We start from the raw sequence: 144179 nt of genomic DNA, 5'->3' as shown, positions 1-144179 counted from the left end.
TGTTTCTTTCCAAACAAGCATCAGAAGATGCACAATGGCACAAGTTAAAGCGGCAGCCCAGTGAGAAAGAAATGAGCCATCCAGCCGACGGTGAGGCGTGGCAAGATTTTGACCGCGAATATCCAAAATTTGCAGAAGACCACAGAAACATTAGACTTGGCCTTGCCATTGGTGGGTTTAATCCTTTTGGAAACTTTAACAAAACCTATAGTATGTGGCCAATAGTTGTTGTGCCATACAACCTTCCACCTTGGGTGTGCATGGATCGGTCAAATTTCTTGATGGCTTTGCTAATTCTAGGTCCTAAATTTCCTGGCAAGAACTTTGATGTCTTTCTACAGCCTCTTGTAGAAGATTTACTAGAGCTTTGGAATGGTGTGCGTACATATGATGCTCTTAGTGGAAAAATGTTTGATCTTCATGCTGTAGTTCTATGGTGCATCCACGATTACCCAGCTCTAAGCACTCTTGCAGGGCGTACCACCAGAGGTTATTCTGCATGTATTCATTGCGACAAGCACCCTCTTTCTTATGGCTTAAGGAGCAAAATTGGGTATATTGGGCACTATCGTTTCCTTCCAAGGGGACATCGTTTGCGTAGAAACAATGAATTTGTTGGTCTTCATGGAAGGAATGATGAACCAGGTAAATTCTCTAGAGAAGAGCTACAAGCAGAATTGGAGAAGGTTAGACCTGGGCAGGAAAAGGAAAGCAGGAAAAGGAAGTGTTCTATCTTGGGCAACAAAAAAAAGCATCATGTGCCAGTTTGGAGTCGGAGGGTTTGTTTGTGGGATTTGGAGTATTGGAAAAAATTGAAGTTGAGACATAATCTTGATGTCATGCACATTGAGAAAAACATATGTGACAACCTTGTTGGGACAATTCTGAATATAGAGGGTAAGACAAAAGGACACAATTAATGCTAGGCTTGATCTCAAAGATTTGAAAATTAAAAAGGGACTGTAACTAAGGGAGAAAGGAAACTCATATGTGATGCTTCTGGCTCGATATACCTTGTCCAAAGAACGAGTGATTGCCTTTTGTCAATTTTACGAGAATTAAAGTTTCCAGATGGGTTTGCTTCAAACATAGCAAGATGTATAAGTGCTGATGGAACCAAGGTAGAAGGCCTAAAAACACATGATTGTCACATTCTTTTGCAAAGAATCTTACTGGCTGGAATGAGAGGTTTTTTGGACACTGATATATATGTAGCAATAGCTGAGTTAGGCAAGTTCTTCAGGAAATTATGCTGCAAAACTCTTAACAAGGATGTGTTGGCTGAAATGGAGACAGAAATCCCTGTAATATTGTGCAAGCTTGAGAAAATTCCCCCCTGCTTTCTTTGATGTGATGGTGCACCTTGCTGTACATTTACCCGAAGAGGCGTTACTCCGAGGTCCCGTGCAATATGGGTGGATGTACCGAACTGAAAGGTGGTTGTATACTTTGAAGCGCTATGTGAGGAATAGGGCATGACCAGAAGGGTCGATTGCTGAGGCATATGTTGCTGATGAGTGCCTGACATTTTGTTCCAAGTACATGAACGATGTTGAAACAAGATTTAATTGGGAGCCAAGAAATATAGGTTTTTCAGATGAAGAAGCCTATGATGTTGACGTTTTCGGGCATGGAGTTAATTTTACTTCAGCATATCACTATGTATATGTTGAAGATGAATTTGATCAAATGGTGTTGTACGTGTTGAACAATTGTAGTCAAGCTGAGAAATATATAGAGTATGTTCTGACTTCTGAATTGGTGTATGTTACCTTTGTGTTTTAAATATGTGATCTATTGACTAATATTGTTTTATATGCAGAATGTTCAGAGATGAGCTAGAGAGAGAAGGACTGCCAAACATTGAAATAAGGCTTCGGGAAGGATTCCAGACATGGTTCAGGAACTATGTTAGTTTCGATTCACATATAATTAGAATTTTTGGTTGTGAGATATTCACTACAGATTCTAATGTAGTGTTTGTGTGCGTTGTTGCAGATAATAAGGCTGCAGAATGAGCATGACAAAGAGGTTAACAAAGATCTTTTTGCCTTGGCATGTGGTCCTGATTCGAGAGTCAGGAAATAGTCATCATGCATAATGAATGGCATTCGGTTTAGTACCATGGACCGTGATAACAGTAGGAGAACACAGAATAGTGGAGTTGTGTCCGAAGGTAGGCATGACAGGAAGGTCATTGACTTTTATGGAACCCTGAAAGTGATCATTTAGTTAGACTATAACTCGGATGATAGGTCCGTTGTTTTGTTTAAATGTGATTGGTTTAAGCTTGATGGGAAGAAGACCGGACTTCAAAATGATGGATTTTTTACAAGCATCAATGTGGGAAGTTTATGGTACAAGGATGATTCTTTGATTCTGGCTACTCAGGCTAAAAAGGTTTTCTATTTGCCAGACACAAAGTTAGGGAAAAATTGGGAAGTTGTCCAAACATTCGACCATAGGCATCTCTTCAATATTAGTGAAACTGAGGGTGCACCTTTTGCTGCTCCTGCATATCAAGAGGAGTGTTGTGATGAGGATGTCAGGAAAAAATCAGTTTCTGACCATACATCTGAGAAGCCTTTACATAGAGAGGATGAGCAAGGCGTTATTTTTGAAGCTGATGTAGTTGCCCGTTTGATGAAAGACAAAAACACAGAAGTGTATGGAAATGAGGGCGAAGATGAAGAAGATGACACAGGTATGGAGTACTACAGCGAAAATGAAGGAGGTTCCACAATGGATGTCGACAGCGATGACGACTAGATGTTTTAATGTAGAAGGTACGACCTTCATTCTTGTTCTAGTGTACTATCTTCATCATTTATTTCTGGACTAAATAAACAAGCACAAGCATGGCATCTAAATATTGATCTTGTGTCAGACTTCAGGAAAAGTGACTGCAATATCACCTTCATCCTTGTTCTAGTGTACTGTCTTCATTATTTATTTATGGAATATATCAACAAGCACAAGCATGACATCTACATATTGATTTCGTGCGAGACTTCGGTTCAGCAAAAATACAAATGTTGTTGTATCATACAACAGCATAAGATGACATTTACTATTGATTTCCTGTAGTATTTACTAGTGTTTTCCATGTGAAATACATGTTGCATATGCTGCTATCTATCCTGGTCTTGATAGTTTCATATGAAGTTGTATATGCTAGTACATCTGGGTGTATAGTGAGTATGCTAGCACTACAATACACAGTTTGTTGCAGGAAATAAAATTGATGGCTACATTGGATCACCTTATTTTAAACTGATTAAAGTGTTAAGAATGACCATGGACATTTCCTCCTTCCTATAAGAATGCATTCCCACAAATACAACATCAGATGAAATTTTGCCAGTCCTGGCTGGGTCAGAATTGTAGTTTGTGAATACTACAATAAAAGGAATTCTTATTTCACTTGATAAACTGATCTTATTCACTTCAAGTGCCGACTGTGGTCAATTTTACATTCAGCATTGTATGTACAATCTTTTAAGGGTTGGAGCTTGTAAGGCTATACTTAGATTGCCTTTAGCTCATGTCAGCTTGATGATTTGTGTTATGAAACAAATGCCTTCTTTATTATGTCAACTGTAGCCACTTCCTCTGATCCAAATTAATTGATGCATCCTCTATACAATCTCTATACAATGATGTATAGAGGATGCATCAATTAATTCAGATAGGAGGGAGTACCTTTTTTAGAAGCTTTTTGCCTGTAGTAGACTCTAAAAGTTTATTTTTTGTTGCAGTTTATCATGCATCAAAGGGTATCACCAGTCGGAAGATTCCAGCTCAGTGCCGTCAATGTACTGACTGCTTCCCCTCTGAATACATGTTTGCTCATGCCTAAACATGATATGAATAGGAGTAAAAAAATTGTATGTGGTATATCCAGTTGATGTATCTGGATGGGCTGTAAGGTAGCCATTTATGTTTAGAGTATTTTCTTGGGTTCACGCCAAAGGGAGATAATGGCCTTACTTGTGGGCCTGTAATTTTGATTTACTGTAGTGTAAGGAGAGCTGATTGTGCTCACGTATTGTGTTTTTTCGCTGAGTTGTATGTGTAAGTTAGGCTTTCATCCTGTGCTGTTGTATGTCAAATTTGGTTGTGCTGTTGCATATGGTTCAGTTATGCTATATGTGGAGGTTTGGCGCTTTGGTTCAGTGAATCAAAACTAGGCTTTTGCATGACTGGCCGCTATTCCTTTGAGATATCAGTACACGGATATTTACTAACTTTGACTAGTGAGTTTAGAATGTGCCATCCATTCGAGCAACACCTACTGTAGCAGCGGATTTTTTTTAATTCAAAATTTATTGAAAAAACAAATATTCTTGAAACAAAAAACAATTTATAAAATTTCTGAACATTTTTGAAAAATACAAATATTTTTAAACTGGGAATATTTTTCGAAAACGTGTTGCTATTCCATTGAGATATCAGTACACGAATATTCACTAACTTTGACTAATGAGTTTAGAATGTGCCGTCTATTCGAGCAACGCCTACTGTAGCAGTGGATTTTTTAAATTTCAAACTTTATTGAAAAACGAATATTCTTGAAACAGAAAACAATTTATAAAATTTCTGAACATTTTTCGAAAAATATAAATATTTTTAAAATGGGAATGTTTTTTGAAACCGTGAACAAGTTTTAAACATTTCCGACCATTTTTTTTATTTGTGTATTTTTTTAAATTAGGAAAAAAATATTCCGAACATTTATAGAAAATATGAACAAGTTTTGAAATTTTCTAAACCATTTCTTAATTTATGACCTTATTGTTGAAATGGGAACGTTTTTTTTAATTTGCGAACAATTTTTTAAAGCACAACTTTTTTGACTTTTGGAACAAAAATTTGTGATTTTTCTTAAAACAGGGGCTTTTTCATATTTGGGAAAAACATCTGAAATCTTGAACAATTTTTTGAAAATTGTGATTTTTCGAAAAAAAATAAAGAAGCAAGCAAAAAATTTGTGATTTTTTGAAAAAAGAAAGGAGGAAAAAGAAAACAGGAAAAATGTAAATGTAAAAAGAAAAAATAAAAAAGAAAACAAAACCGAATAAAAACCGTAGGCAAAAGAAAAAAGAAAGAAAAAACCGTGTAAAAGCCGAATCGAAACCTTGTGGCCTATCTTGAGCATGACACATGAGTGGCAAAAATCATCGACTGCTCAGATTGGATTAAAAAAAGGACAAAAGCCCGCTGGTAAATCCATGACGACTTAGATTTTGGGATTTTATGACGGTGATGGAACATTTGTCATAAAATCGTCACCAGTTTTCAGGGTCGTCGTCCTTTTGATGATCCATGATGGATCTATGCTGACGTCACCAATGGAATACCATTAATGATGGTTTATGAAACCGTCACGAGAAAACCATCATAGATTAACAGGTGTCTTGTAGTTGATGCCGATTGAGGAACCTTGTCTTGTACGCGTTGCTGAGAAATACTGTGCTGCTTTTCTTTGCGAACGGGATGACATATAATACATATTCTTGACATTCCGGCTACTGATTACTTGTATGTCAAGAATTGTCTGACCATCCTTCTTACTGAATCCCTTGCATATCCGGACTGACTTCGGGGTGTCGCATCTTTCAAAACTGACTCGTGGCAGAATCAATCATTGTGTACGGACCATACCTTTGGCTTGAAATGCACTGTTGGACTTGGATCCAATTTTGTTCTCCTGCTTGTTTAATCATTGCTGCAATAAAGATGTATCCCCGATGGGTACTTGTTACTGAAAGTCTGAGCACAATATACTTTGTATTCAGACCGGATGTTCGCAAGACAATGCTGTCAGCTGAAAATCTCATTGTTTTTAACTGAGTTCCTTGGTGTATATCTGTACTTTTCACGGCTTCTTCTGATCCGGTGTCGGTTGATGAGCAATTTTCCATAAGGGGGTAACACCGAAGATTCAAAACAAAGAACCACGAGAAAACGAATGATTGCAACAAAGCACACAGCAAACAAGCTACAAAACTACTCCACACAAGCACACACAAGCATGATACTACAACACATGCACATGCACCACACGAAGGACTACACCCTACGCTTGCAAAAACGCTCGGGCATTGACAAAGAAGCTAAGGGAGTAGTGAGCGGAACTGCTGACTCCGAAACTCCGGATGGAAGAGGCGGAGGGGTTGGAGAAGCTAATGGAGATTGAGGTAGGGAAGCTGTCGGTGCAACAAACCCTGGGTCTATTGCCTAGACTCTGCATAGGCACAAGAACAAGATTGAAACACCAGCCCAAGTCAGAGTACAAGAACCCTAGAGATTCGAAGGACCAACATGCAGATCAGAGGGACCAAGAATGAGCCAAGGAAGCAGGATATCGTTAAGAGAAAAGCCTCCCTTGCCGGGCAGGCGAGCCCAGCAAGGGGCGAGGCCACCCCCAGAAGCAGACAACAGAAGCGCCCCGGCAGGGCCTGCCGGGGCTGACGGAGGCAGAACCACCTCACCAACCATTCCACCATGACCCACGTCGTCGATCAGTGCGGTGTCAAGACGCAAAGTGATTGGGTGGCAGCCATTCGCCACATGGCAGCCATTTCCTACAGAAGAAACCCACAGATGACACGTGTCCTATGACGTGTAAAGAGAACAGGCGCGGAGCTGGCAAGATAGCCCGACAAGCCTTGCCGAGCAACCAACGATGTGACGTTAAGCGGTGCATTTATGGCGCCCTGACAGCCCGCGGAGTTAGGTATGATAGCACTGTTTGCTATCTTATTAGTGCGTAATGACTACTTTGCCACTGTGGTTACCCCTTGATCTATAAAAGGAGGCCCATTGCAACCATAGAAACGGTTAGAAGGTTGGACAACTCACACCCCCATACGCGCATAGTTGCTGCTGCCCCAAGGAAACCCCTGCCGAGAAAGTGTACTACGCTCGCCACCACCTTTTCCACCATCAATCCAGCAAACCAGGAGTAGGGTTTTACGCCTCACGGCGCCCGAACCTAGGTAAACTGCCTGTGTGATCTCTGTCGTGCTGCCCCACACTCGTCTGCTCTTTGTGCAACATGTCGCCTCCCTGCCGAACCAGCAAGGGACCTCCTGGTCCCATAGGTGGTCGTGGTTTCCCGCAACATCTTTGGCGCGCCAGGTAGGGGGCTCGCTTGCGTGAACCTGAAGGCGTGCGCAGTGCGTCATCTTCATCACCATCTTCATCTTTGACGACGCCATCGACCATGGCGCCTAAGAAGAAGCCTGGTCCTCCAGCTCACCCATCCACCTCGAAGGTTCCGCCGCCCGCGGCCTCTAATGCTGCGAGGGGTGCGGAGGCGCGCGGGGGCGCGGACGCTGCTGGGGAAGTGGTCGGAGCAGGCGGCGCCATCACCACTTCCCCTGCGGCCGACGCAGCAGAAGGAGGTGCCGGAGGAGAGCGGCATCAGCAGCACCCCGACGGCCACGCTCCCCAAGGTACGCGTGGGAGGGTCACTCCATCTGCGCCGCTCTCCCCCACCGATGGGCATAGCCACAGCAATGGCGCTCGGACTGGGGCGAACCGCCGCCCTCTGGCGGCCCCCACAATGGGTGCGCTCGCAGCGTGTGCACCTCCCCCGGGACAGGCCGACCAAGCCGCTGCGCCCGACGGAGCCACTGGCCCTCGACTGCCTTCGCCACACCACATCCAGGTGGTCGTCCCGCAGTGACAGCGGGGGCACAGCGCTAACGCCGCTGGCACCGTCAGGAGCCGAGCGACGGTATGATCGACTTCATCAACATCCGTGCCAAGTACGGCTTCGGAGGCCATGGCGCGAGCTCAGCTGCTGCTGAGGTTTCCACTGACGGCCGAGCAGATGGACGAATGGCCATCCAAAGCCTGCTCGGTTTTGCCGAAGCTGGGGGCTCACGGCGGGCTGACCCGCCACGACCTCCCCAAGTGAGAGCAACAGCCCATGCTCTTGACCATACGGAAGGGGCCATCCCCATGATGCGGTCCCCACCGTGGCCGCCAGCGCGGGCGCAATCGAATCAAGACCCCGACAACGTCTCGATGGCCTCTTTTGACGCTCGAGTACGCCCAGGCCAACGTCGAGCCCCGGAGGATAGGCAGAGAGGAGATGCGCGCGTCGTCATCAAGCAACGCCGCGACGGCCTCCGCCGGACCGACAGGTGCGACGGCCTCAACATCGACGATCCTGCGCTCGGTGTTGGCGGGTGCCTACCTTTCGAGGTTGGCTGCCCTGCCTTTACACGAGAGCTGCGGCAAGTCGGTTGGCCGTCCGTTCACACGTTCAAGCCAGAGATACCTGAGAAGTACGATGGGAGGCTGAACCCGGCAGAGTTCCTGAGCATCTACACCATCATTGTTCAGGCTACCAGGGGAAGAGATGAGAAGGTGTTTGCCAACTACTTCCCTTTGGCTTTCAAGTCCAACATGAGGTGTTGGCTGATGCACCTACCGGAGAACTCCATTTCATCATGGGCTGACCTATGCCACGAGTTCATTGGCACCTTCACTAGTGGTCATCAGGAACCCGGTAGGCCTAGCGATTTGCAGCTTCTCCAGCAGAAGGAAAGAGAAACCCTCCGTAAGTATTTACAGAGATTCAACAAAGTTCATAGAAATATCCCAAATATCCATCCGGCAGCTGTAATAGCTGCCTTCCAGTCCAATGTGCGCAACCGTCATATCCGTTCCAACATGAACGTGCGGTTGCCCAAGACTGTGAAGGAGCTTTACACACAGGTGGATAAGTGTGCTCGGATGGAGGAGGGAAGGAAGTTGCCCAGAGTGAAAGATTGTGCCAATGTTGATTCGGAAGATGATGATGAATTAACCAGTCAGAAGAAGAGTAAGAAGCACAGTAAGAAGTGGAGAGATAAGGCAGTGATGACCGTTGAAGGATCGGGTACGCCTAGTACTGGCAAGGAGGCCAAGGCTGAGGCCCCCGACAAGGAAGCTGCCACGTGCACTGAATGCCGGGAAGCCGCTGCTGCGGAGAAAGCTGGGAAGGGCGATGGGCCGTATTGCAAGATTCATCGGACCAAGGGCCACGACCTTCAAGAGTGTTACCAAGTTGAGAAGCTTGTCTAAAAGCAGAGAGAGGGGTATGAGAAGCTTGATAGGGAGAAAGGTCAGAATGTTGCTGGCAGTAAGGGCCGAGGTTGTGAAGCAAATCGCCCCAGCAAACCCTTTCGGAACCAAGGAAAGCCCGCCAGAGGTCGAGAGAAGGAAACCTGTGATGATGAAAGTGCTGAAGGGGATGAAGAGGAAACTAGTGAGCAGGAGTTTCAAAAGGCCAGGGACGCCCTGTGCGTTGACGGAGGTGCATCTCTGCACACTTCTCGCCGCTAGCTCAAGCGGTGGGCGCGAGAAGTCAATGCCATGGAACCAGCGCCAGAGGCCCGAAGCTGCTCAAATGGTGTCGTACACCCATCATCTTCGACGAAGAGGACTATCCTAGTTGTACCACTGCAGTAGGATGTTTGCCATTGTTGGTCTATCCAACAATCCAAAACCTCAAGGTCACAAAGATGCTGGTGGGCGGCGGGGCCGGGTTGAATCTGATTTCCCTGGCAGTCATCAGCAGGCTTCATATAGCAGAAGAAGAGCTAGAGGTTACTGACACATTTCAAGGAGTTAATCCCGGCAGGAGCAATCCTGAGGGAAAGATCACGTTGCCGGTAACGTTCGGGGAAGAACTGAACTACCGAACTGAGGGGATTGTGTCTGATGTGGTTGATCTCCCCATGCCGTACAATGGGATTCTTGGATGCCCGGCCCTGGCTAAGTTCATGGCGGCATCACACTATGCCTACAACACATTGAAGATGCCTGGGCCACTGGGAGTCAATACCATCCTGTTGGGGATATAATTATTAGTATGACCCGCCCAGGAGGGGCCGGGTTATACCTATGACGACTCATGAAGCCCAAGACGACTCTTGGAGATGGCGGGTTAGTTAAGGGCCCGAGGCCCAAAGGGCGACTTAAGGCCCGTAGAGATAAACCGCCATATGTGTGTAACTTGTATTATAAGGCAGGAATAGAGAGAAACCGAGCCAGACACTGTTTATGAGCCGGCCGGGACTCTATGAGCCGCTGGGCGTCGACCTCTGTATATAAAGGGACGACCCGGCGGCGGTTCAGGGCAAGTAACATCAAATTGAGAGCTAGGTCAAGCGGATTTGCTCCCTGGTTATCGAGACATAAGCAATCCCACTCAAAACTAGATCGTAGGCTTTTACCTTCACCGTAAGGGGCCGAACCAGTATAAACCCCGTGTCCTTTGTCCCGATTAACCCCTTTAAGCTTCCTAGTTGTGATGGCTCCATGACTAAGTCCTTTCACTAGGACATCTGACGTGACAATTCCATGACAGTTGGCGCCCATTGTGGGGCCAGCGCGGGGTGGATTTGAGTTCTTGAAGGGCAGCTTCGAAGGGCTCAAGGGATATGCTGTGGGCCGGATGACCAAGAGTCGTCGCGGCAAGCTCTACATCGACGACGCAGGCTGGGGCCCCGACACCGGCTCAATTGAGTACGAGTACCGGGTCCCCTTCGGCGGAATCCACGTCTTCATCGGCAAGATTGGCGAGTCGGGCCCTGAGCCAGACATCTGCACCAACCTCGTCGAGACGGCTCAGCATGCGAGACCCGCCCGGGCTTAGCCCGCCATGCAGCGTGCCTTCGTGGGATGCATCCATGGAGGGGAATTTTCTGAAGGATCTGTGTCTGGCAGTGAGACGGCCATCTACTCTGACGGTGAGTCGTCCACGGGTGAGAAGGATTCGTTGTATCAATTGCAAGACGGCGGGCTTGGGGGCTGTTCCGATGGCAGCAGTATTCCGGACCCCTTTGAGCCGCCGAGCAGAGTTGGGATCTTCATGGCCGGCACGCAACCCGGGAAAAACTCTACGGCTGCGGCAGCAATAATCTCCGGGTCAGCGGCAGCCGAGGCAGGAGGCCCTGCGCGCCCGCCGGCTCAGGTGTTGATGGATCTCATGGATAGGATGACAGCCTTGCTAACCGCCACGGTTAATCCGGCGGATCAGGCTCAACATGATGCAGAAGTGGCACAACTACGTGAGGAGGTAGCACAAGCTAAGGAAAACCTAGCGGCAGAGGATGCTAGGATGGACACAGAACGGGCGGCTTTGGATGCCCGAGCTCAGCAGATTCAATCAGAAGCTTTCCAGCTTACGATGGATCTAAACGCATCAAATGAAGTCATGAGGAGAAGGCACCAGAAGTACCAATCCCGTCTGCCTCTGGTTTACGATCCTAGAAACCTTTTCCGCACACCCGGTGCAGGCCCTAGTAACCCGCCGGAGGTAAACCGGGTTGCAACACCCAGGGCTGGGACGCCGGTTCAACCGTGGGTGATGGATCCTCGTATCAATACTGCTCCGCCTCATTATGTACCAACACCGCTGGGTCATTATTCTAACCCTTTGGAGAACATGGTCGCTGCGGCGGCACGATTGGCGGCTCTTCTAGTGGAGGGCGACTCTCCAGCGGCGATTGAAACACGAAGGGCCAGAGAACTTCTTCAGACGGCTCTGGCGCAGTAGGAGGCATATTCTTATAGTCGGGACAGGGTTCATTCGACCCCTTGACCAAGCCGGGGCCCGAGTTATAGCAGGCATATGGATTCAGCAGCCGTCTCGAGCAACGCCCGGCACCGTGACCAGCCGCATGGGCGTGACCCGGCGCGTGATGGAGCTCCTAACTTGGTTGATCAGGATAGGATGCGCCAAGAGGCTCAGCAGGCGGCTGAGCAGGCGGTTCAGCGGGCGGTTTACCAATCTCTTACGGTTTATCCGACGACTTCTATTGAGGCAGGCGTGACCACGAGGACTGGAGGTGTTCCTTGCTTGGTGCCGGCTCTGCGTAACGAGTGTTTGCCCAAGGATTTCAAGGGGCCTCGAAAGGTGCCTAATTACACGGCCGACTTACAGCCCGGGGCATGGATTGAGAGCTATGAGATAGCCATGGAATTACTGGAGGTCAGTGACGCGGCAATGGCTAAGTACTTCACCATGATGTTGGATGGAACGGCCTGCACTTGGTTGAAGGGGATGCCACCTAATTCCATTGGTTCATGGGCGGAGTTAAAAGCCCGGTTTATTCAGAACTTCAAAGATACATGCAAGCAGCCCCCATGTCAATTGTGGATTTGACTAATTGCAAGCAAGAGGAAGGTGAATCTACGACCCATTGGGTGCGCCGGGTGAAGGACATAATACATTCATCTGATAAGATGGATGCCGGCTCTGCGGTCTTAATGTTGGAGAAAAATTGCCGTTTTACGCCTCTGAAACAGAAGCTGGGGCGGCTCAAGTGCGATTGTAATGACATGGGCCAGCTAATGGCGGCTCTCGTCAAGTACGCCGACTCTGATGGTACCAAGGATCCCGAGACGATGAGAAGACAGGGAAGGGAAAGAAGAACGGTAACGCCAAGGGTCGGCAGTATAACCCCGCGAATCAAGGGGCAATAATAAACGTAAGGCTGACGGTAGCTTGGAGTTTTGTGGCACCCAAGTTTTTATTTGGATTTTTCAAAAGATTTTTATTTAACTTGAGGGGAGTGATTTAAATTTTTCTTCAAGAGAACTCTCCCTCTCATATAATTTTTCCTTATGGCAAAAACTTTATTGGGATTCACCCAAGATCTGCCTTTGGTCTTGGAAGTCCTTGCTCTTCATTTGGACTCAAGACAAAATGTTTTTCATTTGGGAAAAATAACTTTTGAAAACCTTTTTGAATTTTTGCACTATGGCTTTTAGAAAGTCCTTTGCCACTTTCAACAAATTCCTCCTTGCCATGGCCCTAGTGCAAATGCTCTCTCCTAACCCTTCCCTCACCTTTGGATCATGTTTTACACCAAATCCAGCAAGTTGAACCTCCCCATGTATCTATTTCCATTCAAAATACATTCAAACAAATTTCTGTCCTCTACTCTACCACTTGGAGATTTACAAAGGAACTCCATTTTCTGTTTTGATTTTTGCCACCAAACCAACTCTCCCTCCTAGTCCTTTAAAACCCCAACCTAGAACTATGAGGATCCACTGGTCTTCAGTTCAAAATTTTCAAACTACACTTGCTGCAAGTTTGGACCAGATTTGTCAAATTTGGTGAAATTCATTCAAAACCTTCTCCAAAAATTCCAAGTAAAATCAGGCAGCCCCTGGGTGCTTTGAGTGGCCATCTCACCAAGTTACAGCTCCAGAAAAATTTATCTCATGGCCAAAACCTCCTGTCGAACACCTGCAGTGCATGGTCATTGTCAAGTTCAGAGTTTCAGAGATTCAGTCAAGTGGCTGCTGTCGTTTTCTTCAGAAGCGGACGTCGATCTCGCCAGTGCCACCGCGTCGCCTTGCTCCTCGTCCCCGCCCTCTTGTTCCTGCATCGCACGAACGCCTGGCGCCTTGCGGGCATCGGCGACGAGCAGCAGAAGGTGCGCCGCCCCGTGACCGACGCCGGCGGCGGCTTTGCGACGCCAACGGGAGACACGGCGCCGACGACGCCACCCAGCGCCGCCCAAACCACCGGAGCTCGCCGCATGGCCTGCCACTCCCCCGTACGCGCTGCCGCTCTCGTCGTGAACCGCAGGGCGCGGAGCGCGCTCTCTGCCGCCGTTGAGCCCGTGCGGTCACCTCACCGGGTACCGACGCCATTACGCCAAGACCAACCCCGTTTAGCTGTAAAACGAATCCAGTAACCTCCACTGATGCTGCCCGGCCGCTCAAACCACCTGCCAACCCACTGCTCCGCCGTAATCGCTCGTCGGAGATTCTCCGTTCACGGCCACCCCGTCGATCTGCCTATAAATAGAGGCCCCGAGCTTCAACTCGAGCACCCACCAGCCCTGCACTCCCCCTAGAGCACGCCTAGCCACTGGAAGAGCCCCGAGGAGGTCTCCTTCCTCGACTCCGACCGCCACGACCCGCCACGGGATCCAGCCCGATTCACCCCCGTGTGTGCCCCTCCGCCTCCATTCTCTTGCCAGTAGCTTCACCCTGCATCACTCGTTCTGACCCGCGCCTCAATTCGTAGTTTGCAGCCCTCCACCGGAGTTCCCCATCCTCACCCGAGCCGCCGTCCGCCGGAGAAAGTGCCGCCGTCGACATGGTGCTCCCCGTTGGACGAGTCCACCACCCACCGACGCGGAAGAAGGCGCCGAAGCTCTTGGTACCCTCTGTTTCTCCTAACTCGCCGTGGTTCGACGCCAGCGTCCACCGCAGTCTTCGGGCGGCGGCGAGCTTTTCAAACCTGACATGTGGACCCCGCGTGTCAACCTCTGTTCTTTTATTCGCGAACCGTTTTCTGTTGGCGCCTTCGGGCAAAATACGTCTTCTCCTTTGCGCTTGCGCATTCCCAGCCGAAGCGTTTTCTGTTTTCTCAGTTGAAACCCTGGAACTTTTCTGTTTCATTACAGATAAGTCCCTGGACAGAAACCTTTATAACTTTTTTAATAAAAAGGTATTTTTGAGTGATTCTTTTTCTGACAATCTTCAAATTTTGTCTAGTTTTTTATGGGATTTATTTGAAAAATATTTGGAAAAGTCTCTGTGTATGTGTTGGTTTTCACGTTAGTACCCGTTTCGTGATTGCCGTAGGTTCCAGGAGAGGTGAAGGGGCCGCGAACTTCGCCGAGCTAGACTCCGACGTCTCCGAACCAGGCAAGCATGTTTTGAACATTTGATATGACAGATGTTTTTCATGTTCACGTCAAAGTTTTGTGCGTGGCATATGAGTGTCGGTAAATGCCTCGTTGCTTGTAAGGCAACGACCCGGTTGTTCCAGAGTTGCGATGATCTCTGATGAGAGATGGCCTAATCATGTGATGACATGAAGGGCAGCAAGGTGGTACTATTGTAGCATACCAGCCTTGTGTCATCCGACTTTCTTCGACGCTAACGTGGTTGGAGCTACGTTATCATTCTTTTCCCGCATGTTCCGGAGTTGCGATGATCTCTGATGAGAGATGGCCTAATCATGTGGTGACATGAAGGGCAGCAAGGTGGTACTGTTGTAGCATGCCAGCCTTGTGTCATCCGACTCTTCCGACGTTAACATGGTTGGAGTCGTGTTATCGTTCTTTCCCCATTCCGTGCTACCACATGTCTCATTGCCAGGATGCGGTTTAGTAAGTTGGTAACCTCTTTCCGTGTACACACCAAACAGAGAGGCCGGGATGATGGTACCTTGGCCCAGGATTAAAGCCAGTCATCCGGTCAGGGGGCATGGGTGTTTCCGGTTGGGACCGAGAGGGGGGCACCCCCTTAGAGCGCGCGTATAAAAATTTGATCCCATGCTATGCGAGGTTGTAGCCTCCCCGTCTCAAGGTTTTTCTTGGACGTTGCCGAGGGTGATCCCTGGCTTCGGATGGTTGAATTGGGTGTGTACTGGTTAGACGTGTTCCTTCCAAAACACCGTAGACGGAACTAGTCCCCGTGACTACTGAAATCCGTTGGTTGTGGTTAAGTACAAACTCTGCAGAGTCAATTCCTTTCAAATCATCGTATCCATGATCAAGCAGTGTAAGTAGTATATCCATATCCATCTGTGTGAAAAACTTGTCCCCGGAGAACAAGCTCAAGTGGTAAATTCAGATTTATTGTTATTCCTATGGATGGACTAACTTTCTATTTGTCTCATGCTTGTGATACTTATGTTCCCGAACCAATATATTATTTGAGTTGTGATATAAGCCCTTTATGAGACGTCGCGCAGACGTCCGACTGTGGCGTATTCTTGTTCTTTACTTTAAATATAAGCCCTTTCTGTGATGTCGCTCAGACGTCCGACTGTGGCGTATTCTTGTTCTTTACTTTAAATATAAGCCCTTTCTGTGATGTCGCTCAGACGTCCGACTGTGGCGTGTTCTTGTTCTTTATTTTAAATATAAGCCCTTTCTGTGATGTCGCTCAGACGTCCGACTGTGGCATGCACTGCCTTTACTTTCTGTAATAAGCCCTTTATGTGGTGTCGCCCCGACGCCCGACTGTGGCATTATTATTCCGCATTTTCCTCTCGAGGAGTCTTTCAGACACTCGTTTGGCACTAGTATTACAATTTCTGCAGTTTCCGCTCGAGGTGTCATTCAGACCCTCGCTTGGCACCCAGTATTTATTACCTCTATGTCTGATCGCACTGGTTAATTTGTTCATGTTCTTCATGTTTACATTTATTATACCTTATGTCCGAACTGTCTTGCGAGTACTTTCATAGTACTCACCTGGCTTGTTGATTTGGCCAGATGTTGACGAAGGCGATCTCTTGGATGAAGAGTTTGATAGCGCGTCCGACGCCTAGAGGAGTCCCAGTCAGTCCTGCGCGATCCCGGATTTTGGTCACTTGTATTGTTTACGCTTCCGCCACCCGCAATAAGTCTTCTCGAGCCTCACTCCGACGCTCGATGGGTTGTAGTCTTCTGGAATCATATCACTCGCTTCGCGGTGATATTTCCACCACCGTTATTATCGTGAGTTAGTAGTTGCCACCCTATCCGCCGTTTTGTTTTAGCGGCGTGCATGTAATAAATTGTTGGGCAGTCCCTGCTCAACCTTGTATTATATTTAGTACTCCTGGTATTTTTCTTCTGTGACCAAGATATTGTCTATCAGTGAGAAGGAATTCTTCCTCGCTGGTCCGTAAAAGGGATCGGTCTCTCAATAATTATTTTATTGAAAGACCGGTCGCGACAAGCTTGGTATCAGAGCCAGGCTGACTGTAGGAAGCCACTTGGTGCGATCGCTAATCGGTTATTAGCGTCTTTTGCGCTTTTTCAGCATTTTGCAATTGTAGCTATTTTCTGTTGGTCATCATAAATTTATGACATGACTACTTAGAATTTTTGCCTACTTTTGTAGATGGCTGGCGGCAGCTGTGTAACGCCCCGGACACACCCGCCGGTGGTCGTTACTCCTGGCAGGATCTAGACTGGCCCCACAGATCAATACTAGTCTTTTCTGCGCACTTTGTCCTCACTCGTGCGCACCCGGGAGAAACTTCCCGGTCGGTCACCCATCCTGAAACTACTCCAAGCTGAGCACGCTTAACTTTGGAGTTCTGTCCGAATGGGCTTCCGGAAAAGAAGGAATTCCTTATTGATATGAGTAGTCTATCATCCCTAATAAGCCAGGCTATCACATACACCCCTACTCAGAGGAACCGACGTCCTCGTCGGGCCACAGGAACGTTCCCTCTTGGCACATACGTCTGTGCATCCAGTCCGGTACATGTGCCATGCCGTGTGCCACGACGGGTCACAAACGTCATGAACAACATGACTGCGCACCTATCCGCAAACATCTGTGTAACCGCGAGGGTCGGCTCTGATACCAACTTGTAACGCCCCGGACACACCCGCCGGTGGTCGTTACTCCTGGCAGGATCTAGACTGGCCCCACAGATCAATACTAGTCTTTTCTGCGCACTTTGTCCTCACTCGTGCGCACCCGGGAGAAACTTCCCGGTCGGTCACCCATCCTGAAACTACTCCAAGCTGAGCACGCTTAACTTTGGAGTTCTGTCCGAATGGGCTTCCGGAAAAGAAGGAATTCCTTATTGATATGAGTAGTCTATCATCCCTAATAAGCCAGGCTATCACAAGCTGTGAGAATCGAGTTTTCACCAACGTGCCCGAGGGGTTTGTCAAGCTCCTCGTCTCCATCACCAAGCTCGCGATCGGGCCAACAGCTCGCCCGGAGTTCACACTCTATCAGCACAAGCTCAGTGACGACGTGTCTATGCACCAAGCTGTGGTGCAGTTCAGGGGAGGACGTTCTGCTGCTCGTCACTTCCGTTTTACGGGAAGGGCCATGCCTACGGAGAGGCATGCCATGCAGATGGCTGCCCGTGAGGCGATAGTTCGCCTTCGGGACATCCTTCCTACGATGAAGACTCGTCGCTACCGCTACCTCCCATGCCATGTGCCCTACACCAGCCACTATGCGTTCGCCTGCCATCGGGGAGAACGAGATGAAGCCATCGAGATGGTTGTGGAGTATCTCAAGGCTCTGGAGGAGTCTTTCGACAACCTCGTAGATGACCTTGTGGCTGCCCGCATGGACTTAGTCCGGGGCGGTCCTGCCAGCAGGAAGGAGCTTCTCCACACGGCGCCGCCTTTGACATTCGTCTCGTCTTCAGCCTCGTATGCACCGGCCGTTTTGGCCACTGCTCGCCGTCTGCCTACCACTGAGGAGTTCGACCGAGTCATCGCTCCTACTCCAGTCAGAGCCGCACCGCCTGCCGCACGCGCCCTACCACCAGTCGCCCCCGCACCATCACCGCAGCGCAGCGTCCCGCGCCAGGAGCCAGCTAGAGAGGAGGAGGTTGATTCTCCTGGACCGCTGAGCCTTGCCATCGGCAAGGGGAAGGAGATCTTCACCATCTCCGACTAAGAGCACCGAGTAGCAGCGTGTCATGCCTGCTTGTATGATGTGTTGTTTTATCTGTACGCTAGTTTGTATTGGTGTGTTTGCTGCCTTCCGGAGTAGTACGCTAGTTTTAATAACATGTCAGGATTGTGTACGCGCATCCTGAGTGCTGTATCTTGTGTTTGCTTTTCGCATGTAAGGTTTATGTTAAGCACTTCTTCTCCATGAAAAATCATTTGTGTTTCTTTGAAAACCTTGAAACCTTTTTATTTTTGCCTTCGCGAGATTTTTGTGCTACACAATTTTTTCTCATGGGTTTTGCAAATAATACCCCAGACTGGAAAAATGTCTCGCCCATGGACTCGCTCCATGCCCAATCAGCCAGAAGAGGTTTACGGGACACAGACCAGCAACAATTTCACTCAGGGTCAGTCCAGCCAACAAGACAGGGAAGCGGCACTGTCTCAAGTATGCCGTCTCTTCGAGCAAAGCCAGCAACAGCACCAAGAGATGATGAACCATGTCATCAACATGGGAAACCACCGTGAACCCTATCAACCCCATTCCAAGTTATCTGAATTACAGAAGACACGCCCCTCAACTTTTGCTCACACCGACAGACCGCTGGAAGCCGATGATTGGCTTCGTGAGATTGAAAGGAAACTGATTATTGCTCAGTGCTCAGATCATGAGAAGGTGCTTTATGCACCACACTACCTTACTGGAGCAGCCGCAGCATGGTGGGAAAACTTCCTACACATGCATCCCAGGGAACACAACATCACCTGGGAAGAGTTCAAGGAAGGCTTCCGTGGGGCACACATCCCCAGGAGCATCCTAAAGATCAAGAAGAGAGAGTTCGATGACCTGAAGCAAAGAGGCATGTCAGTGACCGAGTACAATGGTCAATTCACCCAGCTGTCTCGTTATGCCTACGACGAGCACATGACAGAAAACAAGAAGATGGAAAAATTCATGGACGTCCTGGCACCAGCGTTAAGATGTCAACTGATCGTGCACACCTTTCCGGATTTTAAGACGCTGGTGGACAAGGCCATCACCTTGGAGAATGAGCGCCGTAGTCTGGAAGATATCCGCAAGCGAAAGAGGGACAAGACGACTCTTGCCCGCAGCAACCGAGGCAAGACTGAGGTCCCAAGGACAGACACAAGGAGATCCACGACTACTGAGCCAAGGCCCGTCGGACAATTTCATTCCAGGGACAAGGAGTTCACATACCGTCCAGGGGTCACCTGCTATGCTTGTGGTCAACAAGGGCATTATGCTAAACAGTGCCCGAAGCCAAGAGACTCGGCACCCAAGCCGAACAATGGTGGAAACAATCCAGCCCCCAAGCGCAACAACTTCAACCCCAGCAACAACCACAGGAAGGGTCACCTGAACCATGTGATCAGGGAAGAAGCGCAGAATGCCCCAGACATCGTGCTCGGTACGTTCCCTGTCAACACAGTACCTGCCACGGTTTTGTTTGATTCTGGAGCTTCCCATTCGTTCGTTTCGAAGAGTTTTGTTTCGCAACATGGTTTTCCGATACTTCCCTTGGAAAAATCTATGATCATCAAGTCCCCCGGAAATAAGCAAATCGCTCAAGGTTACTGCCAAGGAGTGGTCATTGAGTTCGAAGGACTACAATTCCACGCGAATCTCATCGTGTTGGAAAGTAAAGGACTGGATGTCATTTTAGGGATGGACTGGTTGACCACCAACAAAGGATTCATCGACTGTTTCAATCGGACAGTGATTCTCACTCACCATCACGGCAAGACTATAAGAGTTTCTGCCCAAGAAAGGCCACGATCACAGCAACCAAAACTGAACAAAATGGACATTGCAGAACTGAGGAAAGTTCCAGTGGTATGCGAGTTCCCTAATGTGTTTCCTGAAGAACTACCAGGCATGCCACCAGACCGAGAGATCGAATTCAGCATTGAACTAGCACCTGGCACCGCTCCCATCTATAAGAAGCCTTATAAAATGGCACCCTCAGAATTGGTGGAGTTGAAGAAGCAGATAAAAGAATTATTGGACAAAGGATTTATTCGAGCCAGCTCCTCACCATGGGGTTCGCCTGTGTTGTTCGCTAAGAAGAAAGATGGGACACTGAGGCTGTGCATAGACTATCGAGCCCTCAACATGGTCACCATCAAAAACAAATATCCGTTGCCACGGATCAATGATTTGTTTGACCAGCTCACACAAGCCAAGGTATTTTCAAAGATTGATTTGAGATCGGGATACCATCAACTGAAGGTACGGACAGAAGACATTCCCAAGACAGCTTTCACTTCCAGATATGGGTTATACGAGTTTACCGTGATGCCTTTTGGACTAACGAACGCCCCCGCATATTTCGTCCACCTCATGAACAAGGTATTCATGAAATTCATGGACAAATTTGTGGTGGTATTCATTGACGATATTCTGGTTTACTCAAGGACACCGGAAGAGCATGCTGAGCACCTCAGGATTGTTTTGGGAGAATTGAGGAAACATCAGTTGTACGCCAAATTTAGCAAGTGCGAATTTTGGCTAAGACAAGTTGGTTTCTTGGGCCATATATTGAACCAAGAAGGCATGGCCGTAGACCCAGAAAAAGTCAAGGCCATACTAGACTGGAAGCCACCCGCCAATGTTACAGATGTGCGGAGTTTCCTAGGAATGGTCGGATATTACAGGAGATTTATTGAAGGTTTCTCCACGGTGGCAAAACCTATGACACAATTACTCAAGAAGGACAAGAAATTCATATGGACGGAAGCATGTGAGCAGAGCTTCCAAGAACTCAAGAAGAAGCTGACAACCGCACCGGTCTTAACTGTGCCAGACATACACAAGAGCTTTGAAGTGTATTGTGACGCGTCCCGAAAAGGTCTCGGATGTGTGCTAATGCAGGATGGCAAAGTTGTCGCATATGCCTCCAGGCAGCTGCGAAAACATGAGGAAAATTACCCAACACATGACTTGGAGCTAGCAGCAGTTATACATGCACTCAAGGAGTGGAGGCACTTTCTGTTGGGAAATCGCTGTGAAATATACACGGACCATAAGAGCCTCAAATATATTTTCACACAGCCAGAGCTAAATTTACGCCAACGACGCTGGTTGGAACTGGTCAAGGACTATGACGTCGGTATTCACTACCACCCGGGGAAGGCAAATGTAGTGGCCGATGCCCTTAGTCGAAACCCCAGCCCGGACAGTGACGGTCAGCAAAATTTGAGGCCTGAATTTCAGCGAGAGTTCACTAGGCTCAACATGATGTTAGTCTCTGAGGGCACCGTATTGAACCTGGAGATACAACCCACCCTAGTGGAACAAATCAAGAAGGCTCAACAGGGACATCCCAGCATTGAAGGCATAAAGAAGAAAATGAATCTTAGTAAGACTTCAGAGTTCGTCACAAACAGTGAAGGGACATTATGGTACCGAGACAGACTTTGCGTACCTAACATTGAGGAACTCAAGCAACAGATCTTGACGGAAAGCCACACCGCCCCATACTCGATCCATCCTGGAGGAACCAAAATGTACAAGGACATCCAGGAAAGATTTTGGTGGCACGGTATGAAAAGAGATATAGCCACGTTCATTGCTTGTTGCGATTCATGTCAGCGCATCAAGGCCGAGCACCAAAAGCCAGCAGGGCTACTCCAGCCTAACAGGATACCGGAGTGGAAATGGGATGAAATCGGAATGGATTTCATTGTCGGATTACCCCGATCACAACGCGGAAATGACGCCATATGGGTCATCACAGACCGACTAACCAAGGTTGCTCATTTCATTCCCGTGAAGACTACCTACTCCACACAAAGACTGGCAAAACTTTATCTCTCCCGTATAGTTTGCTTGCACGGAGTCCCAAAGACTATAATATCAGACTAAGGCACCCAATTCGTCTCCAAATTTTGGGATCACCTACAACAAGCTCTGGGCACGCAACTAGCTTTCAGTACAGCATACCACCCTCAGACTGATGGACAGACGGAACGTGTAAACCAAATCCTAGAGGATATGCTAAGAGCCTGTGTGCTCACCTATGGATCCAGTTGGGAAGAAAGTTTGCCATATGCCGAATTTGCTTACAACAACAGTTACCAAGCCAGCTTGCAAATGGCACCCTTTGAAGCGTTGTACGGACGAAGGTGTCGTACCCCTCTGAATTGGTCAGAAACAGGTGACAGCCGTATCTTCGGCCCAGACATGCTTAAAGAGGCCGAGGGGAAAGTTAAACAAATCAGGGACAGACTCAAGACAGCACAGAGCCGACAAAAGAGCTACTATGACCAGAAGCATCGAGAGGTCAGCTTTGAACCCGGTGATTCCGTATACCTCCGAGTATCTCCAATGAGGGGTCTGCAACGATTCAAGGTTAAGGGGAAGCTAGCCCCAAGATTTATTGGACCATTTTGTGTAAAGGCACGAAGAGGCACGGTTGCCTACCAGCTAGACCTACCCAAGGAGCTGTCAGACGTCCATGACGTGTTCCACGTCTCACAGCTAAGAAAATGTGTGAGCAACCCAGAAAAGCATGTACCTCATGAGGACATTGATATGCAACCAGATCTCACCTACAGAGAAAGGCCAGTAAAGATCCTAGAAGAGTCTGAACGGAGGACCCGTCAGAAAACGACAAAGTTTTTCAGGGTTTAGTGGAGCAACCACACTGAGGATGAAGCTACATGGGAAAGGGAGGATTTCCTTCGAGCAGAGTATCCATACCTATTTGAGGGTCAGCAGAAATCTCGAGGACGAGATTTTTCCTAAGGGGGTAGGTGTTGTGACACCCAAGTTTTTATATGGATTTTTCAAAAGATTTTTATTTAACTTGAGGGGAGTGATTTAAGTTTTTCTTCAAGAGAACTCTCCCTCTCATATAATTTTCCTTATGGCAAAAACTTTATTGGGATTCACCCAAGATCTGCCTTTGGTCTTGGAAGTCCTTGCTTTTCATTTGGACTCAAGACAAAATGTTTTTCATTTGGGAAAAATAACTTTTGAAAACCTTTTTGAATTTTTGCACTATGGCTTTTAGAAAGTCCTTTGCCACTTTCAACAAATTCCTCCTTGCCATGGCCCTAGTGCAAATGCTCTCTCCTAACCCTTCCCTCACCTTTGGATCATGTTTTACACCAAATCCAGCAAGTTGAACCTCCCCATGTATCTATTTCCATTCAAAATACATTCAAACAAATTTCTGTCCTCTACTCTACCACTTGGAGATTTACAAAGGAACTCCATTTTCTGTTTTGATTTTTGCCACCAAACCAACTCTCCCTCCTAGTCCTTTGAAACCCCAACCTAGAACTATGAAGATCCACTGGTCTTCAGTTCAAAATTTTTAAACTACACTTGCTGCAAGTTTGGACCAGATTTGTCAAATTTGGTGAAATTCATTCAAAACCTTCTCCAAAAATTCCAAGTAAAATCAGGCAGCCCCTGGGTGCTTTGAGTGGCCATCTCACCAAGTTACAGCTCCAGAAAAATTTATCTCATGGCCAAAACCTCCTGTCGAACACCTGCAGTGCATGGTCATTGTCAAGTTCAGAGTTTCAGAGATTTGGTCAAGTGGCTGCTGTTGTTTTCTTCAGAAGCGGACGTCGATCTCGCCAGTGCCACCGCGTCGCCTTGCTCCTCGTCCCCGCCCTCTTGTTCCTGCACCGCACGAACGCCTGGCGCCTTGCGGGCGTCGGCGACGAGCAGCAGAAGGTGCGCCGCCCCGTGACCGACGCCGGCGGTGGCTTTGCGGACGCCAGCGGGAGACACGGCGCCGACGACGCCACCCAGCGCCGCCCAAACCACCGGAGCTCGCCGCGTGGCCTTCCACTCCCCCGAACGCGCTGCCGCTCTCATCGTGAACCGCAGGGCGCGGAGCGCGCTCTCTGCCGCCGTTGAGCCCGTGCGGTCACCTCACCGTGGACCGACGCCATTACGCCAAGACCAACCCCGTTTAGCTGTAAAACGAATCCGGTAACCTCCACTGATGCTGCCCGGCCGCTCAAACCACCTGCCAACCCACTGCTCCGCCGTAATCGCTCGCTGGAGATTCTCCGTTCACGGCCACCCCGTCGATCTGCCTATAAATAGAGGCCCCGAGCTTCAACTCGAGCACCCACCAGCCCTGCACTCCCCCTAGAGCACGCCTAGCCACTGGAAGAGCCCCGAGGAGGTCTCCTTCCTCGACTCCGGCCGCCGCGACCCGCCACGGGATCCAGCCCGATTCACCCCCGTGTGTGCCCCTCCGCCTCCATTCTCTTGCCAGTAGCTTCACCTTGCATCACTCGTTCTGACCCGCGCCTCAATTCGTAGTTTGCAGCCCTCCACCGGAGTTCCCCATCCTCACCCGAGCCGCCGTCCGCCGGAGAAAGTGCCACCGTCGACGTGGTGCTCCCCGTTGGACGAGTCCACCACCCACCGACGCGGAAGAAGGCGCTGAAGCTCTTGGTACCCTCCGTTTCTCCTAACTCGCCGTGGTTCGACGCCAGCGTCCACCGCAGTCTTCGGGCGCCGGCGAGCTTTTCAAACCTGACATGTGGACCCCGCGTGTCAGCCTCTGTTCTTTTATTCGCGAACCGTTTTCTGTTGGCGCCTTCGGGCAAAATACGTCTTCTCCTTTGCGCTTGCGCATTCCCAGCCGAAGCGTTTTCTGTTTTCTCAGTTGAAACCCTGGAACTTTTCTGTTTCATTACAGATAAGTCCCTGGACAGAAACCTTTATAACTTTTTCATAAAAAGGTATTTTTGAGTGATTCTTTTTCTGACAATCTTCAAATTTTGTCTAGTTTTTTATGGGATTTATTTGAAAAATATTTGGAAAAGTCTCTGTGTATGTGTTGGTTTTCACGTTAGTACCCGTTTCGTGATTGCCGTAGGTTCCGGGAGAGGTGAAGGGGCCGCGAACTTCGCCGAGCTAGACTCCGACGTCTCCGAACCAGGCAAGCATGTTTTGAACATTTGATATGACAGATGTTTTTCATGTTCACGTGAAAGTTTTGTGCGTGGCATATGAGTCTCGGTAAATGCCTCGTTGCTTGTAAGGCAACGACCCGGTTGTTCCAGAGTTGCGATGATCTCTGATGAGAGATGGCCTAATCATGTGATTACATGAAGGGAAGCAAGGTGGTACTGTTGTAGCATACCAGCCTTGTGTCATCCGACTTTCTTCGACGCTAACGTGGTTGGAGCTACGTTATCGTTCTTTTCCCGCATGTTCCGGAGTTGCGATGATCTCTGATGAGAGATGGCCTAATCATGTGGTGACATGAAGGGCAGCAAGGTGGTACTGTTGTAGCATGCCAGCCTTGTGTCATCCGACTCTTCCGACGTTAACATGGTTGGAGCCGTGTTATCGTTCTTTCCCCATTCTGTGCTACCACATGTCTCATTGCCAGGATGCGGTTTAGTAAGTTGGTAACCTCTTTCCGTGTACACACCAAACAGAGAGGCCGGGATGATGGTACCTTGGCCCAGGATTAAAGCCAGTCATCCGGTCAGGGGGCATGGGTGTTTCCGGTTGGGACCGAGAGGGGGGCACCCCCTTAGAGCGCGCGTATAAAAATTTGATCCCATGCTACGCGAGGTTGTAGCCTCCCCGTCTCAAGGTTTTTCTTGGACGTTGCCGAGGGTGATCCCTGGCTTCGGATGGTTGAATTGGGTGTGTACTGGTTAGACGTGTTCCTTCCAAAACACCGTAGACGGAACTAGTCCCCGTGACTACTGAAATCCGTTGGTTGTGGTTAAGTACAAACTCTGCAGAGTCAATTCCTTTCGAATCATCGTATCCATGATCAAGCAGTGTAAGTAGTATATCCATATCCATCTGTGTGAAAAACTTGTCCCAGGAGAACAAGCTCAAGTGGTAAATTCAGATTTATTGTTATTCCTGTGGATGGACTAACTTTATATTTGTCTCATGCTTGTGATACTTATGTTCCCGAACCAATATATTATTTGAGTTGTGATATAAGCCCTTTATGAGACGTCGCGCAGACGTCCGACTGTGGCGTATTCTTGTTCTTTACTTTAAATATAAGCCCTTTCTGTGATGTCGCTCAGACGTCCGACTGTGGCGTATTCTTGTTCTTTACTTTAAATATAAGCCCTTTCTGTGATGTCGCTCAGACGTCCGACTGTGGCGTGTTCTTGTTCTTTATTTTAAATATAAGCCCTTTCTGTGATGTCGCTCAGACATCCGACGGTGGCATGCACTGCCTTTATTTTCTGTAATAAGCCCTTTATGTGGTGTCGCCCCGATGCCCGACTGTGGCATTATTATTCCGCATTTGCCTCTCGAGGAGTCTTTCAGACACTCGTTTGCCACCAGTATTACAATTTCTGCAGTTTCCGCTCGAGGTGTCATTCAGACCCTCGCTTGGCACCCAGTATTTATTACCTCTATGTCTGATCGCACTGGTTAATTTGTTCATGTGCTTCATGTTTACATTTATTATACCTTATGTCCGAACTGTCTTGCGAGTACTTTCATAGTACTCACCTGGCTCGTTGATTTGGCCAGATGTTGACGAAGGCGATCTCTTGGATGAAGAGTTTGATAGCGCGTCCGACGCCTAGAGGAGTCCCAGTCAGTCCTGCGCGATCCCGGATTTTGGTCACTTGTATTGTTTACGCTTCCGCCACCCGCAATAAGTCTTCTCGAGCCTCACTCCGACACTCAATGAGTTGTAGTCTTCTGGAATCATATCACTCGCTTCGCGGTGATATTTCCACCACCGTTATTATCGTGAGTTAGTAGTTGCCACCCTATCCGCCGTTTTGTTTTAGCGTCGTGCATGTAATAAATTGTTGGGCAGTCCCTGCTCAACCTTGTATTATATTTAGTACTCCTGGTATTTTTCTTCTGTGACCAAGATATTGTCTATCAGTGAGAAGGAATTCTTCCTCGCTGGTCCGTAAAAGGGATCGGTCTCTCAATAATTATTTTATTGAAAGACCGGTCGCGACAAGTTTGTGGCTAACACCAATGCGCGGGGAAATAATCAGCGGCATAAGGGGAGGCCACCTCCTCGGTCTGGTGGGTCAGGTCCCACACTTGAGCAGTTGTTAAATGAGCCCTGTCCAAGGCACGGTACTCAGCAGAAACCAGCCACTCACCTATGGAAGGACTGCATGATCATGAAGCCTTTCAAGAATTCTAACATGTTTGACGGCCATCATAAGCCGGGCAGCGGCTCAGGCGGTGGCAGTTTTCATGGCCCGGGTGGCGGTTCAAATTCCAACTTTCAAGGCCCTCAAGATAATCAAGGTGGTTATAATCAGCAATCTGGCCAAGGAGGTCAACAGCAGCAGCAATCTGGGTATCAGAGTAACCCAAAGCAGCTGAATAGTGGGCAGTATCATGTGTTTACCACCAGTTTATGCAAACAGGATCAGAAGCTTCATAAGAGGGCTGTGAACGCTGTTGAGCCGGAAGTCCCTCGTTATTTCAGATGGTCTGAACAGCCTATTCTGTGGAGTAGGGAGGATCACCCACCTCGGGTTGACAATCCGGGTCATTTGGCCTTAGTGGTGGCACCTCAGGTTGGTGGATACAAATTCACGAAAGTACTCATGGATGGAGGCAGCAGCATCAACATCCTCTATTACGAGACTTTTCGTCGCATGGGGTTGACTGATAAAAATCTCAAGATGTCCAACACTGTTTTTCATGGAGTAGTGCCCGGTAAGTCAGCATACCCAGTGGGTAAGATTGAGCTGGAAGTAGCCTTTGGGGATGAGCATGATTCCAGGGCTGAGAAGTTAACTTTTGAAGTGGTCAAAATCAAGAGCCCGTATCACGCCCTGTTTGGACGACCGGCTTATGCGAAGTTCATGGCGCGGCCGTGTTATGTTTATCTGCAGCTCAAGATGCCGGGTCACAAGGGCACCATCACAATGCATGGGAGTCGGAAGATAGCCTTGGAATGTGAGGAAGGCGATGCTGCTTACGCTGAATTTGTTTGCGCAACAGAGGAGTTGAAGTTCTACAAGGACAATGTTGACCCGGTGGATATGACGTCTTTGAAGAAGCCAACCACAAAACATGAGCCGGTGATGGAATTTAAGTTGGCCGATGACACCAAGATTGTTGATTTTGTTCCAGGCGACTCATCTAAGCAGTTCTGTATCAGTGCTAATCTGGATCCCAAATAGGAAAGCGCGCTCATCGAGTTCGTCTGTGAGAACCGGGACATCTTTGCATGGAAACCTTCTGACATGCCGGGTGTACCGAGAGAACTCGCTGAGCATGCTCTCAATATTGATCCCAAATTTAAGCCAGTCAGGCTGTTTCTTCGACGGTTCAATGAGGAGAGGTGTAAAGCCATTGGTGAGGAAGTGGCCCGGCTCTTGGCGGCCGGGTTCATTGTTGAGGTTTTTCATCCAGAGTGGTTGGCTAACCCGGTGCTTGTGCTTAAAAAGAACGGCACTTGGCCTATGTGTGTGGATTACATGGACTTAAACAAGGCTTGCCCGGCTGATCCTTTCGCTCTCCCTCGTATTGATCAAATCATTGATGCTACGGCGGGTTGTGAGCGTTTGAGTTTTCTGGATGCTTATTCTGGTTATCATCAGATCAAGATGGCAGTTAAGGACCAGGAGAAGACAACTTTTATTACTTCATTTGGAGCCTTCTGCTGTGTGTCTATGCCTTTTGGGCTTAAGAGTGCCCAGGCGACTTATCAGCGATGAGTGCAGAACTGTCTTCACAATCAGATTGGGCGCAATGTTCATGCTTATGTGGACGACATTGTGGTAAAATCCAGAAAGAAGGAGACCTTGATAGATGATCTGAAGGAAACCTTTAATAATCTCCGGGTCTACAAGATGATGCTTAACCCGGCCAAGTGCGTTTTTGGAGTGCCAGCAGGCAAGCTTTTGGGTTTTCTGGTTTCTAACAGAGGCATTGAGGCTAACCTGGAGAAGATCAAGGCAATCACCTCTTTGGCTAAGCCGGCGTGTATCAATGATGTTCAGCGTCTGGCAGGTCGTATTGCTACCTTAAGCCGGTTCATAAGCCGGTTAGGTGAGAAGGCCATACCACTGTATCAGATGATGAAGAAGACGGACGACTTTGTCTGGAGTGATGCTGCTAACGCTGCTTTTGAAGATTTGAAGAGACAGTTATCTGAGCCGCCGGTCCTTGCTGCTCCCATTGATAAGCAGCCCTTATTGCTATATGTGGCTGCTAACACACGTGTTGTCAGTGTTGCCATTGTGGTGGAGCGCAAGGAGGCTGGCAAGGAACATCTAGTTCAATGGCCGGTTTACTACATCAGTGAGGTGCTTATTGAGTCCAAGCAAAGATATCCACATTGGCAGAAGCTCGTTTATGGGGTGTTCATGGCAAGCCGGAAGCTTAAGCAATATTTCCTGGGTCATCCCATCACTGTGGTCAGTTCTGCTCCTTTGGGAGACATCATTCAAAACAGAGAAGCCATAGGACGAGTCGCCAAATGGGCCATTGAACTTGGGCCGCACGGTTTAAAATATGTGCCACACACGGCTATCAAGTCTCAGGCATTGGTGGATTTCATCAATGATTGGACAGAGCTGCAGATGCCTGAAGAAAAGCCGGAGAACACATATTGGACTATTCACTTTGACGGTTCTAGGCAATTGGAGGGCTCGGGGGCTGGAGTTGTTTTAGCTTCCCCTCGGGGTGACAAATTTTGTTATGTGCTACAGTTGATGTTTCCCTGTACTAACAATGCAGCTGAGTACGAGGCCTTGCTCCATGGTCTTCGGATGGCTAAGGAGATGAGCTTAAGCCGGGTAAGGTGCTTTGGCGACTCAGATTTGGTGGCTCAACAAGTATCAGGCAAGTGGGATTCCAAAGATCCTCTCATGGCGGCTTATCGCCGTGAAGTTGATGCCATTGCAGGACATTTTAAGGGTTACCAAGTGGAGCACATTGACCGCAGAAAGAACGAGGCGGCTGATGCCTTAAGCCGTTTGGGTTCTCAGCGTAAGCCGGTGTCGCCTAATACTTTCTTGGATATTCTGCATAACCCTTCTGTCAAGTTACCTACAGAGGAAGACTTGGCTGTGCCTGACCCGGAAGCGCAGTTGGTGGCAGCTCTTCACGTCATCCCAGATTGGACAGTGCCATATTTGGCTTACATGACCCGGGGTGAGTTGCCTGAGGACGAAACCTTAGCCAGGTAGATAACCCGGCGGTCTAAGTCAATGACAATTGCCAACAGCGAGTTACATCATCGCAGTGTCTCTGGGGTGTTTCAACGTTGTGTTTCTCCTGAGGAAGGTCGAGAAATTCTTCGTGAGATTCATGAAGGGGATTGTGGCCATCATGCCGGGTCAAAATCTCTTGTGGCCAAGGCCTTTCGTCATGGGTTTTATTGGCTGACGGCTCACGCTGATGCGGAGGATCTGGTCAATAAATGTGACGAGTGTCAGAGATTTTCAAGACGAGCTCACGTGCCGGCTCAAGAGCTAAGGATGATTCCAATTACTTGGCCATTTGCAGTCTAGGGACTCGACATGGTTGGGCCTTTCAAAAGGTCCAAAGATAAAAAGACCCACCTCCTGGTGGTGGTTGACAAATTCACAAAGTGGGTTGAGGCAGAGCCAGTCAGTAAGTGTGATGCAGCCACGGCGGTTCAATTCATGAAAAAGGTGATCTTTCGCTTTGGCTTTCCACACAGCATTATAACTGACAATGGTACTATGCCATGGAGGAGTTTTGTCAACGTGAGCATATCCGGCTTGATGTTTCATCAGTATCTCACCCCCAATCCAATGGTCAAGCTGAAAGAGCCAATCAGGAAATCTTGAAAGGCATCAAGCCCCGGCTTATGGTTCCTTTGCAACGGACACCGGGTTGTTGGGTAGAGGACTTACCTTCTGTGATATGGAGCATCAATACTACCCCCAACAGGTCTACGGGTTACACACCTTTCTTCATGGTTTATGGCGCAGAGGCGGTTTTACCTAGTGACATTCGTCATGGCTCGCCCCGCGTGGCGGCTTACATTGAAGCTAATAATGAACAAGCCCGTCAGGATGCACTTGACCTATTAGATGAGAAGCGTGACTTAGCAGCAGCCCGCTCGGCGATTTACCAATAGGACCTGCGCCGTTATCACAGCCGCTGGGTTAAGTCCAGAACCTTTCAAGAAGGTGACTTGGTGCTCCTGCTCATCCAGGATCAGTCTGATGCGCACAAGCTATCCCCGCCTTGGGAAGGACCCTTTGTGGTCAGCAAGAACTTGAACAACGGGTCATACTACCTTATCAATGTTCGAGAGCACAAAGACTCACGTAAGTCGGAGGAGGAGACCCGCAAGCCGTGGAATATTGCTCATCTTCGGCCTTACTACACTTGAGCCACTGGATCTCATGATGTACATATTTTGACGATGTATATATGGTGATAAGTAATAAAGCAGGCCTCTGTCCTTTTCATCCTCAATGATCATATGTCTTTCTTATTCTAATTATAAAACGACCAATTGGGGGCTGATCGTATTCGAATCTAGCTTAACCCTCTTGGTCCGGCTCATGATCGTATCCGAATCTAGCCATTAAACCTCATGATCACTAGGGGGCTTCCTGTTCAAACATAGGTTGTATTCGAACCAAAGAGAACATAGCTGTCGGTACCCTTTTGACCGGCACACTACCAAACTCACTAGGGGGCTTCTTGATCGTATGCGAATCATAGCTCAACCCCTTTGGGTCCAACGTTGATCGTATTCGAATCAGCGTCGTTAAAAAACTCTTAAGGTCATTAGGGGGCTTCATGTTCAAACATAGGTCGTATTCGAACCAAAGAGAACATAGCTGTCATTACCCTCTTGATTGGCGCAACGCCAAAGCCACTGGGGCTACACGATCGTATTCGAATCCTAGCTTAACCCCTTTGGAACGGTTTACTGATCGTATTCGAATCAGAAGCCTTGATTTTCTTCTTATTTGGCTTAAGTTTTTTGAACACAATCTTTGATTTTGTCTTGAGACATTTATTGGTTCAGATCTAAGTATAAGTGTGGTTTAAATTTAACTCAGCTTGGTTTTGGACGATAAGTCGCCAGCATGCAACAAGCATCATACATTTGGAAGTAAGCAGCTTCTAAAGATTGGGTTGTCACCCTTACTGTTCGGGTCACATAAACCGGCAGTGTAAATCAGAGGATCACGGGTATGATATTATAGTTGTGTTTCAAAGCTATAATTCATAACAGGCTTATCTATGATTTCTTTTTCATGTTCCGGGTTCTATGTAAGATATATGACCCGCCCTGCGGTAAGCCCACAAGGATCTTGTGATTTATTTCTGTATGCAGGACAGTTCAAAAACTTTCTTAAGCATAAGGAAAACAGATGATAAGTATAATACGGGTGAATATAACATGGCGGCTTACCAGTGTTGAGCACCAAACACGTGCACGATGGCACGGCAAAACAAAGTTATTTCTATCCTATTACATGACTCCCTGAGTCCAAATGATTAACATTGTTTTTTTCAGCAAAACAGAGATCTGAACTGCCGCGCGGATCATTTCCTTGTTGACCTGATGCTTCCGGGTCAGCCCTCTCCGTTTCTTCGCCTTGTTCCCTGTCCTGGAAGGTTGATGATGACCAGTCAATGCCATTCAAAGCTTCAAATTCAGCTTCATCATCAATTAGTCTGGCCGGGTCAACTTCAGGGGCGAAGGTATGCTTATGGATTGGTGGAATCAGGCTGGTCACTTTATAATGTGGTGTTGGAATCCTCCAGTTCTCCGCGTCAAAACCCGGCTGGTACTTGGTGAGATCTGCTTCATCCCTATCAGGGTGGCCACGGGGCGTATACCCTTCACACAAGTGGCGAAGTCTTCCTGTTCAAAGGGAGTACCGTCCTCCTTAAGGCTTGGATAACCAATGGCAATGTTGGCCTGGTCTAACTCTGGCAACCAAGCTTTGGCCCAGCTTAAGGCAGCCACGGCTCCGGCTCTTGCAGACGATCACCTTAGTTCATTGCACCGCTGGGGCAGCACAGAAAGATTCTTTAGTACATCCGCCAAGCGTGTGGGAATTTCATTTGACAGGGACACTGTGGCTAAGGCACTCTGAGATCCGGTGTAGAGTTGTTCCACCAGCGTATAAACCGCCTTCAGCTTTGTCAGCATGTTTTGGTTAAGATTTGAACTTCTGGGGCCTGCATTGCAATGTCAGGTGAGTTAATGACAATTTATATGCTCATTACAAAGATTCAAATATTTAACACTTGCAGGGCGACTTACCAAAGATTGCTGAGACCATCTGAGATATATGGCGTTTTAAGCCAGATAATTCGATGGTCGCCTCTGCAAGAGCCGCCTCTGCTTTCTCAGCCCGATTGGTCAAGGAGATCTTTTCGTCAGCCCAGGCCTTCTTCTCCACTTCAAAGCCCTTTTTCAGTTTTTCTTGTTCAGATACACTGAATTCGAATTTGGAGTTGGCTCTTTGGGTTTCAGTCTCCTGTGCTTCCAGGCGGTTCTTCAAATCAGATATTTCTGATTCAAGTTGACTAGTGGTGGCCTGTACAAATACCGGGTCAAAGTCAGGGTTATCATGATGCAACATTAAGTCCCAAGCATTTTGCAAGCAATAACACTTGGCACTTGGGGGCTAATGTATACTGAAGAATTTTGCTTAAAGTGGCGGTTCAGTAAGTCCCAAGCACTTTGCAAGCAAGAATACTTGGCACTTGGGGGCTAATGCATATTGCTATTACACATTTTACAAGTATTTTATTCGATTCAAGCATTATAAGGACCGGTTCAAACATGCTGCTTAAGCCAGCCCTTGGGGGCTACGGAGTAAGCCGGATTTCTTACATGCCTTGTCCAGATATATTACTAATGTTATCAAGCTTGTTTCTAAGTCTACAGCATATTTCGTCATAAGCAATAGACTTGGGGGCTAGCATAGTAAGGATAAATGAGTACAGAGAAAAGATTGTACCTCAAACTTCTGGTGCATCTGCTTCACCATGTTAATTTCGATGTCACGGCTGCTGTGCACTTGGCTCATATAGCCAGAAAAGACTTCTCCAATACTCATGTGAGTATAATCAGCGACATCAAGCTTAACCCTGCGGCATTCCAGAAGTTCCTCTTTGGCGAAACACTTGGCCAGCACGGTTGGCCTCCCCGGCTCAACAAAGCCGGTCTTGGTGATTTCGATATCAGGGTCTTGAGGATCATCCGTCCTGGCCGGGCTAGGGACTTTCAGGTTTTCAGAACCATCGACAGCTTGCTCGGCAGGCGGGTCAGCAGTGGGCGTTGGTATATCATGGGCTGGCTCAGGCGGCGGCTCATGAGTAGAGGCTTCAGGTGCGGCCGTTCCAAGTTCCGGCTCATTTAAGATCGGCTCTTCGGCCGACTTATTCTTCTTCGCCCTTTTGCTGGGCTTTGCTTTTCCGCTGCATAAGATCAAAAGGTCAGTGCAAATGCAACAAATTGAAATGAACACAGGATAAGTAGGTTATCATTACCTTGGAGCGGTTTTAAAAGTCGGCAAACTGGACTGCATTGACTCGCCGGAGGAAGGTGAAGTTTCTTGATAATTTGAGTCGGAAGAATTGAGTAGTTGACGAGTGAGACCCGCCAAAGGATAAAAGGGATTTAAATCAGAGGAGACCTCGTTCCGGCATTTCCTTGGTACATTGGGTAAGCCGGAGGAGAGTTCCGCATCTTTACTGGTCCGGGTTTGCCTCCGGCTCTCATGAATCTGTCGCTTCAAAAGAAATTGAGGATTGTGATAAGCTAAGGGATGTGAAAATCTTACTTTCCGGGTTACTCTTCGGATTTTCTGTCTTGGCAAAGGCTCGGAGTCGGAGGAAATGATAGTTACCTCTTCAGCTTTTCCATGACTGGTTCCTGTGTCCTCCTGCTGATAATCAGTGTCAACAAGGTGGTTAAAAAAGGAGCCAAGAGAGTCAAGGGCTACCTCTGACTCAGTAGACCCTTCTAGCCAAAGCAAGTCAGAGGCGGTGGCTTTCTTGCCCTTCTTCTTCGCAGCCTCTTTTCTGGCGGCTCTCTTGGCCTTCCTGGCCTTTTTTGCAGCTTTGTGATCATATTTGACTTTCCAGAATTTGTCACCAGCCTGTGAAAATTAGCAAAGGTATGAGTATAGATAAAACGTCAAAAATTAAAAGTAATTTGTTCAGATGGGCGGCTTACTGCTGGAGCCGGGTTAGCTTCGTAGAAGGGGCTTAAGCCCACCTTGCTGCAGTCTACTAAGCTTTCATTGAGGAGAGACTTGGTCATGTCATTGATGACGTATTCAGGTAAATCGTCAGAACTGTGCCGCAGAGGATCATTTTTCTTGCCTGTATAGGTGCACATCAGGACAGGGCGACGGCTTAATGGGATGACACGCCAGGATAGCCAAACCCGGACTAAATCGATGCCATTTAACCTGTTCCCCACAAGAGCCTTGATCTTGGCCAGGGTGGGGGCGAGCGTCCTGCGTTCGGCGACTGTTATCTTATCCGGAAGTGGATGATCAGACTCCAGACGCAGAGCACGAAAGTCGGGCAGAGGATTTTCGTCAGCCGGAGAAGTGTCTTGACAATAGAACCATGTCTGATTCCAGTCTTTGGGCTGACTCGGTGGGTTGGCATAAGGAAAATTGCGTCTCTCCGACGTTGGATTGAGACACCACCAAGTTCCAAGCTTTGGCCATTGGCACATTCATTCTGGCGGTTCAAGTAAAATAGCTCTCTGAAGAGTAATATGTTGGGTTCTTCTCCAAGATATACTTCACTGAACACTTGAAAATTGCAAATATTAGACACGGAATTGGGTCCGATGTCTTGAGTACGGAGGTCAAAGAAGTGCAGGACGTCTCTGAAGAATTTTGAGACGGGTGGTGAAAAACCCCGGTTCATGTGATCCGTGAAAACGATAACTTCCCCCGCTTTGGGCTGAGGAATTTCTTCCTCCGGATTAGGAGCACGATAAGACATGACTTCCTTCTTCGGCAGATAGCCGGTCTTTACAAAGTCATCCAGCGTACTGTCTGTGACGATGGATTTAACCCAGTTGCATGTAGTGGGTGCTTTTGGTGCCATTGTGATGAAACCCTAAGATAGAGTAAAAATTCCCGGTTCAAATTTAAGCCGGAGAGAAATATTTCAATGCATATTCAAGATGGCGGCTTATAAAGGGGCCTAATGGTATATGGCTAATTATGTCAGATTATTTAAGCCGCCATGAGCAGTTAAGTTGTTTGAGCCACCGTGTGTGGTTAAGGTTATCTATTGAGCATTGTAATTAAAAGTCGGTGGTATGAGCCGCCATGGCTAGGTGGATCTATCAAAACACAGACGTTGACTAAGTGTCACAAAAACAGGTTTCACAGATTGCAATCATTATTTTGGATCAACGGATGCTCAGAAAAGGAAAATATTCTAGACCTAAAATCCAGTACAGAGGAGTTTATCAGTTCTAAAGAGGCCTTTGTGCAAGAAAAGGGGATCTACTAGCATCTGAAATGGATGCGAAATAGCTACCGCATGAGTTTCATACTCCTTTTAGATCAAAAGAGGCTGCGGTGGAGAAACTATGAAGAATCCGTGATGAACAACGAAGAACACAGAAGAACTTGCAAACCCTAATGTGGATCTAAGGTGCGGAAAGGCAAGACTTACGGACGCAGATCTACTGCGGAGGGTCGCCGCCGTTCTCTAGACAAGCTCAGGTTGATGCAGCGGCCGAGGTCGAGGAAGACGAGGTGCGCTGCGGCGGCGGCGGAGCTCGAGCAGCAGTAGGGTTGCGAGAGGAAGAAGACGATGGAAAGGGGGAGAATGAAGAAACACCAGTCGTACCTATTTATAAGGGAAGGACTGATAAGTAGGGCGCGAAAAACGAGGAGGCCGAAAAATATGGGTATCCAGCTTGCCAGGATGCCTCGATTCTCGGGATGGTTATTAAAGATAAGGATCCATTGAGATATATTGAATAAGGTATGAATTAATGACTGATGACGTCATGGCGGGTTATTGCAAATCCAGAAGATGACGTCATGGCGGGTTACAAATTTCCGTGCAATAAAGAGCAGAAGATTTTTTCCAAGTGTTGAAGATTGACATGAACCAGTTCAAATCAATCTGGGGCCTAATGTTGGGGATATAATTATTAGTATGACCCGCCCAGGAGGGGCCGGGTTATACCTATGATGACTCATGAAGCCTAAGACGACTCTTGGAGATGGCGGGTTAGTTAAGGGCCCGAGGCCCAAAGGGCGACTTAAGGCCCGTAGAGATAAACCGCCATATGTGTGTAACTTGTATTATAAGGCAGGAATAGAGAGAAACCGAGCCGGACACTGTTATGAGCCGGTCGGGACTCTATGAGCCGCTGGGCGTCGACCTCTATATATAAAGGGATGACCCGGCGGCGGTTCAGGGCAAGTAACATCAAATCGAGAGCTAGGTCAAGCGGATTCGCTCCCTGGTTATCGAGACATAAGCAATCCCACTCAAAACTGGATCGTAGGCTTTTACCTTCACCGTAAGGGGCCGAACCAGTATAAACCCCGTGTCCTTTGTCCCGATTAACCCCTTTAAGCTTCCTGGTTGCGATGGCTCCACGACTAAGTCCTTTCACTAGGACATCTGACGTGACAATTCCACGACACATCCCATCATATGAGAAGGATGCAATCATTTGTGTGGACAAGATGTACCGGGACGCGGTCGTGGCCGAGGCAGCAGAAGCGGTAGCTCCCCGCCAAGGGAAGTAAAGGAAAGAAGAGGGATTGTAGAGACTCCGGCAAAGAGTCCGGGAAGCGTCACTACAAGAAACCAGTTAATACATGACGGATTCGCAGTGACATTTTGAGAAACCGTCATGACCGGTCTAGTACAGCCCCAAAGCCCACCGAAGCCCGCCTAACCCATTCCTCGTATAAAATCTAAACCTAACCCTAAGCCTCTCCCTGCCCCCATCTCATTCTTCCTCTGTCGCCGCCCATCATCTTCTCCCTTCTCCCGTCTCCTCGATCTACTCCTTTTCGTCCTCTGCACACCAACCGCTCTGACAGTCTCTCCTTCCTCCATCCAATCCCCACCTCCCCGGCTGCACCCTCCCTCGTCCCCGGCCTCTCCCGTCCTTCCTCCACTCGCAATCCTAGTGGAAACCATCACCCCTAGACACCATCATCTACCTTTCCGGCCATCCCCTTCCCCCCTCAACCCCATCTTCACGAAGATGGTTGGTCTACAGCATGTGTTGCTGATCTGCCGAGTGGCGGTAGCTGCCCGAATGATGACATCCGCGTCTTGGGCGCCGCAGTTCCGGCACGGGCTCAACCACAATGTTGACCTTGTCGGAGGGAGCGGCCGTGCGGTGGCCGGTCTATGACAATGGCTCGCGGGAGGCCGCAGTGTACCCTAGCCGCCACTGGATACCAGGGTCGCTCCAGCCCCTTGTGTTGGCTTCCTCAACACCATGGCGTCATGCCGCTACTGCGACTTGTGGTCAGGTTCATTTGCCTAAGCTAGTAGCCGTACCAGCCATTCGTGGGCAGGGAGGGAAGCCTATGGCTGGTGCGTGGCCTCCCTCTTCAATCGATTGCTGTTGTGTGTGCGGGTTTCCTCTAAATCTATAACACTGAATTTTCTCTGTATCTTTACACTGCAGGGTACCAGTAGAGACAGAACGCACATGTTCGTCAACCGTCTGCACTGCACTATGTGGGCTTCTATCAAGATCTAATTCAGTTTAATTTTCTACCAAAATCTAATTCAGTTTAGATTTTTCTGACAGTTTGATGCATCTCTGTTCTCTAAATCAATATAATCAAGTGTTCTATATGCAGTCAGTTTAGTTTTCTATCGAAATATAATTCAGTATTAATCATTGTAAACAAGTGGTGAACAATTTCATCAAATAGGTCTTGGAGACATGATTTATGTTACTGTATTAACATGGCGAGATGTTCTGTTTAGAGTTTTGTCCATACACTTCTCTCCTTGTTGTCAACTGCAGCTTGGTAAATATATACAACCAGAATTAAGTTTAACCTGAATCTAAGAGGAAAGTTACATCGGTACAGTGTGGCGGTTCTACAGTAATAATACAGAGGTTTAAACGTGTTCATTTGTGTATTGAGCACATGTATTAGCGAGTCAATTTAGAGTTGTACTTCTACTATTAGTTGTGTGCTTACTAGTACTAGAACCAATTCCACGTTAGTTCACTCTCTCTCAACCTGGAGGCACACACCGAGCTAGCACCTGCCAACACAGTGACACACATTTCTTCTTCAAATCCTCTGCTCCATGCTAGGTCGCCCTCCGCAATAGTTCTGCTGACAAATGAGGATTGATGTCTACTGTCTGATCCTAAATCTTTTCCCTGATGTTTTTCCCATCTTATATTCGGTCACTTAAACACTCTAATCTCCATGATTATGATCTCCGTTGTTTTGGGATGCAGGTCTAGGTGGTGCCGTAGCAGGCGTGCTGCTGCATGGCGCACAATAGAGCTCGAGAGGGCGGCTGCGGTAACTGTGGACGAACTGCACCTATTTAGTTGATCAAGTTCTGAGTTAGCATTTTTCTCCATTGTGTGATTTTGTAGTAATATGTTTGCGCCCCTTGGATCTTGGTGGTGAAATTTATCATCTCATGCATGGTGTGATTTTCTACTAATCTATTTGCCCCCCTGATACGTCTCCAATGTATCTATAATTTTTTAATGTTCCATGCTATATTATATTCTGTTTTGGACATTATTGGGCTTTATTATAGACTTTTATATTATTTTTTGGGACTAACCTATTAACCGGAGGCCCAGCCCAGAATTGCTATTTTTTGCCTATTTCAGAGTTTCGCAGAAAAAGAATATCAAACGGAGTCCAAACGGAATGAAACCTTCGGGAACGTGATTTTCGGAATGAACGTGATCCAGAGGACTTGGACCCTACATCAAGACATCAACCAGGAGGGCACGAGGTAGGGGGCGCGCCTACACCCCCCCCAGGCGCGCCCTCCACCCTCGTGGGCCCCACGTTTCTCCACCGACGTACTCCTTCCTCCTATATATACCTACATACCCCCAAACTACCAGATACGGAGCAAAAAACCTAATTCCACCGCCGCAACCTTCTGTACCCGTGAGATCCCATCTTGGGGCCTTTTCCAGAGCTCCGCCGGAGGGGGCATCGATCACGGAGGGCTTCTACATCAACACCATAGCCTCTCCGATGATGTGTGAGTAGTTTACCTCAGACCTTCGGATCCATAGTTATTAGCTAGATTTGGACTCCCGACAACGAGCCATTTCTGGTGCCGTTGCCGGGGAGTCTACGCAAAAGTCAACATACCAAGTACCCATCACAAACCCTTATCTCCCGCATTACATTATTTGCCATTTGCCTCTCGTTTTCCTCTCCCCCACTTCACCCTTGCCATTTTATTCGCCCTCTCTTTTCCGTTCGCCTCTTTTTTGTTTGCTTCTTGTTTGCTCGTGTGTTGGATTGCTTGCTTGTCACGATGGCTCTACCTAGATTTGGAGATCTTCACCTTAAAAGGTTGGAAGAGATCGAAAGCAACGTCAGGAGTTTTATGGTTTTACAATTTGAACATAATAATTTCTTTAGAAATGAGCTTAAGGAACAAAAAAGTTTTATGAGTTATATGAATAAAGAGCTCGATGATATGTCTAAAGAATTTGATGGTTTGAAATCTCAGATTGCTGACCTCGACAAATTGATAGCTGAAATTTCGGATAAGCAGGCCACCTTAGTTAATAGGATGGCCGCTAAACCGGAGAAGTTCTATGAAAATAAAGATGAAGATCTAAAAGTTATTGATGTGTCTCCTATTAAATCTTTGTTTTGCAATATGAATTTTGATAATGATGAGACTGAACATGATCCACCCTTACCTAGAAGGCGTTCCAAAAATTCGGAGTTTTTAGATCTTGATGCTAAAATTGATGAAAGTGGGAATGAAGAGGTCAAAACTCTAGATATTAATGAACCCACTATTTTGGATTTCAAGGAATTTAATTATGATAATTGTTCTTTAATAGATTGTATTTCCTTGTTGCAATCCGTGCTAAATTCTCCTCATGCTTATAGTCAAAATAAAGCCTTTACCAAACATATCGTTGATGCTTTGATGCAATCTTATGAAGAAAAACTTGAGTTGGAAGTTTCTATCCCTAGAAAACTTTATGATGAATGGGAACCTACTATTAAAATTAAAATTAAAGATCATGAATGCTATGGTTTGTGTGATTTGGGTGCTAGTGTTTCCACGATTCCAAAAACTTTATGCAATTTACTAGGTTTCCGTGAATTTGATGATTGCTCTCTAAACTTGCACCTTGCGGATTCCACTATTAAGAAACCTATGGGAAGAATTAATGATGTTCTTATTGTTGCAAATAGGAACTATGTGCCCGTAGATTTTATTGTTCTTGACATAGATTGCAATCCTTCGTGTCCTATTATTCTTGGTAGACCTTTCCTTAGAACGATTGGTGCAATTATTGATATGAAGGAAGGGAATATTAGATTCCAATTTCCGTTAAGGAAAGGCATGGAACACTTCCCTAGAAAGAAAATAAAATTACCTTATGAATCTATTATGAGAGCCACTTATGGATTGCCTACCAAAGATGGCAATACCTAGATCTATCCTTGCTATTATGCCTAGCTAGGGGCGTTAAACGATAGCGCTTGTTGGGAGGCAACCCAATTTTATTTTAAGGTTTTTTCTTTTTGCTTCTGTTTAGGAATAAATATTTGATCTAGCCTCTGGTTAGATTTGTTTTTATGTTTTAATTAGTGTTTGTGCCAAGTTTAACCTATAGGATCTTCTTGGATGATAGTTATTTGATCTTGCTGAAAATTCCAGAAACTTTCTGTTCACGGAAATAATTGTTAAAAATCAACAGAACGTGATAAAATATTGATTCCAATTGCTGCTGATCAATAAACAAATTTTCTAGGTCGTCCTATTTTAATAGATGTTTTGGAGTTCCGCAAGTTTGCGTTAGTTACAGATTACTAAAGACTGTTCTGTTTTTGACAGATTCTGTTTTTCGTGTGTTGTTTGCTTATTTTGATAAATCTATGGCTAGTAAAATAGTTTATAAACCATAGAGAAGTTGGAATACAGTAGTTTTAACACCAATATAAATAAAGAATGATTTCATTACAGTACCTTGAAGTGGTCTTTTGTTTTCTTTCGCTAACGGAGCTCACGAGATTTTCTGCTGAGTTTTGTGTTGTGAAGTTTTCAAGTTTTGGGTGAAAGATTTGATGGATTATGGAACAAGGAGTGGCAAGAGCCTAAGCTTGGGGATGTCCATGGCACCCCAAGAAAATCTAAGGACACCTAAGCCAAAGCTTGGGGATGCCCCGGAAGGCATCCCCTCTTTCGTCTACTTCCATCGGTAACTTTACTTGGAGCTATATTTTTATTCACCACATGATATGTGTTTTGCTTGGAGCGTCTTGTACTATTTGAGTCTTTATTTGTTAGTTTACCACAATCATCTTTGCTGTACACACCTTTTAAGAGAGACACACATGATTCGGTAATTATTAGAATACTCTATGTGCTTCACTTATATCTTTTGAGTTATATAGTTTTTGCTCTAGTACTTCACTTATATCTTTTAGAGCACGGTGGTGGTTTTGTTTTATAGAAACTATTATTCTATCATGCTTCACTTAGATTATTTTTAGAGTCTTAAACAGCATGGTAATTTGCTTAAATAATCCTAATATGCTAGGTATTCAAGATTAGTAAAAACTTTCTTATGAGTGTGTTGAATACTAAGAGAAGTTTGATGCTTGATGATTGTTTTGAGACATGGAGGTAGTGATATCAAAGTTGTGCTAGTTGAGTAGTTGTGAATTTGAGAAATACTTGTGTTGAAGTTTGCAAGTCCCGTAGCATGCACGTATGGTAAACGTTATGTAACAAATTTGAAACATGAGGTGCTCTTTGATCGTCCTCCTTATGACTGGCGGTCGGGGACAAGTGATGGTCTTTTCCTACCAATCCATCCCCCTAGGAGCATGCGCGTAGTGCTTGGTTTTTGATGACTTGTAGATTTTTGCAATAAGTATGTGAGTTCTTTATGACTAATGTTGAGTCCATGGATTATACGCACTCTCACCTTTCCATCATTGCTAGCCTCTTCGGTACCGTGCATTGCCCTTTCTCACATTGAGAGTTGGTGCAAACTTCGCCGATGCATCCAAACCCCGTGATATGATACGCTCTTTCACACATAAACCTCCTTATATCTTCCTAAAAATAGCCACCATACCTACCTATTATGGCATTTCCATAGCCATTCCGAGATATATTGCCATGCAACTTTCCACCATTCCGTTTATCATGACACGTTCATCATTGTCATATTGCTTTGCATGATCATGTAGTTGACATCGTATTTGTGGCAAAGCCACCGTTCATAATTTTCATACATGTCACTCTTGGTTCATTGCATATCCCGGTACACCGCCGGAGGCATTCATATAGAGTCATACTTTGTTCTAGTATTGAGTTGTAAATAAATAGAAGTGTGATGATCATCATTTTCTAGAGCATTGTCCCAAGTGGAAAAAAAGAGAAAGGCCATAAAAAAAAGGCCCAAAAAAATGAGAGAAAAAGAGAGAAGGGACAATGTTACTATCCTTTTTACCACACTTGTGCTTCAAAGTAGCACCATAATCTTCATGATAGAGAGTCTCTTGTTTTGTCACTTTCATATACTAGTGGGAATTTTTCATTATAGAACTTGGCTTGTATATTCCAACAATGGGCTTCCTCAAATGCCCTAGGTCTTCGTGAGCAAGCAAGTTGGATGCACACCCACTTAGTTTCTTTTGTTGAGCTTTCATATATTTATAGCTCTAGTGCATCCGTTGCATGGCAATCCCTACTCCTTGCATTAACATCAATCGATGGGCATCTCCATAGCTCATTGATTAGCCTCGTTGATGTGAGACTTTCTCCCTTTTTTGTCTTCTCCACATAACCCCCATCATTATATTCTAGTCCACCCATAGTACTATATCCATGGCTCATGCTCATGTATTGCGTGAAGGTTGAAAAAGTTTGAGATTACTAAAGTATGAAACAATTGCTTGGCTTGTCATCGGGGTTGTGCATGATGAGAGCATTCTTGTGTGACGAAAATGGAGCATGACTAAACTATATGATTTTGTAGGGATGAACTTTCTTTGGCCATGTTATTTTGAGAGGACATAATTGCTTAGTTAGTATGCTAGAAGTATTATTATTTTTTATGTCAATATTGAACTTTTATCTTGAATCTTTCGGATCTGAATATTCATACCACAATTAAGAAGAATTACATTGAAATTATGCCAAGTAGCATTCCACATCAAAAATTCTGTTTTTATCATTTACCTACTCGAGGACGAGCAGGAATTAAGCTTGGGGATGCTTGATACGTCTCCAACGTATCTATAATTTTTTATTGTTCCATGCTATATTATATTCTATTTTGGACATTATTGGGCTTTATTATACACTTTTATATTATTTTTGGGACTAACCTATTAAACGGAGGCCCAGCCCAGAATTGCTGTTTTTTGCCTATTTCAGAGTTTCGCAGAAAAAGAATATCAAACGGAGTCCAAACGGAATGAAACCTTCGGGAACGTGATTTTCGGAACGAGCGTGATCCAGAGGACTTGGACCCTACGTCAAGACATCAACCAGGAGGGCACGAGGTAGGGGGCGCGCCTACCCCCCCCCCCCCCAGGCGCGCCCTCCACCCTCGTGGGCCCCATGTTGCTCCACCGACGTACTCCTTCCTCCTATATATACCTACCTACCCCCAAACTACCAGATACGGAGCCAAAAACCTAATTCCACCGCCGCAACCTTCTGTACCCGTGAGATCCCATCTTGGGGCTTTTCCGGAGCTCCGCCGGAGGGGCATCGATCACGGAGGGCTTCTACATCAGCACCATAGCCTCTCCGATGATGTGTGAGTAGTTTACCTCAGACCTTCGGGTCCATAGTTATTAGCTAGATGGCTTCTTCTCTCTTTCTGGATCTCAATACAATGTTCTCCCCCTCTCTCGTGGAGATCTATTCGATGTAATCTTCTTTTGCGGTGTGTTTGTTGAGACCGATGAATTGTGGGTTTATGATCAAGTTTATCTATGAACAATATTTGAATCTTCTCTGAATTCTTTTATGTATGATTGGTTATCTTTGCAAGTCTCTTCGAATTATCAGTTTGGTTTGGCCTACTAGATTGATCTTTCTTGCAATGGGAGAAGTGCTTAGCTTTGGGTTCAATCTTGTGGTGTCCTTTCCCAGTGACAGTAGGGGCAGCAAGGCACGTATTGTATTGTTGCCATCGAGGATAACCAGATGGGGTTTATATCATATTGCATGAGTTTATCCCTCTACATCATGTCATCTTGCTTAAAGCGTTACTCTGTTCTTATGAACTTAATACTCTATATGCATGCTGGATAGCGGTCGATGTGTGGAGTAATAGTAGTAGATGCAGGCAGGAGTCGGTCTACTTGTCTCGGACGTGATGCCTATATACATGATCATACCTAGATATTCTCATAACTATGCTCAATTCTATCAATTGCTCAACAGTAATTTGTTCACCCACCGTAATACTTATGCTCTTGAGAGAAGCCACTAGTGAAACCTATGGCCCCGGGGTCTATTTTCCATCATACTAATCTTCCAACATTTAGTTATTTTTATTGCTTTCTATTTTACTTTGCATCTTTATCATAAAAATACCAAAAATATTATCTTATCATATGTATCAGATCTCACTCTCGTAAGTGACCGTGTAGGGATTGACAACCCTTTATCGCGTTGGTTGTGAGGATTTATTTGTTTGTGTAAGTGTGAGGGACTCGTGCGTGGCCTCCTACTGGATTGATACATTGGTTCACAAAACTGAGGGAAATACTTACGCTGCTTTACTGCATCACCCTTTCCTCTTCAAGGGAAAACCAACGCAGTGCTCAAGAGGTAGCACCCCCTTGGATCTTGGTGGTGAAATTTATCATCTCATGAAGTTGAATTAAAGTAACCCCAGCACGCATGTTGTTAAGAGCAATAACGGATACGTCCTAACCAGTATCTCTTAAGAGAACCATTTGTCACTTAGTTCTATAGATTTATTAGTGGCCACGACTAGTTATTTTGCATGCCATTTGAAGTTTACTTGTCAAGCAATTGTTTTCTACTATTGTCAGGGCCTCTGATAAACATTTAGTTTCATGTGCATAGTTGTTGACACATGAAAATTTGAAGCTTATGCCCGCCTGGTCAATGAGTTGTGGCTCCGCTTCATTGATATTGTTTGTTAGTGATGCCATTTTCTCGGTGGGTTTTTATGGCCTCAATTGCTGCTTAGTACTTGTGTTCTCAGATTTATGTTCTTTTACGTTGTCACTTATAGGTCAACTTGATTAGACTTTAATTTGATCCACTTTTATTTGATTAATATTGAGCAACCTCATGTTTATTTTTGTTTTAATGTAGATACCTCGTTATTCTCATTTGTAGGCACTGTAAAAATTTAAGAATTTTGGACAGCAAGTAATTTATTTTTGAAGTTTGTTCTAATTCTCTTATTTCTACTATCTAATGTCCAATGTTGTTGTAAATACGCTAGGTATGATTGGGCAGCGTGCTCCTTTGTGTTGGCCATCACAATCCGCCATGATATGATACTTACCATCCGGAGGGCCGTCGACAAGAACTTGAATAACAACCTCATTAGTATTATATGTTTTGTTGTTGTAAATTGGATTCCACTGGTTCCTAACCTTGTTGTGTGATATATTTTGTTAATATTCAGTAAATTAGTATTTCATGGAGGATTTTGTAAACTACTATGGTGTAGATACCAACGGTTGGCAGCATATTGAATATCTGTGTAATATATGATCACACTTTGGAAATACTTTATCTTGGCCAGAGTTTGTATTATGATTTGTGTAATGCATTATGCAAAAAAATGTACTGGTTCAAAATTGCTGCGGTAGATATGTGCTAGACTAAATTAAATTGTTCCTAAATCCATGACGAAAAATAATGTCCACGTAGGTAGCCACGTCATTCCAGTTGGTCAATCAAAAATCCTACGTGGCGTTGGTCCTGTGACAGTTTGTTCCGTCATGAATGGTTGGGCCTAGTTTGGGCTGGGCAGGCCTTGGGCAGATCCATGACGGCCAAGGACTATCATGGAAGGCCGGATGTCAAATTATGACGCGATATACATGACAGATTTCAAATCCGTCATCGATGGGCACCCATGACAGTTTTTGACTGATGCATGACGGACGAGGACCGTCATGTATTAACAGATTTCTTGTAGTGCCCCCACCGAGTGCACGGCACCCATTGACGATGTGCCGGAGTGTTCTAACAGCAAGAGAACCAAGTTTGTTGCACCCCAAGTGAAGAAGGTCCCGGCAGGGCTGGCTAGCGTTGATAGTACTTTTACTATCAGCGCTACCCTTGATGACAAATAGGAAAGCGCGCCCGTTGCCTTCCTACGGGCGAATATCGATGTGTTTTCCTGGCAACCATCTGATATCCCCGGTGTTCCCAGGGAGGTAATCGAGCACCACCTTCTTGTCTGCCCACATGCCCGACATGTCAAGCAGAAAGTCCGGAAGCGGGCCTTGGAGAGGCAGCAGTTCATTGCAGAAGAGATCAAGAAACTTGAGGCAGCTAGTTTGGTCAGAGAAGTATTGCACCCCACGTGGTTGGCAAATCCAGTGGTAGTCCAGAAGGCTAACGGGAAGTGGAGGCTTTGCATAGATTTCACAGATCTCAACAAGGCTTGCCCGAAAGATCCATTTCCCTTGCCGCCCATCGACCGGATTGTGGATTCCACTTCAGGTTGTGATTTGCTCTCATTTCTGGACGCATACTCTGGGTATCACCAAATCTTCATGTCGAAGGAAGATGAAGAGAAGACGTCATTCATCACTCCGTGTGGTACGTACTGCTTTGTCCGCATGCTGTTCGGATTGAAGAGTGCCGGATCCACTTTTGCAAGGGCAATCCAGATTGGTTTTGAGCCATAGTTGCGCAGAAACATAGAAGCTTAAATGGATGATATTGTGGTCAAAACCAAGGATAAGGCCACCCTTATTCAAGATTTGGAGAAGACATTTGACAATCTGCACAAGATCAATCTGAAGCTCAACCCGGAGAAGTGTGTATTTGGTGTTCCCTCCGGAAAGTTGCTTGGTTTCTTTGTATCCCATCGCGGGATCGAAGCCAACCCCGACAAGATCAAGGCCATCGAGCAGATCTAGGCGCCAAGGATAGTTAAGGATGTGAGGCGCCTAACAAGATGTGTTGCCACGCTAAGCAGATTCATTTCCAAGTCTGCCGAGCGCGCCCTGTCATTTTTCAAAATTTTGAAGAAGGCCGGCCCTATGAAGTGGACCCCAGAAGCACATGCAGTTTTGCAGGAGTTGAAATCTTACTTATCCTCTGTGCCTACCTTGGTTGCTCCCAAACCCCAGGAGCCTTTGTTTCTATACTTGGCAGCAACCAACCAAGTGGTCAGTGCGCCTCTGGTAGTGCAACGGGAGGTGGATGAGGCAGAAAGTGAACAGAGACTGGCAAAATCAGAGAAGGATCTGGACAGCAATGAGCACGGCAACGAGAGCAATCCCAAGGACGCGGTAAGGAAGAAAGTGGTGCAGCGCCCAGTGTACTTCGTCAACTCTGTTACAGGGGGCTAGATCGAGGTACTCTGGCATGCAGAAGTTGATCTTTGGCCTCGTCATGGCCTCAAGGAAATTTCGCCACTACTTCCAAGCCAATGAGATCACGGTTGTTACTCGTTTTCCGTTGCAAAGGATACTCCGAAACCCTGAGGCTACCGGCAGAATAGTGGAGTGGGCTTTGGAGTTATCCAGCTTTGGTTTGAAGTTTGAGAGTACATCAACTATTCACAGCAGGGCATTGGCAGAGGTTATTGCAGAATGGAGGCCAACCCCTGATGAGGAAGTGACAGAGACAGTTATCCCCGACAAGGAATTGCCCCAAGAATGGATTATGTATTTTGATGGTGCTTTTTCCCTACAAGATGCAGGAGCTGGTGTGCTTCTTGTCTCCCCCTCCGGGGAGCACTTGAAGTACTTCATCCAAATGCATTTTGCCCAGGAAGAAGCAACCAACAATACAGCTAAGTATGAAGGGCTTCTTGCCGGGCTCAGGATTGCAGCTGAATTGGGAATTAAGAAGCTGATCATTCGAGGAGATTCACAGCTTGTGGTGAGACAAGTCAACAAGGATTATCAAAGTCCATTTATGGAGGCATATGTCGAGGAAGTGAGGAGATTAGAGGAGCGCTTTGACGGATTGAAAACAGAGCACGTACCCCATGCGGAAAATAGCATAGCTGATCATCTGTCAGAGTGTGCTACGCAGAAGCTTCCTGTGGAACCAGGGACTTTTGTTCTCCATCTCACTCAGCGCTCCGTATCCCCAGCGACAATGGCCCGGAAGAGGAGAAAGTTGGACTACGGAAAGCCTCTCCCGGTAGAGCCGTCCGTTCCCGGCAAAGACCCTGCCGAAAACAACTTCTCCCAGCCTGCCGGACAACCCCCTCCAGCCAGGCCTATGGACCCCGCAAATGAGGTTGGTGCTCCCGCAGCAAAGGAGGTGCCGCTAGTCCTTGTTGCCGAGCCCCAGGCTCCAACTTGGGCAAGGCACATTGTCCACTTCCTCCAAACCAGAGAGCTTCCCGGCGACCAAGATGAAGTTGAAAAAGTAACCCGGAGGGCCAGTATGTATCAGTTTGTCGATGACACTCTGTACAGAAGGAGGCCCAACGGTGTGAAACTGAAGTGTGTCTACCGGGAAGAAGGAAAGGAACTGCTGGCTGAGATTCACAGAGGAATGTGCGGCTCCCACATTGGATCAAGGGCATTGGTTGTGAAAGCATTCTCGCAAGGATTCTATTGGCCCACAGCCCTCCAAGATGTAGTCGAGCTAGTCACGAAATGTGAAGCCTGCCAGTTCCATTCCAAGAAAACACACCTGCCTGCCCAAGCTCTTCAAACAATCCCTCTATCATGGCAATTTTCTGTCTAGGGGCTCGATATCCTTGGCCCCTTCCCCCCAGCAATCGGGGCTTTGAATTCTTGTTTGTTTCCATCGACAAGTTTACGAAGTGGCCGGAAGTGACTGCCGTGAGAAAGGTGACTGATCAGTCAGCTACCAAGTTCTTGAAAGAATTGGTGTGTCATTTTGGAGTTCTGACAAGGATCATCACCGACAACAGCACCCAGTTCACAAGCCGCGCCTTCATGCAATATGTTCATGCCCTCGGATGCAAGATCTCATTTGCCTCTGTGGCACACCCCCGGAGCAATGGACAAGGTGAGAGGACGAATGTTGAAGTGTTGCGAGGACTCAAGACAAGAACTTTTGATACGCTACAGAAGCACGGCAGGCGGTGGATCGAGGAGCTTCCGGTAATTCTCTGGTCCCTCAGAACGACACCAAACCGAGCTACCAGGCAGACTCCCTTCTCCCTGGTCTACGGGGCAGAAGCAGTTATCCCCACGGAACTCATTTACGGGCCATCTCGAGTGCTTGCCTACGATGAAGTAGCGCAAGATTAGCACCGGCATGACGATGCTGTTCTACTCGAGGAGAACCGTCTCTGAGCTACTACGCGTGGTGCACACTACCAGCAGGCCCTGCGTCGCTATCATAGCCGCAGGGTTCATGCCAGGTGTTTTGAGGAAGGTGACCTTGTCCTTAGGCGCATTCAGTCCGCCAAGGGTACAAACAAGTTGTCACCAAAGTGGGAAGGCCCTTACCGGGTAGTATGAGTCACCAGACCTGGTGCAGTCCGTCTGGAGACCGGAGATGGCACTCAGTTGCAAAACTCATGGAATAATGAGCATCTCCGCAAGTTCTACCCGTAAGGCGTGGCTGTCGGGCACTGCCCGGCAGCCACCCTTTTGTACAGGCCTTGCCTCAGCTGCATGTAACCCCTTGTACAAATCCGGGGTGATGACCCCGTGCAAGAGAAAATAAAGAAGCGCTGTGGGGGGGGCGACCAAGATTGCATGCATGCATGAGCATTCCCAAGATCACCGCATAAGCATTTGCATATGCATATAGATAGGATCTATCACGCCCAATATGTGTCTCTATCCTAAAGGAACTCGAAGGTCCCACCAAGGATAGAACCGCATATTGACATGCTTTTGCAAGGTGGATATCATTACATCGTACCATTACATAATAGTTGGGGATACATACAAGGCATACAAGTGCCGCAAGAATACATCAACATCATACATGAGAACAACATCCGACTACGGATGAAACACAAACAAAAACTCAAACGACATCCACCCTGCTAGCCTAGGCTGCCGACCAGGAACCTATCCCAAGATCGACGAAGAAGAAGAACTCCAAAACAAGCAAACATCGCTCTCGCGTCATGATCATCGCATTACCTGTACCTGCAACTATTGGTGTAGTAATCTGTGAGCCACGAGGACTCAGCAATCCCATTACCATGGGTATCAAGACTAGCAAAGCTTAAAGGGTGTGGAAGGGATAAATGGTGAGGTTGCAGCAAGCGACTAAGCATTGTATGGTGGCTAACTTACGAGTAACAGAGTAAGATGAGAAACTACGCAAACGGTCGCAACTAGAAATGATCACTAAGTGATCCGGAACTACTTACGTTCAAGCATAACCCAATCGTGTTCTCTTCTCGAACTTCCCAAAAAGAGACAGACATGGTTACGCAACGTGGTTGGTGTATTTTAATTGAGTTTACTTCAAGTCCTCTACAACCGGATATTAACAAATTCTCATCTGCCACATAACCGCGGGCACGGCTTTCGAAAGTTTAAACCCTGCAGGGGTGTCCCAACTTAGCCCATGACAAGCTCACGATCCGCGGAGACAATCCTCCATCGCGGGACCCTCCGATCAGACTCGAAATCCCAGTGCACAAGACATTTAGACAATGGTAAAACTAATCCAGCAAGACCTCCCGGCGTGCCGACACCCTGATAGTAGCCGCGCGTATCTCGTCTCAAGCCACGTCCGGATGAGCAGTCCGTACAACTAAAACCAGTCCTCGAGTTTCCCCGTGGCGGCGCTGCAAGGGGCTCTAGTTTGGGACCAATGCCATCAGCACTGGCCCCCCTGCTATGTAGAAAATCCTCGGGTTCATGACGCCCTATGCCAATTAATTATTTAGTTCAAGTGTTATTATGGCAAATGTTTAAACCAATGTTGGGCCTTGCAGGAAGAGTTTTATTCAAAGCGAACTGTCAAGAGGGCCCCATACCCCTCACCGTGTTAGGGATGCAAAATCAAGGAACATAACACCGGTATGACGAAAACTAGACCGGCAAGAGTGGAACAAAACACCAGGCATAAGGCCGAGCCTTCCACCCTTTACCAAGTATATAGATGCATTAATTAAATAAGAGATATTGTGATATCCCATGATATCCATGTCCCAACATGGAACAACCTGAAACTGTACCTGCAACTAGCAACGCTATAAGAGGGGTTGAGCAAGTGGTAACATAGCCAAACGACGGTTTGCTAGGAAAGGTGAAAAGGTTAGAGGCTATCATGGCAATTTGGGAGGCTTGAAGAACAAGTGGTAGGTAGCGCGACATAGCGATAGCATCGAGACAACTAGCATAGCAAAGATAGTAGTGAGATCCAAGGTGACGGTCATCTTTCCTGAAATCCCGCTAGAAAGAAGACCGAATCCATGAAGAAGATGAAGCCACGTAGTCGAACGGATCCTCACAATCGCAACATAACCGGAACTATCAAGGAGAAGCGTAACCAGAAAGAAGCAAACATCATGGTAAAGAACCAAGCATTAACATGGCATGATGCACAAGCAAGTATGATGCATGTCCGGTTTAAAGAGGAATGACATGTCAAAGAGCATCAAACAATACTACAAGTTAAGTGGAGCTCAATATGCAACTCGTTGCATATTGACGAAACACCACATTCATTTATGGGACAATTACATTTTTACCCCTAGTTGGTTCCTACCCACGGGTTTTGCCCTTACTTTTCGAGCTTGCTCAGTTTTGCCCTTACTTTTTCCGTCGTGGTCCCTCGAATGCCCTTTGACCGTTTGACCAAAACTTTGAAAATTCATAACTAATTCATATGAACTCAGAAAAATTAAAATAAGGTATCAAAATGTTCAGATAAACATTACCTTCATGTGCATATCATTTGCATTCGGGACAAAAGCACCCATTAAACTACCTGAGGTAAATAATGTTATTAACATTATTAAAAATAAAAAGGTATAAACAATACTTTTTTTCATGAATAAAAATTACATGCAAATGTAGGTGATGTTTTCTGAACATCCAGATATCTTATTTGCATTTTTCTGAGTTCGTATCATCTTGTTAAGAATGTTCTAACGACTTTGACCATTATTTGGAAACTTCATAACAAGTTGGTACGAACTCAGAAAAATGCAAATAAGATATCAGGATGTTCAGAAAACATCACCTACATTTGCATGTAATTTTTATTCATGAAAACAATATTGTTTATACCTTTTTTATTTTTAATAATGTTAATAACATTAATTACCTCATGTAGTTTAAAGGGTGCTTTTGTCCTGAATGCAAATGATATGCACATAAAGGTAATGTTTATCTGAACATTTTGATATCTTATTTGCATTTTCTAAGTTCATATGAATTAGTTATGAATTTTCAAAGTTTTGGTCAAAGGGCATTCGAGGGACCTCGACGGAAAAAGTAAGGGCAAAACTGAACAAGCTCGAAAAGTAAGGGCAAAACCCGTGGGTAAGAACCAACTAGGGGTAAAAATGCAATTGTCCCAATGTTTAAAATTGTGTTTGCATTAAATTGTTAAATGACCCGCGGGGAATTACCGGAATTGTTGTTTGATATTTCCGGCCTCATTTAAACTTGCCTAAATAGTTAGTTTAATTATGCTTCACCTCTTGCCATGTTTAGCAACATTTCATATTGTTGGGTACATAAACGGGAGAGAACTAAATAAATCTAAACATTTTAAATGTTGTTATCATGATGCGGATGACATATGCAAGTTATATGCAATTTTTATGAAGATGTTGGCATGTTATAAGCTATGGAGCATTTTGTCACCACGGCGGAAAGAAAGGGGTGCCATGGCAACGACAACGAAAATGATGCCATGGCAAGATTCCGATGATCCGACAACTCGTCGAGATGTCGGTGCAAAAGAAAGTGTGCGGAGCGAGTCATGTGAGGATGGTGGGGTGATCCCGGATACCGGGTTCCCACGGGTTGACTGCATGGAAACGAATGGCAAATTGGACACGGTGCAACCATACGGTTCATCTCATACAACATGCATGCATTCGTTCACGGGCGTCGTCTCGGGGTTATACCTTCGAAGCGTGCGTTTTCGGAACGGTTCGGGGTTCAATGGGTTGTAGTTTTTTTTTTGCAGGGAAACCAGAGAGCTTTATTCATATAAAGGCATTCTTGGGACAATCAGCCAAAAGGCTGGTCACCAAAAAGCCAGGAATCTCCTCAAGCCAGCTATCGGTCACATTCAGAGTGCAAGCTCGCTTTGCACAAAGATGCGCCGGGACATTAGCTGACCTGCTTACATGCTGAATATCAAAAGAAGTAAAATTATTACATAGCTCTCCTATCTCTAACAATAAAGGAGCCACAATTGACCGAGAATTGTGGCGAGTGTTCCAAAGCGTCACCATCTCCAAGCAATCAGTTTCCATGACCACATGCGAGAATCCTCGAAGTGAAGCAAAACGAACTCCGTCTCGTAGTGATAAACCCTCCATAATCAAGGGATCAGAAATACCCAAATATGGTTTGCACCATGCTCCTAGGAGCGCCGAAGAGGATCTGGCCACCCCTCCCGCACCGCCCCTACCGTCTGCCAAATTTAAGGCACCATCAGTGGAGATCTTGACGAGTCCCTCATCCGGTGGTCTCCAACCGAAACCAGGCAAAGTCATCGCATCACGACGTGGAAGATGAAGGAGCGCAATCACCTCCTTGGTAGCCCTGATCGTCGCCGTGGGATTCCTCCCCTCTTCACCGTGCCTGATCCGATTCCGGGAATGCCAAATGGACCACATTATTGTTGTGATTTTTGCGCGGTCATCATCAGTAAACCGAGAGTCACATGTGATATCCCGCGCCCATGAGTCAGGATGAAGACGAGGCAATCTGAGGCCAAACCAAGCATAAGCTTCTTCCCAGAAGCATTTTGCATGTGAGCAGTGTATGAGTGCATGTTCCAGATTCTCGTCCATGGCCAAACAAACTTTGCATCGACGGATCTCTGCAATATGTCGATAGTTTAGAGTGACCTCATCTGGGAGAATTCCACGGAGAACCCTCCACCAGAACACTCTAACCTTTGGGATGGCATTCAATTTTCATAGGGATTTCCACAACTGTGTATCTTCCTCCGAGGTTCCGGTGGCCGTCCCTTCCTCTAGAGCAGCTCGCTCTTTCTGAGTCACGAGAGCACAGTACGCCGACTTCACAGTGTAGTTCCCCGATCTTTCGAATGCCCATGCAAGAAAATCATCTCCTCCTCCTTGCCGAATAGGGATATTCAATATTGCTTCAGCATCAGGAGGAATGAAAGTATGTCGAACAAGTTCTTGCCTCCACGACCAGTTAGATGGGTTGTTCGCGGGTCGTCGTGCGAAAGTTGTGGTACATGTTCTGTAGATGTTCGGGCGGCAGTAGTGGTACACGTTTCGAAGGTGAACTTGACGAATTCGAATCCCTTCAGGGTTGTCGTGGTACTTAGGGTCTTCGGACTTGCCGGTCTCGTTCTTGCGACGGTAGTTGAACTTGACGTATCCGAGGGCTCCGAATATCGTGGTACTCGGCGAATCCGCGTAGTCATACACGTTTAAGAAGAAACTTATGCGACGTCGTGGAACTTGCGCGTCCAAAAGGTACTTGACGGGTCCGGTCTTGGCGTGCCAACGAGGATCACAGATGCATGGGGTGCAAGTAGTGCCAAAGGTGGAAACTGGCAGCGAGCATGGAGGCCTCGGGGCTGCGTCTTGGCGGTCCAACGATAGCAGGGCCTCGAGGTTGCACAGCCAAGTATGCAGCGGCACAACACAGCATCAGGCAGAGCCAGGGCCACGGAGCATCCCAGATGGCGAGCTCGGGGTGCTCGGGGCCGTGCGGCAAGGCGACGAGGACGAGGCACGTCGGGGCAGCAGGGCGGAAGGTGCATAGGCAAGGATGAAGCGGAGAGGAGCTGGGAAGCAGCGGCTGCAGCAGGAGCTTGGCGGAGGGGATGGCTGCCGGCGGCGCGGGACGGCGGATCTGGCGCAGGGCTGCCCGGATCTCGCCGGAGTCGTGGCCAGAGGCGGGTGGCGCAGCTCGGGGTCGACCTGGACGTCAGCGGCCGGAGGTGAGGCCGCAGGGTGCGCGGGCGTCGGGGCTCCTCCCTTGCGCTACGGCTGCGGCAGCTCGCGCCTCCTGTGAGTGCGGGCACAAGGAAGCAGGAAGAGGACCAGGGGCGCGGGTGAGGGGACGGCCACGGCGGATGCTGGTCGCCGGCAGGGGCGGCTGGAGTCGAGGACGGGCGAAGCAGAGGACGACGCGAGGCAGGGGGCGCTGGGGTTGGGTGCTTGCGACAGGAAGCTCGGCGGCCGGACCTGATGGTCAGCGCGGCTGTAGGGTGAGGCGCGCGAGGCAAGGGTGTGTGCAGCGGCGGCGCTGGATGAGGGATCGAGGGAGAGAAGTGCGGCGCTGAGGAACGAAGAGGAGGGGGTCGGGCTAGGGTTTAGGTGCGGGCTGGCCTAGGTGCAGATGGGCCGAAACAGTTGGGCTAGCTCAGCTGGGCTTTCCTCTCTCTCTTTCTCCCTTCTTCAAAACTCTTCCAAAAACAGAAAAGCAAAGAAAGAAAAAGAAATGAGTGGACAAGAATTTGAGCATGGGGATTATTTTCCCGGACCCACAAAAATACGAGGAATTTGACAAAAATGGCCTGAGGATTTTTAGGGGAAGTAAAATCCGCACATGTTGAATTTAACTCGACATGTTTGAATTTCGAAACCTATTCAAATGATCTCCAAATGGGTTGGAATTCAAGGAGCTAACCCTACAGACCAGATGTGATTTATGGGCAGACTTGGAACATTTATGGAGAAAGTAAAATTGCAACTCAATTTGCAATTTAACTTAAAAGGTAGAAAAGGAAGGATAGGAAGTTGAGTCGGATAAAAGAAGAGTTGAAGAACAATGCAAATGTGTTATGGGTGATTCCAAGTTAATGGAATATTTATATATAGCTCCCTAATAATAGTAGGAGACTTTGGTATGTTTTAAAGAGAATTTCACCATGTGAATTCCCTCGATTTAAATGGATCGAAGATCCATACTGTTTATTTGGTTGAGTTTTAAAACGGGTTGCATGATGACATGATGCAATGCGAATGATGGCATGATGAATGCAACAAGTAAACAAATCACACGACTAAACTCGGAATCCGTGGAAGGCATCTGGAGCGCCGGTCTTGGGGCGTCACAACTGTCCTCCACTTACAAGAGATCTCGCCCCGAGATCTAGGGATGGCACCGGAGAGAAACGGAAGAAGGAAGAGGTAAAACTAAGTTGCTTCTTTGACAAAGGAGTGAAACCAATGAACCTTGAGAGATTGAAAACTTGAAAGAAAGAACACAACAGAGTTGAATGGAATTGAGAGCACTCCGGTAGAAAAGAGAAACAAGGAACACCATGTGAACCTTGGAGGTTGCAAAGCTATGAATAACGAGCACAATGGACAAGAAGGAATTGAAACCACTCTGGTTGAAACGAGATCAACCAGGAACAAGGAAGAACAAATTCGAACAGCACTCCAGTTGAAAAGAGAAACAAGACTTGATAAGATGAAAAGAACTTGAGCAGAGGACACAACACTCCTGCTAAACGGATAAGCAAGGAAAAGAACATGATATTTACAAAATGAGATGACGGGTCGAAGAGAGTAACATCACAATGCCTCCGAAACAAATGTAAGAATGGAATCAAAAGAACGGAGAAGAAAACAACATGTTCTACCTGAAATGAATTTAAGAGAGCATCCTTTAAAAGAAGGATTGAACGGAGTTGTTGGAAGATCAATACGAAAGGATATGATCCTCCTGGGCTTATGGAGACATCTCAAAATTATGAGGTGAGCTTCTGCCACCAACGGAAACAAGTGATTTGATTGAGAGCCAGAAAAGATAGAAAGCTCCTTCCAACGAGGTGACGATTAAGGAGAAAACTTGGATCATAGATGAGCACCACAATAGCAACATTCCTTAGGGAAGGTTGTAGGTGAAATATAACCCAAGATAACTCCAACAAATAGATTGATTGGTTGAAAAGATCTCTTGAATGAAGAGAAAATGATGGATTTAAATATCTCATTCCTGACAACTTGTGAATCATGAAACACGAGTTGAAATTGCCAGGGATGACATAACACCATCTCAAGAGATAAGGTAGAAAGAATTGCACTTCAGAATGCAAGATGAAGAATGCTTGAACTCCTAAAAACAAAACATGTGTTGAACACCATGTTTATTTTAGAGTATAGCTTGGCGGTTGTTAACTCCGAGAGAAATCTTGAAGAATGAAATGAATCCTTGACAAACCACCATGTTGAGCCTTCATGAGAACTCCGTTAATAAAAGAATGACTAGACGAAAGAGAGTTGAAAAGAACAAGATGAAGCCTTCCAATGATTCAAATGGAGCTTCATGACGAGATAACCGAGAGAACATGGAACTCCGGAAGAAAAGATGAACAACTTAGAACCGAGAAATTGATATTACGAACAAACTCCGGAAGAAGGAATTAAACACTTGGATAAAACAAGAATAAGAATTATGTTATGCGTATCCTTCACCAATTTAAATTGATGACAAGCAATGGATTTGTCATACTAATTATACTCGTTGAAAAGGATTAAGGAGAGTTATAGCGCAAACTTGAATAAGGTCTTCAGCGAACCACCGGTAGGAATTGAAAAAAATGTAGCAGAGGGACGAATCACCGGGAAGAATGAGAAAACGAACGAAGAGATGCAGGAGAACGAAGAGATCGCGAATTGATTAAAGAATGCTTGAACGAAGCACCGGTACAAATATGGGAACGAACGAATCTGAAATCTTGGAACGAATGAATCTTCTTAAATGATGGCCTCCGGATGATCGAACGGAAGACAACTCCTGAAATACTCCGGATGGTTAAGAAAAGAATCGCACAATTGGAAACAATTTGAGAAGATGGCATGAAGCTAGGACCACAAATCTCTGAGAGAACGAACAAGATTTAGGGGAAAACTCTTCTTCGGTCTTCAAATGTTGAGAATTACAATGAGGAACACCACCAAAATTATTGAGGCACTCCGGAATGAAGAATAGAAAGGTTGAACCAACGATGAATAGAATTTGGAAGCGCTCTTGGAGAAGGCATATGACTGATGGAATCCATTCTTACGTCACACTTTTGAAAAGAATTTGGGAATCGCTCCGATAAATTAGAAGAGTCAAGTAAGATCCTGGGAAAAGACCTGTGGGTTAGGGCCCACTCAAAAGAAAACACCGTTGAACGATTTTAAAAGAGAGATTGCACCGGTTGAATTAAATAGCTCGAAAGAGATAACAACCTCGAAATAGCTTGAACGAATTAGCAACGGGAACGTGAATCTTCTGATATATCTTCAGCACTCCGGATACAAGTATCGCAATGTTAATGATCAAGAGATGCTTGGATAAGAACTTCCAACACGAGAAAGCATTTGAAACGAGGAAAGGGATATGATCAACACCTACAACTTGAATTGAATCCACCGGAAAATAATACGAGAATGAAGAATGATAAACTTGAAGCTTCCTTAGTATCTTCCTGAGAATCACCGAATAAGAACATTGACGGAAAAGAATGGAGAGACTTCCCATCATTTGAGTCCTTGAAGAAAAGGGTGGGAGGGCGGGAAAACAAAGGCAACTTGGGGACGGATGAAACGAACGACGTTGGGAAAACTGAGAGGTGATCCTGCGAATGGGGAAAATGATAGGATCATCTTGACGAGAAGCGAACCGGTTGGAAAAGAATTGACATGACAATCTCGATAAGCAAGAAGGATTAGCACTCCCATAGAAACATGAGAACACCACTTAGAATAAGGTATGGAATCAACACTTGACATCGAAGCAACTCGAATACCACAACAAAAACAAAACAAGGATTTGGCTCATAGAATAAGCTGGAACAAACATATGATGGACCCCATATCGTATCATGTGTCTATTGGAAAGATATCCTACGTGATACTTGAATTCCCACAACTCCCAGAACTTTCTAGTTATGCAATCAGGTGTTGGGGATACAGGGAGGCACAATATATATCACACAACTAAAAAGCCCTACGCTCCAACTGTATCCATCCGTCAACACATAACCAAGAAAACTCCGAAAATCGTGTACCTTGACCTTCGAAAAGCATCTGATATACGAGCTGTGGCAATACTCCCGAACTCCCGCCCCAGTATTGGGCGGCGTCGAGGTTATCTCACCACTAACTGCATATAAGAGATTTTCGATGTCGGTGAAACTCAAGTATACCGGAACTGCAACGATAAAATTGTGACGACAACACCTCGGAGCTCAACTCCCAGGGACACTGCCACAACCCCTAAATGACAGGAGGCACCAAGAACAATCTTCTCCTCACAAAATTATCGGAACGACTCCAAGATACCCGCATGATCCTAAATTTTTTTTAGTGAAAATTGGGGAGAGGAATGTTAAAACATCTACGTCAGGAGTCCTCACCAGAGCGATGAAGGGGTTGAGGAGTAAAAAGAAATCCTACTCTCTGATATATATATATTCCCAAGACTCAAAAAGTTTCGTTCTAGACTCAACAATGCTAACGATCAATCAAGGGGGCTCCTATGGTCGGTCGAGGCTCTGATACCAACTTGTCACGCCCAATATGCGACTCTATCCTAAAGGAACTCGAAGGTCCCACCAAGGATAGAACCACATATTGACACACTTTTGCAAGGTGGATATCATTACATCGTACCATTACATAATAGTTAGGGATACATACAAGGCATACAAGTGCCGCAAGAATACATCAACATCATACATGAGAACAACATCCGACTACGGATGAAACACAAACAAAAACTCAAACGACATCCATCCTGCTAGCCCAGGCTGCCGACCAGGAACCTATCCCAAGATTGATGATGAAGAAGAAGAAGAAGAACTCCAAAACAAGCAAACATCGCTCTCGCGTCATGATCATCACATTACCTGTACCTGCAACTGTTGGTGTAGTAATCTGTGAGCCGGACTCAGCAATCCCATTACCATGGGTATCAAGAATAGCAAAGCTTAAAGGGTGTGGAAGGGATAAGTGGTGAGGTTGCAGCAAGCGACTAAGGATTGTATGGTGGCTAACTTACGAGTAACAGAGTAAGATGAGAAACTACGCAAACGATCGCAACTAGAAATGATCACTAAGTGATCCTGAACTACTTACGTTCAAGCATAACCCAACCGTGTTCTCTTCTCGAACTTCCCGAAAAGAGACAGTCACGATTACGCAACGCGGTTTGTTGAGGATATAACCATTAGAGTCAGCCGCCCAGGAGGGGCCGGGTTACGTCATAATGATCATCACGTGAAGCCCAGTACCAAGCTTGAGGATGGTGGATCAATAATGGGCTTAAGACCCGAAGGCGGCTTAAGGCCCGTAGTGATAACCCGCCATTATGGCAAGACTTGTAATGTAAGGCAAGAGTAGTTAAGAGTCCGAGCCGGATACTGTTATAAGCCGGCCGGGACTCTAAGAGCCGCGGGGCGTCAACCTCTTTATATAAAGGGATGACCCGGCGGCGGTTCAGGACGAGAGACAACAGATCGAGAGCCAGGCATAGCGATTAAGCTCCCTGGTCATCGAAACCATAAGTAATACCACCTCAACTGGACGTAGGCTTTTACCTTCATCGTAAGGGGCCGAACCAGTATAACCCTCGTGTTCCTTGTCCCGCTTAACCCCTTTAAGCTTCCTAGCTGCGATGGCTCCACGACTAAGTCCTTGTATGAGGACATCTGCCGTGACAATTCCACGACAGTTGGCGCCCACCATGGGGCCAGCGCACGGTGGATTTGAGTTCTTGAAGGGCAGCTTCGGGGCTCAAGGGCTACGCTGTGGGCCGGATGACCAAGAGTTGTCGCGGCAAGCTCTACATCGACGATGCAAACTGGGGCCCCGATGCCGGCTCAATTGAGTACGGGTACCGGGTCCCCTTCGGAGGAATCCATGTCTTTATTGGCAAGATTGGCGAGCCGGACCTCTGCGCCGAGCTCATCGAGACGGCTCAGCGTGCACGACCCGCCCGGACTCTGCCTGCCTTGAAGCATGCTTTCGTAGGATGCGTCCATGGAGGACTCTCTGAAAGATCTGGATCTGACGAGGAGACGGCCGCTCGCTCTGACGGTGAGTCATCCACAGAGGAAACCGACTCGTTATACCAACTTCAAGATGACAAGCTCAGGGGTTGTTCCGATGGCGACAGTATTCCGGACCCCTTTGAGCCGCCGAGCCGGGTTGGAATCTTCATGGCTGGCGCACAACCTGTTCAAAACCCCGCCGAAGGGGCAGGAAGCCCTGTGCCCTCGCCGGCTCAGGTGCTGATGGACCTCACAGACAAGATGATGGCCCTGTTAACCGCTACGGTCGCTCCAGCGGATCAGGCTCAGCATGACGCGGAGGTGGCACAGTTAAAGTTGGATTTAGCAAAGGCCAAGGAGGATCTGGCGGCGGTGGGGATCAGGATGGCTGCAGAGAGGGCGGCTCTCGACGCCCAGACTCAGCTGATTCAGGCACAATCTTTCCGGCTCACGATGGATCAGAACGCGTCCAATGAGGTCTTGAGAAGGAGGAATCAAAAAGCCCAATCTCGACTCCCTCCGGTTTACGATCCGCTAAACCTCTTCAACACGCCTGGTGCAGGGCCCAGTAACCCGCCAGAGATCACGACGCCCGGGGTTGGAACATCAATTCAGCCCCAAGTGATGGGGCCTCCCCGGGTGAACGCTGCCCCGCCTCAGTACGTGCCAATACCGCCGGGTCATTATGCTAACCCATTGGAAAACATGGTCGCCGCGGCGGCGCGCCTGGCGGCTCTCCCAATCGACGGTGACTCTCCAACGGCGGTTGAAACCCGCCGGGTTAGAGAACTCCTTCAGACGGCTCTGGCGCAGCAGGAGGCATATTCATATAGCCGGGACATGATTCATTCAACCCCTCGTCCAGGCCGGAGCCCTAGTTATAGCAGACACATGGTCTCAGCGACCGGCTCTAGCAATGTCCGACGCCGTGACTTGCCTCCGGGCCACGGCCCGGCTCATAATGGAGCTTTTAACACGGTAGACCAAGACAGAGCACGACAAGAGGCGGAGCAGGCGGCTCAATTGACGGCTTACCAGCCACTCCCGGCTTATCCGACGGCTTCCATCGACGCGGGTATACCTACAAGGACTGGAGGTGTTCCTTGTCTGGTGTCGGCTCTCCGTAATGAACGTCTGCCCAAGGATTTCAAAGGGCCTAGGAAGGTACCTAATTACACGGCTGATTTACAACCCGGAGCATGGATCGAGAGTTACGAGATGGCTATGGAGTTGCTGGAGCTTAGTGAAGCGGCAATAGCCAAGTACTTCACCATGATGATAGATGGGACTGCCCGCACTTGGTTGAAAGGACTGCCACCGAACTCTATCGGGTCTTGGGCTGAGTTAAAAGCCCGGTTCATTCAAAACTTCAAAGATACATGTAGGCAACCTATGTCAATTGTGGATTTGACTAATTGCAAGCAGCAGGAGGGTGAGTCTACAACCCATTGGGTTCGCCGGGTCAAGGAGATAATACATTCATCTGATAAGATGGATGCCGGCTCTGCAGTTTTAATGTTAGAGCAGAATTGTCGTTTTGCGCCCCTGAAGATGAAGCTCGGGCGGCTCAAGCGCGATTGCAATGATATGGGTACGCTGATGGCGGCTCTGGTCAAGTACGCCGACTCTGATAGTACCAAGGATCCCGCGTCGGATGATGAAAGGACAGGGAAGGGAAAACGGAATGGCAATGGCAAGGGCCCCCAGCATAACCTGGCGAACCAAGGAGGTAACAAGCGTAAGGCTGATGGCAGTATGGAATTTGTGGCCAACACCAATTCACAGGGTAACAACCACCGGCGCAAGGGGAGACCACCTCCCCAAGCCGGCGGGTCAGGCCCGACGCTTGAACAATTGTTAAATGGGCCTTGCCCAAGGCATGGCTCTAGGGAAAAGCCGGCCACTCATCTATGGAAGGACTGCGCAATCATGAAGGCCTTTAAGAATTCCAATGCTTTCAATGGCAACAATGGCCCGGGCGGCGGCTCAGGCGCCGGCGGCTTTCATGGCCCGGGTGGCGGCTCAGATTCCAATTCTCAGAATGTTCAAGGGGGCTTTAATCAGCAGTCCGGCCAGGGTCATCAGCAGCAGCAGGGGGGATACCAGACCAATCCAAAGCAGCTCAATGGTGGACAGTATCATGTATTTACCACCAGTCTGTGCAAGCGAGATCAGAAGCTTCATAAAAGGGCTGTGAATGCTGTTGAGCCGGCGGTTCCACGCTATTAAGATGGTCTGAGCAGCCTATTGTGTGGAGTAGGGATGATCATCCTCCCCGGGTTGATAATCCGGGTCACCTGGCCCTGGTGGTGGCTCCTCAGGTGGGGGGATATAAATTCACTAAAGTGCTCATGGACGGAGGCAGCAGCATCAACATCCTCTATTATGAGACCTTCCGTCGTATGAGATTGATTGATAAGAACCTCAGCCAGTCCAATACTGTTTTCCATGGTGTGGTGCCTGGTAAGTCGGCATATCCAGTTGGTAAGATCGAGCTGGAAGTGGCTTTCGGAGATGAGTACAACTACAGGGCGGAAAAACTAACCTTTGAGGTGGTTAAGATAAGAAGTCCGTATCATGCTTTATTTGGGCGGCCAGCTTACGCCAAGTTCATGGCACGGCCGTGTTACGTGTACTTGCAGCTCAAGATGCCGGGTCACAACGGGACCATTACGGTTCATGGCAGCCGAAAGATAGCCTTGGAGTGTGAGGAAGGTGACGCGGCTTATGCAGAATCTGTTTGTGCAACAGAGGAGTTGAAGTTTTACAAGGACAATGTTGACCCGGCAGATATGACGTCTTTGAAAAAGCCAACCACGGAGCATGAGCCGGTAATGAAATTTAAGTCCGCTGATGAGACTAAACTTGTCGACTTTGTTCCAGGCGACTCATCTCAGCAGTTCAGCATCAGTGCCAATCTGGATCCGAAATAGGAAGGCGCGCTCATCGAGTTCATCCGTGAGAACAGGGACATCTTTGCATGGAAACCTTCTGACATGCCGGGTGTACCTAGAGAACTCGCTGAGCACACTCTCAATATTGATCCGAAGTTTAAGCCGGTCAGGCAATTCCTTCGGCGGTTCAATGAGGAGAGGCGGAAAGCCATTGGTGAGGAGGTAGCCCGGCTCTTGGCGGCCGGGTTTATTGTTGAAGTTTTTCATCCAGAATGGTTAGCTAATCCAGTACTCGTGCTCAAGAAGAACGGCACCTGGCGGATGTGTGTGTACTACACGGACTTAAACAAGGCTTGTCCGGCTGATCCTTTTGCTCTCCCCCGTATTGATCAAATTATTGATGCTACGACGGGTTGTGAGCGCTTAAGTTTTTTGGATGCTTATTCTGGATACCATCAGATTAAAATGGCAGTTAAGGACCAGGAGAAGACGGCGTTCATCACCCCCTTTGGAGCCTTTTGTTATGTGTCTATGCCTTTTGGGTTCAAGAGTGCACAGGCGACTTACTAGCGTTGTGTGCAGAATTGTCTTCGTAACTAGATTGGGCGCAACGTTCATGCCTATGTGGATGATATCGTGGTTAAGTCCAGGGAGAAGGAGACCTTGGTAGATGATCTTAGAGAAACCTTTGATAATCTCCAGGTTTACAAGATGATGCTTAACCCGGCCAAGTGTGTTTTTGGTGTTCCTGCAGGCAAGCTCTTGGGATTTCTGGTTTCTCACAGAGGCATTGAAGCTAACCCGGAAAAGATCAAGGCAATCACCTCTCTGGCTAAGCCGGCGTGCATAAACGACGTCCAGCGTCTGGCGGGTCGCATTGCTGCTTTGAGCCGGTTTATAAGCCACTTGGGTGAAAAGCCCATGCCGTTGTATCAGATGATGAAGAAAACAGATGACTTTATTTGGAATGATGCTGTTGATGCTGCTTTTGAGGATTTGAAGAGACAGCTGGCTGAGCCCCCAGTCCTTGCTGCTCCTGTTGACAAGGAGCCCTTATTGCTGTATGTAGCCGCTAACACACGAGCCGTCAGTGTGGCTGTGGTGGTGGAGCGTAAGGAAACGGGTAAGGAGTATCCGGTTCAGCGGCCGGTTTATTACGTCAGCGAAGTACTCATTGAGTCCAAACAACGGTATCCACATTGGCAGAAGCTTGTTTATGGGGTGTTCATGGCAAGCCGGAAGCTTAAGCATTATTTCCAGGGTCACCCCATCACTGTGGTTAGTTCTGCCCCCCCTAGGAGATATCATTCAAAACAGAGAAGCCACAGGAAGAGTTGCTAAGTGGGCTATAGAACTTGGGCCTCATGGTCTGAAGTACGTGCCACGCACTGCTATCAAGTCTCAAGCATTGGTGGATTTCATCAACGATTGGACAGAGCTGCAGGTGCCTGAAGAGAAACCGGACAATACTTACTGGACTATTCACTTCGACGGGTCTAGGCAATTGGAGGGCTCGGGGGCTGGAGTTGTATTAACTTCCCCTCGCGGTGACAAGTTTTGCTATGTGCTACGGTTGATGTTTCCTTGTACTAACAATGCAGCTGAGTACGAGGCCTTGCTCCATGGTCTTCGGATGGCTAAGGAGATGAGCTTGAGCCGGGTAAGGTGCTTTGGCGACTCAGATTTAGTGGCCCAACAAGTGTCAGGCAAGTGGGATTCCAAGGACCCTCTCATGGCGGCTTATCGTCGCGAAGTTGATGCCATTGCTGGACATTTTCAGGGTTACCAAGTAGAGCACATCGATCGCAGGAAGAACGAGGCGGCTGATGCATTAAGCCGGCTGGGCTCTCAACGAAAGCCGGTGCTGCCTAATACTTTCTTGGACATTTTGCATAACCCTTCTGTCAAGTTGCCTACAGAAGAAGACTTGGCTGTTCCTGACCCGGAGGCACAGTTGGTGGCGGCTCTCCACATTACCCCGGATTGGACAGTACCATACTTGGCTTACATGACCCGGGGAGAATTGCCTGAGGATGAAACTTTGGCCACACAGATAACCCGGCGGTCTAAGTCAATGATAATTATCAATGGCGAGCTGCATCGTCGCAGTGTTACTGGAACTTTCCAGCGTTGTGTTCCCCCTGAGGAAGGTCAAGAAATTTTACGTGAAATTCATGAAGGGGATTGTGGCCATCATGGCGGCTCAAAATCCCTTGTGGCCAAGGCTTTTTGTCATGGTTTTTATTGGTTGACGGCTCATGCTGATGCAGAAGACTTGGTCAGTAAATGCGACGGTTGTCAGAGGTTCTCGCGACGGGCTCATGTGCCGGCTCAAGAATTGAGGATGATTCCAATTACTTGGCCATTTGCGGTCTGGGGGCTTGATATGGTTGGGCCTTTTAAAAGATCCAAGGATAAGAAGACTCACCTCTTGGTGGCGGTCGACAAGTTCACAAAGTGGGTTGAAGTAGAGCCAGTTAGTAAGTGTGACGCAGCCACAGCGGTTCAGTTCATGAAAAGGGTGATATTTCGCTTTGGTTTTCCACACAGCATTATAACTGACAATGGTACCAATCTGTCTAAAGGCGCCATGGAGGAGTTTTGTCAACGAGAGCATATTCGACTTGATGTTTCATCAGTGGCTCACCCTCAATCCAATGGTCAAGCTGAGAGAGCTAATCAGGAGATCTTGAAGGGCATCAAGCCCCAGCTTTTGGTCCCTTTGCAACGGACGCCGGGTTGTTGGGTGGAGGAGTTACCCTCCGTGTTATGGAGCATCAATACTACTCCTAACAGGTCTACGGGTTACACGCCTTTCTTCATGGTTTATGGAGCGGAAGCGGTCCTCCCTAGCGACATCCGTCATGACTCGCCTTGAGTGGCGGCTTATGTTGAGGCGGATAATGAGCGGGCGCGCCAAGATGCTCTTGACTTGTTGGACGAACAGCGTGATGTGGCAGCAGCTCGCTCGACGATTTACCAACAAGACCTGCGCCGCTATCACAGCCGCCGGGTTAAGTCCAGGGTCTTCCAAGAAGGTGATCTGGTGCTCCGGCTCATCCAAGATCAAACAGATGCACACAAGTTATCCCCGCCTTGGGAAGGACCCTTTGTGGTCAGCAAGAACTTGTACAACTGGTCATATTACCTTATCGATGTTCGGGAGCACAAAGATTCATGTAAGTCGGAGGAGGAGACCCGTCGGCCGTGGAACATAGCTCAGCTTCGGCCTTATTACACTTGAGCCACCGGCTCTCATAATGTACATATTTCTATAGCCATGTATAGATTATGATAAATAATAAAGCAGGACCTCTGTCCTTTTCTCCTCCAAAGGTAAATGTGTTATTTCCATTACAACATTACATGGTCACTTGGACGTGGATCCGGCTTACGATCGTATTCGAATCTAACCGTTAACAATATGATCACCTGGGGGCTTCTTGTTCAAACATAGGTCGTATTCGAACCAAAGAGAATATAGCTGTCGATACCCACTTGATTGGCAAATTGCCGAGCTCATTGGGGAGTTTTTCTTGATCATATTTGAATCATGGCTCAACCCCCTTTGGGAACCGACGTGGATCGTATTCGAATCAGCGTCGTTAAACAACTCTTAAGGTCATTTGGGGGCTTCCTGTTCAAACATGGGTCGTATCCGAACCCAAGAGAACATAGCTGTCGGTACCCTCTTGATAGGCAACGCCAAAGCCACTGGGGGCTATATGATCGCATTCGAGTCTTAAGCTTAACCCCTTTGGGACGGTTCTCTGGTCGTATTCGAACCAGAAGCCCCTAAGTTTTGATCTTTTGGTTTGCAACAAGTTCTTTTGATCATATCAACAGTGTGCAAGGGCGGTTCTTACGCCGCCGACTTAACTTTGATTAATAATGTTGATAGCACACAATAGGCATTATAGGTGCTGATGAACCGGAGTTGCGCTCTCAACCTCATCATTTGGGTTACATAAGCCGGAGGTGTACTTGCAAGGCTTGTAGGTATGCTATTGTGGTTATCCCGTAGATAGGATTGAGAGCCGGTCTTTTATGACCTTGGTTTATATTCCGGGTTATATGTAAGGTATATGACTCTCCATGCGGTAAGCCGTCTAGAGACTTGTGATTTATTTTTCTATGCAGAATAATTAAAGGTAGTTCTTCAAGCTTAAGGAAAGTAAATGATCAAACATGATCCGGAGGAACATGAAAGAGCAGCTTCAACGGAGTTAAGCGCTGCACACGTGCACGATGGCACGACAAAATTAACCGTTTTTCCTACTCTATTACAGGACTCCCCGAGTCCAAAAGGTGAGGCATTGTTTATAAGGCGTAACCATGAGCTGCCTAAGTAGTCAAGGTGCTTGTTGGGTTGCCGCCGTTTCTCTGGACCAGTTCAGGGTGATGCAGCGGCCGAGGTTGAGGAAGACAAGGGGCGCGGCGGCGGCGGCGGAGTTCGAGCTCTGGGGCGTCAGAGGAAGAAGACGAGGGATCGAGAAGTGACGAAGGCCTATGGGCCGGGCCTATTTATAAGGGACGGCTCATAAATGCGCGCGAGAAATGAGGAAGCTGGAGACATGATTATCTTGCCGTAGAAACGCCTTGATTTTCGGGATGGTCTTTAAAGATAAGATCCGTTGAGATATGACAGAATAAAAAAATGAATTTAATGGAAGATGACGTCATGGCGGGTTACCAAGAATCCAGAAGATGACGTCATGGCGGGTTAGCAAGAATCCAGAAGATGACATCACGGCGGGTTATAACCTTTGCACAAGCAGAAGCCGGAAGATTTTGAAGATTGACATGAACCGGTTCAAATCAACCCGGGGCCTAATGTTGAGGATATAACCATTAGAGTCACCCGCCCAGGAGGGGCCGGGTTACGTCATAATGATCATCACGTGAAGCCCAGTACCAAGCTTGAGGATGGTGGATCAATAATGGGCTTAAGACCCGGAGGCGGCTTAAGGCCCGTAGTGATAACCCGCTGTTATGGCAAGACTTGTAATGTAAGGCAAGAGTAGTTAAGAGTCCGAGCCGGATACTGTTATAAGCCAGCCGGGACTCTGAGAGCCGCGGGGCGTCAACCTCTCTATATAAAGGGATGACCCGGCAGCGGTTCAGGACGAGAGACAACAGATCGAGAGCCAGGCATAGCGATTAAGCTCCCTGGTCATCGAAACCATAAGTAATACCACCTCAACTGGACGTAGGCTTTTACCTTTATCGTAAGGGGCCGAACCAGTATATCCCTCGTGTTCCTTGTCCCGCTTAACCCCTTTAAGCTTCCTAGCTGCGATGGCTCCACGACTAAGTCATTGCATGAGGACATCTGCCGTGACAATGCCACGACACGGTTGGTGTATTTTAATTGAGGTTACTTCAAGTCCTCTACAACCGGATATTAACAAATTCCCATCTGCCACATAACCGCGGGCACGGCTTTCAAAAGTTTAAACCCTGCAGGGGTGTCTCAACTTACCCCATGACAAGCTCACGATCCTCGGAGACAATCCTCCATCGCCGGGACCCTTCGATTAGACTCGGAATCCCGGTGCACAAGACATTTCGACAATGGTAAAACTAATCAAGCAAGACCTCCTGGCGTGCTGACACCCTGATAGTAGCCGCGCGTATCTCGTCTCAGGCCACGTCCGGATGAGCAGTCCGTACAACTAAAACCAGTCCTCGAGTTTCCCCTTGGCGGCGCTGCAAGGGGCTCTAGTTTGGGACCAACACCATCAGCACTGGCCCCCCTGCTATGTAAAAAAATCCTCGGGTTCATGACGCCCTATGCCAATTAATTATTTAGTTCAAGTATTATTATGTCAAATGTTAAAACCAATGTTGGGCCTTGGTGGAAGAGTTTTATTCAAAGCGAACTGTCAAGAGGGCCCTATACCCCTCATCGTGTTAGGGACGCAAAATCAAGGAACATAACACCGGTATGATGAAAACTAGGCCGGCAAGAGTGGAACAAAACATCAGGCATAAGGCCGAGCCTTCCACCCTTTACCAAGTATATAGATGCATTAATTAAATAAGAGATATTGTGATATCCCATGATATCATGTCCCAACATGGAACAACCTGCAACTAGCAACGCTATAAGAGGGGCTGAGCAAGCGGTAACATAGCGAAACAACGGTTTGCTAGATAGGGTGAAAAGGTTAGAGGCTATCATGGCAATTTGGGAGGCTTAAAGAACAAGTGGTAGGTAGCGCGACATAGCGATAGTATCGAGACAACTAGCATAGCAAAGGTAGTAGTGAGATCCAAGGTGACGGTCATCTTGCCTGAAATCCCGCTAGAAAGAAGACCGAATCCATGAAGAAGATGAAGCCACGTAGTCGAACGGATCCTCACAATCGCAACATAACCGGAACTATCAAGGAGAAGCGCAACCGGAAAGAAGCAAACATCATGGTAAACTACCAAGCATTAACATGGCATGATGCACAAGTAAGTATGATGCATGTCCGGTTTAAAGAGGAATGACATGTCAAAGAGCATCAAACAATACTATAAATTAAGTGGAGCTCAATATGCAATGAGTTGCATATTGACGAAACACCACATTCATTTATTTAGTTCTCTCCCGTTTATGTACCCAACAATATTAAATGTTGTTAAACATGGCAAGAGGTGAAGCATAATTAAACTAACTATTTAGGCAAGTTTAAATGAGGCCGAAAATATCAAACAACAATTCTGGTAATTCCCCACAGGTCATTTAACAATTTAATGCAAACACAATTTTAAACATTTTAAATGTTGTTATCATGATGCGGATGACATATGCAAGTTATATGCAATTTTTATGAAGATGTTGGCATGTTATAAGATATGGAGCATTTTGTCAGCACGGCGGAAAGAAAGGGGTGCCACGGCAACGACCACGGAAATGATGCCACGGCAACATTCCGATGATCCGACAACTCGTCGAGATGTCGGTGCAAAAGAAAGTGTGCGTAGCGAGTCATGCAAGGATGGTGGGGTGATCCCGGATACCGGGTTCCTACGGGTTGACGGCATGGAAACGAATGGCAAATTGGACATGGTGCAACCATACGGTTCATCTCATACAACATGCATGCATTCGTTCACGGGCGTCGTCTCGGGGTTATACCTTCGAAGCGTGCGTTTTTGGAACGGTTCAAGTTCAATGGGTTGTAGATGTTCGCGGCTCGTCGTGCGAAGGTTGTGGTACATGTTCTGTAGATGTTCGGGTGGCAGTAGTGGTACACGTTTCCAAGGTGAACTTGACGAAATCGAATCCCTTTGGGGTTGTCGTGGTACTTGGGGTCTTCGGACTTACCGGTCTTGTTCTTGCGACGGTAGTTGAACTTGACGTATCCGAGGGCTCCAAGTGTCGTGGTACTTGGCGAATCCGCGTAGTCGTACACGTTCAAGAAGAAACTTATGCGACATCGTGGAACTTGGCGCGTCCAAAAGGTACTTGACGGGTCCGGTCTTGGCATGCCAACGAGGATCACAGATGCACGGGGTGCAAGTTGTGCCAAGGTGGAAACTAGCAGCGAGCATGGAGTCTGCTTCAGTGCCTTTGTGAAGCAAAGGCACAGAGCGCCTTAGCCTACCATATCTGCCACTCGTTTTTCATCCGACGCACAGGATAGACTGAAGGTAAAACACACCCAGACTTGCTGTTTTCAGGAGAGACAGAGGCGGGGCGAGGCGTTTTTGCGCGCGGGCTGAAACAGTTCTCCCGCGCCGCTCGACGGAGGCGAGGGTTTGACGGGCGAGCTCACCGAGGAGAGAGAGGGAGTTGAGCGGCGTCGTGCCGCCGTGAGAGAGAGAGAGCCGCGCCGCCGCAGAGGAGAGGGAGGAGGGCCTCCCACCGCGTCCATTGGAGATCGAGGCGGGGCCGTGGCGAGGGCCGAAGGTCGCGCCGCCGCGGAGGCGAGGGATGATGGTCGTGCGGCAGCGGAGGATGGTTGTCCGCCTGATCTTCCCCACGATTTCGTTGTGAATCTGCAGCCACCGCCCGCCGTAGGTAATCCAGGTTCAGTTTAGTCCGCTGCTAACTGAATGTTCAGATTTAACTTTAACATGTTCAGGTTCAGGTTCAGGTTCGACTGTAAATTGCCCATGCGTGTACATGCATGTACAGGTTCAGGTTCAGTTTAGGCAACAATATTTATTTGCTTGCACATGCGTGTACGACCTGAACAAATTGCCCATGATTTCAACAGATTTCATGCATTCTGATCACACACACACACACAAGCAATTGCAGCTATAAATTCAAAAAACTTGTAGTAGTTTGTAGTATACAATACATGGTTGCGCAGTATAGTACACAGCACAAGGCTGTGCAGTAGTAATTCTTTCAACTTTCCATCTACAAAATTTGTTAGTCTTGTGCAATTTGATCATTTGATTATACATGTATGACAGATAAATTGGGTTGTGTGCAATGGCACAGTCTGATAAGGGGATGCCTCAAGTTGGCATGTCATTTAAGTTCAGAGGAGGCTTGGCTATTTTGGAGAGCATATGGTGGTCGTGCTGGCTTTGATGTGAGGAAAAGGTACAACAATGTGAGCAAATTTGATGGTAAGATAACCTCTTGCAGATTTGTTTGTGCCAATGAAGGCCATCGGATAAAAGGGTAAAGGGAATCCGTTCAGAAGTGCTTTAGAGCTGAAACAAGAACTGATTGCAAAGCTCGGATGAGTCTTACATTGGATCGAGAGTCCGAAAACTTGGAAGTCACTGATGTAGTTCTTGAGCATAATCACCTCCTTCACTTGCCACAAACCCGCCACTTGATGGCGTCCCAAAGGAAAATTTCAGAATTTCAAGCTTTTGAAATCGAAGCAGCGGATGATTCTGGAATTAGGCCTCAAGCTGCATATGAGCTTGCTACTCGTCAAGTTGGTGGACGACTTAATCTCGGCTACACTCCTCATGATCACAGAAATCATTTGCAAAGCAAGATGCAGAGGGAGTTGGCTTTTGGTCAGGCGGGCAGCATGTTGAAGTATTTTCAAGACAAAATTGTTGAAAACCCATCATTTCAATATGCTTTGCAGCTGGATTGTCAGGAGGATATAACAAACATTTTCTGGGCTGATGCTAAAATGATGGTCGACTATGCACACTTCGGCGATGTTGTCACATTTGACACTACTTTTGGCACAAACAAGGAATATCGGCCGTTTGGTGTTTTTCTTGGGCTCAATCAGTTTAGGGAGACTACTGTTTTTGGTGCTGCACTAATGTTTGATGAAACATTTGCCTCATTTCAATGGCTTTTCAACACTTTTCTAGTTGCACATAATGGAAGGCAACCTAGAACTATTTATACCGATCAAGATATTGCAATGGGAAAAGCTGTAAAGGATGTCTTCACAGAAGCATATCATGGACTATGTACCTTTCACATAATGCAAAATGCCGTCAAACATCTATCTCCAGTTAAGGGTGAAGAGAAAGATGAGGCTGAAGAGAAAGATGAGGGTGAAGAGAAAGATGAAGACGAAGAACCACATATTCTCACTGATTTTAGTGCTTGTATGTATGGCTATGAGGACCCCGCAGCATTTGAAGAAGCCTTTGTCAATATGAGGTGTAGGATGCACAAGCAAACTTGGTTTGATAGTATCTACAAGGTAAAGGGAAAATGGGCTGAATGTTTTATGCGAGATGTCTTCAGTTTGGGTGTGAGGAGTACACAGCTAAGTGAGAGCTTCAACAATTCATTGAAGAACCATTTGAAATCTGATTTTTCACATTGTTAGATTTTTGAAACATTTTGCAAGGATAGTGGAGGTAAAAAGAAACAAAGAGCTGGAATCTGAATTTGAAGCAAGAAAAAACATACCAAGAATCAAGATGAGCACACCTATGTTGGTACAAGTAAGCAAAGTTTACACTCCAATTGTTTTTGAAGCTTTCCAAAGTGAGTATGAAAGGTCCATGGCTCCACTAGATTATTGGATGAAAACAAGTATGTTGTTACTATTGGTAGTTTGTATGGTGATTTAACTTTTGAAGATGAGCGTATAGTGATAGGTGATCCTTTGAACCAAACATCAATATGTACTTGCAGAATGTTTGAAAGGACGGGAATATTGTGTGGACATGGATTGAAAGTGCTTGATTTGATGAACATAAAAACATTGCCAACACATTATATCTTGAAGAGATGGACTAGGGAAGCACGTAAAGGAAGCATATTGGATAGGCAAGGAAGGAATGTGGTAGAAAATCCAAAACTGGAAGCTCTGCTTCGTTACAAGGGACTATCTCATAATTTCATGACATGGCATATAAAGTGGCCTACTCTACAGAATGTTGCTTGATATTAGAAAATGCACTTGATTGTGTTGGTCCACAGTTGGAGGAAAAACTCAATGCATCTACTAGTGACATGAATGAACCTAGTAAGGCTCAGGAAAATGATGACCCAAATATGCAGCAAGGAGATGACTTGCTAAGAGCTGCACGACTGAAGAAAAAGGAGGTTCAATCCAAAAATTCAAAAAGAAAGAATAATTGGCTTGATAAGTTGCACAAGGGCAAGCGCAAGGCAACTAAACCTCCTGCTTCAACCAAAAATGGAGCAAAGGTATATTCTAATCTGGACATAACAAAAAACTGTTTTCATCTATTAATACACTAATTAGTGGAACTTTCATTGGCAGCAAAAAAAGAAAAAGGATGATGTGCAGCCCAAAGTAGACGTGGAGAATGATGGCAGCAAGAGAAGCCCAAATGCAGAGAATGCAAAGTACATTGCCATCGAGAGCTTTACTCAGCTCCTAACAGCTCCCCCCCTACTTGTGGTGATGGTGATGACAGTCTTTATGGTGGAAATTTCTTCTAATGTCTGGATGTTGGTTACATGGTACTTTGGGGGTTAACTATAGTTTTTTGGAAATATTTGGGGGATAACTATAGTCTTTTGTGGCCTAAGTGTACAAGTGAATTGGCCTATTTGTAACAGACTTGGATGATTGATCATCAGTAGTACTTGTTGCTACAAAATTTGAATCATATGCTTCAGACTTTCAATGTCATGTGCTTGAAAATTGCAATGCTATGCTACAGAACCACTTATTATCAATTGCTTGCAAATTACGATGTTACCTTGTTCGTATTTCCTTCTCTGGTTGCTTCAGATTTGATATAATGTCAACTTGGTACAATGAATTTTAGTCATGGTTTGGTACAGATTGTACACTGAATGTCAGTTTTTCCAGTGCCTACTGTCAGATTTTTGAAACATCAGCTAACTAACTAACAGCCGAATGACCAGAAAACTAACAACCTGATCTTTAGCATCAAATTTTTTGTGTGCAAATCTTCAGGCTGGAGAGCGTTAGTGCATCCCTGCTGTCATTCCTGTCCCTCTGTCTTTCTTGAAAACAACAAGTCTGGGTGTGTTTTCCCTTCAGTCTATCCTGTGCGTCGGATGAAAAACGATTGGCAGATATGGTAGGCTAAGGCGCTCTGTGCCTTCGCTTCACAAAGGCACTGAAGCAGAGTCCAGCGAGCATGGAGGCCTCGGGGCTGCGTCTTGGCGGTCCAATGACAGCAGGGCCTCGAGGTTGCACAGCCAAGTATGCAGCGGCACAACACAGCATCAGGCAGAGCCAGGGCAGCACAGAGCATCCCAGATGGCGAGCTCGGGGTGCTCGGGGCAGTGCGGCAAGGCGACGAGGACGAGGCACGTCGGGGCAGCAGGGCGGAAGGTGCATAGGCGAGGATGAAGCAGAGAGGAGCTGGGAAGCAGCGGCTGCAGCAGGAGCTTGGCGGAGGGGATGGTTGCCGGCGGCGCGGGACGGAGGATCTGGCGCAGGGCTGCCCGGATCTCGCCGGAGTCGTGGCCAGAGGCGGGTGGCGCGGCTCGGGGTCGCCCTGGACGGCAGCGGCCGGAGGTGAGGCCGCAGGGTGCGCGGGCGTCGGGGCTCCTCCCTTGCGCTACGGCTGCGAGAGCTCGCGCCTCCTGTGAGTGCGGGCACAAGGAAGCAGGAAGAGGACCAGGGGCGCGGGTGAGGGGATGGCCACGGCGGATGCTGGTCGCCGGCAGGGGCGGCTGGAGTCGAGGACGGGCGAAGCAGAGGACGACGCGAGGCAGGGGACGCTGGGGTTGGGTGCTTGCGACAGGAAGCTCGGCGGCCGGACCTGATGTTCAGCGCGGCTGTAGGGTGAGGCGCGCGAGGCAAGGGTGTGTGCAGCGGCGGCTCTGGATGAGGGGTCGAGGGAGAGAAGTGCGGCGCTGAGGAACGAGGAGGAGGAGGGGTGCAGGGGTCGGGCTAGGGTTTAGGTGCGGGCTGGCCTAGGTGCAGATCGGCCGAAACAGTTGGGCTGGCTCAGCTGTGCTTTCCTCTCTCTTTCGGGTCCGGCTCACCTGCAGGGCTCCCCGCAGGAATAAATATGCAGGGCCAATAAGAGACTGTCACTTGTCTTTATGGGTCAAGTTTTCAATTAAGATTGATTAATTTTGATACGAGCAGAGCATGGGCGGTGCGGCGAGCTAGCCAACTACTACGCCATGGAGGAGCCGGCGACGCGCGGCACTGGAACGCCGACGTGAACGGGGTGTCCCTCCACGAGGGCAAGCAGGGCCCTACTGTGCTCCTCCTCCACGGCTTCCATGAGAGCCGGCGTGGCGCCAACAGATGGTCCCACTCGCCGCGCGGGGCTTCCGTGCCCTCGTCCCCGTCCTCCGTGGCTTGGGCGACTCCGGCGCCGGTGTCCCCTTGGACCAGTTGCCCTTCGGATGAGAGGTGGTGCTGCGTGGGATATGATGGCGCAGGTCCAGCCATCATCGACGTCATAGCGCCCGCGGCAGTCGGACGGAGCTTATTACTTACGGCATCGACCTGAGTATCGCCGGTGCCGCTAGCTGCGCGGATCACTACTCTGTGCATGGCTGCACTCGTACGACGTGACGGTCCATACCGGTCTCTCCCTCGCTGAGGATGTCGTCGAGGTTGAGCGTTGGTGCTGTGCCGGACGTGGTGGTGCAGTTTGCCGCCATCCATGCCAAGTCCGGTCTCCGGTGCAGCCACTATCGGCGTCGTAGCATGCAGCGGTTGCAGGCTGCAGCATTGATGCGAGGACCATGAAGTGGTGCATCGTTCTCCATATCGTCAAAGTTGAATGGTTCAATCAACTAACATATTGCCCCCTCGAATAAGCACCTGCTCCATACTCTTTTCTGTGCACATTTGATTCGATTTGTTGTGTGAAATTCCAGTCCACAAAACTTAATTCCAGTCCACCAGATGTACCGCGTGATGTAGAACCCATCGCCGCGCGGCGCGAACATCTTTGTCACTGGTCGAGCCTTCAAGGGGAGCGGGGAAGTACGGCACCCCAGCGCGACGACGGCGAGCACCCAGTCCGGCCGGAAAATGCCGAGATGCCATGCCACCTGCGTGCCCAAGTCGTGCCCCACCGGCCACCACCACCTGCGCCACCGGTCGATCTTAGCGCGTCTTTCAAAGAGAAACCAAGAGCAGTGCAGGAAAGGGTGCACAGAGGCGCAGGTGGTCGAGGACCATGACGACCTGGACGGTGGGGGTCGGAGGCGCCGAAGCCATCGAGGTCGGGGCGAGTGTGCGAAAGCCGTGCGCGGCGAGCGCGGACATCTGGTGGCGCCACGACAGTGATCAGAGATCACTCAGGGAAGCCGTGGAGGAGGAGCACCGCCGGGACGGCGGCGGGGCCCTGCTTGGCCACACGGGGGGACACACCATTCACGTCGGCGTTCCAGGGCCGCGCGTCGCCGGACTCCTTCATGGCTCAGTAGTTGGTTCGCTCGCCGCACCGCCCATGCGCTCGTATCAAATTAAATCAATCTTAATTAATTGGAAAGTGGGTCCAATGACAAGTGGCAGTCTCGTATTGGTCCTGCATACTAATTCCTGCGGGGAGCCCTGCAGGTGAGCCGGACCCCTCTCTTTCTCCCTTCTTCAAAACTCTTCCAAAAATAGAAAAGCAAAGAAATAAAAGAGAGAAAAAGAAATGAGTGGACAAGAATTTGAGCATGGGGATTATTTTGCCGGACCCACAAAAATACGAGGAATTTGACAAAAATGGCCTGAGGATTTTCAGGGGAAGTAAAATCCGCACATGTTGAATTTAGCCCGACATGTTTGAATTTCGAAACCCATTCAAATGATCTCCAAATGTGTTGGAATTAAAGGAGCTGACCCTACACACCAGATGTGATTTATGGGCAGACTTGGAACATTTACGAAGAAAGTAAAATTGCAACTCAATTTGCAATTTAACTTAAAAGGTCGAAAAGGAAGGATAGGAAGTTGAGTTGGATAAAAGAAGAGTTGAAGAACAATGCAAATGTGTTATGGGTGATTCCAAGTTAATGGAATATTTATATATAGCTCCCTAATAATAGTAGGAGACTTTCGTATGTTTTAAAGAGAATTTCACCATGTGAATTCCCCCGATTTAAATGGATCAAAGATCCATACGGTTTATTTGGTTGAGTTTTAAAACGGGTTGCATGATGACATGATGCAATGCGAATGGTGACATGATGAATGCGACAAGCAAACAAATCACACGACGAAATTCGGAATCCGTGGAAGGCATTTGGAGCGCCGGTCTTGGGGCGTCACATGATCGCATCCCGGATTCATTCTCATCTGCATGAAGTTATAGGTTCTTGCCGTGGACTTAGCTTCGATAAAGATTCGAGAAGATTGCTCGGCACAGCGATCCCCGACAAGCCAAGCAGATAAGTTCTACCTCCTGTCCATTAATGTTCTGTAAGGCTATGACTTTGCATAAGAAAGCCTCACCTCTCTTTTGAGTCTTAGGTGCTCCCATCCGTGACTCGAACATTGCTTCGATCAGGATGGTCGTAGTGGCCTTTGGTAAAAAGGAGTTGGCGGGGGGCTGGTCCCTCTATCTGTTCCCCGGCAGACGCACTCTTCGGCAGACAAGAAGGGTACCGGCAGGATAGCCTGCCGGGGAAAAACTCATTTATTTATATTAAAGAGGCATCTCACCTCTGCACGGACATACACATGCACGGGTTCCCGGCAAGGCTCATCTTTTTCATTAATATGCTAATACAAGTACAAGCATTACAGGACACGAACATGGACTTGAGGGATTACATTATTTGAATTAAAATTTGGCGATTGCCTACAGATTTAAGATTGAAAAAAGATAAGTGCTCTATAATGCCCTTTCTTGTCCCTCTCCTCCTAGGCACGGCCGTCGAAGGTGAGGAGGGCAAAAGGAGCGCCTGGGCAGGAGCCCAGCCCGCTCCCAATCGGGCTCCAGGAGATGTAGCCCGGCGGGAATGGGAGCGCGAGGGAACGCCTCGATGGAGAGCACGGCGGAAGGGTGGCCCCGTCAACCACTGTCACCAGGGCCAGCAGGACTCGGCAGGGCTAACGGAGCTGCAACCCTAGAGGAAGCCTTTCGGGATCCAGCTGGAGGACTGCTGGAGGAGCCCGGGAGCACCATCCGCACCTCTGCATCCAACCATCCGGCAAATCACATTGTCGGGGAGGAGGCGCAGATGCAGATGATGGTGCTGCCGCCTGATGAAGATGGTGCGGGCGACGATCAGCCGGAGTCAGAATCGTCGCTCCCCCGCCCGCTGCCATCGTCATCGCCATCGATGTCCTCCTCGTCGCTTTTGCTCGAGGAGGAGCTTTCGTCGTCGGTCGAGCTCTCCGCGCAACACCCTAAGCAACCTCCCGAGCGCCCGAAGATCTTGACGGAGAGCAAGCCGTTCTCCATTAATTTGAACTGGAGAACGTGCCCCTCTGAGAAGCCGTGAGCACGGGCAAAGGTCTTCCAACCACGGCGAAGGTACATCGAATGAGGGGCAGGGAAATTGACGTCGACCCTCATACCTCCATCTCCCGCGCGAAGGGAGTTGGGAGGCGAAGGTGACCACAAAGGGGCTTGTATAGCCTGATGATGAACTCCCGAGGTTGGTCACCAACGTGGCCTTTCATCGGGGAAGGAGCCACCGGCGGGGGGTCACCAAGGCATGCCCCGCCCTCTTCCTCCCCGAGCGCTGCGGCGACCGAGACCTCCTCCCTTTCCTCCTCCCCTCGCGGCCGGTTCCGCCACCTCAGGATCCGGGGGAGGAGGGACGCGCTGTCGAGCAAAAGCCCTCGTCGCCGGCGCCGAGACACCACCGCGCCCTCGCCCTCTCACCATGGCTAGAAGGGAAGGGTTGCAGAGAAGAAGAAGAAGTGTGTGCAGAGAAGCATCACTCCTGCCCTTTTTGAAGGAAATATGCCCTAGAGGCAATAATAAAGTTATTATTTATTTCCTTATATCATGATAAATGTTTATTATTCATGCTAGAATTGTATTAACCGGAAACATAATACATGTGTGAATATATAGACAAAAAGAGTGTCACTAGTATGCCTCTACTTGACTAGCTCGTTAATCGAAGATGGTTATGTTTCCTAACCATAGACATGAGTTGTCATTTGATTAACGGGATCACATCATTAGGAGAATGATGTGATTGACTTGACCCATTCCGTTAGCTTAGCACTTGATCGTTTAGTATGTTGTTATTGCTTTCTTCACGACTTATACATGTTCCTATGACTATGAGATTATGCAACTCCCGTTTACCGAAAGAACACTTTGTGTGCTACCAAACGTCACAACGTAACTGGGTGATTATAAAGGTGCTCTACAGGTGTCTCCAAAAGTACTTGTTGGGTTGGCGAGATTAGGATTTGTCACTCCGATTGTCGGAGAGGTATCTCTGGGCCCACTCGGTAATGCACATCACTTAAGCCTTGCAAGCATTGCAACTAATGAGTTAGTTGCGGGATGATGTATTACGGAACGAGTAAAGAGACTTGCCGGTAACGAGATTGAACTAGGTATTGAGATACCGACGATCGAATCCCGGGCAAGTAACATACCGATGACAAAGGGAACAACGTATGTTGTTATGCGGTTTGACCGATAAAGATCTTCGTAGAATATGTGGGAGCCAATATGAGCATCCAGGTTCTGCTATTGGTTATTGACCAGAGACGTGTCTCGGTCATGTCTACATAGTTCTCGAACCCGTAGGGTTCCCACGCTTAAAGTTCGATGACGGTTATATTATGAGTTTATGTATTTTGATGTACCGAAGGTAGTTCGGAGTCCCAGATGTGATCACGGACATGACGAGGAGTCTCGAAATGGTCGAGGCATGAAGATTGATATATTGGACGACTATATTCGGACACTGGAATGGTTCCGGGGGTTATCGGATATATACCGGAGTGCCGGGGGGTTACCGGAACCCCCCGGAGGTTATTGGGCCTCATGGGCCCAAGTGGTGGAAGAGGAGAGGCGGCCAAGGGGCAGCCGCACGCTCCTCCCCCCAAGTCCTAATTGGACAAGGAGGGGGCGGCGCCCCCCTTTCCTTCCCCCTCTCTCTCCTTCCCTCTCCTCTCCTACTCCAACATGGAAGGGGGGAGTCCTACTCCCGGTGGGAGTAGGACTCCTCATGGGGCGCGCCAAGGGTGGCCGCCCCCCTCCCCCTCCTCCACTCCTTTATATACGGGGAGGGAGGCACCCCCTTTGTCACGACCGGTTTTTCAATAAAATAATTATTGAGAAACCAATCCCTGATACGGACCAGCGAGGAAGAATTCCTTCTCACTGGTAGACAATACATTGGTCACAGAAGAAAAATACCAGGAGTACTAAATATAATACAAAGTTGAGCAGAGACTGCCCAACAATTTATTACATGCACGCCGATGAAACAATACGGCGGATAGGGTGGCAAACTTCTAACTCACGATAATAACGGTGGTGGAAATATCATCGCGAAGCGAGTGACATGATTCCAGAATACTACAACTCTTCGAGCGTCGGAGTGAGGCTCGAGAATACTTATTGCGGGTGGCGGAAGCGTAAACGATATGAGTGACCAATATCCGGGATCGCGCAGGACTGACTGGGACTCCTCTAGGCGTCGGACGCGCTATCAAACTCTTCATCCAAGAAATCGCCTTCGTCAACATCTGGCCAAATCAACAAGCCAGGTGAGTACTATGAAAGTACTCGCAAGACAGTTCGGACATAAGGTATAACAAATGCAAACATGGAGCACATGAATAAGTTAACCAGTGCGATCAGACATAGAGAAAATAAATACTGGGTGCCAAGCGAGGGTCTGAATGACGCCTCGAGCGGAAACTGCAGAATAGTAATGCGGGTGCCAAACGAGTGTCTGAAAGACTCCTCGAGCGGAAAATGCGGAATAATAGTGCAGGTGCCAAACGAGTGTCTGAAAGACTCCTCGAGCGGAAAATGCGGAATAATAGTGCAGGTGCCAAACGAGTGTCTGAAAGACTCCTCGAGCGGAAAATGCGGAATAATAATGCCACAGTGAAGGGCGACACCACATAAAGGGCTTATAACAGAAAGTAAAGACAGTACATGCCACAGTCGGACGTCTGAGCGACATCACATAAAGGGCTTATAACAGAAAGTAAAGACAGTACATGCCACAGTCGGACGTCTGAGCGACATCACATAAAGGGCTTATATTTAAAGTGAGAAACGAGTACACGCCACAGTCGGACGTCTGAGCGACGTCTCATAAAGGGCTTATATCACAACTCATTAATACAATAGCTTGGAGACATAAATTATCAAAAGCATGAGACACAAAATAAAGTTAGTCCATCGACTGGAATGACAATAAATTTGAGATTTTACCGCTTGAGCCTGTTCACCGGGGGCAAGATTTTCACGCGGATAGATTTGGATGTAAAGTCTACATTACTGATCATGGATACGATGATTTGGAAAGAATTGACTCTGCAGAGTTTGTACTTAACCACAACCAACGGATTTCAGTAGTCACGGGGACTTGTTCCGTCTACGGTGTTCTGGAAGGAACACGTCTAACCAGTACACACCCAATTCAACCATCCGAAGCCAGGGATCACCCTCGGCAACCTTCAGGAAAAACCCTGAGTCGGGGAGGCTACAACCTCGCGTAGCATGGGATCAAATTTCTATACGCGCGCTATAAGGGGGTGCCCCCCCTCTCGGTCCCAACCGGAAACACCCATGCCCCCTGACCGAATGACTGGCTTTAATCCTGGGCCAAGGTACCATCATCCCGGCCTCTCTGTTTGGTGTGTACACGGAAAGAGGTTACCAACTTACTAAACCGTATCCTGGCAATGAGACATGTGGTAGCACGGAAAGGGGAAGGGACGATAACACGGCTCCAACCATGTTAACGTCGGAAAAGTCGGATGACACAAGGCTGGCATGCTACAACAGTACCACCTTGCTGCCCTTCATGTCACCACATGATTAGGCCACCTCTCATCAGAGGTCATCGCAACTTTGGAACATGCGGGAAAAGATCGATAACGTGGCTCCAACCACGTTAACGTCGAAGAAAGTCGGATGACGCAAGGCTGGCATGCTACAACAGTACCACCTTGCTGCCCTTCATGTCACTACATGATTAGGCCACCTCTCATCAGAGGTCATCGCAACTTCGGAACAACCGGGTCGTTGCCTTACAAGCAACGAGGTATTTACCGACACTCACATGCCACGCACAAACTTTCACATGAACATTCAAAACATCTGCCATATCAAATGTTCAAACATGCTTGCCTGGTTCGGAGAAGTCGGAGTCTAGCTCGGCGAAGTTCGCGGCTCCGTCCCCTCTCCCGGAACCTACGGCAATCACGAAACGGGGTACTAACGTGAAAACCAACACATGCACAGAAACTTTGCCAAATATTTTTCAAATAAATCCCATAAAAAACTAGACAAAATTTGGAGAGTGACAGAAAAAGAATCACTCAAAAATACCTTTTTATTAAAAAGTTATAAAGGTTTCTGTCCAGGGACCTTTCTGTAATGAAACAGAAAAGTTCCAGGGTTTTAACTGAGAAAACAGAAAACGCTTCGGCTGGGAATGCGCAAGCGCAAGGAGAAAACGTATTTTGCCCGAAGGCGCCAACAGAAAACGGTTCGGGGAAATAAAACAGAGGCTGACACGCGGGGCCCGCATGTCAGGTTTGAAAGCTCGCCGGCGCCCGAAGACGGCGGTGGACGCCGGCGTCGAACCACGGCGAGTTAGGAGAAACGGAGGGTACCAAGAGCTTCAGTGTCTTCTTCCGCGTCGGTGGGTGGTGGACTCGTCCAACGGGGAGCACCACGTCGACGGCGACACTATCTCCGGCGGACGGCGGTTCGGGTGAGGTTGGGGAACTCCGGTGGAGGGCTGCAAAGTACGAATTGAGGCGCGGGTCAGAACGGGTGATGCAAGGAGAAGCTACTGGCAAGAGAATGGGGGCTGCGGAGCACACACGGGGGCGAATCGGGCTGGATCCCGTGGCGGGTCGCGGCGGCCGGAGTCGAGGAAGGAGACCCCTCGCGGCTCTTCCAGTGGCTGGGCGTGCTCTAGGGGAAGTGTAGGGCTGGTGGGTGCTCGAGTTGAAGCTCGGGGCCTCTATTTATAGTCAGATCGACGGGGTGGCCGTGAACGGAGAATCTCCGGCGAGCGATTACGGCGGAGCAGTGGGTTGGCAGAGGGTTTGAGCGGTCGAGCAGCATCAGTGGATGTTACTGGACTCGATTTGCAGCTGAACGGGGTTGTTCTTGGCGTAATGGCGTCTGTCCACGGTGAGGTGACCGCACGGGCTCAACGGCGGCAGAGAGCGCGCTCCGCGCCCTGCGGTTCACGACGAGAGCGGCAGCGCATTCGGGGGAGTGGACGGCCACGCGGCGGGCTCCGGTGGTTTGGGCGGCGCTGGGTGGAGTTGGCGGCGCCGTGTCTCCCGCTGGCGTCCGCAAAGCCGCCGCCGGCGTCGGTCACGGGGCGGCGCACCTTCTGCTGCTCGTCGCCGACGCCCGCAAGATGCCAGGCACTCGTGCGGTGCAGGAGCAAGTGGGCGAGGACGAGGAGCAAGGCGACGCGAGGGTACTGGCGAGATCGACGCCCGTTTCTGAAGAAAACGACAGTGAGCACTGACTGAACTCTGAAGTTAACTGAAACTTGACAGTGACCAAGCATTGCAGGTGTTCGACAATAGGTTTGGTAAAGAGATAAATTTTTTCTGGAGCTGTAACTTGGTGAGATGATCACTCAAAGCACCCAGGGGCTGCATGAATTTACTTGGAATTTTTGGAGAAAGTTTTGAATGAATTTCACCAAATTTGGCAAATCTGGTCCAAACTTGCAGCTGATGTAGTTTGAATTTTTTGAACTGGAGACCAGTGGATCTTCATGGTTCTAGGTTGAGGGTTCAAAGGACTAGGAGGGGAAAGAAGTTTGGTGGTAAAAGTCCAAACAGAAAATGGAGTTCCTTTGTAAATCTCCAAGTGGTAGAATAGAAGGCAGAAAAATATTTGAATAGAATTTGAATGGAAATAAATACATGGGGAGGTTCAACTTGCTGGATTTGATGCAAATCATGATCCAGAGGTGAGGGAAGGGTTAGGAGAGAGGATTTGCACTAATGCCATGGCAAGAAGGAATAGTTGAAAGTGGCAAAGGACTTCCCAAAAGCCATAGTGCATCCTCAAAAATATTTCAAAAGTTATTTTCCCAAATGAAAATCATTTTGTCTTGAGTCCAAAATAAAAGCAAGAACCTCCAAGGTCAAAGGCAGATCTTGGGTGAATCCAAATAAAATTTTTGTCATAAAGAAAAATATTTGAGAGTGAGAGTTTTCTTGAAGAAAATTTTTAAAATCACTCCCTTCAAGTCAAATAAAAATCTTTTGAAAAATTCAAATAAAAACTTGGGTGTCACACCCTTGAGACACAACAACTGATCCCTTGGATCTTTTAGCCGTGTGCGGTGCCCCCTCCACCATAATCCACCTCGGTCATATCGTAGCGGTGCTTAGGCGAAGCCCTGCATCGGTAGAACATCATCATCATCATCACCATGCCGTCATGCTGACGGAACTCTCCCTCAAAGCTCGGCTGGATCGGAGTTCGAGGGACGTCATCGAGTTGAACGTGTGCTAAACTCGGAGGTGCCGTGCGTTTGGTACTTGATCGGTCGGATCGTGAAGACGTCTGACTACATCAACCGCGTTGTGCTAACGCTTCCGCTTTCGGTCTACGAGGGTACGTGGACACACTCTCCCCTCTCGTTGCTATGCATCACCATGATCTTGCGTGTGCGTAGGAATTTTTTTGAAATTACTACGTTCCCCAACAGTGGCATCCGAGCCAGGTTTTATGCGTAGATGTTATATGCACGAGTAGAACACAAGTGAGTTGTGGGCGATACAAGTCATACTGCTTACCAGCATGTTATACTTTGGTTCGGCGGTATTGTTTGATGAAGCGGCCCGGACCGACATTACGCGTACGCTTATGCGAGACTGGTTCTACCGACGTGCTTTGCACATAGGTGGCTGGCGGGTGTCAGTTTCTCCAACTTTAGTTTAACTGAGTGTGGCTACGCCCGGTCCTTGAGAAGGTTTAAACAACACTAACTTGATGAACTATCGTTGTGGTTTTGATGCGTAGGTAAGAACGGTTCTTGCTCAGCCCATTGCAGCCACGTAAAACTTGCAACAACAAAGTAGAGGACTTCTAACTTGTTTTTGCAGGGCATGTTGTGATGTGATATGGTCAAGGCATGATGCTATATTTTATTGTATGAGATGATCATGTTTTGTAACCGAGTTATCGGCAACTGGCAGGAGCCATATGGTTGTCGCTTTATTGTATGCAATGCAATCGCCCTGTAATTGCTTTACTTTATCACTAAGCGGTAGCGATAGTCGTAGAAGCAATAGTTGGCGAGACGACAACGATGCTACGATGGAGATCAAGGTGTCACGCCGGTGACAATGGTGATCATGACGGTGCTTCGGAGATGGAGATCACAAGCACAAGATGATGATGGCCATATCATATCACTTATATTGATTGCATGTGATGTTTATCTTTTATGCATCTTATTTTGCTTTGATTGACGGTAGCATTATAAGATGATCTCTCACTAAATTTCAAGATAAAAGTGTTCTCCCTGAGTATGCACCGTTGCCAAAGTTTGTCGTGCCCAGACACCACGTGATGATCGGGTGTGATAATCTCTACGTCCATCTACAACGGGTGCAAGCCAGTTTTGCACACGTAGAATACTCAGGTTAAACTTGATGAGCCTAGCATATGCAGATATGGCCTCGGAACACTGAGACCGAAAGGTCGAGCGTGAATCATATAGTAGATATGATCAACATAATGATGTTCACCATTGAAAACTACTCCATTTCACGTGATGATCGGTTATGGTTTAGTTGATTTGGATCACGTGATCACTTAGATGATTAGAGGGATGTCTATCTAAGTGGGAGTTCTTAAGTAATATGATTAATTGAACTTAAATTTATCATGAACTTAGTACCTGATAGTATTTTGCATGTCTATGTTTGGTGTAGATAGATGGCTCGTGCTGTTGTTCCGTTGAATTTTAATGCGTTCCTTGAGAAAGCAAAGTTGAAAGATGATGGTAGCAATTACACGGACTGGGTCCGTAACTTGAGGATTATCCTCATTGCTGCACAGAAGAATTACGTCCTGGAAGCACCGCTAGGTGCCAAACCTGCTGCAGGAGCAACACCAGATGTTATGAACGTCTGGCAGAGCAAAGCTGATGACTACTCGATAGTTCAGTGTGCCATGCTTTACGGCTTAGAACCGGGACTTCAACGACGTTTTGAACGTCATGGAGCATATGAGATGTTTCAGGAGTTGAAGTTAATATTTCAAGCAAATGCCCGGATTGAGAGATATGAAGTCTCCAATAAGTTCTACAGCTGCAAGATGGAGGAGAATAGTTCTGTCAGTGAGCATATACTCAGAATGTCTGGGTATAACAATCACTTGATTCTACTGGGAGTTAATCTTCCGGATGATAGCGTCATTGACAGAATTCTTCAATCACTGCCACCAAGCTACAAGAGCTTCTTGATGAACTATAACATGCAAGGGATGGATAAGACGATTCCCGAGCTCTTCACAATGCTAAAGGCTGCGGAGGTAGAAATCAAGAAGGAGCATCAAGTGTTTGATGGTCAATAAGACCACCAGTTTCAAGAAAAAGGGCAAAGGGAAGAAGAAGGGGAACTTCAAGAAGAACATCAAACAAGTTGCTGCTCAGGAGAAGAAACCCAAGTCTGGACCTAAGCCTGAGACTGAGTGCTTCTATTGCAAGCAGACTGGTCACTAGAAGCGGAACTGCCCCAAGTATTTGGCGGATAAGAAGGATGGCAAGGTGAACAAAGGTATATGTGATATACATGTTATTGATGTGTACCTTACCAGAGCTCGCAGTAGCACCTGGGTATTTGATACTGGTTCTGTTGCTAATATTTGCAATTCGAAACAGGGACTGCGGATTAAGCGGACACTGGCTAAGGACGAGGTGACGATGTGCGTGGGAAACGCTTCCAAAGTCGATGTGATCGCCGTCGGCACGCTACCTCTACATCTACCTTCGGGATTATTATTAGACCTAAATAATTGTTATTTGGTGCCAGCGTTGAGCATGAACATTATATCTGGATCTTGTTTGATGCGAGATGGTTATTCATTTAAATCAGAGAATAATGGTTGTTCTATTTATATGAGTAATATCTTTTATGGTCATGCACCCTTGAAGAGTGGTCTATTTTTGATGAATCTCGATAGTAGTGATACACATATTCATAATGTTGAAGCCAAAAGATGCAGAGTTGATAATGATAGTGCAACTTATTTGTGGCACTACCGTTTGGTTCATATTGGTGTAAAGCGCATGAAGAAACTCCATACTGATGGACTTTTGGAATCACTTGATTATGAATCACTTGGTACTTGCGAACCATGCCTCATGGGCAAGATGACTAAAATGCCGTTCTTCGGAACTATGGAGCGAGCAACTGATTTATTGGAGATCATACATACTGATGTATGTGGTCCAATGAATGTTGAGGCTCGCGGCGGGTATCGTTATTTTCTCACCTTCATAGATGATTTAAGCAGATATGGGTATATCTACTTAATGAAACATAAGTCTAAAACATTTGAAAAGTTCAAAGAATTTCAAAGTGAAGTTGAAAATCATCGTAACAAGAAAATAAAGTTTCTACGATCTGATCGTGGAGGAGAATATTTGACTTATGAGTTTGGTCTACATTTGAAACAATGCGGAATAGTTTCGCAACTCACGCCACCCGGAACACCACAGCGTAATGGTGTGTTCGAACGTCGTAATCGTACTTTACTAGATATGGTGCGATCTATGATGTCTCTTACTGATTTACCGCTGTCGTTTTGGGGTTATGCTTTAGAGACGGCCGCATTCACGTTAAATAGGGCACCATCAAAATCCGTTGATACGACGCCTTATGAACTATGGTTTGGCAAGAAACCAAAGTTGTCGTTTCTTAAAGTTTGGGGCTGCGATGCTTATGTGAAAAAGCTTCAACCTGATAAGCTCGAACCCAAATCGGAGAAATGTGTCTTCATAGGATACCCAAAGGAAACTGTTGGGTACACCTTCTATCACAGATCCGAAGGCAAGACATTCGTTGCCAAGAATGGATCCTTTCTACAGAAGGAGTTTCTCTCGAAAGAAGTGAGTGGGAGGAAAGTAGAACTTGATGAGGTAACTGTACCTGCTCCCTTATTGGAAAGTAGTTCATCACAGAAACCGGTTCCTGTGACGTCTATACCAATTAGTGAGGAAGTTAATGATGATGATCATGAAATTTCAGATCAAGTTGTTACTGAACCTCGTAGGTCAACCAGAGTAAGATCCGCGCCAGAGTGGTACGGTAATCCTGTTCTGGAGGTTATGTTACTAGACCATGACGAACCTACGAACTATGAAGAAGCGATGGTGAGCCCAGAATTCGCAAAATGGCTTGAGGCCATGAAATCTGATATGGGATCCATGTATGAGAACAAAGTGTGGACTTTGGTTGACTTGCCCGATGATCGGTAGGCCATCGAGAATAAATGGATCTTCAAGAAGAAGACTGACGCTGACGATAATGTTACTGTCTATAAAGCTCGACTTGTTGCAAAAGGTTTTTGACAAGTTCAAGGGGTTGATTACGATGAGACTTTCTCACCCGTAGCGATGCTTAAGTCTGTCCGAATCATGTTAGCAATTGCCGCATTTTATGATTATGAAATTTGGCAAATGGATGTCAAAACTGCATTCCTGAATGGATTTCTGGAAGAAGAGTTGTATATGATGCAACCAGAAGGTTTTGTTGATCCAAAGCGAGCTAACAAAGTGTGCAAGCTCCAGTGATCCATTTATGGACTAGTGCAAGCCTCTCGGAGTTGGAATAAACTTTTTGATAGTGTGCTCAAAGCATATGGTTTTATACAGACTTTTGGAGAAAGGTGTATTTACAAGAAAGTGAGTGGGAGCTCTGTAGCATTTCTGATATTATATGTGGATGACATATTATTGATCGGAAATGATATAGAATTTCTGGATAGCATAAAGGGATATTTGAATAAGAGTTTTTCAATGAAGGACCTCGGAGAAGCTGCTTATATATTGGGCATCAAGATCTATAGAGATAGATCAAGACGCTTAATAGGACTTTCACAAAGCACATACCTTGACAAAGTTTTGAAGAAGTTCAAAATGGATCAAGCAAAGAAAGGGTTCTTGCCTGTGTTACAAGGTGTGAAGTTGAGTAAGACTCAATGCCCGACCACTGCAGAAGATAGAGAGAAAATGAAAGATGTTCCCTATGCTTCAGCCATAGGCTCTATCATGTATGCAATGCTATGTACCAGACCTGATGTGTGCCTTGCTATTAGTTTAACAGGGAGGTACCAAAGTAATCCAGGAGTGGATCACTAGACAGCGGTCAAGAACATCCTGAAATACTTGAGAAGGACTAAGGATATGTTTCTCATTTATGGAGTTGACAAAGAGCTCGTCGTAAATGGTTACGTCGATACAAGCTTTGACACTGATCTAGACGATTCTAAATCGCAAACCGGATACGTGTTTATATTGAACGGTGGAGCTGTCAGTTGGTGCAGTTCTAAACAAAGCGTCGTAGCGGGATCTACATGTGAAGCGGAGTACATAGCTGCTTCGGAAGCAGCAAATGAAGGAGTCTGGATGAAGGAGTTCATATCCGATCTAGGTGTCATACCTAGTGCATCAGGACCAATGAAAATCTTTTGTGACAATACTGGTGGAATTGCTTTTGCAAAGGAATCCAGATTTCACAAGAGAACCAAGCACATCAAGAGACGCTTCAACTCCATCCGGGATCAAGTCCAGGTGGGAGACATAGAGATTTGCAAGATACATACAGATCTGAATATTGCAGACCCGTTGACTAAGCCTCTTCCACGAGCAAAATATGATCAGCACCAAGACTCCATGGGTGTTAGAATCATTACTGTGTAATCTAGATTATTGACTCTAGTGCAAGTGGGAGACTGAAGGAAATATGCCCTAGAGGCAATAATAAAGTTATTATTTATTTCCTTATATCATGATAAATGTTTATATTCATGCTAGAATTGTATTAACCGGAAACACATGTGTGAATATATAGACAAACAGAGTGTCACTAGTATGCCTCTACTTGACTAGCTCGTTAATCGAAGATGGTTATGTTTCCTAACCATAGACATGAGTTGTCATTTGATTAACGGGATCACATCATTAGGAGAATGATGTGATTGACTTGACCCATTCCGTTAGCTTAGCACTTGATCGTTTAGTATGTTGCTATTGCTTTATTCATGACTTATACATGTTCCTATGACTATGAGATTATGCAACTCCCGTTTATCGAAAGAACACTTTGTGTGCTACCAAACGTCACAACGTAACTGGGTGATTATAAAGGTGCTCTACAGGTGTCTCCGAAGGTACTTGTTGGGTTGGCGTATTTCGAGATTAGGATTTGTCACTCCGATTGTCGGAGAGGTATCTTTGGGTCCACTCGGTAATGCACATCACTTAAGCCTTGCAAGCATTGCAACTAATGAGTTAGTTGCGGGATGATGTATTACGGAACGAGTAAAGAGACTTGTCACTAACGAGATTGAACTAGGTATTGAGATACCGACGATTGAATCTCGGGCAAGTAACATACCGATGACAAAGGGAACAACGTATGTTGTTATGCGGTTTGACCGATAAAGATCTTCGTAGAATATGTGGGAGCCAATATGAGCATCCAGGTTCCGCTATTGGTTATTGACCGGAGACGTGTCTCGGTCAGGTCTACGTAGTTCTCGAACCCGTAGGGTCCGCACGCTTAAAGTTCGATGACGGTTATATTATGAGTTTATGTATTTTGATGTACCGAAGGTAGTTGGGAGTCCCGGATGTGATCACGGACATGACGAGGAGTCTCGAAATGGTCTAGATATGAAGATTGATATATTGGATGACTATATTCGGACACCGGAATGGTTCCGGGGGTTATCGGATATATACCGGAGTGCCGGGGGGTTACCGGAACCCCCCGGAGGTTATTGGGCCTCATGGGCCCAAGTGGTGGAAGAGGAGAGGCGGCCAATGGGCAGCCGCGCGCCCCTCCCCCCAAGTCCGAATTGGACAAGGAGGGGGGCAGCGCCCCCCCTTTCCTTCCCCCTCTCTCTCCTTCCCTCTCCTCTCCTACTCCAACATGGAAGGGGGGGAGTCCTACTCCCGGTGGGAGTAGGACTCCTCATGGGGCGCGCCAAGGGTGGCCGGCCCCCTCCCCCTCCTCCACTCCTTTATATACGGGGAGGGAGGAATCCCCTTGAGACACAACAATTGATCCCTTGGATCTTTTAGCCGTGTGCGGTGCCCCCCTCCACCATAATCCACCTCGGTCATATCGTAGCGGTGCTTAGGCGAAGCCCTGCATCGGTAGAACATCATCATCATCACCACGCTGTCGTGCTGATGGAACTCTCCCTCAAAGCTCGGCTAGATCGGAGTTCGAGGGACGTCATCAAGTTGAACATGTGCTGAACTCGGAGGTGCCGTGCGTTCGGTACTTGATCGGTCGGATCGTGAAGACGTACGACTACATCAACCGGGTTGTGCTAACGCTTCCTCTTTCAGTCTACGAGGGTACGTGGACACACTCTCCCCTCTCGTTGCTTTGCATCACCATGATCTTGCGTGTGCGTAGGATTTTTTTTGAAATTACTACGTTCCCCAACACTTTTTAATAGGGAAACGGAGCAGGGGGCTGGCTCCTCATACGGGAAATGACCGCCCCGCTCCTCCAATAGGGCCTCTCTTCACCCTCTGTGGATCTGAGAGTCGAGGCCGACCCTCTGCTCCAACCATCGGCGCTCGGTTTTCAGCCATGGCACTCCTCCTCGTGCCCTCTGCATCCACCACCTACCATGCCCAATGCATGCGGAACACGTGGCAGGTACGTGCAAAACAGGAGGCAAGTGGGATGGCAGTTTCCACCCCGTGATCATGGGGCGAGAAGAATCCGCAGGCCACGATCAAAGTTCCTCCACAATGTTGCGCACGACGCGCGGGGAAACCAGAAACCGGCTCGGAATCAAGGCTAACGAAGAAGCAAAAGAGACCTCAAGAGACCAGCCTCTTCGGCAGCGCGTTCGGGGGCTTCTGTTGCCCATACTGTGCATATGCACGAGAACAAGATAGAAGCACCAGCCCAAGTCAGAGTACAAGAACCCTAGACATTCGAAGGACCAACATGCATATCAGAGGGACCAAGAACGAGCCAAGGAAGTAGGATATCGTCAAGAGAAAAGCCTCCCTTGCCGGGCAGGCGAGCCCGGCAAGGGGCGAGGCCACCCCTAGAAGCAGACAACCGAAGCGCCCTGGCAGGGCCTGCCGGGGCTCACGGAGGCAGAACCACCTCACCAACCATTCCACCACGACCCACGTCATCGATCAGTGTGGTGTCAAGCCGCAAAGTGATTGAGTGGTAGCCATTCGCCACATGGCAGCCATTTCCTACAGGAGAAACCCACAGATGACACCCGTCCTCTGACGTGTCAAGAGAACATGCGCGGAGCTGGCAAGATAGCCCGACAAGCCTTGCCGATCAACCAACGATGTGACGTTAAGCGGTGCATTTAAGGCACCCTACTAGCCAGCAAAGTTTGGTATGATATCACTGTTTGCTATCTTATCAGTGCGTAATGACTACTTTGCCACTGTGGTTACCCCTTGATCTATAAAAGGAGGCCCATGGCAACCGTAGAAAGGGTTAGAAGGTTGGACAACTCACACCCCATATGCGCATAGTGGCTACTGCCCCAAGGCAACCCCTGCCGGGCAAGTGTACTACGCTCGCCACCACCTTCTCCACCATCAATCCACCAAAGCAGGAGTAGGGTTTTACGCCTCACGGCGGCCCGAACCTGGGTAAACTGCATGTGTGATCTCTACCGTGCTGCCCCATGATCATCTACTCTTTGTGCAATGCATCGCCCCCTGCCGAACCAGCAAGGGACCTCCTGGTCCCATAGTTGGCCATGGTTCCCTGCGACAGAAGCCGCAAGCAATCTCCTGGCTCGAGTGGCATCTCGGACTAACTCAGAAATAAGAAGACATCCGGCCCTCATGTAACGGGACATGGCGAAGATAGCCGGGTCTTCTTGGGGGTTGACAAACGGGAACTTGATCCGCTTAGGGTTCTCGATGATGGTGGGATAGAACTAGTAAGCACGATTCTCTCGCGCCATGCTCTCTTGATGACGAAGACCAGTGAATGCTGCCATTACGAAAAGCTAGACGACACGCTCGGGAGTAGCACCGTAACCACCGTGGAAACTGTAGGTGTGCTTACCAACAGGAATCGGGGCTGACAGATGAACATGAGCAACATACTCCAAGAATTTTCCTCCGGCAAAAAACTGGAACACTTGGTAATGGGGTGGATCTCCGCGGGGATAAATGATACGCCACATGTCACCAAGGAGGGTGGAAAAGCTGAGAGGTGCAGGAGTGGGATTAAATGCAATAGAAATAGCACTGGGAGCTCTGGGATGGCATTGAACTCGTGGAAGCTGACCGCCATCTACGCACGAAACAAGGGTGAGGGGTAACCGAGTAAGACTATATGCAGCAAACAAATGCAACAACCAAATGCAGCAAGCAAGGGCAACAACCAGACCCTATAATACCGTTCTCTAACATTCCAGCGGACTAGGACGCTCTACAGCCAGACCTGCTCTGATACCAAGCCTGTGGCACCCCGGCTCAGAGAATCCGGAACGCCCTGTATTCCAGCCCAGAGATCGATGTGAAGTCTTCTGGAATACGTCACTGCTTAGCATAGAACAAATCAGCTCTCTATTTCAACACGGATATGAATACAAGGTCTCCGGATATTACAATGAATAACACCAGCATGGCGACACTACGCCAACCACAGTTGCTCTATGCAAGTAGCATAACAACTCGAGGCAGCGGAACCTCTACTAGCAGCGGAATAACGAACGACGATGATGGACTCCAATCCGTAGGGACTCTGGTTGGAATGTTTATCCTAGCTCGTGAACATAGGAACCACACCAAACAAGCAAGCAACCAGGCATGACCTGCAAACTGGCATGACATGCCAGGTCAGTAGATTGAATGTACTTGCAAGCTCACAATAACCAAAAGCAGTCAAGACAAACAACAACATGGCATTAGCATGTTAAAGCAATCATGAACATGATACATGACATGCACAACTGAACATGATACGGCTAGAATAACATTAGCATGGCATGAGCATAAGAACATGATGATACTACATGCAACAGGTAAACCAATATCATGCACCAACTTACTCTTGTTCGGCGGTTACCTCGTAACCATCTCATGCAACAACTTACCAACATCGGTAACCACGATACCTTTCTTATCCTCTCTCGATCACAACCAATCTCTTTCTCATCATCGAACCGGGGTTATCATTAAGCAAGTTATTATTATTGTTGGCTCATAGTGTGACCGACTATGAACTAGGCCCATATCCGCGGGTGTGACTAACGATAGAATTAACACACACTCTGCAGAGGTTAGCACACTGTACCCACACCACCGAACCCATGGCCTCACGCTCCCATTCGGGTGGACCAACGGCGTTTCGACAAAACCGATCTACTGCCATGACACTCTCCAACCACTCCGACCAACTCCCCTTTGGGCTAAGTCATGGGTGGCCCCGTGCCTACTGAAGGCATCAACGGCCACTGTCGTGGCAAAACATAAACGGTCCCAAACGGGGACAAGGTACCATAACAGCAACAATGGGCACACAAGGATTATGTCCGCCTACCTGATGAGGGTAGCACGCGCCCATAACCTTCCCTCGTTGGAGGCACCGGCGAGAGGCATGACAATAGACCCAGTTAGGTCCTTCCATAAAGGCAAGTGTGGTTGCACTGGTCAGCTCGATTCAGTGGCACCATGACTCAGCCAACAGTTGTTCAAGTTCATTTTTATCCGATTAAACTTGAATGCAATAAGCTGAGCCATACTACAAAAACATGATGCAACTACAATGCATGAACATGATATCAACATAAGCATGGAGGTGCAACATAATCATCGAGCATAACCACAATGAATCATATATCCAAATGAGCATGGTATACTGACGAGCATAATCATAACACTACACAGGAGCATAGCATGACTACTAGCATCATGAATAAATATCATGCAAGAACATATCAAGAACACTACCAAGTAAGCATGTAACCAACTAGATGCAAGGAACATGCATAACCACGGTACTGTTAACAGACGAAAAACATGCAACAGATGAGCATCACTACTACTAGCATGTGATAGTACCAAGCAAGGCATATGAACATAATACTAGCAAGTAGCACAAGGTAACGAGATGCATCGAAACATAGTATGAAGGCACTACAAAAAAAAAGACACATCCGTGACATTTTGGGCCGAACATTTTTTTTCTGTCATACTTATGACACTTCTATGACGATAATTGTGACAAAACCCGGTATCATCATAGATGTGGTGGGGTCCTACTTCTATGACAAAAAATCATGACAGAAAATGGGCTTTTCGTCCTGGGCGGGCCGGAGACGCAGCTGCTTGACATTCTTTGGGCCGTCCATGACGGAAAAACCATGGTAGAAGCAAGGGCGAGGAAAATATCGGGGTGTTCCCGGTTACGGTGGGTGGTCGGGGCCGAGCGATGAGCGTTTCTCTCATACACGCACGCGCGTGGGTGCGAGGCGTTAGGCTCTAACTGAACCCGAGCGAGGCATTGGGCTCTAACTAAACCCGAGCGATTGCACTGCAGGCTACGCGTTACTGAACCCGAGCGATCGATCGATGGCTGTTAACTGAACCCGATCGAGCGATTCCTTTGCTACTGCTGCTAACTGAAGCCGATCGATGCTGCCTCTGGATGAACAGTGAGTGTTGCTGGGGGGGTTTGGATGAACAGTTCCGGTGGGGGTGGATGAACAGGACCCTGTGGTGCTGCCTCTGGATGAACAGGACCCCGATCGATCGAGCTGGTTGGGGCTCGATGAACAGGACCCCGTGGAGGGCTGGATGAACAGGACCACCCCGTGGAGGGCAGGATGAACAGTAGACGGTGGAGGGCTGGATGAATAGTAGCCCGTGGAGGGGTGGTTGAACAGGAGCCCGTGGAGAGGGCTGGTTGAACAGTAGTTGGTGGAGTAGCACGCGGTGGAGGCTGGATGAACAGGAGCCCGTGGATGAACAGTCGCAGGTGGAGGCTGGAGGAGGTCGACGGTGGATGAACAGTAGCCCGTGGAGGCTGGAGGGGGGCGACGGTGGAGATGAACAGTATCCCGTGGAGTCCCGTTTTGCGGTACGCCACACCCCACCCGATGAACAGGACCCCCGTTTCGATCGTAGCGCTCCAACGCAAGTCCGTTTCCTCCGTTTTGTGGTACGCCACACCCCTCCCGATCAATAGGACCCCCGTTTCGACCATAGGAGATCCGTTTCCTCCGTTTTGCGGTACGCCAGACCCCTCCCGATGAACAGGATCCCGTTTCGACCATGGCCGGTCGAACACAAGGCCGTTTCCTCCGTTCTGCAGTACGCCAGGCCTCGTTTCCATCGGCTGTTCCATCTAAGCCCTCCCGATGAACACGACGAGGCATTCCGTTCCGACCCAGCCAGTTGGCTCCCCATGAACACGACGACAATGCAGTTTCTCCGTTTTGACCCAGCCATGTACATGAACCCTGGCCGTATGTATGCGCGAGTAGGCGTTCGAGACCCAGCCCGTATGTACGTACGTGGCCGTATTTTCTTTCTTGCACACTGTCCGCTGTACGTACGTGTACATGCTACGTGCGCGCCTCTACTATGACACGTGCGCGCCTCTACATCGACCAGTATGTACGTACACGTTCGCGACCAGAATGACAATGCTACGTACACTTCGACCAGGTGGGTCCCGACTGTCAGGCACTTCCTTGCGTGCGAAGATGTAGCTGGTGGGTCCCAGCAGTCAGGGGGAAACGTTTTTTCGCAAAATACGGTGGCCCGTCCGGTTGGTCCCCGCTGTTAGCTGGAGGAATAATTATTTTGCGCGTAATAAGGAGGCACTTCCTTGCTGCGGCCGTGGACCCAGCTGTCAGCCTCTCCACGTACAATCCACGTCCGATGGAAGCCGTTCCTTGACCACGTTGACCACGCCGCGCCGAGAGCACTAGGGCGGTGGACGACGGCGAGGCCTAGGAAGGGGACGACGCGGAGCCGGGGAAGACGCGACAGTGGAAGCCCGCGCGGAGAGGAGTACGAGGGTTCACTGGTTCGGCTGCGGTGTGAGGCTGCCGTCGCCGCAGAATAACAGGGGGTGTGGGTGAGTGGAGGGATGGCTTGGCCAGCGGTGGGAGTAGTAGGGGGCGGTGAGGCCTCCGCGGCAGCACAACCGGCCACGGGAGGCAGGAGCACGAGGCACGACCGGCGCTGGTTTGGGCGGCTGGAGCAAGAAGACCAGAGGTTGAAGTAGCACTACGGCCGTTGGATGGACATCGTACGGTCACTGGAGCTAGAATCGTGCATATTGACTAAGTTGACAAAGCCCTTCGTCCCCGTCAACTTAGTAGGCCCACAAGTCAGCCTGCCACTATACTGGGTCCCAGCTAATAGGGGGAGTATTCATTTTTTTGTGCGTAATAAGGAGGCACTTGCTTGCGTGCGAAGATATAGCTGGTGGGTTCGAGCTGTTAGCGGCGGTAACGTTTTTCTTTTCGCGAAATACAGAGGCCCTTTCGGTGGGTCCCAGATGTCTAGTGGAGGAATCATTATTTTGTGCGTAATAAGGAGGCATTTCCTTGCGTGCGGCCATGGACCCAGCTGTCAGCCTCTCCACGTACAGTCCACTTCAGATGCATGTCGGTCGTTGACCACGTTGACCAGGCCGCGCCGAGAGCACCAGGGCGGTGGACGACGGCGAAGCCTAGGAAGGGAACGACACGGAGGCAGGGAAAACTCGGCAGTTGTTTCCCACGCGGAGGGGAGTACGACTGTACGAGGGTTTACTAGTTCGTCTGCCGTCGCCGGAGAATAACAGCAGGTGTGGGTGAGTAGAGGGATGGCTAGGCTAGCGATGGGAGTACGGTGGGGCGGCGAGGGCTGTGCGGCAGCACAGCCGGCCGCGGGAAGGAGGGAGTAGGCAGTCCCGCTGGCACTTGTTTGAGCGGCTGGAGCAGGAAGAGCAGAGATTGAAGAAGCACGACGGCCGTTGGATGGACATCCAACAGTCACTGCTTGTGCGTCAACCTTTTTTTAGGAAAGCCTCAAATCTGTGGAAAACATCATACAACCCATCTGCCATTATTTCTAATAATTTACAGCCCATTTGCTAATTCTTAAGGTTTTTTTGGATCCCATATTCTTTTTGTTAGCATTACAGCCCATATTGTGGCCACGGTTAAAAAATTATACGAAATTTTGCATATTTCGGTGCGGTCCGAACTGTTTTTAATCCCGAAATTTTGAGTCACATTCAAACTAATTTTAAAAATAAATGTATATCAATATAAAATCCAACAAATTGTCCACGCATAAAAATCAATGCAATTTAAAATGTCCAAATGAAAAAAAAGAAATTTGAAACTAATTACCGGTTTGATGTGTTTTGAAAATGTACAACCCATTTCTCTTTACTGATAGGCCATTTTCTCGGCTAGCCGAATGAAGCTCTCCTCGTCTTGAAAGATTTGCAGCCCAACAGGCCTAACAAAGCGACTTACTCGGCAAATCACAAAAAAACTGGGCTGTGGCCGTGGACCCAGCTGCCGCCGTGGACCCAGCTGTCAGCCTCTCCACGTACAGTACTCTTCCAATGGAAGTCGGTCGTTGACCACATTGACCACGCCGTGCCGAGAGCACCAAGGCGGTGGACGACGGCGAGGCCTAGGAAGGGGACGACGCGACAGTGGATGCCCATGCGGAGAGGAGTACGAGGGTTCACTGGTTCGGCTGCGGTGTGAGGCTGCCGTCGCCGCAGAATAACAGGGGGTGTGGGTGAGTGGAGGGATGACCTGGCCAACGGTGGGAGTAGTATGGGGGCGGTGAGGCCTCCGCGGCAGCACAGCCGGCCACGGGAGGCAGGAGCAGGCGGCACGACCGGCGCTGCTTTGGGCGGCTGGAGCAAGAAGACCAGAGGTTGAAGAAGCACTATGGCCGTTGGATGGACATCGTACGGTCACTGGAGCTAGAATCGTTCATATTGACTAAGTTGACAAAGCCCTCTGTCCCCGTCAACTTAGTAGGCCCACAAGTCAGCCACCCACTATGGTGGGTCCCAGCTAGCAGGGGGTATTCATTTTTTGTGCGTCATAAGGAGGCACTTCCTTGCGTGCGAAGATATAGCTGGTGGGTCTGACCTGTCAGCGAGGGGAACGTATTTTTCGTGAAATACAGAAGCCCTTCCCGTGGGTCCTAGCTGTCAGGTGGAGGAATCATTATTTTGCGCGTAATAAGGAGGCATTTCCTTGCATCCGGCCGTGGACCCAGCTGTCAGCCTCTCCACCTACAGTCCACTTCCGATGGATGTCGTTCATTGACCATGTTGACCAGGCCGCGCCGAGAGCACCAGGGCGGTGGACGACGGCGAGGCCTAGGAAGGGAACGACACGGAGCCGGGGAAGACTCGGCAGTTGTTTCCCACGCGGAGGAGTACGAGGGTTTACTGGTTCGTCTGCCATCCCTGGAGAATAACAGCAGGTGTGGGTGAGTAGAGGGATGGCTAGGCCAGCGATGGGAGTACGGTGGGGTGGTGAGGCGTGCGCGGCAGCATAGCCGGCCGCGGGAGGAGGGAGCAGGCAGTCCCGCCGGCGCTTGTTTGAGCGGCTAGAGCAGGAAAAGCATAGATTGAAGAAGCACGACAGCCGTTGGATGGACATTGTTGGGGATATTACTACTGAGTATAAACCGGCCATGAGGGGCCGGGTTATGCCCATAAGGAGTTAATCATATTTGAAGCCCATGAAGATAAGGAGTATGGCACTTTACAGAGGAGTTCTAATATGGAGGCCCAGGGCACAAAGGCGGATTAGGGTCCATAGTCATAAACCGCCATATGATATGTAACTTGTGTTGTAAGATAGGGAAAGATAGAAACCGAGCCGGACACGTTTATGAGCCGGCCTCGGGATTCTGTAAACCGCCGGGTGTCAACCTGCGTATATAAAGGGACGACCCGGTGGCGGTTTAGGGACAACAAACAACAACTCGAGAGCCAGGCATAGCGGATTCGCTCCCTGGTCATTGAAACTCTAGCAATTCCACATCAACTGGATTAGGCCTTTACCTTCACCGCAAGGGGCCGAACCAGTATAAACTCCCTGTTTTTTTTGTCCGCTTTAACCCCTTTAAGCTAACCCGTCGCGATGGATCCACGACTAAGTCCTTTCACTAGGACATCTGCCGTGACAAAACCACGACAGTTGGTGCCCACCGTGGGGCTATCGCACGATGGTCTCGAGTTCTTAGAGGGCAGCTTCAAAGGGCTCAAGGGATACGCTGTGGGCCGGATGACCAAGAGTCGTCGCGGCAAGCTCTACATCGACGACGCGGGCTGGGGCCCCGAGGCCGGCTCAATTGAGTATGGGTACCGGGTCCCCTTCGGCCGCATTCACGTGTTCATTGGCAAGATTGGCGAACCGGGCCCTTAGCCAGACATCTGCACCGACATCATCGAAACGGCTCAGCGTGCGAGATCGCCCGGGTTAAGCCTGCCATGAAGCGTGCCTTCGTGGGAGTCATCCACGGAGTGGAATCTGAGGATAGATCAGTATCTGGTGGTGAAACCATCGTTTATTCTGATGACAAGTCTACTGGAGAAACCGAGTCATTGTACCGGCTGCAAGATGACCGGTTTGGGGGGGTGTTCCGATGGCGACAGTATTCCGGACCCCCTCGATCCGCCAAGCCGAGTTGCGATCTTCATGGCCGGTACGCAGTCAGCGCCACAATCTTCGACCGTAGCAGCGATGATCTGCGGTTCAGCGGCGGCGACAGCAGCTGGGGAAGGAGGCACTGCTCCACCGCCGGCTTAGGTTTTGTCCGATTTATTCGACACCTTGGCAGCACCGCTGGCGGCTGAAGTTGGCCCGGCGAATCAGGATCATCATAACGCAGAAGTGGCAAAAGTGAAGGATCAGATAGCTCAAGACAAGGTGGACCTGGCAGCTGAAAACGCCAGGATGACAGCAGAGCGGGCTGAGTTAGATGCACAGGCTTATCGGCTTATGTTGGATCAGAACGCGTCGAATGACGTAATGAGGAGAAGGTACTGATCTCACCTACCTCCGGTTTATGAAGCCAGGAATCTCTTCAACACGCCAGGAGCAGGAACCAGCAACCAACCAGTGGTAAACCGGGTAGAAGCACCTGGAACGGGGACGCCAGTCTAGCCGCGCACAATGGATCTGCCTCCTCAGAATGTCCCGTCCTAGCACGTGCCGACGCCTCCGGGTCATTATCCAACCCCTTGGATAACATAGTCGCAGCCGCTTCACGATTGGCGGCCCTCCCCGTCGATGGTGAGTCCCCCGTAGCGGTGGAGACACGATGGGCTAGGGAGCTCCTTCAGACAGCTTTGACTCAGCAGCAGGCTTATTCATACAGTCGCGAGAGGATTCATTCTACCCCCCGCCCAAGCCGGAGTTACAGCAGGCATATTGATGAACCGGCTGTGTCAAGCAGTGCACGGAACCGTAATCCGCCCCGTGGCCATAACCCGGCGGGTGGTGGTGCCGGTGCTCAGAATGTGGTGGACCAAGGAGGAGCGCATCGGGAAGCCGAGTTAGCGGCGCAATACGCGGCCCGTCAGCTCACTCCGGTTCGTCCAACAACTTCGGTGGAGCCGGGGGTTACCTCCAGTTATTTGGGGGTGCCGTGCCTCACGCCGGCTTTACGTAATGTACGGCTACCCAAGGATTTCAAGGGTCCACGTAAGGTGCCCAATTACACCGCCGATTTATCCCCTGATTCATGGGTTGAAACCTATGAGATGGCGATGGAGATGCTGGATGTGGATGATGCGGCATGTGCTAAATACTTCACCATGATGTTGGAGGGAACAACTCACACTTGGTTGAAGAACTTGCCAGCTAACTCCATTGGGTCATGGGCTGAGTTAAGGGCCCAGTTTATTCAGAATTTCAAGGACACGTGCAAGCAGCCCATGTCAATTGTGGACTAAGCTGCCTGTGTGCAGGAGGAAGGAGAATCAACAACCCATTGGGTGCACCGAGTTTCGGAAATTTTGCATTCATCGGACCACATCAATGCTGATACAGCAGTTTTAACATTGAAAGGCAATTGCTGGTTCACACCTCTAAAGTTGAAGTTGGGACGGCTCAAACGTCACTACAATGACATGGGGATGCTTATGGCAGCTCTGGTTAAGTATGCTAACTCTGATAGTACCAAGGACCCTGAGTCTGATGAAGAAAAGACGGGAAAGGGAAAGAAGAGCGGCAACACCAAAGGGTAGCAGCATAACCCTGCGGGTCATGGAAACAACGGTAAGCATAAAGCGGATACCGGTTTAGATTTTGTGGCTAACACCAACACGCAGGATAATGGTCAGCGTCGTAAGGGTAAACCGCCCCCGCGTGGTGAAGCAGCTGGTCCCAATCCTGAGCGCCTGTCTCAACTGTTAAACCAGCCTTGCCCAAAGCACGGGTCACGAGAAAGGCCAGCCAATGACCTTTGGAAGGATTGCTTTATTATGCGGGAGTTCAAAAATTCGGATCTTTTCCGATACGATCATGGACCGTCCGGCGGTTCAGGACCCAGTTCTCATGGGCCGGGTTATGGAGGAGGCAGTTCCGGTTCAGGATTTCACAGTAACCAAAGCGGACATGGCAATCAAGGCAGTCAAGGCAACCAGGGTAGTTATAATCATCAGGGGAATCAGCAGTAGCAGCAGCAGTCAGGTTACCAGAGCAACCCGAAGCAGTTGAATAGTGGGCAGTACCATGTCTTCACCACTAGCCTGTGCAAGCGCGGTCAGAAGCTTCATAAAAGGGAAGTGACCTCTGTTGAACCGGCGATGCCCCGTTACTTGCGTTGGTCTAAACAGCCCATTGTGTGGAGTCGAGAGGATCATCCGCCCCGGGTTGATAATCCGGGTCATCTGGCATTGGTAGTGGCCCCTCAGGTTGGGGGGGGGGGTATAAGTTTACTAAGATGCTCATGGATGGAGGGAGCAGTATTAACATCCTTTATTATGAGACCTTCCGTCGTATGGGGTTGACAGATAAAAATCTTAAACCGTCTAACACCGTTTTCCATTGTGTGGTGCCTGGAAAATCGGCGTATCCAGTTGGTAAGATAGCTGTGGAGGTTGCTTTTGGAGATGAGCATGATTAAAGATCAGAAACATTGACTTTTGAAGTGGTGAAAATCAAGAGCCCGTATCATGCTTGTTTGGATGGCCGGCTTATGCAAAATTCATGGCACGACCTTGTTATGTTTATTTGCAGCTCAAGATGCCGGGTCATAAGGGTACTATCACAGTACATGGGAGCCGTAAGATCGCTTCGGAATGTGAAGAAGGTGATGCGGCCTATGCTGAGTCGGTTCGTGCAACTGAGGAGTTGAAGTTTTACAAGGACAATGTTGATCCGACAAATATGACTTCCTTGAAAAAGCCAACTACAGAGCATGATCCGGCCTTGCAGTTTCTCCGCCGGTTCAATGAAGAAAGACGCAAGGCTATTGGTGAGGAGGTAGCCAGGCTCTTGGCGGCTGGGTTTATCATTGAAGTATTCCATCTGAGTGGTTGGCTAATCCGGTGCTAGTACTTAAGAAGAACGGCACTTGGCGTATGTGTGAGGACTACATAGATTTAAACAAGGCTTGTCCAGCGGATCCTTTTGCCCTCCCTCGTATTGATCAAATCATTGATGCTACGGCGGGCTGCGAGCGTTTGAGTTTTCTGGATGCTTATTCTGGTTATCATCAGATCAAAATGGCGGTTAAGGACCAGGAGAAGACAACTTTTATAACTCCCTTTGGAGCCTTCTGCTATGTATCTATGCCTTTTGGGCTCAAGAGTGCCCATGTGACTTATCAGCGTTGTGTGCAGAATTGTCTTCATAATCAGATCGGGTGCAATGTTCATGCTTATGTGGATGATATTGTGGTAAAGTCCAGAAAGGAGGAGACATTGATAGTTGACTTGAAGTAGACTTTTGATAACCTCCGGGTTTATAAGATGATGCTTAATCCGGCCAAGTGTGTCTTTGGTGTACCGGTAGGCAAGCTCTTGGGCTTTCTGGTTTCTAATAGGGGCATTGAAGCTAATCCGGAGAAAATCAAGGCTATTACTTCCTTGGCTAAACCGAAGTGTATCAATGATGTTCAACGCTTGGCAGGCCGGATTGCAGCTTTAAGCCGGTTTATCAGTCGCCTTGGGGAGAAGGCCATCCCTTTATATCAGATGCTAAAAAAGACGGATGACTTCGTCTGGAGTGATGCCGCCAATGAAGCATTTGAGGATCTAAAGTGGCAGCTAGCTGAGCCGCCTGCCCATGCTGCTCCTGTTGATAAAGAGCCATTGTTGTTATATGTGGCTGCTAATGCCTGGGCTGTTAGTGTGGCTATTGTGGTGGAGTGCATGGAGGCCAGAAAGGAGTATCCGGCTCAACGACCGGTTTATTATATCAGTGAGGTGCTTATTGAGTCCAAGCAGAGGTACCCACATTTGCAGAAGCTGATGTACGGAGTTTTTATGGCGAGCCGGAAGCTTAAACAATATTTTCAGGGTAATCCCATCACTGTGGTCAGTTCTGCTCCTTTGGGGGACATAATCCAGAACAGGGAAGCAACTGTCCGGGTTGCCAAGTGGGCCATTGAGCTTGGACCTCATGGGTTAAAATATATGCCTCAGACGGCAATCAAGTCCCAAGTGCTGGTGGATTTCATCAATGATTGGACAGAGTTACAGGCGCCAGAAGAGAAGCCGGATCATACTTATTGGACTATTCATTTTGATGTGTCTAGGCAATTGGAAGGCTCGGGGGCTGGAGTCGTATTAACTTCCCCCCGAGGTGATCAGTTTTGTTATGTTCTCCGTTTAATGTTCCCTTGCACTAACAATGCAGCTGAATATGAGGCTTTACTCCATGGTCTTCGAATGGCTAAGGATATGAATTTAAGCCAGGTTAAGTGGTTCGGTGACTCGGACCTGGTGGCTCAACAAGTGTCTGGTACTTGGGATTCCAAGGACCCGCTCATGGTAGCATATCGTCGAGAGGTGGATATTGTTGCAGGTCACTTCAAGGGTTATCAGGTTGATCATGTGGACTGGCGGAAGAACGAAGCGGCGAACACTTTAAGCCGTTTGGGTTCCCAACGTAAACCGGTTCCACCCAACGTCTTTCTGGATGTGCTACATAAGCCGTCGGTCAAGCTCCCCACAGAGGAGGATCTGGCTGTTCCTGATTCGGAGGCTCAGTTGGTGGCGGCTCTTCATATCATCCCGGATTGGATGGTCCCATATTTGGCGTATATGAACCGGGGCGAGTTACCGGAGGATGAAACTTTGGCCAGGCAGATAATCCGGCGGTCCAAGTCAATGACTATAATCAATGGAGAATTACATCATTGCAGTGTGACAGGGGCGTTTCAGTGTTGCGTGTCTCCTAAAGAAGGCCGTGAGATTTTGCGTGAGATCCACGAAGGAGATTGTGGTCACCACGCCGGTTCAAAGTCCCTGGTAGCCAAGGCTTTTCGTCATGGTTTTTGTTGGTTGACGGCTCATGCTGATGCTGAAGACTTGGTCAAAAAATGTGATGGCTGTCAGAAATTTTCACGCCGAGCTCATGTTCCGGCTCAAGAACTGAGGATGATTCCAATCACTTGGCCGTTCGCAACTTGGGGGCTGGATATGGTCGGGCCCTTTAAGAGATCCAAAGATAAGAAGACCCACCTGTTGGTGGCAGTTGACAAGTTCACTAAGTGGGTGGAAGTAGAGCCGGTCAGTAAGTGTGATGCAGCCACGGCAGTTCAATTCATCAAGAAGGTGATTTTCCAGTTTGGTTTTCCACACAACATCATAACTGATAATGGCACTAATCTGTCCACGGGTGCTATGAAAGAATTTTGTCAACGAGAGCACATCTGGGTTGACGTATGATCGGTGGCTCACCCCCAATCTAATGGTCAAGCGCAGAGAGCCAATCAAGAGATCTTGAGAGGCATCAAGCCCCGGCTCATGGTCCCTTTGCAACGGACGCCTGGTTGGTGGGTGGAGTTACCTTCTGTGTTATGGAGCATCAATACCATGCCCAACAGATCTACGGGTTACACACCTTTTTTCATGGTTTACGGAGCAGAGGCGGTTCTCCCTAGTGTCATCCGTCATGACTCGCCTCGTGTGGCGGCTTATGTCGAAGCTGACAATGAGAAGGCACGACAGGAAGCACTTGACATGTTAGATGAGGAGCGTGACATTGCAGCAGCCCGTTCGACGATTTATCAGCAAGATCTGCGTCGTTATCACAGCCGCCAGGTTAGAACCAGAACTTTTCAAGAAGGCGATCTGGTGCTCCGGCTCATCCAGGATCAGACTGATATGCACAAGTTATCCCCGCCTTGGGAAGGACCCTTTATGGTCAGCAAGAATCTGCATAACGGGTCATACTACCTTATCGGAGTTCGAGAGCACAAAGACTCACGTAAATCGGAGGAGGAGACCCACCGGCCGTGGAATATCGCTCACCTTCGGCCTTACTATACTAGAGCCATAGGCTCTTCTTATGTACATAGTTATGACAATGTATATAGGCCATGGAATACAGCATCATCGCTTATAAGTGTGGACGGTTCAACATCAGGGGCATAAGTATGCTTACGGATTGGCGGGATAAGATTTTGAGCATCAGGAGTTGGTGCAGCAACCCATTTTTTGTTTTTTTGACTATGTAACCAGTGGACGCATTTGTTGTTGGCGTCATAACTCGCCTGATAGTGTGAAAGATCAGTTTCTTCAGCCAATTGGCAAGCCAGTGGACGCATTTCCCTGGTTATGGCTTAGAGGTCATCATTGTCAAAATCTGATCCTTCTTCCCTTAAGCTCGGATAGCCTTTACCCACATCCTCCGGATCAAGATCGGGCACCCATGCTTTCGCCCGGGTTAGCGCGGTCAGCGCACCTGCCCTCGCAGTCGATCTTTTTAACTCTTCAACCGGGCAGGCAACATTGACAACCTTTCTAAGGTCTCCTTGATCAAAGTTGGGGGCGGTTTGTTATGAGAAGCAGTGCATATGATCCGTTGCGCGCCGGTGTATAATTGCTCTATAAGAGTATAGGCAGCCTTCAATTTCTTCTGCATATCAGAGCCCAGATGGGCAATGCGAGTTCCTGCATCATTACGGGCATTAGTAAACCGGCAACTCATGGGATAATATATGTTGAAAACTTAAAGAGAGGATATTTACCAAACACAGCAGTGGTCATGGCATTTATCTGTCGCTTTAAACTAGTCAGCTCTTCTGCCACTGGTTTAAGGGCTGCTTCTGCATCCTCAGCTCTCTTTTGCAATGCGGTTTTCTCTATGTCCCAATCCGACCGCTCCTTCTTGAAATTTTCCTTCAGCTTCTCCATGGCTGCTAAGGCACTGGTCAGTTCATCTTTGGCTTTGGAGGTTTCTGCTTGCTGGGATTTGATGTTTTCTTGAAGATCAGCGCTTTGGGCTTCCTTTTTGCTCAGCTCAGCCTATAAGAGACAGACATATCATGAGTTGGCAGTACATATTTGAAGTACCAAGCACATAACAAGTTATACACTTGGTACTTGGGGGCTAATGCCTATTCGCTTGTTATCAGAAATTTTTAAAAGTCCCAAATACAATACAAGTATTATTCTTGGCACTTGGGGGCTAATGTATATTTGCTCAAAGTAACATTATGGGTAAAAGTCCCGGTTCAGCTTCAAAAGATAAACCGGCCCTTGGGGACTACACAGGCGAAAGTTACAAGATTACAATTCTAAAGTACTGGTTCATCTTAAAAAGATAAACCGGCTCTTGGAGGCTAAGCACGTAAAGTTGAGGTATTCTAAAGTCCCGGTTTAGATTGATATCATAAACCGGCCCTTGGGGGCTACTGGAATTGATATTTGGACACAAGAGAAAAACAGTTATGCAGAGTTAAGCAGCAGTTACCTCATATCGTTCTTTCATCAGGTTCACTAAGCCGGCTTCATAATCACGGCTTGTGTACAGACGGTTCAAGAAGCCAGAATGAATGTCTTGGGCGTTGAGGTGGGCATAGCTTGACAAGTCTGCATTCCACTTGACTTTGCCCATACCAGAAAGCTCGTCCTTGGCACTATGCTTTGATAAAGCAACATGATTTCCAGGGGTGGTGTGGCCGACGCCAGTAATTATAATGTCATCCTCCTTGTCATCAGCAGCTTTCACTGGAGTTGACGATTTATTAGCAGCCTTAGCTGGGCTTGGCGATTTATCAGCAGTTTGGCCCGGGCTTGTCAATTTATCAGCATGACCCGTTGTATTAACCTCCACTTGTTCAACAACAAAGTCATAGTCTTGTGGTGGCAGATCATCAAGTATGACGTCAGCATTTGTTCCTTCTGGCTCTGGAGTTTTTTCAGGTTCAATAACCACATTGTCATCAGCCGGTGTATTTAACCGGGCCTTCTTGCTGGGTCTAGGCTTGGCACTGAGGAGAACAAACATAAAGGTCAATACATCGGGGAAATATAAGATATTAAGGATAAAATTAAAGCTTAACTCACCCAGGAACCGTCTTGAGGGGCGGAAGTTGTGTGGCTGTTGACTCACCAGAGGATGAATGAGGGGTTCCCTGATAATTCGAATCAGACGGATTAAGAGGCTGTCGAAAACAACCCGCCTTGGGGTAAGAAGTATCAGGAATATAAGAGACCTCTGATCGACGTTTCCGGACTGGAGTGTTCGGTAAACCGGCGGAGGTAACTACCTGGCCACTGTGCCGGGTCGTGCGGTGAGCTTCATGTGGCTGCTTCTTCAAAATAAAGTTTGGGTCCAAGTGAGCTAGGGGGTGAGAAAATCTTATTTTCCGGTTTGCTTGACGGATTTTCTGTGTTGGCAGAGGATCTGAACCAGAGGAAAGAATAATTACCTCTACATCTTTAGCTTGGCTGCCTTCAGCATCATCCTGATAATAGTCATTGTCAATGAGGTGTATGAAAAAGAACCAAGAGAATCAAGGTCTACCTACGATTCCGGATTATCCAGATCATCGTCAGCATTTCGTTCAGAGGACTCAGCGGTTTTCTTCTTGGCAGGTTTTTTGACGGCCTTGGTCTTGGGGCGAGGTCTCTTGGCCGGTTTATCCTGTGGCTTTTTCTTCCAGAACGGATCATTGCCCTGTCAAAGGTGGACAATTTTTTTAGAGAATATTTAAAAGGATCAAGCTAAAACAAAAAGTTAGATGATTCTTACAGCGGGCGGTTTATTGGAAGTGCAGAAAGGACTTAGCCCAGTCTTGCTGCAAACAGCCTCCGGTTCGTTCAATATTTTCTTGACAGCCTCAGTAACTTCAGCCTCTATTAGCTGAATGTCAATATGGCGTTGAGGATCTTTCAAGTCCCTTGTGTACTCACACATTAAACCGGGACGCCGGCTTAAATGCAGAATGCTCCAGTTTATCCAGCAGCGAACAAAGTCCACGCCTGTTAAACCGTTCGCCATAAAGGCTCTGAGCTTTGAGAGTTGTGGTGCGTAGTTGGACCGTTCCCTTGCAGTCAGCCTCTGAGGAAATGGATGTGTGTTGCAAATTTGGTGAGGGCGGTTGATACGTCTTCAACGTATCTATAATTTTTGATTGCTCCATGCTATATTATCTACTGTTTTGGACTATATTGGGCTTTATTTTCCACTTTTATATTATTTTTGGGACTAACCTATTAACCGGAGGCCCAGCCCAGAATTGCTGTTTTTTTGCCTATTTCAGTGTTTCGAAGAAACGGAATATCAAACGGAGTCCAAACGGAATAAAACCTTCGGGAACGTGATTTTCTCACCGAACGTGATCCAGGAGACTTGGACCCTACTCCAAGGAACAAAAGAGGAGGTCACGAGGGTGGGGGGCGCGCCCCTGCCTCGTGGGCCCCCTGTTGCTCCACCGACGTACTCCTTCCTCCTATATATATCGACGTACCCCCGTCAGATCAGATACGGAGCCAAAAACCTAATTCCACCGTCGTAACTTTCTGTATCCACGAGATCCCATCTTGGGGCCTGTTCCGGAGCTCCACCGGAAGGGGATTCCACCACGGAGGGATTCTACATCATCACCATAGCCTCTCCGATGAAGTGTGAGTTGCTTACTTCAACTTCAGACCTATGGGTCCATAGCTAGTAGCTAGATGGCTTCTTCTCTCTTTTTGGATCTCAATACAATGTTCTCCCCCTCTCTCGTGGAGATCTATTCGATGTAATCTTCTTTTTACGGTGTGTTTGTTGAGACCGATGAATTGTGGGTTTATGATCAAGATTATCTATGAACAATATTTGATTCTTCTCTGAATTCTTTTATGTATGATTGAGTTATCTTTGCAAGTCTCTTTGAATTATCCATTTGGTTTGGCCAACTAGATTGGTAGTTCTTGCAATGGGAGAAGTGCTTAGCTTTGGGTTCGATCTTACGGTGTCCTTAACCAGTGACAGAAAGGGTTGCAAGGCACGTATTGTATTGTTGCCATTGAGGATAACAAGATGGGGTATTTATCATGTTGCATGAATTTATTCCTCTACATCATGTCATCTTGCTTAAGGCGTTACTCTGTTTTCATTAACTTAATACTCTAGATGCATGCTGGATAGCGGTCGATGAGTGGAGTAATAGTAGTAGATGCAGGCAGGAGTCGGTCTACTTGTCTCAGACGTGATGCCTATATACATGGTCATACCTACATATTCTCATAACTATGCTCAATTCTGTCAATTGCTCAACAGTAATTCGTTTACCCACCGTAAAATACTTATGCTCTTGAGAGAAGCCACTAGTGAAACCTATGGCCCCCGGGTCTATTTTCATCATATTAATCTTCCTACGCTTTTACTATTGTTTTGCTTTTTGCTTTGCCTTTTATTTTACTTTTCATCTTTATACCAAAAATACCAAAAATATTATTTATTTTCTCTATCAGATCTCACTCTCGTAAGTGATCGTGAAGGGATTGACAACCCCTATTCGCGTTGGTTGCGAGGAGTTATTTGTTTTATGTAGGTACGAGGGAATTGCGCGTGGCCTCCTACTGGATTGATACCTTGGTTCTCAAAAACTGAGGGAAATACTTACGCTACTTTGCTGCATCATCCTCTGCTCTTTGGGGGAAACCAACGCAAGCTCAAGACGTAGCAAGAAGGATTTCTGGCACCGTTGCCGGGGAGTCTACGCAAAAGTCAACATACCAAGTACCCATCACAATCCCTTATCTCTCGCATTAAATTATTTGCCATTTGCCTCTCGTTTTCCTCTCCCCCACTTCACCCTTGCCGTTTTATTTGCCTCTCTTTCCCAATCTTCCCCTCTCTTTTTGTTTGCCTTCTTTTGCCTCCTCGCTTTTATCTTCCGCTATGTCTGAAATTGGGGAGACTATCGTCGATATGGACAAGCATGACAACATGGAAAATCCTGATGCTCTTGCTGAGGAACCCCCCATCTTGCATACTAAAAAGTTTCGAATCGGTAGTGGTAATATTATTGGAAAGGGGGTTATTCAAGATTTCTTTACTTGTGTCGGTGCTTTACCTTCTATGGGTATCTCTATTTTGCATAGAACTAGTAGTTTTGCGGATGCCATTGCCATGCTTATAGTTGAACTTGAAAGACAATTTATGCACATGCATCCTTGCATTCAAAGAATTTTCCTAGAATTTTCCAATATTGAGCATTCTTCTGTTAAGCGCACAACTACTATCTTTTTGGCACATGAATTCAGATTTATAATTAAAGAAGCCAAAGAAATCTTCGCGCACTATAGGGTGGACGCCGGTCGTCCTCCCATAGAGGCGATCCTCTTTGATCAAGAGGAAATCATGCGTTTTCAATCTTTGGACTATATTGCTTTTAATGAAAACCTTAGAAGAAAGGTTCCTAACAATGTTCTAGTCGATAAAATTTCCGAACTTAATAATGATTTTGCTATTCAAAATAATGAGTTAGGATGCTCCCTTGAGTATAAGCTTATAAAGTTCTGCCAAAAGAATGCTTATAATGATGAATTGATTTTGCAATATGAAGGGCCGAAGGAGGAACGTATACCTCCCGAGATTGATCTTGGGGACTTTTGTCCCGTTAAATTTAGCCCTTTTGATTACTTTTGCTTACCTCAAAGAAAACTTGCTGCTGAACGTAGAGAATATGAGATGAGTTTTCGTGATCTATCCTATTACTATGGCACCACCTAGATCTATCTTCGCTTTTATGCCTAGCTAGGGGCGTTAAACGATAGCGCTTGTTGGGAGGCAACCCAATTTTCTTTGTGTTTTTTGTTTTTGTTTATGTTTAGTAATAAATTTATCATCTACCTTCTGTTTAGATGTGTTTTTATATTTTAATTAGTGTTTGTGCCAAGTTAAACCTATAGGATCTTCTTGGATAATAGTTATTTGATCTTGCTGTAATTTCCAGAAACTTTCTGTTCACGAAAAAAATTGTTAAAAATCACCAGAACGTGATAAATTAGTGATTCCAATTGCTGCTGATCAATAAACAAATTGCCTAGGTCTTCCTATTCTGGCTGAATTTTTGGAGTTCCAGAAGTTTGCGTTAGTTACAGATTACTACAGACTGTTCTGTTTTTGACAGATTCTATTTTTCGTGTGTTGTTTGCTTATTTTGATGAATCTATGGCTAGTAAAATAGTTTATAATCCATAGAGAAGTTGGAATACAGTAGGTTTAACACCAATATAAATAAAGAATGAGTTCATTACAGTACCTTGAAGTGATCTTTTGTTTTCTTTCGCTAACGGAGCTCACGAGATTTCTGTTGAGTTTTGTGTTGTGAAGTTTTCAAGTTTTGGGTGAAATTCTTTTGATGGATTATGGAACAAGGAGTGGCAAGAGCCTAAGATTGGGGATGCCCATGGCACCCCCAAGATAATCCAAGGACACCAAAAAGTCAAAGCTTGGGGATGCCCCGGAAGGCATCCCCTCTTTCGTCCACTTCCATCGATAACTTTACTTGGAGCTATATTTTTATTCACCACATGATATGTGTTTTGCTTGGAGCGTCTTGTATTATTTGCATCTTTGCTTTTTAGTTTACCATAATCATCCTTGCTGTACACACCTTTTGAGAGAGTCATACATGAATTGGAATTTGTTAGAATACTCTATGTGCTTCACTTATATTTTTTGAGCTTTATAGTTTTGCTCTAGTACTTCACTTATATATTTTAGAGCACGGTGGTGGATTTGTTTTAAAGAAACCTTTGATCTCTCATGCTTCACTTAGATTATTTTGAGAGTCTTAAATAGCATGGTAACTTGCTAAAAATAATAATATGCTTGGTATTCAAGATTTGTAAAACTTTCTTTTGAGTGCGTTGAATACTAAGAAAAGTTTGATGCTTGATAATTGTTTTGAGATATGGAGGTAGTAATATTAGAGTCATGCTAGTTGAGTAGTTGTGAATTTGAGAAATACTTGTGTTGAAGTTTGTGATTCCCGTAGCATGCACGTATGGTGAACCGTTATGTGATGAAGTCGGAGCATGATTTATTTATTGATTGTCTTCCTTATGAGTGGCGGTCGGGGACGAGCGATGGTCTTTTCCTACCAATCTATCCCCCTAGGAGCATGCGCGTAATACTTTGCTTTGATAACTTGTAGATTTTTGCAATAAGTATATGAGTTCTTTATGACTAATGTTGAGTCCATGGATTATACGCACTCTTCTCATCCTTCCACCACTGCTAGCCTTTCTAATACCGCGCACTTTTCGCCGGTATCATACACCCACCATGTACCTTCCTCAAAACAGCCACCATACATACCTATTATGGCATTCCCATAGCCATTCTAAGATATATTGCCATGCAACTTTCTACCGTTCCGTTTATTATGACACGCTCCATCATTGTCATATTGCTTAGCATGATCATGTAGTTGACATCGTATTTGTGGCAAAGCCACCGTTCATAATTCTTTCATACATGTCACTCATGAATCATTGCATATCCCGGTACACCGCCGGAGGCATACACATAGAGTCATATTTTGTTCTAAGTATTGAGTTGTAATTGTTGAGTTGTAAGTAAATAAGTGTGATGATCATCATTATTAGAGCATTGTCCCAGCGAGGAAAGGATGATGGAGACTATGATTCCCCCACAAGTCGGGATGAGACTCCAGACGGAAAAAAAAGAGGCCATAAAAAAAAGAGAAGGCCCAAATAAAAAAAATGAGAGAAAAAGAGAGAAGGGACAATGTTACTATCCTTTTACCACACTTGTGCTTCAAAGTAGCACCATGATCTTCATAATAGAGAGTCTCTCGTTTTGTCACTATCATATACTAGTGGGAATTTTTCATTATAGAACTTGGCTTGTATATTCCAATGATGGGCTTCCTCAAATTTGCCCTAGGTCTTCGTGAGCAAGCAAGTTGGATGCACACCTACTTAGTTTCTTTTGTTGAGCTTTCATATACTTATAGCTCTAGTGCATCCGTTGCATGGCAATCCCTACTCACTCACATTGATATCTATTGATGGGCATCTCCATAGCCCGTTGATACGCCTAGTTGATGTGAGACTATCTTCCCCTCTTTTTGTCTTCTCCACAACCACCATTCTATTCCACATATAGTGCTTATCCATGGCTCACGCTCATGTATTGCGTGAAGATTGAAAAAGTTTTGAGAATGTCAAAAGTATGAAACAATTGCTTGGCTTGTCATCGGGGTTGTGCATGATTTAAATATTTTGTGTGGTGAAGATAGAGCATAGCCAGACTATATGATTTTGTAGGGATAACTTTCTTTGGCCATGTTATTTTGAGAAGACATAATTGCTTAGTCAGTATGCTTGAAGTATTATTATTTTTATGTCAATATGAACTTTTGTCTTGAATCTTTCGGATCTCAATATTCATACCACAATTAAGAAGAATTACATTGAAATTATGCCAAGTAGCACTCCGCATCAAAAATTCTTTTTTATCATTTACCTACTCGAGGACGAGCAGGAATTAAGCTTGGGGATGCTTGATACGTCTTCAACGTATCTATAATTTTTGATTGCTCCATGCTATATTATCTACTGTTTTGGACTATATTGGGCTTTATTTTCCACTTTTATATTATTTTTGGGACTAACCTATTAACCGGAGGCCCAGCCCAGAATTGCTGTTTTTTTGCCTATTTCAGTGTTTCGAAGAAACGGAATATCAAACGGAGTCCAAACGGAATAAAACCTTCGGGAACGTGATTATCTCACCGAACGTGATCCAGGAGACTTGGACCCTACTCCAAGGAACAAAAGAGGCGGTCACGAGGGTGGGGGCGCGCCCCCCCTAGGGCGCGCCCCCTGCCTCGTGGGCCCTCTGTTGCTCCACCGACGTACTCCTTCCTCCTATATATACCTACGTACCCCCGTCAGATCAGATACGGAGCCAAAAACCTAATTCCACCGCCGCAACTTTTTGTATCCACGAGATCCCATCTTGGGGCCTGTTCCGGAGCTCCGCCGGAAGGGGATTCCACCACGGAGGGCTTCTACATCATCACCATAGCCTCTCCGATGAAGTGTGAGTAGTTTACTTCAGACCTTCGGGTCCATAGCTAGTAGCTAGATGGCTTCTTCTCTCTTTTTGGATCTCAATACAATGTTCTCCCCCTGTCTCGTGGAGATCTATTCGATGTAATCTTCTTTTTGCGGTGTGTTTGTTGAGACCGATGAATTGTGGGTTTATGATCAAGATTATCTATGAACAATATTGGATTCTTCTCTGAATTCTTTTATGTATGATTGAGTTATCTTTGCAAGTCTCTTCGAATTATCCGTTTGGTTTGGCCAACTAGATTGGTAGTTCTTGCAATGGGAGAAGTGCTTAGCTTTGGGTTCGATCTTGCGGTGTCCTTATCCAGTGACAGAAAGGGTTGCAAGGCACGTATTGTATTGTTGCCATCGAGGATAACAAGATGGGGTATTTATCATATTGCATGAATTTATTCCTTTACATCATGTCATCTTGCTTAAGGCGTTACTCTATTTTCATTAACTTAATACTCTAGATGCATGCTGGATAGCGGTCGATGAGTGGAGTAATAGTAGTAGATGCAGGCAGGAGTCGGTCTACTTGTCTTGGACGTGATGCCTATATACATGATCATACCTAGATATTCTCATAACTATGCTCAATTCTGTCAATTGCTCAATAGTAATTCGTTCACCCACCGTAAAATACTTATGCTCTTGAGAGAAGCCACTAGTGAAACCTATGGCCCCCAGGTCTATTTTCATCATATTAATCTTCCTATGCTTTTTCTATTGTTTTGCTTTTTACTTTGCCTTTTATTTTACTTTGCATCTTTATACCAAAAATACCAAAAATATTATTTATTTTCTCTATCAGATCTCACTCTCGTAAGTGACCGTGAAGGGATTGACAACCCCTATTCGCGTTGGTTGCGAGGAGTTATTTGTTTTGTGTAGGTATGAGGGACTTCCGCGTGGCCTCCTACTGGATTGATACCTTGGTTCTCAAAAACTGAGGGAAATACTTACGCTACTTTGCTGCATCATCCTCTCCTCTTCGGGGAAAACCAACGCAAGCTCAAGACGTAGCAGCGGTAACCCGGCAGAGGATTCTCATCAGTTGGAGACGTATCTCGGCAATAAAACCAAGTCTGATTCCAGTCCTTGGGGTGACTATGAAGCTTGGCGTGAGGAAAGCTGACATCTTTCCTCTTCTGAATAGCCATTCCACCAAGTTCAGTATTGGGTCCATCTGTAAACTCTGTACGACGGTTCAAATAGAAGAAATCCCTAAACAGTTCAACTGTGGGCTCCTCTTGAAGATAAGCCTCACAAAATACTTGGAAATTGCAAACATTGGACACAGAGTTTGGTCCAATGTCCTGAGGATGGAGTTGGAAGCTAGCAAGTACATCTCGGAATTTTTTTGATCTGGGAGGGCTAAACCCTCGACCGAGGTGGTCAACAAACACGACTACTTCTCCATCCTTGGGCTCAGGAGGACTTTCTGGACCAGGGGCCCTCCAGTGGATGACTTCTTTCTTTGCTAAAGCGCAGGTTGCGACACATCTGTCTAGTTGCTCTTCAGTAACCTGGGAAGGGACCCAGTTGCATTCATAAACTTGTTTGGCCATTTCAATGGAAACCTGAAACATGGTTAATGCCGGTTTAAGATTCAGGACTTACAAGTTGCAAGGTCAGGGAAAATACATTGAGGTATGCATACATGTTAAACCGGAGTCTGATTTTGGCAGGGTGACAAAGATAAAACGGCTTGGCGGTTTAAGAGGGGACTAATGGTACCTGCCGAATTATCATTTTCTAAAAGTTAAACCGCCTACATTGGTGCGGAAGGTACAGATTTGAGATGGCTAAGTGATGGTAAACAGGTTTCATCGATTGATATGATAATTTCAGATCTGCGGCGTGTCAGAAAACAGAAATATATTCAGACCTAAAATTCAGGTGCTTAAATAGTTCATCAGATTCAGATGAGTTTTTCTATACGAAGGGGATGCTCTAATGAGGAAAAGGAAACTATAACTACGTCTGCGCAGGAGAATATCAGATCCAAACTCTTCATTTGTGCTACTGGGAAGAACTGGGAAGAACAACTCTAGAACTTCGACGAACTCTGATGAACACAAACCCTAAGGACAAGATCAAGGGTGGAAGGAGAAAAGACTTACCAGTGTCACAGGAAAAGCGGAGAGGCGCCGCGGCTCTCTGGTTCGATCAGGGTGATGCAACGGCCGTTGTTGGAGCAGATGCGAAGGTCAACGGCGGCGGCGGAGCTCGAACGTTTGGTCGGCGCAAGGAAGATGACGATGTGAAGGGGCATGAAGGGGAAAAAAATGAAAATGACCCTCGGCCTTATTTATAAGGTGAAGGGATAAGTGACAGGTGCGAGAATCGAGGAGCCCAAAAATTGGATATGTGACAGAGCTGTAGCCTCGATTGTCGGAGGCTCATTAATGAGGGTAAGATATATACAATTTTAATAACAGGCGATGTCACGGCGGTTTATTACAATCTTGGAAGATGACGTCATGGCGGATTACAAGGTTTACGCGAAGGCGATAAAGGAGGAATTTTGCTAAGTATTAAATATTGACATGAACAGGTTCAAATCAATCTGGGGCCTAATGTTGGGGATATTACTGCTGAGTATAAACCGACCAGGAGGGGCTGGGTTATGCCCATAAGGAGTTAATCATACTTGAAGCCCATGAAGATAAGGAGTATGGCGCTTTACAGAGGAGATCTAATACGGAGGCCCAGGGCCCAAAGGCGGATTAGGGCCCATAGTCATAAACCGCCATATGATATGTAACTTGTGTTGTAAGATAGGGAAAGATAGAAACCGAGCCGGACACGTTTATGAGCCGGCCTCGGGATTCTGTAAACCGCCGGGCGTCAACCTGCGTATATAAAGGGACGACCCGGCGGCGGTTCAGGGACAACAAACAACAACTCGAGAGCCAGGCATAGCGGATTCGCTCCCTGGTCATCGAAACTCTAGCAATTCCACATCAACTGGATTAGGCCTTTACCTTCACTGCAAGGGGCCGAACCAGTATAAACTCCCTGTGTCTTTTGTCCGCTTTAACCCCTTTAAGCTAACCCGTCGCGATGGCTCCATGACTAAGTCCTTTCACTAGGACATCTGCCATGACAAAACCACGACAGTTGGTGCCCACCGTGGGGCTATCGCACGATGGTCTCGAGTTCTTAGAGGGCAGCTTCGAAGGGCTCAAGGGATACGCTGTGGGCCGGATGACCAAGATTCTTCGCGGCAAGCTCTACATCGACGACGCGGGCTGGGGCCCCGAGGCCGGCTCAATTGAGTATGGGAACCGGGTCCCCTTCGGCGGCATTCACGTGTTCATTGGCAAGATTGGCGAACCGGGCCCTGAGCCAGACATCTGCACCAACATCGTCGAAACGGCTCAGGGTGCGAGATCCGCCCGGGTTAAGCCTGCCATGAAGCATGCCTTCGTGGGAGTCATCCACGGAGTGGAATCTGAGGATAGATCAGTATTTGGTGGTGAAACCGTCGTTTATTCTGATGACAAGTCATCTACTCGAGAAACCGCGTCATTGTACCAACTGCAAGATGGCCGGTTTGGGGGCTGCTCCGATGGCGACAGAATTCCGGACCCCCTCGATCCGCCAAGTCGAGTTGCGATCTTCATGGCCGGTATGCAGTCAACGCCACAATATTCGACTGCAGCAGCGATGATCTCCGGTTCAGCGGCGGCGACAACAGCTGGGGCGGGAGGCACTACTCCACCGCCGGCTCAGGTTTTGTCCGATTTATTCGACACCTTGGCAGCACCGCTGGCGGTTGAAGTCAGCCGGCGAATCAGGATCAACATAACGCAGAAGTGGCAAAAGTGAAGGATCAGATAGCTCAAGCCAAGGTGGACCTAGCAGCTGAAAATGCCAGGATGACGGAAGAGCGGGCTGAGTTAGGTGCACAGGCTTATCGTCTTATGTTGGACTAGAACACGTCGAATGACGTAATGAGGAGAAGGTACAAATCTCACCTACCTCTAGTTTATGAAGCCAGGAATCTCTTCAACACGCCAGGAGCAGGAACCAGCAACCAGCCAGTGGTAAACCGGGTAGAAGCACCTGGAATGGGGACGCCAGTCCAGCTGCGCACAATGGATCCGCCTACTCAGAATGTCCCGTCCTAGCACGTGGCGACGGTTTTGGGTCATTATTCCAACCCCTTGGATAACATAGTCACAGCCGCTTCATGATTGGTGGCCCTCCCAGTCGATGGTGAGTCCCCCGTAGCGGTGGAGACACAACGGGCTAGGGAGCTCCTTCAGACAGCTTTGACTCAGCAGCATGCTTATTCATACAGTCGCGAGAGGATTCATTCTACCCCCCGCCCAAGCTAGAGTTACAGCAGGCATATTGATGAACCGGTTGTGTCAAGCAGTGCACGGAACCATAATCCGCCCCGTGGCCATAACCCGGCAGGTGGTGGTGCCGGTGCTCAGAATGTGGTGGACCAAGGAGGAGCGCGTCGGGAAGCCGAGTTAGCAGCGCAATACGCGGCCCGTCAGCTTACTCCGGTTCGTCCAACAACTTCGGTGGAGCCGGGGGTTACCTCCAGTTCTTTGGGGGTGCCGTGCCTCACCCCGGCTTTACGTAATGTACGGCTACCCAAGGATTTCAAGGGTCCACGTAAGGTGCCCAATTACACCGCCGATTTATCCCCTGAGTCATGGGTTGAAACCTATGAGATGGCGATGGAGATGCTGGATGTGGATGATGTGGCATGTGCTAAATACTTCACCTTGATGTTGGAGGGAACAACTCACACTTGGTTGAAGAACTTGCCAGCTAACTCCATTGGGTCATGGGCTGAGTTAAGGGCCCGGTTTATTCAGAATTTCAAGGACACGTGCAAGCAGCCCATGTCAATTGTGGACTTAGCTGCCCGTTGTTCAGGAGGAAGGAGAATCAACAACCCATTGGGTGCGCCGAGTTTCGGAAATTTTGCATTCATTGGACCGCATCAACGCTGATACAGCAGTTTTAACGTTGGAAGGCAATTGTCGGTTCGCACCTCTGAAGTTGAAGTTGGGACGGCTCAAACGTCACTACAATGACACGGGGATGCTTATGGCAGCTCTGGTTAAGTATGCTGACTCTGATAGTACCAAGGACCCTGAGTCTAATGAAGAAAAGACGGGAAAGGGAAAGAAGAGCGGCAACACCAAAGGGCAGCAGCATAACCCGACGGGTCATGGAAACAACGGTAAGCGTAAAGCGGATAACGGTTTAGATTTTGTGGCTAACACCAATACGCAGGATAATGGTTAGCGTCGTAAGGGTAAACTACCCCCTCGTGGTGAAGCATCCGGTCCCAATCCTGAGCGCCTGTCTCACCTGTTAAACCAGCCTTGCCCAAAGCACGGGTCACGAGAAAGGCCAGCCAATCACCTCTGGAAGGATTGCTTTATTATGCGGGAGTTCAAAAATTCGGATCTTTTCCGATATGATCATGGACCGTCCGGCGGTTCAGGACCCAGTTCTCATGGGCCGAGTTATGGAGGAGGCAGTTCCGGTTCAGGATTTCAGAGTAACCAAAGCGGACATGGCAATCAAGGCAGTCAAGGCAACGAGGGTGGTTATAATCATCAGGGGAATCAGCAGCAGCAGCAGTCGGGTTACCAGAGCAACCCAAAGCAGTTGAATAGTGGGCAGTACCAGGTCTTCACCACTAGCCTGTGTAAGCGCGATCAGATGCTTCATAAAAGGACAGTGAACTCTGTTGAGCCGGTGGTGCGCCGTTACTTGCGTTGGTCTGAACAACCCATTGTGTGGAGTCGAGAGGATCATCCGCCCCGGGTTGATAATCCGGGTCATCTGGCATTGGTAGTGGCACCTCAGGTTGGGGGGTATAAGTTTACTAAGGTGCTCATGGATGGAGGGAGTAGTATTAACATACTTTATTATGAGACCTTCCGTCGTATGGGGTTGACAGATAAAAATCTTAAACCGTCTAACACCATTTTCGATGGTGTGGTGCCTGGCAAATCGGCGTATCCAGTTGGTAAGATAGCTGTGGAGGTTGCTTTTGGAGATGAGCATGATTCAAGATCAGAAACACTGACTTTTGAAGTGGTGAAAATCAAGAGCCTGTATCATGCTTGTTTGGATGGCCGGCTTATGCCAAATTCATGGCACGACCTTGTTATGTTTATTTGCAGCTCAAGATGCCGGGTCATAAGGGAACTATCACAGTACATGGGAGCCATAAGATTGCTTCGGAATGTGAAGAAGGTGATGCGGCCTATGCTGAGTCGGTTCGTGCAACTGAGGAGTTGAAGTTTTACAAGGACAATGTTGATCCGACAGATATGACTTCCTTGAAAAAGCCAACTACAGAGCATGATCCGGCCTTGCAGTTTAAACCGGCTGAGGAGTTGCAGTTTAAGCTGGTTAATTTTGTGCCTGGCGATTCATCAAAGCTATTTAGCATCAGCGCTAACTTGGATCCAAAATAGGAAAGCGCGCTCATCGAGTTCATCCAAGAGAACCAGGACATCTTTGCGTGGAAACCTTCTGACATGCCAGGTGTACCGAGGGAACTCGCTGAGCACACTCTTAATGTCGATCCCAAGTTTAAACCGGTCAAGGAGTTTCTCCGCCGGTTCAATGAAGAAAGACGCAAGGCTATTGGTGAGGAGGTAGCCAGGCTCTTGGCGGCTGGGTTTATCATTGAAGTATTCCATCCTGAGTGGTTGGCTAATCCGGTGCTAGTACTTAAGAAGAACGACACTTGGCGTATGTGTGTGGACTACATAGATTTAAACAAGGCTTGCCAGCGGATCCTTTTGCCCTCCCTCGTATTGATCAAATCATTGATGCTACGGCGGGCTGCGAGCGTTTGAGTTTTCTAGATGCTTATTCTGGTTATCATCAGATCAAAATGGCAGTTAAGGACCAGGAGAAGACAACTTTTATAACTCCCTTTGGAGCCTTCTGCTATGTATCTATTCCTTTTGGGCTCAAGAGTGCCCATGTGACATATCAGCGTTGTGTGCAGAATTGTCTTCATAATCAGATCGGGCGCAATGTTCATGCTTATGTGGATGATATTGTGGTAAAGTCCAGAAAGGAGGAGACATTGATAGATGACTTGAAGGAGACTTTTGATAACCTCCGGGTTTATAAGACGATGCTTAATCCGGCCAAGTGTGTCTTTGGTGTACCGGCAGGCAAGCTCTTGGGCTTTCTGGTTTCTAACAGGGGCATTGAAGCTAATCCGGAGAAAATCAAGGCTATTACTTCCTTGGCTAAACCGAAGTGTATCAATGATGTTCAACGCTTGGCAGGCCGGATTGCAGCTTTAAGCCGGTTTATCAGTCGCCTTGGGGAGAAGGCCATCCCTTTATATCAGATGCTAAAAAAGACGGATGACTTCGTCTGGAGTGATGCCGCCAATGAAGCATTTGAGGATCTAAAGCGACAGCTAGCTGAGCCGCCTATCCGTGCTGCTCCTGTTGATAAAGAGCCCTTGTTGTTATATGTGGCTGCTAATGCCTGGGCTGTTAGTGTGGCTATTGTGGTGGAGCACATGGAGGCCGGAAAGGAGTATCCGGTTCAACGAACGGTTTATTATATCAGTGAGGTGCTTATTGAGTCCAAGCAGAGGTACCCACATTGGCAAAAGCTGGTGTATGGAGTTTTTATGGCGAGCCGGAAGCTTAAACAATATTTTCAGGGTCATCCCATCACTGTGGTCAGTTCTGCTCCTTTGGGGGACATAATCTAGAACAGGGAAGCAACTGGCCGGGTTGCCAAGTGGGCCATTGAGCTTGGACCTCATGGGTTAAAATATATGCCTCAGACAGCAATCAAGTCCCAAGTGCTGGTGGATTTCATCAATGACTGGACAGAGTTACAGGCGCCAGAAGAGAAACCGGATCATACTTATTGGACTATTCATTTTGATGGGTCTAGGCAATTGGAGGGCTCGGGGGCTGGAGTCGTATTAACTTCCCCACGAGGTGATAAGTTTTGTTATGTTCTCCGTTTAATGTTCCCTTGGACTAACAATGCAGCTGAATATGAGGCTTTACTCCATGGTCTTCGAATGGCTAAGGATATGAATTTAAGCTGGGTTAAGTGCTTCGGTGACTCGGACCTGGTGGATCAACAAGTGTCTGGTACTTGGGATTCCAAGGACCCGCTCATGGCAGCATATCGTCGAGAGGTGGATATTGTTGCAGGTCACTTCAAGGGTTATCATGTTGATCATGTGGACCGGCGGAAGAACGAAGCGGCGGTCGCTTTAAGCTGTTTGGGTTCCCAACGTAAACCGGTTCCACCCAATGTCTTTCTGGATGTGCTACATAATCCGTCGGTGAAGCTCCCCACAGAGGAGGATCTGGCTGTTCCTGATTCGGAGGCTCATTTGGTGGTGGCTCTTCATATCATCCCGGATTGGACGGTCCCATATTTGGCGTATATGAACCGGGGCGAGTTACCGGAGGATGAAACTTTGGCCAGGCAGATAATCCGGCGGTCCAAGTCAATGACTATAATCAATGGAGAATTACATCAATGCAGTGTGACAGGGGCATTTCAGCGTTGCGTGTCTCCTGAAGAAGGCCGTTAGATTTTGCGTGAGATCCACGAAGGAGATTGTGGTCACCACGCCGGTTCAAAGTCCCTGGTAGCCATGGCTTTTCGTCATGGTTTTTATTGGTTGATAGCTGATGCTGATGCTGAAGACTTGGTCAAAAAATGTGATGGCTGTCAGAAATTTTCACGCCGAGCTCATGTTCCAGCTCAAGAACTGAGGATGATTCCAATCACTTGGCCGTTCGCAACTTGGGGGTTGGATATGGTCGGACCCTTTAAGAGATCCAAAGATAATAAGACCCACCTGTTGGTGGCAGTTGACAAGTTCACTAAGTGGGTGGAAGCAGAGCCAGTCAGTAAGTGTGATGCAGCCACGGCAGTTCAATTCATCAAGAAGGTGATTTTCCGGTTTGGTTTTCCACACAGCATCATAACTGATAATGGCACTAATCTGTCCAAGGGTGCTATGAAAGAATTTTGTCAACGAGAGCACATTCAGCTTGACGTATCATCAGTGGCTCACCCCCAATCTAATTGTCAAGCAGAGAGAGCCAATCAAGAGATCTTGAGAGGCATCAAGCCCCGGCTCATGGTCCCTTTGCAATGGACGCCGGGTTGTTGGGTGGAGGAGTTACCTTCTGTGTTATGGAGCATCAATACCACGCCCAACAGATCTACGGGTTACACGCCTTTTTTCATGGTTTACGGAGCAGAGGCGGTTCTCCCTGGTGACATCCGTCATGAATCACCTCGTGTGGTGGCTTATGTCGAAGCTGACAATGAGAAGGCACGACAGGAAGCACTTGACCTGTTAGATGAGGAGCGTGACATTGCAGCAGCCCGTTCGGCGATTTATCAGCAAGATCTGCGTCATTATCACAGCCGCCAGGTTAGAACCAGAACTTTTCAAGAAGGCGATCTGGTGCTCCGGCTCATCCAGGATCAGACTGATATGCACAAGTTATCCCCGCCTTGGGAAGGACCCTTTGTGGTCAGCAAGAATCTGCATAACGGGTCATACTACCTTATCGATGTTTGAGAGCACAAAGACTCACGTAAATCGGAGGAGGAGACCCCCCGACTGTGGAATATCGCTCACCTTCGGCCTAACTATACTAGAGCCATAGGCTCTTCTTATGTACATAGTTATGACAATGTATATATTATGATCACTATAATAAACCGGAGCCTCAGCTAAATCGGGGTCTCTGTTGTTTTTTACATCATGTGTGATTACATGAGGGCTTCTGTTTACCCATTAATCCGGCTTATAAAGCTATATATATATATATATATATATAAATCACTTGGGGGCTTGGTCATATTCGAACCATAGCTACACCTCTTCATCGGCGCAAGGCCACCAGAGAAATCACTTGGGGGCTTGGTTGTATTCGAACCATAGCTACACCTCTTGATCGGCGCAAGGCCACCAGAGAAATCACTTGGGGGCTTGGTCGTATTCAAACCATAGCTACACCTCTTGATCGGCGCAAGGCCACCAGGAACATCACTTAGGGGCCAAAGAGAGTGTTGCAACAGCACAACTCAAACATAGGCACCCACTGAGCACAGCTCAAAATATTGCTTGGGGGCTCTTTGCTTCTCAAAGAACAAAGAGTCTACACCCTTGTAATAGGGTATCAAGCTAGGCTTGGAAGCCAGGTGTATTCACCTAAAACCCCGGGTTATCCTGCCTTCTTTAAGTAAGCCACTCCGTCCAGGTAATCCTGGTATGACCCGCCGAACGTTTGGCAAGTCAATCTCATAGACCCTGAACTTGCCAAAGTTAAAACGACGATTGGTTAATGTGAGGTCCATCTTAAAAGGCTTTGTAAAATGGTTTAACTCAGTGGCCTGGCAGCCCATGAAAAGCCTCGATTTTGGGCCTGACAGCCCATGAAAAGCCTCAATTTTGGGCCTGGCAGCCCATGAAAAGCCTTGCATGTTCTTTTTATGCTTTTATTTGCCAAGTTTTTTCCTCCTTTGATGAGGTTTATAATATTTTATTATAAACCGGCGTTTATTGACCCGGCTTGGCTTTCAACTACAAGTTGTCAGTTCATGATCAGTTATAAACCGACGTTTATCGACCCGGTCTGGTTTCGACTACAAGTCGCCAGTGATATATATGGATAATCTGGTGTTTATTACAACCCGGTATAGTTTTATCATAAGCCGGCAAAATATGGAAGGATTTTTCAGAACTCAAGATTGGGGTATCACCCTTACTAACCAACGACGTGATTCAATGTCACAGGTATCATCTATTTTATATTTGATTATTTCCAAATACCGCTTTGGTTATAAAACCTGGCTATATATTTGGGCATCATGACCCGTCCGGCGATAAACCACCAGGACACTTTCAAACTTCTTGTACGCAGGAACAGCTGGAATAAACCGCTACGGATTATGAACATAATATATCCAATGCATGGCGGATTAACAGTGTCAGGCAAAACAAATATGCGCGATGGCATAGCAGACCAAGTGTTTGAACTAGCCTATTCCAAGGCACTTTAATGCCCAAAAGAACAACTGTTTTCAGACAAGTGTTGCAGTATGCAGAAGGCTAAACCGGCCTCCGGATCATGATTCGTCACCAGGTTGACTTGATGGCTGTGGATCATCTTGCGCCGGTTCATCCTCCTCCTCTCTACCAAGTGGCTGGAAGTCAACGGTTGCCCAATCGATCCCAGTTAGGGCTTGGAATACAGCTTCATCGCTTATAAGTGTGGACGGTTCAACGTCAGGGGCATAAGTATGCTTACAGATTGGCGGGATAAGATTTTGAGCATCAGGAGTTGGTGCAGCAACCCATTTTTTGTTTTTTTGACTATGTAACCAGTGGACGCATTTGTTGTTGGCGTCATAACTCGCCTGATAGTGTGAAAGATCAGTTTCTTCAGCCAATTGGCAAGCCAGTGGACGCATTTCCCTGGTTATGGCTCGGAGGTCATCATTGTCAAAATCTGATCCGTCTTCCCTTAAGCTCGGATAGCCTTTACCCACATCCTCCGGATCAAGATCAGGCACCCATGCTTTCGCCCGGGTTAGCGCAGTCAGCGCACCTGCCCTCGCAGTCGATCTTTTTAACTCTTCAACCCGGGCAGGCAGCATTGACAACCTTTCTAAGGTCTCCTTGATCAAAGTTGGGGGCGGTTTGTTATGAGAAGCAGTGCATATGATCCGTTGCGCGCCAGTGTATAATTGCTCTATAAGAGTATAGGTAGCCTTCAATTTCTTCTGCATATCAGAGCCCAAATGGGCAATGCGAGTTCCTGCATCATTACGGGCATCAGTAAACCAGCAACTCATGGGATAACATATGTTGAAAACTTAAAGAGAGGATATTTACCAAACACAGCAGTGGTCATGGCATTTATCTGCCGCTTTAAACCAGTCAGCTCTTCTGCCACCGGTTTAAGGGCTGCTTCTGCATCCCCAGCTCTCTTTTGCAATGCGGTTTTCTCTATGTCCCAATCCGCCCGCTCCTTCTTGAAATTTTCCTTCAGCTTCTCCATGGATGCTAAGGCACTTGTCAGTTCATCTTTGGCTTTGGAGGTTTCTGCTTGCTGGGATTTGATGTTTTCTTGAAGATCAGCGGTTTGGGCTTCATTTTTGCTTAGCTCAGCCTATAAGAGACAGACATATCATGAGTTGGCAGTACATATTTGAAGTACCAAGCACATAACAAGTTATACAATTGGTACTTGGGGGCTAATGCCTATTCGCTTGTTATCAGAAATTTTTAAAAGTCCCAAATACAATACAAGTATTATTCTTGGCACTTGGGGGCTAATGTATATTTGCTCAAAGTAACATTATGGGTAAAAGTCCCGGTTCAGCTTCAAAAGATAAACCGGCCCTTGGGGACTACACAGGCGAAAGTTACAAGATTACAATTCTAAAGTACCAGTTCATCTTAAAAAGATAAACCGGCCCTTGGAGGCTAAGCACGCAAAGTTGAGGTATTCTAAAGTCCCGGTTTAGATTGATATCATAAACCGGCCCTTGGGGGCTACTAGAATTGATATTTGGACACAAGAGAAAAACAGTTATGCAGAGTTAAGCAACAGTTACCTCATATCATTCTTTCATCAGGTTCACTAAGCCGGCTTCATAATCACGGCTTGTGTACAGACGGTTCAAGAAGCCAGAATGAATGTCTTGGGCGTTGAGGTGGGCATAGCTTGACAAGTCTGCATTCCACTTGCCATTGGCCATAGCAGAAAGCTCGTCCTTGGCACTATGCTTCGATAAAGCAACAGGATTGCCAGGGGTGGTGTGGCCGACGCCAGTAATTATAATCTCATCCTCCTTGTCATCAGCAGCCTTCACTGGAGTTGACGGTTTATCAGTAGCCTTAGCTAGGCTTGGCGATTTATCAACAGTTTGGCCCGGGCTTGTCAGTTTATCAGCGTGACCTGTTGTATCAACCTCCACTTGTTCAACAACAAAGTCATAGTCTTTTGGTGGCGGATCATCAAGTATGACGTCAGCATTTGTTCCTTCCGGCTCTGGAGTTTTTTCCGGTTCAATAACCACATCGTCATCAGCCGGTTTATTTAACCGGGCCTTCTTGCTGGGTCTAGGCTTGGCACTGAGGAGAACAAACATAAAGGTCAATACATCGGGGAAATATAAGATATTAAGGATAAAATTAAAGCTTAACTCACCCAGGAACCGTCTTGAGGGGCGAAAGTTGTGTGGCCGTTGACTCGCCAGAGGATGAATGAGGGGTTCCCTGATAATTCGAATCAGACGGATTAAGAGGCTGTCGGAAACAACCCGCCTTGGGGTAAGAGGTATCAGGAATATAAGAGACCTCTGGTCGACGTTTCCGGACTGGAGTGTTCGGTAAACTGGCGGAGGTAACTACCTGGCCACTGTTACGGGTCGTGCGGCGAGCTTCATGTGGCTGCTTCTTCAAAAGAAAGTTTGGGTCCAAGTGAGCTAGGGGGGTGAGAAAATCTTATTTTCCGGTTTGCTTGACGGATTTTCTGTGTTGGCAGAGGATCTGAACCGGAGGAAAGAATAATTACCTCTACATCTTCAGCTTGGCTGCCTTCAGCATCATCCTGATAATAGTCATTGTCAATGAGGTGTATGAAAAAAGAACCAAGAGAATCAAGTTCTACCTCTGATTCTAGATTATCCAGATCATCGTCAGCATTTGGTTCAGAGGACACAGCGGTTTTCTTCTTGGCAGGTGTTTTGACGGCCTTGGTCTTGGGGCGAGGTGTCTTGGCCGGTTTATCCCGTGGCTTTTTCTTCCAGAACGGATCATTGCCCTATCAAAGATGGACACAATTTTGAGAGAATATTTAAAAGGATCAAGCTAAAACAAAAAGTTATATGATTCCTACAGCAGGCGGTTTATTGGAAGCGCAGAAAGGACTTAGCCCAGTCTTGCTGCAAACTGCCTCCGGTTCGTTCAATATTTTCTTGACAGCCTCAGTAACTTCAGCCTCTGTTAGCTGAATGTCAATATGGCATTGAGGATCTTTCAAGTCCCCTGTGTACTCACACATTAAACCGGGGCGCCGGCTTAAATGCAGAATGCTCCAGGATACCCAGCAGCGAACAAAGTCCACGCCTGTTAAACCGTTCGCCATAAAGGCTCTGAGCTTTGAGAGTTGTGGTGCGTAGTTGGACCGTTCCCTTGCAGTCAGCCTCTTAGGAAATGGATGTGTGTTGCTAAGCCGGTGAGGGCGGTAACCCGGCAGAGGATTCTCATAAGTTGGAGACGTATCTCGACAATAAAAGCAAGTCTGATTCCAGTCCTTGGGGTAATTATGAAGCTTGGCGTGAGGAAAGCTGACATCTTCCCTCTTCTGAATAGCCATTCCACCAAGTTCAGTATTGGGTCCGTCTGTAAACTCTGTACGATGGTTCAAATAGAAGAAATCCCTAAACAGTTAAACTGTGGGCTCCTCTTGAAGATAAGCCTCACAAAATACTTGGAAATTGCAAACATTGGACACAGAGGTTGGTCCAATATCCCGAGGATGGATTTGGAAGCTAGCAAGTACATCTCGGAATTTTTTTGATCCGGGAGGGCTAAACCCTCGACCCAGGTGGTCAACGAACACGACTACTTCTCCATCCTTGGGCTCAAGAGGATTTTCTGGACCAGGGCCCCTCCAGTGGATGACTTCTTTCTTTGCTAAAGCGCTGGTTGCGACACATCTGCCTAGTTGCTCTTCAGTAACCTGGGAAGGGACCCAGTTGCATTCATAAACTTGTTTGGCCATTTCAATGGAAAGCTGAAACATGGTTAATGCCGGTTTAAGATTCAGGACTTACAAGTTGCAAGGTCAGGGAAAAGACATTAAGGTATGCATACATGTTAAACCGGAGTCTGATTTTGGCAGGGTTACAAAGATAAAATGGCTTGGCGGTATAAGAGGGGACTAATGGTACTTGCCGGATTATCATTTTCTAAAAGTTAAACCACCTACATTAGTGCAGAAGGTACAAATTTGAGATGGCTAAGTGATGGAAAACATGTTTCATAGATTGATATGATAATTTTAGTTCTGCGGCGTGTGAGAAAACAGAAATATATTCAGACCTCAAATTCTGGTGCTTAAATAGTTCATCAGATTCAGATGAGTTTTTCTATATGAAGGGGATGCTCTAATGAGGAAAAAGGAAACTATAACTACGGCTGCGCAGGAGAATATCAGATCCAAACTTGTCATTTGTGCTACTGGGAAGAACAGGGAAGAACAGCTCTAGAACTTCGACGAACTCTGATGAACACAAACCCTAATGACAAGATCTAGGGTGGAAGGAGAAAAGACTTACCAGTGTCACAGGAACAGCGGAGAGGCGCCGCGGCTCTCTGGTTGGATCAGGGTGATGCAGCGGCCGTTGTTGGAGCAGATGTGAAGGTCGACGGTGGCGGCGGAGCTCGAACGTTAGGTCGGCGCAAGGAAGAGGACGATGTGAAGGGGCACGAAGGAAAAAAATGAAAATGACCCTCGGCCTTATTTATAAGGTGATGGGATAAGTGACAGGCGCGAGAATCGAGGAGCCCAAAAATCAACGGAATTTAAAATCTTGTAATGAAAAAAAATTGAAACTAATTCCTGGTTTGATGTGTTTTAAAAATTTACAACCCATTTCTGGGCAAACCGAATGAAACTCTCCTCGTCTTGAAAGATTTGCAGCCCAGCAGGGCTGATAAAGGAAGTAGGCCTCTTTTGGGTATTTCTTAAAAAAATAGAACTGGGCTAGCGTTTTTAGCAAGAAAAAAACAACTGGGCTCATGATGTGGTAAACATAAATAAAACCCTGGCTAGACGGGGCACAGCCCCCGCACAGCCCCGTTGTTACCCTGATCCGTCGCTAAAACTAGTATAAATAACAACTGCTTGTTCCTCAAAAAAAAAAACTGCGCGACCTGCTGGGTCCCTGGTGTCAGCCGCTCGTAGTGTAATTCTCTTGTTTATTGACTACGTTGACAATGGCGTGAGCCCCAGATGTCGAACCATTAGGAGGAACCATATTTTTGGGCTTGTAATATAGAGGCACTTGCTTGCATACTGCCATGACGCTGGTGGGTCCCTACTGTCATCCTCTCCACGTACAGTCATCTCCTTTTTCCTCTCGGTTGTTGACGACGTTGACAGCGCAATAGGGCGGCGCACCGCGCACGGCGAGCGAACCAAGGCCGCAAGGCGGAGGACGACGACGAGGCCTCGGACGGAACGAATAGGAGCCGTGGAAGATGCGCCGGTCCAGTCGCAGGCGGAGGGGAGTACGAGGGTTGACCGGTTCGGGTGCGGGTGCGTGTTGGGGCTGACGTCGCCGGAGAATAACAGGACGTGTGGGGGAATAGAGGGAGGGACTAGCCAACGTTGGAGGGTACGTACGGTAGGGCGGCGGAGGCGCAGCCAACCATGGGAGGGGGGAGCAGGCGGAGCCGACGGGGTGGTTTGGTTTGGGTGGCTGGAGGAAGAAGAAGACAAGAGATAGAAGATACATGACAGATGTTGGATGTCAATCCAACGGCTGGTAGGCAGAATCGTTTGTTGACTGGCTAGTAAGTCGACACCACCTTGGATAGGCTATTTCCTCGCGGGTCCCAAATGCCAGAATCCAAATCTGACACGGTCATGCAGCCCTTCCTATGAAAATTTACAGCCCATTTCATGTGCTAGTTGGAAATAAGTTTGTGGGTGCTGGTGGGGGCTAATCACTTGGCTTCTGTAATGCACAGTGAGCTCAAGCAGCCGACAAGAGTGTTGTTATTTCCCTTGGTTGGGATTTGTTAGTTGTTACAATATTTCACTCTAAATTAAACGACTGGCAAGCCATTTGCCTTGCTTCAAAGAAAATATGACAGTCACAGCCGAGTTGAAAAGGGCAAGAACATCTAACTCCAGCTTACAAACTGTACAAAAGCACGAGGGTTAATTGTTCATCAGGTTTACAAAAAACCCAGGTTGAAAAGGGCAACAACATCTAACTCCAGCACTATTTTTGGCAGTCACAGTCAAATGTCTCGGTCAGGTCCAAAGAATGAACATCCTGGGTCGTAAAATTTACTGGATTATGACCACAATATGTTGTAAATAGAAGCCCGACACGTTCAGAAGCTCTTTTGCCCACATGAAACTCCTTTATTTTCTCTTCCACATACCCATCCGTCAAAACCATGTTGCTGATAAACTTAAGCCTGATGGACAATAGTAACCTCACATTTAGCAGGAAGAATGTGACAAATCTAGTGTTTGCACGGTTGGTTACATATCATTCTAGCGTTATTGTCTTCAATCGAATCTCATGAGAAGTGAGAAAATCCCGATGCTTACGGATCCACCGATTGGTTATAACTTTCTTACCCCGTCCTGTTGCCTAAATAGACATGAAGATTGAAAACAGTTAAGGTCTAAAAAAAGAGTGTCGAAAGAGCAATAGCTGAACGGTTAATTCTAGTACACTATATGCGGGCTTCCAATGTGCGTGAAATTATCACCTTTATATACAACTTCTCCAGACATGGAAAGCATTGCAGCAAGCCAATAATCTTGTTTAGATCAAAACTATTCATTTGGATATATAAGATCTTGACAGAATCCAGCACCATTGATAGGCCATCCATGGAGAAACTCTTCATTGAGCATAGCACATAATATTAGTACAAAATGTGTACTCCAAGATGACATATAACTTATGCGCAGAAATTTAAAATGCAGCTTATGGTTACAAGTGTAGATGATAATGTAAAGTACCTAAGAACTATGGAGCCTAACACCATATTGAAATGAGCACAGAGATCATGTATTACACCCAAGGTCTCCAGTTTAGGCGCAGAGAGGACGGTTATTTGCAACGGTGAATAACTAGAATCAAGGATCAACCTTTGAAGTGAAGGGGCATCTTGGATGATGAGCTGCCTTCCGTCAAAACAAATTCCAATTCTTACATGGTTAGGCGACTTTATTTGGAGACAACCGATTCTAACTGTGAAAAAAAGCACCAAGCACTCCAGGGCAGGGCAACTGGAGTGGATGATGTTGTGCAATGAGGCCTTCGATATACGAACCCGCACAAGTGAAAGTTTCTTGAGAATTGGGAGTCGAAGGTTTAGTACCAGATTGTCTGGTAGGTCGCACAGCGCAAAGGTGGCGGTGTGGAGAGAGAGGAGGAAAACAGCGAGATGGACATCGGTGGTGAGGGCACAGGTAGACGACGTTCGGTATCTGGTAGGTGATTTCCAGGGGAATAGTAGGACTCAAGCAACTGTAGTTCTGTGAATTCAGGGGATTTCAGCCAGGCGTCCACCGTGCAGGGCATGGTATGCTTGCTCAGGTAGCATGACGGGATGCAGAGGCTTTGAACGGAGCCCTGGTGGGATGAGATGATGGCTCTGGGGATTTCAAAATCATTGAAGAGAGATAGCTGACGACAGTCGAGATTAAGGGGCACGACGCGCCATAGAGGGCGCCACCGAATTGAGAGGACTTGGGTGCGGCAGCAATCCTTGGTGGGGAGAAGCGAGATGATCTCCCCAAGGACGGCGTCCGGGAGATCGCTGATACGGTCCACCTAAGATTCTACGGGTTCCTGGGATCCGGTGGGGGCGGGGTCGCCGCTTCTCCCCGCGCTGCCGGGTGCGAGATCTACAACAGGTGTCACCGCTGGCGGGAGCCTCATCTTCTTGGCGCTGGGGTCAACCGACTCCATTTTCCTCGAGGGCGTCACGTCGCGCTCACGGATTTGAGCAGAGTAACGAATGACGAGCCTAGTTGTAGTGCGAGTGAAGAAGAAGGGGAGCTGGGGTTTTTCTGTAGTAGTGAGGAAGAAGGGGATCTGGTTTTTTTTCAAGGCGTGAGGTGAGGAATTTGGGGGTACGAGTGGAGCGAGCTGACGTGAGGTGGGTGGGAGTGAGGAGGAAGAAGAACACCTAGCGGTGTGCTGGGTGTGGGTAGCGCCTCTCATTCAGTAAATATATGGACTTTTGAATTGATTTTACTATTTACTAGGGTGGATGGGCTGTTTTGTCTTGGGCCCAGAGAAACAATTACTACTAGTATAGTGGAGACACTCTACAGCTACCCAGAAACACAATTACTACTAGTATAGTGGATACAATACCGCTTCTAGCTCCTCCTAGGTCATCGAAACGTCTCCCTCTACTGAATGTTGTCATATTTTTGTTCACCGACATGCGGGCCATGCAGCGTGCGGGCCCAAATGCCATCCACCAAATTAGAAGGCAGTATGCAGGCGGAGAGTCACCCCGGTCGTAGCGCGGCAATAACGAGCCGTCGTATCACAAAACCCCACCTCCCCACAGTCTAAGGTTGACGGACGAAGCAACCATCATTTCACTCTTCGCTGAATCCCCTTCTCCCTCACCGTCTTCAAGAAAGGCAACACTCGCATCTGCCACTGTTCTTCTCTCCCAACGAAGGGAAGGTAAGCGGATTCGTGATGTTGGTATATTTTCGTTCAGAGAAAAAAAAGAACTTTTGCAAAGCAGTAACCGATCCTCACTCTCTTTTTTGTTTCATTGTCATTGCGATTGTGTTTTCCTTTTAGTGGTCTCCTAGTATTCGTCAGTTTCATGATGGACCAAGGAGGACTAGGCAAAGATCTGCCGATATTGGAGCAGACGCAGGAGGCTGATCCCCACAAGACATAGAGCTCCAAGAAGATGGAGGCAGCCACCGAGCCGACCCCAGATACGCTCACGGCCACTACTGAGATGGTCAATGCCCCGTTTGAGGTTACAGCCCCCGTGGCACTGCAGGAGCAGTTTTCCCCCTTCGAGGATGTGTCCCCCCCGCTGAGCTGCCCAAGGTGATTTTCTTCTTTGCCGATCTCGATTGTGGTTTTTCATCTAAGTATGTGGTGATGAATAATGCAAAATTTTATTAGCTTCGATGCCATGCTATACATAGTGGTTTAAATAACTTGTGTTTCTTATACTGGAAAGTAATTCAGAATTTGTTTCTATTTCAATTAGATCCCTGATGCACACAAGGATTGTGTGGTTATACATGTCACTCGCTATGAGGCGGATGACCTGAATATACGCACTGGGAAAACAGAGTTTTTAGGCTGTTGGATCCTGGAAGCCACTTGCGCTTATACCAATGAAGAGTTGTATTCCAACCTCACTGTTGTCAGGCGTGTTGTCCAGGGTGTACTGAAGCACAAGAAGTTCAAAGCTACTCCTTCATTTGTGAGGCATACTGTTCTTGTCAAGCTTACGCAGGAAGATGACGTGGCATGCCTCCACAAACAAGTTTATGAGTGGCAAGGCCACAAGGTTTTCTTCATGAAGGTTCACAGGATTGAGCTGCTGCCGGACGTCCTCGATGATGTTCATGGCAAGGTCCGTCTTGTGTCCAGCCCAAATTAGATCGAGGCATGAAATACTTGCCCCAGCTAGTGTTTAATAGTAGTTTGGATTCTGTCTAATTATCCGAACCTTGCCTGTTATCGAGCCCCCTCGGGCTAGTACTCTGTTTGAATCCGTCTATGGGAACTGCTGCTACTTTTGTGTGCCCGTGAATCATCGTAATTGTTGCCGAAACAGATGCGTCCTCACTAGTTTTATCATACGAGCAGTGTGTGTTTTGATGAAATAGAGTACTCGTTCGAGAACTGTGCGCCGACGTATACATAAGTACTTGTAAACACTGTTGGTGCTACCCCACTTGTAAGCAGTTGTGCAAAACACGGCACATTGGCTCAGCTCTGTGACGCCCCCGATTTGACCGTACACTAATCATGCACGCAAATGTGTACGATCAAATCGGGGGCGTCACAAGTTGGTATCAGAGCCGACTGCCTGTAGGAATCCCCTTTCCACACTCCTTGGCCGAAGTCGAGTCTAGACATTACAAAACTTTTACTAACATGGCTGTGTGTCTTACGGGCCCACGTCGCCATTGGGTGGTACTAGGATCTTTTACTCCTCGACCTTTACTCTGGGACTCTGAACTCTCTTCTACTCGGGTTAAACGAATTTACTAACTCTAACACTAGGATCCCGTGACCGCATTCACCCCAAAGTTGGATAAGCCATAGTTGTTTCTTAGAATAGTATTTTGAACAATTCACACACTGTCATTTGACTCCTTTGAAACGTCTTTGCTTTCAGATGGAACCCACGAGGCAGGTCGTGCGCCACACGACGGCCATTGGTGCCTCGGGATCACCTGCGGTGCTACCTGAGATGATGACCTATCTGGGTTATCGCTGGCACCCTGAGTACACCGTCTACGAGGAGTACTAGGTCTTTAACGAGGAGCAGTACCGTGCCATCGTCCACCTCTACTCGCGGGAGTATGACTGCACTACTGTGCTGCACACCGCACATGGTGTTGGTGTGACCATCGATATGGCTGTCCACGATGCTGCCTATGCTGCTCTGACACGTCTTCGTGGAGAGTATCGGGAGTTGGACACCTCCCCCTTCATGCACATTGCTATCGCATCTGATGTTGGTGCGGAGGGATACTATACTGCTGCCTACTCCACTGTCACCCGAGAGCCCTTCTACCATCAGAACCTGGTTCTGCATGCTGATGGGCTGGATCGAGCTAACCGAGCTCTTCGCCACGAGATGTACACCACCCGTCAGCACCTTTACCGTGCTCTGACGCTGCTGCACCCCTTTGTCCGATCTGGACAGCTACCGCGTACTGCGATCTACCCAGCCAGGACCGTGATGCCCCACGGTGTCGGTTGGCCAGAGGTGGGAGGCTACTCTCCCGCACTTGGTCCTCTTCTGCCACCTGAGCGTCGGGCTCTACACCTGAGTATTCGCGGCCCCCAGTCTGCTGACGTGGAGGGCTATCCGTTGCCTCACTACCAGCTGTTGGGCTACGATTACCTCCACAGTACCTCTTGGGACTGATGTAGGCTTGCTTGTAGTGTTAGATGCATTCGCCGCGAGCCTGTGTGCCGCCTATGTTGTCTTAGTCTGTGTACTGAACTCTGTGTACTGAACTCGATGCATGACCCCTTTTGTAAGTTATGCCGACTACTATGTAGTAGCTATCGTGCTCCTTTCATTATGCATGTTTCATCATGAATGATTCTTGTCTTTGCAAATTTCTCAATGCTGAACTACCCCTGTTATGTATTAGCAGGATGGTTAGACCAGGTGGTCGTGGTAGTGGTGGCAATGCCCCACCACCACCTGAGTACATGGCTGGTATGATCCAACAGTTCGAACTGAACCGCCAATTCATGGAAAATATGATGGCTCAGTTTCCTCGCCCCAATATGGACCAGCAACCAACCCCAGTAACTCTGCAGGAATTCATGCGCCTCAATCCAACCGTGTACCGCAGCTCAACTCAGCCTCTGGATGCTGATGACTGGCTCCGTGACATCACCTATGAGATGGAGTCTGCCAATGTAGCCCCTGCCAGCTATGTCAACTTTGCTTCCTTCTTTCTGAAGGGACCCACAGCTCAATGGTGGGACAGCCACAGGCGTACTCTGCCAGCTGGAACAATCATCACCTGGCCAGACTTCCAAGCTGCTTTCCGTGCCCGCTTCATTCCTCAAGGAGTCATGGACCGGAAGAAGCGTGAGTTCCGCAACCTCACCCAAGGCAACAAAACTGTTGAAGCTTATCAACGGGAGTTTTTGGACTTGTCTCGCTATGCTGAGGAGGACATTGCAACTGATGCACGCAGACATGAGAAGTTCCGTGATGGCCTCCAAGCTGACATCAAGCTCGCACTTCTAGTGCATGACTTTGCTGATTTCGCCACCTTGGTGAACAAGGCCATCAATGTCGAAACTGGTCTGCAGGAATACCAGAGCTCTCACAGGCGCAACCGTGACACGGGCTCATCTTTGGGCTCGCCCTCACAGAAGCGTAAGATATGGATCCCGAATAGCATGTACCGTCCAAATGCATCTGCCCCAAGGCAGACCTATGCTGCACCTCGTCTGCCTCCACCACCATCTAGGCAGTCAAGACTTCCAGCTCCACCATCCCAAGCTCCTGTTCCCACTCCCAATAATGGTCTGTGCTACAAGTGTGGACAACCAGGTCACCGTGCTAGGGACTGCAATCAGAATCAGAATCAACTGGACCTTCCAGCAACTGGCCGTGGTAACAATCAGCCCCGCAACAACAATGCTAAGTCTTATGGTCGTGCTCATGCCAACCACGTTGATCTCAACGAAGCTCAAGACCAGCCAGCTACTGTGATGGGTACACTCCTCGTAAATTCAGTACCAGCATCCGTTTTATTTGATACAGGTGCATCGCATTCATTCATGTCAGAAGATTTTGCATACAAGCATGACGTTAAATGTGAGGAGATGAACACCTCGGTATTGGTCAAAACCCCCGTGGGACAGTGTCAAACCTCCTTGGTTGGCATCGATGTCCCCGTGGAAATCGAAGGGCTGGAATTCTATGCCTCTCCCATTATCCTGAAGTCGTCTAACATTGACCTCATTTTGGGTATGGATTGGTTGAAAGCGCATACTGCTTCTATAGTTTGCGCCACTAAGACCGTCCATCTGCTACACCCTTCAGATGAGATAGTTACTTACCAAGCCCATCTGGTGCAAAATGCCGAGGCAAGGCTCTATGCATTGAATGCATTGAATGCTGCACCACTCGAGGGCATTGAAAACATTCCCGTTGTGCGTGAATTCCTCGACGTCTTTCCTGAAGAACTTCCAGGGATTCCCCCTGCTAGAGCTGTCGAATTCATCATCGACTTGAAACCAGGCACCACTCCTATAGCCAAGCGACCCTACAAAATGCCGCCGCATGAACTCCTTGAGCTTAAGGAGGAAATCGACAAATCTCGTCGCAAAGGATTCATTCGCCCAAGTTGCTCTCCTTGGGGAGCACCTTCTCTCTTTGTCAAGAAGAAGGATGGGACAAACCGGTTAGTTCAAGACTACCGTCCTATAAACCAAGCTACCATTCAGAATAAATACCCTCTTCCTCGGATCAATGATCTGTATGATCAACTGGCGGGTTCGTCAGTGTTCTCTAAGCTCGACTTGAGGTTGGGTTACCACCAGATCCGTGTTCGCGAAGAGGATATCCCAAAGACCGCCTTCGTGACTCGCTATGGTTCATACGAGTACACCGTCATGTCTTTCGGTTTAACCAATGCTCCAGCCACCTTCTCTCGTCTGATGAACTATATATTCATGGATTATCTCGACAAGTTCGTCGTGGTTTATCTGGATGATATCCTGGTATTTTTCAAGAACGAAGAAGAACATGCTGAACATCTTCGACTTGTGCTGGAAAAGCTACGAGAGCATCAACTATATGCCAAGTTCTCCAAATGTGAATTCTGGCTACCGGAAGTAACCTATCTTGGGCATGTCATCTCTAAGGATGGTATTGCCGTCAACCCTGAACGAGTCCAGGCTATCCTTGATTGGACTCCTCCCAAGAACGTTAAGCAAGTCAGAAGTTTTCTCGGTCTCGCCAGCTATTGCCGTCGATTCGTCGAGAACTTCTCCAAGATCGCCAGGCCTCTGACTAACCTGTTGCATAAGGGCGTCAAGTTCCAATGGACAGACAAATGTCAGGAGAGTTTCCAGGCACTCAAAGACAAGTTGACTTCTGCCCCAGTTCTAGCTCCACCTGATACTAAGAAGGACTTCGTCATTTACTGCGACGCTTCCCGTCAAGGATTAGGCTGTGTCCTAATGCAAGACCGCAAAGTGATTGCTTATGCCTCTCGGCAATTGCGCCCTCACGAAGAGAACTACCCAGTTCACGACCTCGAACTTGCTGCTGTCATTCATGCGCTGAAGCAGTGGCGACATTACCTTCTTGGTAATCGTTGCGAGATCTTCACTGACCACCAAAGTCTGAAGTATCTGTTTACTCAGCCAGATCTGAACCTCCGTCAGCAGAGATGGATGGAGCTTGTTGCAGACTTTGACTTGGGTATTTCCTATTCGCCAGGCAAGGCTAATGTAATGGCTGATGCCTTGAGACGCAAGTCTTACTGCAACCATCTCCAGGTTCACAAAGTTCAGCCCTCGCTTGTTGAAGAATTCAGGAAACTGAACCTCC

Source organism: Triticum aestivum, chromosome 6D, assembly GCF_018294505.1.
Source record: "Triticum aestivum cultivar Chinese Spring chromosome 6D, IWGSC CS RefSeq v2.1, whole genome shotgun sequence".
Lineage (NCBI taxonomy): Eukaryota > Viridiplantae > Streptophyta > Magnoliopsida > Poales > Poaceae > Triticum > Triticum aestivum.
Note: the sequence above shows the minus strand (reverse complement) of the source record.